The following is a 118,179-nucleotide window of genomic DNA, read 5'->3' as shown; positions in this document are numbered from 1 at the left end:
CAGCCAGTTGCACAATGTGTTGCTCAAGCATAATGCACAACAGACTGCAAAGTGTAACGCAGAACTGGTTGCACAACTGCACTTGCACAAAAGTAACTTTAGTTGGGTTCTCCCCTTGCCATAGTTTGGAACCTTCTTTCTGCTAGTGCAATGTCATTTGCGCTCACAGAATGTCACAGATAGATACTGCCTTGTGTCACAACATTCAGAGTGCTGTTGCCAATGCTTAATCTCACATGCTGAACAGAAGGAACTGGTCTGTCTGATCCAACTATGGAATTTGTGGAGAAGAGCGAAAACTGTGTGCTAATTGCTGTCTAAATCTGACCCCAGGGCACACTAAAAGTGCAGTCCTAAGCATATTCAGTTAGAAGTGAATCCCACCGAGTCCAACAAAGCTTACATGCCAATAAGTGTGCATAGTATTGCTACCTAAAAAGATATACTATATAGCAAAATGGAAGGCTAGAGGCTTTGGATCAGTCTTTGATTTCTCTTAAGCTCATCTGTTCTTGACAAGGCTTAAGAAATGAAACCACATGTGGCAAATTTATTGTGTTCCCCAAAGCTTTAAGCTGAACTTCTTCTCGACATGGGTGTGGGTCATAGCTCCACAAACCATTTTTTTGAGCTTGCAGTCCTATACACATTCAGCTGTAAGTCCCATTGAACTCAGTGAGACTTACTTCTGAGTAGACATGTATAGGATTGTGCTGTAGGTCCTTTAGGTTCATTCCATTCCCCGCCCCCCCTTTTGCTTATTTACCGAGAGAGGTTCTGATAAATACTCCTCAGAAAATTCTTGTCAGCAAAGCAAATTAATTATGTGCCTGTTCTCAAAATAACAGACTGGAATTCACTGATAATGGACTCAAACACTGTTGACAGATGAACATGGGAAACCCTAAGAAAGCTGTGGCTATATACAGCTTCTAAAACTTGTGGCCAATGAGATCTGGCTAGAGTTGGAACATTCTGAGGATCAGGTGAAAATTGCACATTATGTAAATGCATTTTTGCATTTCATGTGACTGTTTTAAAGCCAAAATGGTGTGGGGTGTGTGTGTGTGTGTGTGTGTTGGGGGGAATCAGGACCAGAGCAAGCAGGGAGGGAGGGATTAACCCTTTCTCTCTCTGCCACATTCATGGTGAAAATCGCCCCATTTTCATTGGTGCCACAGAAGGGAAGGAAAAAGTCAACTGCCCCTGCCTACCCACTCTGGCCCCAATACTGTTTGAGCCTCTGCACCTGCAATTGGGGTTTGGGGGGGGAAGTCCTGTTAATGAAAAAAATGCATTTAATATGTAGCTTGGCTCTTGGTTAACTTGTCCAACCAATATATTCTAGGATCAAAACCCTCTAGGATTAGGGCAAGAGTTCCAGCAAGAAATTCTAGACTCAAACCCTTTGGTTTAAGAACAGGAGTTCAGTTGCTTTGCTTACAAATTCACTCATGTAGCAAAAAAGCATGGCAATGATAACTTAAGGCACCTGTATTTAGAAAACCTGGTTTACCATCGCTCTGGCTTACAACTTGGCCTCCGTGCACCCACACTTTCCATTGGTCTTTTAGCATCAATCAGCTACCTCTGCAATACTGCTGTTTAAGGCAACACAGACGTGCGATCAGTGGATGTCAAACTTTAATAAGATCCATGCTTTCACATTCACTCAAGGAAGTGAGCCAAACCACACATCACAACTGATGTCACAGTATGGATTGAACATGCAGAAAACAATTAAGCATTTTACAGATATGGAACAGAGACAGACAAGTGGGACCTGCAACAAAATGTTGCAGCACGCTGAGGTCCTGTTCACTGTTCCAGTCGGCCATGCCCTCCTCCACCATATTCTCAGGGGTAGGACAGTGAATGGCTCATTCAGGACCCTCCCTGCGAGAGGATACAGCCTCTGGCTTGGAGGATGAGTCCCAAGCCCAGCAGCACCTCCATCTCGCTGGCCTTGCAGAAGCCTCAGGCTGCAGAATCAGGTGAGGGCCCTAAGAGTCCAGTCGTCTCCCCAGAAAGCTTCTCCAGCAGATGGAACTAATTACACTACAGGTCTTGTCAGCCTACATAAGGCTTCAGTTGGCTTTTGCTCCTGGCGAGAGAACATCCTCCTATTTTCCCCAGTACAGGTATGGGCAACTTTGGTGGGTCCAGGGGCTATTTTCCACCCCTTGAGCCACCCTTGAGACTGCACTCCTGCTGCTGCGGAAACTTGGCAGTGCAGCAGCAAAAAGATTGGTGGTTTGGTGCAGAATTTTGGCAACAAATGGAATTTTGGCAGCTTCAGGCTATAGGTGTCCCTTTTTAGCCTCCATTGGGGTTTACTGCTGAAATTCAGTGGTAAGCTGCTTATTCTTTTGCTGCTTCTTGTAGTGCAGTCGGGCCTGCTCTGGAAGCTGGGGCCACGTGTTGCCCACTCCTGATCTATTAGGAGGGAGTTCCAGCCGGCCAGAGTCACCTGGAGCTATCCAAGGTCCTATTTTCTCCCTGCCTTGATCTGACTGCTACCAGGTTCCCCTGTGAGCCTCAAGGAACCATAGAATGGAACAATGCAGTCATGTGAACTGCCCCTGGTTTTTATTTTAACCTATTGGCAAGGAGTCCTTCAGGCTTAGAAATCAAAAGCTGTTTTTTAATAGGTACATGCCTTTTGTTTTCAAATTTCACGGTTATTTTTCAGGAGTTATATAAGGTCTGGTTTTGGAAAATTTGGACTTTGTAATTCCAGAGTTCTCAGGAAACAATCTGCTGTCTGGTAGAAAATATAACAAGTAACTCCAGGCAGATGTGCAGAAGGCTTGGCTGATGAGAGGGCACTTGTCACACTTTCCACCAGACAAGCGATTGTTTCTTGAAACTGATTCATTTCTCTGGCATGCATGATGCACATTGGTGAGCAAAGGAGGGCTTAATAGTAGCCAGAAACTGGCAAGACCCAAACACAGGCCCAAAAGTAGATGTGGAATGAATGTTTGTTTTAACCAAAAACAGCCTTGGTAAGCTGTGAGTCTGAGTAGAGAAATAATGGAGGAAGTGGGGCTGCTTTACCCTTCCCCTTCTGGGCATTTTTCCAACTCAGAAATCTCCCACATGCCCATCTGGTTTTCCATCCGCTGAAGAAAAGATATGATTATCTCATACTTAATGGATGGCCTACTCCGTGGTGGCAGCCCAACCTTGGAACGCCTTCTCCCAAGAGATCCACTGGAACCAACTTTACTAACTTTTTGGCACCAGGCTAAACCCATTTGTTTACTGGGAATTTATGAGCCATTAGCTGTTGCTGCAATTAACTGGGCTTGATTGATTGTTTATTTTCTCTGCTGCTTATTGATTGGTTTTATTACAGCCTTATTTTTGTATCTTATTGTTGGTTGTTTTTGATATTGTTGTTGTCTGCCCTGGGATTTTTTATGAAGGGCTGCATATAAATAGAACTATATAAAATAATATGGGCATCAGGAGCAGAGTTTAGATCCTTCAAGAAGGAGCAGTAGCCCCCAATACCTATAACAGAACCTCCTGTATGCACACACCCCTCCGATCTCAGAGGTCATGAAGGATAGTCATTGAAGAGGCTGACCACTTTTAGAACTCAGATGTATTTCTTTATACATTTGAAATATTTGTATACTGCCTTTTGAGGCAAACCCCTTCAAGGCAGTTTACAAGATAACATTATAGAACAATAAAATATAAAATGCGAGTAACTAAGCAGCATAAAACATTTAAAATAACAGTGACTGTATAAACTCTAGCTTATAAAATCAAGTTTGGCAGCCATTCATTTAAAGTAGCCTGGAACATCTAGGTCTTTAAAGCCTGTTTAAAAACAGTCAAGAGGGGAGGACCCAAGTGCAAATTCTGTGGATGGGTATTCCATAAGGATGGGCCCACCACAGAAAAGGCCCTGTCTCATGCCTGCTAAGCTAATAGATCTTACCAGCAGGCATGTGAACAGGGCCCTGGGCAGGTCTATATAGGTGCAGGCAGGCCTTCAGTTAATCTGCTCCCAAGTCATTTAGGGCTTTAATGGTGATCTCAGCACTTTAAATTCTGTGTAGCTGGTACAGAATCGGTGTTATATGTTCTGATTATCTCCGCAAGCAACCAGATGGAGGCATGCTGCACCAGCTGGAGCTTCTGAGCCATCTTTAAAGGCAGCCCCGTGTACAGTGTGTTCTAGCAGTCTAGTCTGAATGTAACCAGAGCATGCATGACTGTAGCAAGGTAGGGATGCAGCTGGCAAATCAGCCAAAGCTGGTACAAGGCAGCTTTGGTAACTGATGCCACCTGTGCTTCTGTAGAAAGCATCAAGACCAGTAGAGCACCAAGGGATGCACTTGATCCTTCTGGAGGAGTGGAACTCCATTCAATGCTGGTGGATGATGACTCTCCAGCTCTAAATGCCCTGCACACAGTCCCTTGGTTTAGGGCTTGAGCCAGCAACTATCCAGACTCAAAGTTCGCAGGAGCAGTGTTTATAGGTGGGATTAGGCAGAGGCTGATCTCCAGGGGGGAAAAAAGGAATGTTTGCCTGCCAGAGTCCTCTACATAAATGAATTTGACCTGCAGGCAGCAGAAACAGATAAATCTTGGCAGCTGAATAGGGCTGATTGCTTTCCATGCTCCATTATTTGAGCTTTTGTTTGCTCGCTCTTCCTTTTGCAACTGCTGTTGAAGATCAGCTCCCAGGAATTTTGGTTTGGCATCCTAGACTCCGGTTCCATACCCGTTCTTGCTTTTTGTACCTGCTGCTGCCTTCTCAGTACAGTCCAAGATTTCCCTGTGCCAGAATTCACATATGTTTGTGTTTACCTTCACAGCACTAATACAACTGCTGTTAGCTATTCAGCGGAGTCACACAGAGCGAATGATTAATGATGATGGATCGCAGAAAAACATCTTTTTTGAGACTGTCCTGTGAGCTGGATCATGGGACAATCTCGTGAATTGGAGAGTTGATCGTGCTTCACATATTGGGTTTTCCTATAAAATTAGGGTAGCACACAGGCCCCTTTTTCTAAATAAAATTCCTAAATCTGTCCCAACCATAACAAGGCCAGGATGGAGACACTTCTGAGTAATGGCTGGATTTTATATTTTCAAAAATGGGAGATCCAACATATCTCCCTTTTTTGCTCCCAGCAGTCTATGGGCTTTGGCTGGTTCGCATAAAATGACAACCCAAAGTATGGGTTGCGTATGGGTTGTTGTTGATGTATTGTGGGTTGTTGTTATGTGTGATCCCTGCTCTATGGTTTAACTATGGGTTGTTAACCATGAACAACTCAGGAAGAGAACCCATGGTTTGTTGTCGGGTTGTGAACTCTGGGGTGTTTGTGGTTAATAACCCATAGTCCGGGGTCACATGTAATGACAACCCACAATTCAACAACAACACATACTCAACCCATACTCTTGGGCTATTGTTACATGCAGTCATAATTTGCTTAAAGCCATCCAATGACTTTGCAGCTGATATATGATTTGAGATAGGAATTCCCTGTCTTACAGCGCTCTCTCTCTCTCTCTCTCCCCCCCCCCCACTTTGTTCATTTGGGTAGATTTATCTGGATTATACAACCTGGTGTTACAAAATTCTACCCACATTGCTTTTATAGTTACAGTGATACATGTAATTCCCAAACACCCAAATGTGACTTTCAGGTTCCTTTTGACTAGCAGTAAAAGTAAAAACAAGACCTGGAGCTGACTGTGGCTCAGATCATGAGCTGCTTCTTGCAAAATTTCGGCTTAAATTGAAGAACGTCAGGAAAACCACTAAACCGTTCAGGTATGACCTAAATCATATCCCTGATGAATATACAGTGGAGGTGAGGAATAGATTTCAGGGATTAGACCTGATAGACAGAGTGCCTGAGGAACTATGGACGGAGGTCCGTAACATTGTTCAGGAGGCAGCAACGAAATCCGTCCCAAAGAAAAAGAAATGCAAGAAAGCCAAGTGGCTGTCTGATGAGGCTTTACAAGTAGCTGAGGAAAGAAGGGAAGCGAAAAGCAAGGGAGAAAGGGGAAGATATACCCAACTGAATGCAGAGTTCCAGAGAATAGCAAGGAGAGACAAGAAGGCCTTCTTAAATGAACAATGCAAAGAAATCGAGGAAAACAACAGAATGGGAAAGACTAGAGATCTCTTCAAGAAAATCGGAGATCTCAAGGGAACGTTTTGTGCAAAGACGGGCATGATAAAGGACAAAGAAGGCAGGGACCTAACAGAAGCAGATGAGATTAAGAAGAGGTGGCAAGAATACACAGAAGAACTATACAGGAAAGATCTTAATGTCCTTGATAGCCATGATAGTGTGGTCACTGAACTTGAGCCGGACATCCTAGAGAGTGAAGTGAAGTGGGCCTTAGGAAGCATTAGTAACAACAAAGCTAGCGGAGATGACAGTATTCCAGCCGAGCTATTTAAAATCCTAAAAGATGATGCTGTCAAAGTGCTGCATTCAATATGCCAACAAATCTGGAACACTCAACAGTGGCCACAAGACTGGAAAAGGTCAGTTTACATTCCAATTCCAAAGAAGGGCAACGCCAAAGAGTGTTCAAACTACCGCACAATTGCGCTCATTTCACATGCCAGCAAGGTGATGCTCAAAATCCTACAAGCTAGGCTTCAGCAGTATGCGAACCGAGAACTAGCGGAAGTACAAGCTGGGTTTCGAAGAGGCAGAGGAACTAGAGATCAAATCGCCAACATTCGCTGCATCATGGAGAAAGCAAGAGAATTCCAGAAAAACGTCTATTTCTGCTTCATTGACTATGCTAAAGCCTTTGATTGTGTGGATCACAACAAACTGTGGCAAATTCTTAAAGTGATGGGAGTACCAGACCACCTTACCTGTCTCCTGAGAAACCTGTACGAGGGTCAAGAAGCAACAGTAAGAACCAGACACGGAACAACCGAGTGGTTCAAAATTGGGAAAGGAGTACGACAAGGCTGCATATTGTCACCCTGCTTATTTAACTTATATGCAGAGTACATCATGAGAAATGCCGGGTTGGATGAATCAGAGGTCGGAATTAAGATTGCCGGGAGAATTATCAACAACCTCCGATATGCAGACGATACCACCCTAATGGCAGAAAGTGAAGAGGATCTCAAGAGCCTCTTGTTGAGGGTGAAAGAGGAGAGTGCAAAAGCTGGTTTGAAACTCAACATTAAAAAAACTAAGATCATGTCATCTGGCCCTATCACTTCCTGGCATATAGAAGGGGAAGAAATGGAAGCAGTGACAGATTTTACTTTCTTGGGCTCCAAGATCACCGCAGACGGTGACTGTAGCCATGAAATTAAAAGACGCTTGCTCCTGGGGAGGAAAGCTATGGCAAACCTAGACAGCATAGTAAGAAGCAGAGACATCACCTTGCTGACAAAGGTCCGTCTAATCAAAGCTATGGTTTTCCCAGTAGTAATGTATGGCTGTGAGAGCTGGACTATAAGGAAGGCTGAGCGCCGAAGAATTGATGCTTTCGAACTGTGGTGCTGGAGAAGACTCTTACGAGTCCCCTGGACTGCAAGGAGGTCAAATCAGTCCATCCTAAAGGAAATCAACCCTGACTGCTCATTGGAAGGACAGATACTGAAGCTGAAGCTCAAATATTTTGGCCACCTAATGCGAAGAGAAAACTCCCTGGAAAAGACCCTGATGCTGGGAAAGACTGAAGGCAAAAGGAGAAGGGGACGGCAGAGGATGAGATGGCTAGATAGCATCACTGATGCAATGAATATGAACTTGAGCACGCTCCGGGAGAGAGCGCAGGACAGGAAGGCCTGGCGTGCTATGGTCCATGGGGTCACGAAGAGTCGGACACGACTGAACGACTGAACAACAACAAAAAACAATAATAATCTAATCCTGGATTGATTTTAAACAATGATAATTGCCATAGCTGGAGACCAGAACCTTAAAAAAAAAATCACAATATTTTAAGCACAAACAGAATAAATGTATAGAGTGTGCCCTGCAGCTCAAGGTGACTGAGAAGATCTTTTTGAACAGTAGCCCAATCATCACCTATGTTGCTTCTTTCTCAGACAGCGATATATAATACAGCATTCATTCTTCCCAAATTTAGTACCTTCATGAGTGGCTTTTGATTTGTTTTCTCTTTGAAATTAAAACTATATATGGTAAGTTCACAGCTTCTTTTGTTGTGAAATTATCAGCACAATCCTATCCTCAATTTATGTCTGCTGACGGGATAGGATTGCTCCCAAGTCATCGGCACTGGTGGAGACCAAAGATACACTGACCCTCACCCTGACCTGTACGCTGGGTTGTACATAACGAGAAGCCACCATGGTTGAATTTTCCCACAGGGCTTCTCGTTGTGGCAGTGGTCACCATTTTGAATATTCAAGCTGCAGCAGGGGCATGCCATAGCTTGTCGTTACAGATGAACCTGGTGAAGGTGAGTTGTTGGGGTGGTTGACAAGCCAGCCAGAAACCATGGGCTATTTTAGGGTTGCAGGTGGCTTGTCAACCACTCTAACAATCCACTTTCACTGGGTTAGCACATAACAAGAAGCTATGCTTTGCCCCCACCACGCCCTGAATATTCAAAATGGCAGTGGCTGCTGCTGTGACAAGAAACCCCAGGGGGAAATTCACCCACAGTGGCTTCTTGTTTTGTGTGAACCGGGCCACTGTCACAGGGCATGATCCTTGCTGGTTTGGCACCACTGTAGCACCAGCCTCGCCCACTGCAGGTAGAATATAACCAGAGCTAGGGTGGGTGGGCGGAAAAAGAAACTGGGAGGAATTGTGGGCAGGACAGGAATCGAAGTTAGTCAGAATCCTGTGCTTGCCAAGGGCCCAACCAGACCTGATGGCAGGAGATTTAAACCATCTTCCCTGATCATGTAAAAATAAGGTATGGGTGTCCATTTCCAAACAGCGAAAGAGATGCACAGGTGAGGACAGGGCTGGTCTCAGTAACTGGCAAGCACCACAGCAGGGCCCACTGGTGCCCACAGCTGTTTTGTCAGTTGCCTATTGCCTTGGCCATGGGCTTATCCAATGGTAGTGCCCAGTAGCCACCCAAAACAATTTGCAGTAACCTGTGTATGAGTTGCCCAGAGCCCCTGGCTACTGCTTGGGTAATCCAAGTGTTCAACCTTGTGTGCCTCCTTAATGGAGCACATTCAACTGTGGTAAAAACCACAGCTAAGTGGAGAGTGACCTAAACCCATCACCATGGAGATTCCCCCTGGGTCTGATAAGCTGTCTGCCACTTTACATTTCTCACAGTGCCCCAAGCCGTGCTACAGTGGGATGTTTGGGGAGATGTAAAGTGATGGGCAGCTTGCAGCTGCTCACCAGCAAATTCCCTGCAGCTTGCTGCCTTTGTCAAGCCTGGAGATATGGGAGGGCACTAGATGGCACTTTGTTGCAAGGAGGGAGTTGTCCTTAGACCTGGAGCCAGCACTAGATCAGCAGCACAGAATCCTGCCTTCATTTGCAGCATCCTACCTTGTAATCTGTTCATCCCAAGTGCTTCTATCCCCAGTCAAGCTTCCAGCAGTCTTCTTGGCTGGGAGAAAAATGCTTTGGGAGACGAGTTGCAGGGAGAGGTCTGCATTCAACCACGTGTCCTTTTTGTGGTTTAAAAATGGAGCCCCCATCCCTTCTTCTATATGACTTGAGAATATCCATATTTAAAGCTGTGGATCTGCTATAATCATATCTAAGTTGGCCCTTATTGCACATGTAATTGACCTACAATGAAAACATAACATTATGCTTGGAAAAGAGATGGTTAAAGTTAAAACACTCCTGCTGAAGTCAGTAGAGACCCCCAAAGGCTCCCCACACCCCCAGCCACATCAGGAAACAGGATTCCCACTAGTTCTGCAGCCAGTCATGGCAGTATTTAAAGCTGAGCCAGGGAATGGAGATCACATATAATAATTGTTACTGATTGATGTTATTTGGTAAACAAACAAAAATGAGCCTTTTCTGTGGTGGCTCCCAAATTGTGGAATGTTCCACCTAGAGAGGTCCACCTAGTGCCTACTTTGTTGACATTTCAGCATCAAAAGAACCAAAATCTTTTTATTCTCCCAGGCCTTTTAAATGCTGCTTGCTTTATTTTATCATATGTGTACTGCTGCGTTTCAAAATCATCCTCTCTGTTTTTAACTGTTCAGTTATTTATCTCTTTTAAATGCTGAATTTTTGTTGCTGCTTTTAAAGTAATAGCTTCTAATGCATTTTATTATGGGTTTTTATCATTGGTTATATTGTTTTTTGCTTTTATTGTATATGTCGTTGCCCTGAGAACTTTGGCTATAGGGTGACTCATAAATTGAACTAACAAATGAATAAATTAAATGAAGTGTACAGCTCATAACAAGCCACAAAAGATAAACAATGGGCAGGAAGCAATGCTATAGTTCCTAGGGAGTGTTCAAGGGACCATAGGATTTCCCAGATTCCCCCTCCTGAAGCCATAGACCCTGCTATGACTTTGGGATGGGGACTACACGATCTAATCTCTCCCCTCCCCCTCCCCCACCCCCACCCCCACCCCCTCCCAGCCGCCTTGGAAAAACCCGCAGTGCCTGCTTTCTGAAGTCGCAAAAGCAGCTTTGGAGGACCTTGTAGAGGTCAAAAGGGGGGTGTTCCAGTGGGCAGGGAGTGGGGAGGTCTGGATATGAAAAATGCTATGATCTCTCCAGCCCTGTCCCACCTCCTCTAGATGGGCTCAAAGGCCTGTCTAGAGAAAAATGTTGAAAGGGAGGACAGAGAGGTGAAAATTGCCTCTGTCGCTCCTCCTGCTCTGCAGGCAGCAGCCCAACAGGGCAAAGGATACTCTGAAACCTCCAAGATCAGAGGCTTCTGTCTAGTGGGTGTCAACATGATAGGGTTGTGCCCTAAATGTACAGTTTCCATGTTGCAAGAGAAAATGGCTGTCTTGTCAAAGATATAATGTATTTAAATTGTGTGTATAAAAATGGAGTGGTAGATAGATAGATAGATAGATAGATAGATAGATAGATAGATAGATAGATAGATAAAATCCCTCAAGCCACTAGGTGCTCTGGAAAAGATTAAAAGTGAAAACAGGCTCTGCCTGCAGGCTTACAGTCTGATCAAAGGCAAGACACATTAGGAAAGAAAGGGAGGGAGGGAAGGTGGGAGGGATGGAGAATCAATCAAGAAAAGCTAGCATGAAAAGATGAGTCTTAAGGAGGCAGGCACTTGTATATAGGAATGGAGGGTTGGATGTCAGGTGAAAATATGTTCTAGTGGTCTGGAGCTGGAAGGAGCAGGGACACAGCAGGTGGGGAAAAAACTGTTTTGTGTCATTCCCAGCCATTTTAATGGGACTTGCTCAGAAGAAGTTCTGTGTGAATTCTGCATATCGAACAGGAATTGTCAACTTGCATCAAGAACTACATCAAGATGCATCATGAGCCAGCATGAGCTATGGGAGAAGTAAAGGAGTTTAACTGGTATTCAGAGAGGCTGTAATTCAGTTGCAGAGCACATGCTTTGCATGCAGAAGGATCCTGGCATTTCCAGCGAAGAAATATTTCAAAAGGTAGCAGAGCTGGGAATCCTACATGATAGAATTCCTGATAAGAGTTTCCCAATTGAGGTTCCCTGCATGATTTCGAATCAAGGCAGGTGTGAGCCCTGCCTCTTCCTTGAGATGACACACTGCAGTCAAGTAATGCTTATAATGGGGAGATGTGAAAGTATAAAAGCATCTGTCTCCCCTTCGATGTCAGCATTATTATTGTTGTGGAAGCAAGACAACAGAGACGAGTGGTTACTACAGATCCATAAAAGTGTATGAGACTGTTCAAAAATGTCTTCTTTTACAAGCATTCAATACAGTGGTGCATAACGAAATCGTTATTAGACAGCAAGGGTGCTGAAGCAGTCAAGAGACTGGAGGTGCTTAGGGCCTCTGTAAGGCTGTTTTGCTGTTGGAATGAAAAGGCTGTGTTCTGGATGCACACAAAAAACCTGGCAAATCTACACAGCGTTGAGAAGTTCTGGAAGGGTGAACAAACTGAACAGAACAGCCAAGGATTATTGTGGGCATGAATAGCAAAGGGTGGTGGTAGTGGTGAATAAGCAGTGAATGGCAAAAGAGACAGCAGCCTGGTGGGAGAAAAGGAGTTTAGCTTCTACCAGCCAGCATTTTGACTGGAATGCTTCTTATCATATGACTGATGATGAACTAGGCCCAAAAATAAATTACCATCTCTTTGCACCAGATGCACAGCCTGTTTGAACACACATAAGTTCCATACACTCTTGACTGATTTGATTTTAAAGCCACTGTGTTATATGGGTATAAAGTCTTTTGTGGAGTTAATTGAACATGTTTAGGCTCTTGATTTAGCCTGTTGTGATTGAAAAGGATAAGGACCTCCTAGAATCTTTCACATTACACTTCTGAAAAAATGATCAAGTTTTTAAAACACAGGAGAACATGGATACTGGTGTGTGGGTGTGTATGAATGGCTCTCTCTGTTCAGGAAGGGAGTCAAGAGACATCTTTTTAACTTGGCTCTTTAAATTGTTATGGTTTTTAAAGTTGTTTTAAATATTTTACTATGTTTTTATTTGATTATAGCTTTTGTTTTCTGAATTTTGGTTGGCTTCAGAAAGGCAGTATAGAAAGATAACACATAAACAAATAAATAGATAAATAAGAGTTGTATCTGCATGGATGTGAATCTGCACATGTGTGTGTGAGAGAAAGAGGGCTGTTCCACCCACGTCTTGCTTTGTCCCTCTCCACCACTGGCAAGTGGCCCCCAGAAGGGAATGTGGCACTTGGGCTGAAATATGTCCCCCACCCTATGCTGTATATCAGCATTTCCCAACCCGGTGCCCTCCAGATGTTTTGGATCACATCTCCCATAACAGTCGACCATTGACCATGCTGGCTAGAGCTGATGGGAGGTGTAGTCCAAAACATCTGAAGGGCACCAGGTTGAGGAAGATGATAATGTTGCTTGAAGATGATCACATTGACTGCATTGACTACCCTAAGAAACTGGAGATGAACTGCTTTGTTACCACTGATTGGCATATTAGTCTTTAAGGTATAGTATTAATATGTCAGAAGTCACTACTTAATTTTGTCCATCAGTTTTAAAGGTTTCCTGGAAAGTTAGGCTGGCACTGATAGGGGAATTCCTCCCTATGCAAATAGCAGTGTCAGAGGAGGGATTTTCATCAGGATAGCAGCAGGGTAGGAAAGGGTTAAACCAGACTTCTCCAACCTGATGCCTTCCAGATGCTTTGGACTACGGCTCCCATAATCCCTGATTATGGATTATGCTGGTTCGGGCTGTTGTGAGTTGAAGTCCAAAATGTCTGGAGGGCACCAGGTTGGGGAAGTCTGGGTTAAATTCTCCCTCTCTCCCTGTCTGATAATTATCAGACACAGCCCCCCACCCTGCCAACACTATTTGCATTTTTTAAATGTGCACATTAAATGAAAAGATGCATTTAACATTACTTCTAGTTTGAAAGGCCTTTAAGGAAAGCAGGGGGACGCAGGATTATGTCTCTCAGCCTTGGTGTTACAGTGCATTGTCAGATCACTTGCTCAAAAAGGACCTCACAAAACTGATAGATCACATCATACTAAGTTGTTCAAGAGCTGGAAATTAAATGTATCACCAATTTCTCTTGCATGGTTTTTTAAAAAATCTCAATCATTTAATTCCCTCTGACCCCCATGAATGCAGTTGTTCCCAGCTTCTGGGCTAAATCCCTAGACTGTACAAAAATGCAAAGTTCTGGCAAAGCCAATAGCTACTTAATAAAACTGCAATACTTGCCATGAAAGTATAAAGCTGCCTTATATTCATCTATATTTATCTGGCTCAAGCTGTTTAAAAAATAACTGTGCTGCAAAGACCAAGTCCAGCATGCCTGGATTTAAGCAATGTCTAAAGACCCTGATGCCAAGCACTAACGTTAACATCTAAAAGACCAAACATGATGTTCCTATCTCTATATCCCATCCCAAGCATTTATTTGCTCTAGCAACAGGGTCAGGCCTGATAACAGCTTCAAGTACTTCAAACCAACTTGGTTGTAGATCAAACTGTTAATAAAGAAATGTAATTAATAGTCAAGCATCGCAGTCCAGCTAGGGTGGCTATGTGTCCTCTTTTATGGAGGGCAGTCCTCTATTTGAAAGGCTGTCAGAGGACTGCCCTCTATTTTGAAGGCATCCTCTGTTTGTAGGACTGTCCAGACCAAGTCCAGTTTAAAGATCAAGAACCTTATGAAGGAAGAAGCTGGGCCTTTTGCCCATCAACAGCACTGGACAGCAGCCCGAGCAAGGCACACAAGTCACCCGGCCACCATCTTCCCCACTATGGTGAGATGTATTGTATTTCTATGAAGATTATAGTAATTATTTCTAAATTTGCATCTATAAATGTCAATTAACACATGCACATTTTATGCACAGCTTTGTCCTCTCTTTTTGGGGAGGACACATTTCCTTTTTCTTGGCAATGCATAAATGGCCACTCTAGATCTGGCTCTAGTCACCAACTGCTGGCCCTTTCCCATCCAAAGATCCATCCAGCCTGTTCATTGGGGCCCAGAAGCTTATGCCCATATGCATGGGCATAAGCATAATAATTAACATTGGTATAGTGCTTCCAAGAGTTCAAACCCTTCACATGCATTACCTACTTGTCATCTTAACAACAACCCTGCAATGTAAGTCAGTGGGCAGTATCCAGTGGGGCCACTCCTCCTCTGCTGGTTCTGTAGCGCTCACAGGACTCATCATTTGTGCAATGGGGCTTGTGTTTCTCAAAATAACTCCAGAAAGGAGCAGAAACACTTGTTTTTGGATTGAGACAGGTTAGTGAAGCTCCCTTCAGTGAGCTCTGCTGACCTGCCCCATTCCGGAAACAAATGTTTCCGCTCATTTCCAGTTATTTTTAGAACTGCAAAGGTCCCATTGCACAAGCAGTGAGCCCTGCGGGTGCACGGTCACAATAGGATACTACTGAAAATTATTCCCCCCCCCCATATGGCAGATGTGAAGGTGGGGGGCAGGCAAACTGAGTGGCTTGCCTTAGGAAATCTATGAGTTCATGGCAGAGGTGAAATTTGAACCAGGAACTTCCTGAATCATAGCTCAGTCTCTATCAGTGCAATCCTAACTACCCAGAAGTAAGTGCAAATCAGTTCAGTGGAGCTTACTCCCAAGTAAGTGGGTATAGGATAGCAGCCTTAGCCACTATGCTACAAATCCAGGTGTATATTTGCTCCTGCATTGGCAAATGGGAGATTGCTTCTATGCACATTTCTGCCTCCTTCAATCAATTGGACTTTTACTTGCACAAACACTGTCAGGGTGGACACTGAGCCCATAGAATCCCAGAGTAGTTCTGATTCTGAGGAAGAGGAGTCGCTCCTGGGAGAGGAGCGTGTTCCTCTTTCCCAGGGCCAACAGCTGATGGAGATTCCTCCCACCGGCATTCCTAGCTTAGATAGAAGTCCTGGGAGTGACAGAGCATGGGAAGCAGACTTGATGGACAAGTGACGCCGACGCAAAGAGCGGCACCAAATGGAGGGCGTAGAAAGGAGGCGTAGTGCCCGGTTGGTGCACAAACAACGGCTGCGCCCAGAGGATCCAAGGGAAAAGGGGAGGGACTCTCCCTAGCCCTTAAGTTCAGGGATCTGCCAGTGATTCCCTTTCAAACGGGGTCCAACTGTTCCACCTTAGGGCATAGGTACTCTGCTGCTCATATCTAGTTGCTAACAGTAGAGCTGTTAAGTTGTAAAAGAGGAATAAAGCTTTGAAAAGAATCCCTTTGTCTGTGTCTGGACTTGGCTACTAGATTAGACTGAGAGAGGCCTCCAAGGAGCCCTTGACAAACACATGCTCAGGATTGAGGTGTAATTAAATGTGCAATCCAGAGCCATTAAAACCAGGGCTGGGCCACATATGGCCCTTGGCCTAATTTCATGTGGCCCTTTGCTTAATTTCAAAAGCTCTCTGCATGCAATCAGTTCAGATCTCTGGCAAGAGTGATCTGCCCTTCCTGGCAGCTTACTGCTGGGAAGTGGGGGGATGCGGGGAGGGAGAAAACGGGGTGACAGAAAGAGAATGCGGTTGACCCACCTGCTTTTGGCTCTGGCCCTGCCCTCTGCTGGTTTTGTCCACACTAACATGCAGCCCCTGAGAGATTACCCATGAAACAATGTGGCCCTCAAAAGAAAGATATTGCCCACCCCTGATTAAAACCAACTGAAATGATGCCACTCAATTCAACAGGATGTGGATTACACTCTTAGCTGCTAATAATAGTAATATGTAATATCAGTACTTAGTGGCTTTTAAAAGGGTTGCCCCAAAAGTTTGTTTTAAGAAATTCTGAAAGAGGTGGTAAGAAAAAGGAGTGTTGATCTGAAGAACATTTCCCCCTTTAAAATGGAGAAATTAACTTATGTCTTTTTGTGTTGTTGTTAATCTCTTTAAACTGTACTTTGTGGTATAGAAAGCACTTTGTAACACTTATAGCATTTATCTTCCCAGTAACCATGTGAGCGGGGGTAAATGGAGAGAGAGCCCAAGGCCACCCAAGTGAGCTTTACAGCTAAGCAGGGATTTGGATGTAATGGAATTACTTTTTGTGGGAAACCACAAGAATTTCAAGACAATCTGGTGTGCATGAGTGTGTCAGCCTTATGAGGTTAAACTGGTGCTGTTAATAATTGGCCTCAAAGGCATCTCAGGGCCAGAGCATAATGAACACATTAATTTCTCTTTCCACATTTGAGAAGGTGTAAACCTAGCCATGAGAAGAACCTGCAGGTGCTTGAGGTACTGCATCTATGAAGGGAAGGGGCTGTTGCTCAGTGATAATGCACATACTTTGAATGCAGAAGGCTCCAGTTTCAATCCCTAATATCTTCAGGTAGGGTTGGGGAAGACCCCTGCCTGAAACTCCGGAGAGCTGCTGCCAGCCAGTGTCGACAACACTGGGCTAAATGGACCAATGGCCTGTGTGAAGGATTGCTGGGCCTGGACCCAACAACCCTGCAAGGTAGGGCAGACCAAACGGGGCCACAAATCCCCATGATAACCTAGTAGCCTTCCACCCTGGCCAATAGGCACTGAAAGTAGCACTGAAGTTATGCAGACTCACACACCAGCTAAAAGCTGGGAAAATTTTATTAAGGGAAGGAACAATGGGGAAGGGAAGGGGAGAGGTGGTGGGTTGTACAGGAAATTACAAGCAAGGTTACAAGTACAAGAAATACTCAAGAATTCTGAGAGCCTTTATATGATCCCCCAAGAACAAAACAATAAAGTTAGCTAGTCTATCCTGTACAACCAAAGTATGGGCCTTCCAGGATAGCCTCCAGACTGCAATGCACCCCCAAACCATCAGGGTAAAAGAAGACAGCTCACCTCTTCCTCACCCCCCCCCCCATTTAAGGCCCAGCCCTAGCAACTCAAGGCAGAATTCAGATGGCCAATAAAAGCTCAGCCCCAGGGCACACCACCCTCACCTTAGAAGGGGCAGGATCTTCCCATCAAACCCAGCTGTTATCTCTTTCCCAGTTAACATGGACTGAGCCTGGCCTTGAGAGGCAGAGCTGAGAAAGGGTTAGATAACCCTTAACTCCAGGTGGTTAATTTGGATGTGACAGCCTGGCCTATTCTCATGTTCATTCTTGACAGTCTGACTCAGTATAAGGCAGCATCCTATGTTCCTAATATGCATACACACATACCCAATTACCACACCACCTCCTATGCATGGCAGCACATTTGTGCAGGCCTGCACCTCACTGGCACATTGATCAACGTAGGATTCAGCCCTAACTCTTCCATGAATTGCAGCAAAACAATGGCAACCGACACCCTAAGGAAAGAAAAGGAAGTGTCATCCTTCCTACTGCACTGGATTCTGAACACTCTGTTTCTGGTGGCCGTTTTAACTTCTCACGAGCCTGTGACTAGCTGAGCAACGAATCATAAAATCATAGAGTTGTTGGGGGCCTTACCTACTGAAGGAGAGCCCACCTACCCCTATAAGTAATGGTCAAAACTGTTCTTACCATTAAAATATTTCTCCTAATATTCAGTTGAAATCTACCTTCTTAAAAGGTGGGGAGTATGCACATGTATGCACATACAAACACACACACACACACGTCCTACAGTTCTGCCAAACAACTATCTCCACCAGCTGACTCCTCCATGTTTCTGCTACTTTGTTTTAGATGGCATGATGTATCCTTTAAGACTACTTGTGGCGATGCTTGCTTTTTATACCCCATAATAATCAGAGGGAAAGGAGTTTCTGAGGAATAATCATGTCCTCTGAAACACAGCAGGAGGCAACTGTTCCTCTGATCCTCCCTAAATAGTGCCCTCAAGTAAACAAATGACCACTAACTCACTCTCCACTGAGGATGCCAGCATAGAGAGAACCATTTCTTTGGACTGATTTGATGTACTGAAAAACTGATACTCCTATCACCACGGCAAACTGGACTCACTGCATGGACTGCTAATGTCTCTCTGCATGGATGCAGACACAATAGCAAGCTCCTGGAAGCAGCGACCCGGTGAAGTTTGCTTGTTCTGGTCCTCAAAACATAATATGAAACAGACATGGATTTTACTCTGGTGTTTCCATAAAATTCTTGCTGAGGAGTGTTACAGTTTGTTAAGGGGAAGGCAGGAGAAAAGGATTCTGCTATTAAACGCTAGCAAAGGTTGTTATTTATTGTGATATCAGCAATTTTCACTGCAGTGTGATTACTGTGCAATAAAGACCAACGACAACATTAAACACCAATATGAAAGGAGTGCTGAACTTTTTGAAGTAGTAAATCTCAAGAAACCTGCTCTGGTTTCTTTTCGTTGTTTTTCTTGGCTCCCTTCCATGCCTTTGAATAATCTACTCTGACAACTCCCATGCTGGCTTCCCTTAAAGTTTTCCTCTAATAATTTTCAGTTCTCTCACACAGTGTCTCTCAGGTACCACAGCTGGTACCTCTTAATAGAATCAGTATGGGGTTCCTACAAGCAATGTGATCATCTTCTTCAACCTGGCGACCTCCAAATGTTTACAACTACAACTCCTATCAGCCCTAGCTAGCATGGTCAATGGTCAGGTATTATGGGAGCTGTAGTCCAAAACATCTGGAAGGCACCGGGCTGGGTAAGTCTGATATACAGCTTAGGGTGGGGAACTCTTTTCAGCCTGAAGGCCACATTCCCTTGTGGCCAACTTTCTGGGGGTTGCTTGTTCTAGCAGCCCCCAGAATATCCCCCCCACACACAGATGCACATCCATGCACATAAGACTCTTATTTATTTATGTCCTCAAAATCAGTACTAGCGAAAGCAATGGGATATCCCTTCCCAGCTGCAAAGGGCCTGATGTGATGAAGCTCTGAATTTTTGTCTCTCATGAGGCCACTGTGTAACTACAAGGATGCTGGTACAATTGTTGCAAAATTAAGAATATTCTTTATTAATAATGGGAACACAACCCTCTCCCCCCACCTTACAAGTGTTTGTTGACACACTATACAGTTAAATTATTGTAGCCATACAAAAGATGCTAGAAAATTTCAGTGGTAAATGTTACTCCAGAGGCAGAGCAATATATCACAGGCAAAATTAAAGAGAACACAATCAATGAGGAGGTTGTACAAGAATATTTCCTATTTATTCTATGTTAAGTCTGGGCTGCCTAGGTTTCCAGACCTGGAGCTATTATTATTGTGACATTTTTATCCTCCAAGGAAATCAGGTTGGTATATTTGGAGTTTTATGTTCAATGAACCACATTGCATGCATGTAATTTCTGTGTGTCTGTGTCTCTGCATCTCTGTTTCCATGAACTTTGAAACCTGGGAATTTCTGCCTCCCGGGAAGGCCAGCTACCAATGCTCAAAATCTGTATATATAGATTTTGAAAGCCATAATAGGTTGAATACCAATTTGGTCATACTTAGAGAAAACCCACTGAAACTATGGGGACTAAGGGTCATGGTGACTAACCTAAGTTCCAATGATTTCAATAGGTCTACTCTAAGTATGACAAAAACTTGATCCAACCTAATATCTTCAATTAGCTGACAGCCCTAATAACTATCTAAAGCATACTCAGAAATGCTATATTTGGCCTGTGCTTATACTTACTTCAGCTTTTTTTGGGGGTGAGAAATTTATCATCATGCTTCCTTACTGGCTGCCCAGAATACAATACTGTAAAAATCCTAGCAATAAATCAATTTCATGATTTGTTTTCACTGTATCATGTTTTCAGCATTGCATTTAAGGATTGAAAAGCAATTTGGGGGACTAAAATTTTTCAGAAGGAAGATACATCTGGGAAGAACTGGTCATCACTTAATTAAAGGGCACTTTATTGAATAAAAGCATTCATTAACATTCTGGACCACGGAGAGAACCCAGAAAATCAATTTACCGTATCACATGACCTAGTGCACAATTCTACCTATGTGTTTTACTGAGCAGGATAGGATCACTAATAAATTCTGCTCTGTTGGCAAAATTAAACTACACTGGCATAGTAAATTCACACTGGCATTGCACTGGAAGAACACCATCAATACAAAGAGAAAATCTGGATGGAGAACCCCACACATGGCAAGGGAGGACAGCCGCTGAATGCAGATTCTCTGCTTTCTCTAAAATGGGGTCTTCTGTCCCTGACAATTGTATAACATTACACCTGCAAAAGAGATAGCATAAGTCAACACTGAGAATGACATCAACATAGAGGCCTAGAAAAATACTTCCACACCTCCACTCCCTTCTCCTTCAAAGCTACATTGGAGAATAGAATTCCAACAAACTCTGCAAAAAAATCATGGCACACGTCAAGGGGTACATCAGCCCTAGCAGGGTAAAAATAGAACACATATATTAAAACTTGTGGCATAGACCTCCATCACCTTTTCCTCATATCTGCGGAACTCTGAATATACAAGTGGGAATTTCATGATGGGGAACACTGTTGCAGCTGAGCTCAACAGCAAATTGAGAAGGGTGAATGATTCATACCTGTTTTCCTTCAGAATCCTTACAGGTACTCCATTTCAAGACTCCAGATGCCAGTAACTAGCATGAACCTCACTTCTACCTCTGCAACCCAGACTGCAAGGGCAAGGCACAGACACAGATAAGGAAGAAGGGGCCTACTAGAAAGAGAGAGCCATATGTCAAAGTAGGACTCCAGAATATAATCCTCCCCTCAAACACTCAGGGCTTACTGGCAACACCTTTGGCCACAGAATGTCTCCTCCTATAATATGGGTGTGCATTGAATTAAAAACCCCACACAGAGGATATAGGGTATCTATGCACTGTGTATGTGCAAGGCCATACCCTACAACAACTTTAAACTATTTCAACTATCCTCAGTTCATAGGATTCCTTGGATTAAGTATTCAGTTAGATCTTTAAACTCCCCCCCACACACACACCAAACAATAGCCAATTCAAGTGTATAGGTGTGCAGTTCATGTAGTAAAGTCTTCTTTACATATCTGTATCAGCTCAGAATGCAAGTAGGCAAACATGTTAGGAAGTGCTATCAATCAAGGACTGTACCACATATGTGACTGTATGCTTCTACAGACAAGTTTTCTTACAAGGAAGTTATGAAAGTTAGAAACTGGTTTAATACCGCAGTCCTTAGCTCTTTTAAGTATGCTTCTCCCAAGGGCTTTTCTACACAAGGCCTTTATTGTACACTCATCATTCCCTACTCATGGTTGTTTACAGGTTCTTTAGATGACATCATGACCCTCCAGTTTTGCTTCTGTGTCTAACCAGCACCTTCAGCAACTTTTTTTAGAGTGGGGAAAATGTGGCATTTCATTGTGAAAGAAAGCATGATTTCCTCTGGTGTATTTGTGTTATTCCATATACCACAGTACCACCTAGAGGTTCTATAGCAGAAAAGCAGGAAAGGAAACACTCCTTGTGTAGTGTTTGGCTGTCAGTTCTGTGAAGAGACTGAATTTTGTCACAGCGGGTTAACAGCTGATTAACATTCTCATGTAGAAAAGCTCTAAGTCCTTGTGCTAATTTTTGAACCAGGCTGTGGGATCTCAGGAACACAGGAAGCTGCCTTATACCAAGTCTATCTGTCGCTCCACCTAGCTCAGTAATGTCTACACTGTCTGACAGAGACTCTCCAGGGTTTTTCAGTCAAGGACCTTTCCCAGCCCTGCCTGAAGAGATGCTGGGAACTGACTTAGGGTCTTCTGTATGTGAAGCAAGTGCTCTGGCTACAGCCCTTCCCCAATAAATGTGTATGTCTGTTTTTGCATCTCATCTGCACTGAGTGGAGGACCCAAAGGGTTGTGCTGATGCCACTAAGAATTCTTCTGAGACAGCTCCTTTGAAAACTTCTTCATCTGCACCATTATCATGATGCTGCTAGACATAGTTACCCATTTGGAGCAGATAATATGGTTTCAAAGTTCCAGTCCAGAGGTTTTAAAATGACTGCTGAAGTCAGGGATGAGGGAGCTGACTTCTCCTTCTTTTGGCCTCCTCCTGTCTATTCACCTGCCCTGTTTTCTTACTAGCAATGCAGCACACCTGGAGTCTAGCCAGCTACTGCAGGTGGAAAGGCCTTGGGGAAAATAATGTGGCTGGGGGAGTTTAGAGATCTAACTGAACGCTCAATACTCACATAAAAACTAGATTTCTTCCTAAGAATCCTATGAGCTGAGGACAATTGAAATGGGTTAAAGTTGTTGCAGGGTGCGGCCTTGCACATACACAGTGCATACATGCCCTGTATCCTCTGTATGGGTTTTTTAAGCTAGTGCTCGTCCCATTTTACAGGGGAGACATTCTATAGCTAAAGGTGGGTTCAAGTAAAATTCCTCACAATGCCCTGGAGTATCCAACAAAGCATTGCTCCTTGGCATTGTGGGAATTTTAGATTACCCTTTGTGGAGTGCTCCAGGGTGTTATGGAAAACTTAAAATGTTGATCTTCTGGCTCTGACTGGAAGAGTGCCAGCTTGGGGTGGGGTGGGGTGTGGGGAGTGGGGGGCATGGATGCAGGAAGCAGCCCATGGAGAGCACTATGCTAAGGGGCCCTCAAGGCTGGAGCAGGCTGCAGGTGGGAGAAACCACAGCTGTGTGGTCTTTCAATGCAGTGGTAATTTTAAGAGGCACAAGGAAGATCTTTGGATTGCAGATTGGCAACTCCAACGGAGACGCAATGCAAGTAAAATACAAGGATTTTTTAAAATGCACCAAGCACTTGCAAAAAACAGCCTTCTTTTTTAATTTCATCATCAGTAAAAATGTCAGCATTTAAAAACAGTTCAGCCAGCTTTATAGGAACTTCTTTAGCTTTTGAAATTGACTTCCAAGCGATTAAATCAAACTTGCATTAGTTTAAGATGGTTTATTGGTCTAGGCAAATGGAATGAGATTTCCCACTGAGAAATGTTAATGCTTGCTAATGTTAGTAGTGTTCATTACCATCTGACCTTTATGTAATAATTTGATGTCTTGCCCCTCTTTTCCTCCTGGCCAAGTGCCTTTTTTCTTTAAACACTTATATTGCTTTTGGCTATTACAATAGAGACCCCAATAACTGCATGAACTAATTACTACCTCCAAACCTTGATTCATTTTTCATTTCAAGAGTCCTGAAGATAAGCTTTCAAGGCTTCTCTGGTGCATACACTACTTGAGCAGTCCAGAAAAGCAGACACCTTTACTGTTCATAAATATTATATCTCAAAGCTATGAGCATAATTTTATCACTCCCCTATCCTCCAAACATTATTAAAACTGAGTATTTTGAAACATCTTAGCAATTTGATATACATTTTGCTTTTTGAAGTCAAAGTGCCACTGGAATATCATCTATGATAATGACATGTGTGAAAAATTTAAGTGAGGCTCCTATTAACAATTTTCTGGCAAAAAAAAAAAACCATACAAAAATTAAAGTATGCATGGCCTGACACTTCTTCTACAGATAGAGAAAAAGGCATAGTCACCAGTGACCACCTATATTTGTACCTTATTCTGATCATCTACCTTAGGACTGTCTATCAATAATTTTTCAGGACTTCTGGTAGGGCAGAGGTCTTGCCCAGTCACTGAGAGCATTTCTACACCAGCCTAAAATCCCTCAATTTTATTGGGGCTTTCTGCTTCCATTTTAAATGCAGGATCACAACAGGCTCTCTCACGGTTCCCTTTCTTCCCCTTATCTGTGTGTGCTATATGTTTCATTATACAGACACTAGATGGTCTAGCTCCTCTTATTGCGCACCTTCCTTTTTTCACAGGGAACTCAACACACACTGTAATTTGATAGCTCATTATCTCTGATCTTTTAAAAAGGGGATAAAGGTCATTTAGCACGGGAGAGACTCTGGAGGTTACTGACGTCATGTAAAGGACGCGCAAACTTCTGTGAGTAACCAATCTCGATAGCAGAATAAAAGCCACATGTGCAGAAGCCCTGAGATCCTTTTAACTGGAAGCACCAAGGATTCTACCTTGGAACCTTCTACATGGAAAGTAGGTACTTTTCTGCTGAGTTATTGAGAACTGCCCCCCGCTGCGATTAAAGGGGCAACAGGCGCATGGCTGGCCTAGCCTCCAAGGTTGTGCAGCTGCCTTGCCCTACCCCTTCATATGTTGAGTGTAGACATCTGCAGTGGGAAAGCATATGTATATAGACCTCTATGGAAACTCAAATCCTGGGTGATTGGGGTTCCAGCTCCCATAGATGCCTACATGCTTAGAGGTCTACCCACATAGGTTTCCTCCCTGCAGACTTCTACACTCAATACATGGACATTGGGGTGGACCCAGGATATGGACTCATTCCCCCTTTAATTGTATGGACCCCCTTCATGTGATTATTGTGTGAAGGCGGCTAGTGTTAGCTGAGCATCAAAACCTGAGACAACACAATGTGGTGTCTACCAATAAAGATAAAGCGCAGGGTGCCATGTGGTTTTTTTTGTTGTTTTTTTACAGAGGACAGTCTTTATTTGCATGGCTGCTGAGAAACTATCCTCTATTTGAAGGTGTCCTCTGTTTGAAGGGCTGGCCTGTCCAGTTCTGGTTTGAAGATAAAGAACCAAAAGAACTGCTGCCCATCAACAGTTAGCACCTCAATAGTAGACTAAACAGGCAGGCGCACAGGTCACCTGGCCACAGTCTTCTACACTATGGTGAGATATACCACATTTCTATTTAAATTATAACATTATTTTAAAATTTGAATTTATACATATAAGCCAGGATATGCAATTTCTATGCAACCCTTCTTTTGTTGTGATGCATTTCCTTTGGGTGGGGGGATTCATCAGTGGTCAGGCCACTGTAGCCTGAACTACAGAGCAAGCAACCTGGGATGTTGCACCAGCACCAATCTGAAGCCTACTGAGTGCTAAACTACTCCTGAAGGGAAGGGGGGGGGGTCTAGATCCACCTCCATGAAGGAGATCAGTTAAGGGGGCAAAACTGTATTTCTGAGACCTTGGGCCGATCTACATTGTGCCCACCATCGCAATGAATTCGGTGTCCTGTCAGGTTAAAAGCTCTCGCATTAAAACGTGATTATCCACACTCACCCATTTTCCCTGTTGCAGTGCTTCATCGAATGTGCGAGCTCAGTTCACACTCGAGTGCTGTGCTGTTTTCCTGCTCTTAAAGATGGAGGCTCTCATTGGAGGATCAGAAACTATTCCTGTTTCTGCTGATTCCATGCCCACCATGTTCACAGCTCTCGACGGCCCCATGTCATCTTCTGGCTACTGATCGCATAGCTTCCTCAGCACTCAATGTTTCCTCAGCCACAAGCAAAGGGCTGGATGTGCGTGTGCTTGTCTGATCTCAGAAGCTAAGCGGGGTTGGCCCCGGTCAGTAGTTGGATGGGCGACTGCCTAGGAATCAGGCTTCCTGCATTGAGCAGGGGGTTGTTCTATCCCTTCAAATGAGACTTAAGTTTTACCCCCTCCTATCCCCCACTTTTGATATTTTTTTTTTTCAATTAAGGCATTATCGTCATAGAATTGTGGCTTCTCTGTGATTTATTTATTTTTTTTCTAATTCAGGCATGATCTTCGGAGATTCGAAAATTTGAAGAGTTGAAGCTTCAAATCGAAGATCATTCCTGAATTAGAAAAAAAAAAATCGCGGAGAAGCCACAATTCTTCAAAGACAACGCCTTAATTAAAAAAAAAAAATCCAAAGCGGGGGATAGGAGGGGGTAAAATTTAGTCTTATTTGAAGGGATAGAACAACCCCCTGCTCAGTGCAGGAAGCCTGATTCCCAGACGGTTGCCCATCCAACTACTGACTGGGGTCAACCCTGCTTAGCTTCCGAGATCAGACAAGCATGCGCACATCCAGCCCTTTGCTTGTTGCTGAGAAAACATTGAGTGCTGAGGAAGCTATGCAATCAGTAGCGGGAAGACGACATGGGGCTGTCGAGAGCTGTGATTGGACAGGAGGGAAATACAAACACCGCTGTATATGGACAGGCAGGGGAGGGGACTATGACCAGATATGGTAGCAAAGGCAGAAAATCAGAGCACATTAAAGGGAAATACCGGGATATCAGGGTATTGAAAGCGGGAGCACAGAAGCGGGAAATTCCTGTTCCAATTCGAGGCGGGTACGGCATAGTGTGAAAGACGGGCGGTGAAACCTCATTGGAAACGAAAAACCCCGTAAGTGTAGATTGGCCCTATACATTCTGGTGATACCAGTATATTTCCTGCTGCTTCTAGGACTGGTGTGGTGGCAAAGGCAGGTTCCCCAGAGCTGAGGGAGTTTCTTGCAAAGAGTCATCAGGATCCTGGCATGAAAACATTCTCAGGGGAATAGAGAAAGCAAAGTTCCTTGGGATTCTTCCTCCTTTTTCATTGCAAGAGAGGTTATTTGAGTGGCCACTTCCTGTAATGATCCGGGGTGTGCATGTGTTCTCCCTCATTTTCAGGGAACTTGATATCCCTGGATTCCTCTTTTGATGTACAACTATCTAAGTTGGGATTCTGGGTAATGACTGGTGGTGGGTGGGAAGCAGGTGGCAAAGGAAAAATTCAGCACCTCCTGTAACTCACTACTTGTCTGCTCCTCCGCCCACCCCCTTTCATGCTGTTGCATGCCGATACTGGGGCCTGGAATGAAGAAGGGATGGAAAAGAAAGTGGAGCAGAAATTTCTCTAGCTGCATTTTCTCTCGGTGTCACAGAGGACACCTGTTAGAAATACACCTGGCAATCCTAGGTATAAATAAAGAGCCAAGGGAGAAAAGCTGTCTGTATGGTTATTAAAGGACTATACTTCTTTTTGAGATTTTCGTTTCTCATTGCTATGGCTATTTTGTATAATAAAATTAGCTCTTTATATTCTATGCAAATGCATGCTGTTCGCTCCCTTTCACACTGAAATGCTGAATGCTGGCTGCATTAATTACTTTTGATAGCAGATTCCTCCTGTGTACAGCACACCGGGGATTCAGAGGGAGGTGAAACAGATGGTGGCTTGTGTGAAACACAGAGGAAAGAAGCAGTGGTCAGATTTGTGCTCATGGAGGTCTCTATGGGAAAGTCACCGAAAAGCTTGAATAATAATAGTGGCTGTTCTACAACCCAATTTGCAAATCAGTTTATGTGTAAAGTGCCTGGTTTTAAGCCCACAGTTTCAGGATGAAAGCCTCAAGAATCTACATAATAAGGGAACTGAATAAGAGACTGTAAAGTTTTCTTCACAGTTGAAATGTCAAGTCTGTCCAAGAAGAACATTTTGGCTGGCAGGACAGCCTCCCAGGTTCAGTGAAGGCCGAAAAACAGATAAAAGGGAATGGATTTCAGAGAATCAGCACACCTATGGAAAATGTTGCTATTGCTCCACTGGGTCCTTTTACAGCCATTACCTGGAGAGGGCATGTAATTGCACAAAGAATATGTAGGTTTATATAGCCCGCCATGTCCTATTAAGCAGTATGTGTTTTTTTTAAGAAGGTATACAGGAGGAGCTCCTATCCTCCCCAAAATAACTAGCAATGCTATGCCCATTTTGAGAACTACCCAGATCAAGTCAATATGAATCCTGAAAACATATGCTCTATCTATCCATCCTGGATCGTTAACCTGCCTTTCAAGGCACAGCCCTTCCAAAGGGGCTCACAAAATTAAAACTGCATAAATAGTTAAATATGTTATAACATCTCCATCTCCAATCTAAAAATAGCAGTAATACCCCGCCCCCCAGCACATCACACTTCTACAGAAGGTAGAGCGGAACAAAAATATCTTCAGAGTTCATTTAAAGGCCAGTACAGATGGGGGCATATGTAACTCTCTAGGGAAAGATTTCCACAAGTGAAGGGCCAGCCTGATGGGCCTTACTATCAGACCAGAGAGCAGAACCCCTGAGGCAGATCTTAAGACCCAGGCAGGCTCATATGAGTGCAGGTGGCCCATCAAAAAACCTGGGCCCTCTTTAGGCCCATGAAAGGTTAAAACCAGTACTTTAAATTGCATCCAGAAATAAACAGGAAACCACTGCAACTGGCACAGTCTTGGTGTCATGTCCTCCCAACATCTGGGACCATAAGCAGTCTAGCAGCTGCATTCTGTACCCATTGAAGTTTCCAAACCACCCCATGTAGAGTACATTATAATAGTCCAGTCTGGACGTAACCACAGCATGTCTAATTGAGACAAGGTCTGCTTTATGCATATAGGGCCATAGCTAACAAACCAGCCTAAGCTGTTAAAAGGCAGCCCTAACTGCTGATGCCATCCGCACCTCCATAGATATGGCTGAGTCCAGGACAGCCCCCACAGTGCATAGCTGGCTTTTTGGGGAATGCAACTCCATCTGAAGCTGATTGCAAACCTCCATCCATCAAATATTGTGCAATACACGAAGCACCTGGCTTCACTGCTTTCACAGCCACCACGCTAGCTAAACCCTTTAAATTAAGGAAATAAACAATATTAATAATTAAAAATACTTATCACATAAATATTTTATCCTTTCTCTATGCAATAAGAAATAAGGATTTATGAGCTTCTCCTCCTCCCTCCCAGCAACCACAGAGTGGTGGTGGAGAGAGGACTGCACACATTATTAAAAAGAAAGCTGTGCTGTTGTGCAGAGAATTCACCTCTTTAATATGCGGCATTAAGCATTTGCAACAGCTCTAAATGAGATAGGCTTTGTTTTAGCTTTCCCAGGGGTAACATGCGGAACTGTGCGGTAAGTGAACACTCCTCTGTCTTAAAAAGACACTGAGTTTTCTGAGACTCCATTATACAGACATGATGTTAAACTTTTGCCTTGAAAGTTCTATTTGGCTGTAACAAAGGTCAGGTGTACTCTTGTAGTGCTGCTGGTCTTAAAATTTAATGACGGATATTTCTAATGTCATCTTACTTCTAATAGAATAATAAATACCAATAAGTGGGACCAAACAGAGCCTGGGGTGGGGGGGCGCTATAGAGTGTAATGTTTAAACATGCAGGAAGAGGTCATGGTCACTTTGGGGAAAGAACAAGGCTGTTCCACATGAGACTGCATATCTGTTCTGCATTCCACAAAAACTATACTACTCCAGTTACTTGATAGACAATATTTCAGCTGTGTTTCCCTCCAATGGTGTGGTTCCAATGTCCATTGCAAAATTTCATTTTGAGATGGAAGATTGAAATCACATTCTCTTAATATCCATATTGTTTTGAGAGTATTATACTTCGGGCAATAGAGGAAGAGGCAAGTAAGCTTAACTCCTATATCTTCTTGACCCGTCCCAGTTTTCTAAGCTTTTTGACCTTCAGTGCCCTTCATTACAATAGCACATCATCTTTCTTGTTTGTGATTCCCCCACCCCCCACATCCGTCTAGATTGTTTCTCTGGCATCAGCAGCAAAAGCAGCAGCATTGTTTCTTAATAATCCAAGACAGACTCTTCCACATCAACCATTAGAATAGTCATTAACATTCCATGACACCACAGTAGTCATTTGAATGTTGGGATGAGGAGACTCACAAGCAAGAAAACACAGTCATATGGTTTTGGATATTAATAGGTATGAGGTGTTTGATGAATCTTCATATATAGAGATGTTACAGTTAAGTTGCACAGAAGTATATATGAACTTGCCTTTCTAGAGCTCTGAATGAAATAGTGTTTACTTCAGAATTACCTGGGGCAATGTGTGAGATTGCACAGTGTGAAGATATCTGCACTATATACTTAAATCCTGTTCTACTGCCAGACCTTAGAGATCTTTAGAAAAGAATATTCTACATTCTCTCAAAGCTACAATTTTGATCAAGGATTAACAAACTCAGTTAATCCTTGATTAAACCACACTGAATATTTATATGCCTTAAAAAAGATGTGGGGCCATCATCAAAGCATCCTGCTAACTCTGCTGATTAGATGAAGTAAATGTCTACCTTTATTACATCACACTCTGGAAACAGGTTCAGAGACATTGTACATATTTTGGCCCTTTGTTTCACATGAGTGAGGGAAAAGATTGGACTGGCTCACTATTTCCTGATCCAGGTAGCTCAGAGCTTCTGTAGTCTTACGAGCTTAGATACAAAGGGTGGCGGGGTGGGTGGGATGGGATCTGGGCATGTTTCGCTTCCCTTATTCAAGTGTTCCAGCAGGCAACTTGGTTGTCCAAGTTTATAATTAATCCTCCTCTCAAGTGAGATAAGATTTGGCCAGTGAGTGGTCTGATATAGCAGACGATGCTAAAGCTAAGCAAGCAGGCATGAACCCAATCAGTCCCCTGGAAGAGTCTTGTGTAAGATCTCTCTCTCTCTCTCTCTCTCTCTCTCTCTCTCATCTAATTTATCACAAATAGATATGTAAATTTGTCCAAAAAGTCAAGTTGGGGTGACTGCACATTAAAAGGGTTAGCAAATTCAGCTCTAATAGGGGAACCAAAAGATAGGGGCAGGTATAGCAAATTAATTTATCAATCCTTCCTAGTCAGACCCTGTGGCAGATGTTTGATAGCTATTTATGTCATACTGAGGTTCTTCACAGAGTTATTGTTGATTAGGGAAAAAAATTGGTCAGAAAAGAGAGATGGAAAAAACACAAGGTCAGATGGAAAAAACAGACAAGGTCTAGACTCAGTTATGCTTAAAGTAGACCCACTGAAATCAATAGGACTTAAGTTAGTCATGACTAACTTGTCCTATTGATTTCAGTGAGTTGACATTAAGCTTAACAAGTCGAGAAATCCTAAATGGGATGTGCCAGGGGCAAGGGGAACTGAAGTGGGGGACCCTCTGCTACTGCCAGACTGAGTCACACACGCCAGAATGGAACATAGGGCTGGTTTTTCATGTACTTACAGGGGAGAAATGTGATACACCAGCTCCAGGCTGGGGTTGTCATGGGCTTGACCCTGGGTCCTCAGATCCAGCAGATCCAAGCCTGCCTAAACTGCACCCCATTTCAGGGCCATATGATGGCTGCCATGAATGGAAAGCTGGCCAGTGGTAGAATCACATCCACAGGGCTCTCTGGGAATGTAGCAGGATCTCCTGCAGCAGACATGCTCTCCACTGCCAGAGTGCCTCATCTCTGATGGAGAGGCATCACCATGCCATTCTAACCTCCTCCATCTATCACAGCGGGAGGGAACATCTTTCAGCCCAAGGACTGAATTCAAAGTTGGAGAAATTCAGGGAGGGGGGACATTCTGGTGGTGGGTGGGGCCAAAGGCAAATGGGGTGGGGCCAAGATACAAAAAAATAATAATATCCAGCATATTGCACTTTAAAGCTCATACTGCCAGTAACTAAGCCTGTGGAAAGGCCTTTCACGTTTTTAGAAAGGGGGAAAGTTTTCTGCTCAAGGGAGAGATCCGATAAGAGTGGTTGGGAATGGAGACCCGTGAAGTCAGCATCATCAGTTGGTGTGCCACGCTCCCCAGCAACAGAAACAAGCCACAGATGAGGCTGGTTGAGCAAAGGGAAGGAGAATCAAGACAAATGCTTTTTAAATGGTACATAGGCTCTGGGAGACAAAAGGGAGCTGGGTAGGAGCAGGCAGGGAGTGGAGAGAGAAGTCTGAATGCTGGATGCACAGAAGGTGGAGAATGTCATGCCCCCAGAGCTTTAACCAGAAAGATGAGAATGAAGGACAGAAAAGGACTCATTTACTTCTGTAACTGTCCCAGACAATCCTGATCTTGCAATTTCTTACCTGTGCTTTTCATTGCTCTATAGGAATTCATATCTTTAAAGGACTCAGACTTAATTTAATGATCTGGTGCTGTAATGAAGGTCAATAATGTGGATAATTCCAGCATTTACTGTGTCACGTCGTTCCGTTGGAATGGAAACAGGGAGATATGATATGCTTGTATCTCTTCTTATGGAGGGGGCACGATGCCTGAAAGTACTCCCAAATCACCGGTGTTCCTGAAAATTTTCCTTTTTTGATTGTGTATTGATATAACACTTAATCCTAGAGTCTGTAACTCCAGGGTTAATGGAGATAAATGCATTCCACTTGACAGAGTTTGGAGAGGTACCCACATAAGGAGCCATACGTTTTCCCATTCTTGTAGTGCATTGACTTACTTTAAAAACAATAGAAACAACCTGTAGACCCTGACATTTATTACTCCTTTTTATTTTAAAACACCTTAGAGGCAGGCTATTTCATATGTCCTATAAACCCAAAATTTAATCAGATAGTTTGATAGGGCAAAGCAAGGTCGATATTTGTGGTAAAGCCAACACATGCCCTCAAGCAGCTATGAGGCTTAATAAAAAACCAAATATTATCATTAGCCTACAATAGGTTTTCCCCACCCAAGAACCTGCATATATAGACTCTGAGTTATAGCTACCTTAAGCATCTTTTTTCAAAGACTAGTGCAAACTGGAAAAATGGTGGAAGTTTATGCAAATGGTATGGCTTTACATTTCAAGCGGACAAAAGCCAGCTCTTCAATGTTGTGAGGCAGAAGAAAAGGGACTAGGCATCCAAATATTTAACTATAATTTGGGATTCAATGGCAAACCAAAGTCATAATTCCATTTGTCCACTAGCTTAGATTAGCTTTACAGTACCACAAACTTATTTGAAAAAATGATGTTACAACCTTAGAGAATGGGACGTGTTGGGCGATGAAATGGTTAAAGCAAGTAGGACTTCTGGTGACCTGCTTTTAAACATGCAAGATAAGGCTATCTTGATAATGGCTACTACTAGCGTTGGGTATATGCTACCTCCATGATCTGAGGTAGTATGGTTCTGAGGGAGAGGGCAATTGCCCTCATGTCATGCTTGAGAGCTTTCCACAGGCATGTGGTTGGCCACTGTGGGAAACGGGATACTGACCTAAGTAGAGCTTTGGTCTGATACAGCAGGGCTCTTCTTAGGTTTTTACCTGAATCATTTATAAAATGCTGGATCCGCAGATATTGTACGTCTGCTTAGAAGTTCCACCATTGTTTAATGTAGCTTAATTACATCTTATGTTAAAGGCATGTATGAATCCCATGTTTGGGAGTTCCCCTGTTATTTTATTAAAAAAAAACACAGTTGCAGAGCCCTTGATCTTTATTGGAACCATGGCACAGGGGGTGATTTTTTTTTTCACCCTTTTCTCCCAGTGCCATTTTCCTGCTAAAAATGTCAAATTGCTATTTCCCCTGAAGATGCCTTAGGAACAAATAGCAATTTTGGGAGAGAATTTAGTGGGGAAATGGACTGGGTGTGTGTGTGAAAAGAGTTAACTCCTCTGCACCACAGTCGAAATCCAGGTTGGGCCACCATGGATACATTTTAAAGAAACAGATGTGGGGATTGCAAGCATGAGATTGAAACATGAATGTAACATAAAGTGTAGCCTTACACTTACTCTCTGCTAAGGATGGCCACTCAAAATAATTCTAAGTGGCTAATGGGGGAGAGTAAAGTGGCACACAACTGGCCCCTTCCAAAGCCATGCTGGCTGATGTCAGCCAAGACAGGAGGTAGGTGTGGACAGTTATTTTTCCTGATGGTTCTCTGGTGGTTTAAAGAAACAACAAAACATTGGCTACAGTAGGGGTGGGGGAAGGAAAATGAACTACACCACCTCCAGGCTGGTATAGTTCACAGGTGCAACCCTGGGCTTCTCTGGGAAGCAAGTGAGGCTTTGGGCCATCCTTGCCCCTGGAATGCCCAGTTTTGGGCCCTATGGCCAGCAGAACCACTGCAGTGGTAGATCTCCACCCATGGAACTTTCCATGGTTTTATCAAGGGGTTGCTGGGGCAGACGTACCACCCTGCCAGTGGTACGTCTGTTGGCAGAAAGGCACATCTGTCTCATCAATCAGGGTCCCTTTATCATGCCCGTATCTTGTCAAAATGTATATTCTCATTTAATTTAGTGGGATAATTTAATAAATATTTTTAAATAGAGGGGCAGTTCAGTTAAAACAGTTAAAGGTTTTTTGTTGTTGTTACGTTACAAATCATGGTATCATCTTCTGATTTAATACCGCTAACTGCAGTGACAGTTTACAAGACACGACTGCAATTCTTTTAAAACAGAAGGCAACTGTTTAATTAGTGGAATATTCAGTCCTTAATTACACAGCACAATTAAAGCCAATTAAACTTTGGCAGCCTTTTCCGATGAACATAAATGTTTTTTTTTCTGTGTATGTGATAGATTATGACATGGGAACCCAAGATACAAATGGAAATTAAATCTCATATGTCAGCATGTTGTAATTTGGCAATGAAGAGTGACCTAAAAGTTGCTAGCCAGTGTGAACCATCTGTATTAAAACACTGTTTGACCCTTTTTACATACTCTGCACATTTTTGAAACACTCTGTAATAAAAAATGGAGCATATGCATCTCTACAGATATATTTGGAATGAACTTTGGCTGAAAAAAGAAATAAAACTATTCAAGAAGTTAACTGTTTCAAACCAGAGTAGGTATTCTTACTGAATTCATAAGTGAAGGTTTCCTAGCATTTTTCTTGAATAACATAGTTTTATCATAATCAAAATAATACAATACACTAAATGTTAGTATGTAATATTTTATTGACTTTTTTTAAAAAAACATCAAGCTATAAGATCTCTATATAGTCAGTTGAAACTGATTCTCTATATTGCCACAAAGGAAGGAACTGCTTTCAGACTAGTGTCTATTTGTAAGCAGAACTAAGTTGCTGAAGGGATGGCATTGTGCCAATGTCTAGAGGCACTGTTATTGTTCAGGCTGCTGGTGTTGAGAAATACATGTGAATGATTTGGGAAATTTGGGTCCAAGAACCCAACACCATATTAACACATTCCTGGCTAAAGCTTAGCTACTGGGCAGTAAGAGCTTTAAACTAAGATATGCTGGTATTTTTGGCCCCGCCCTTTTTCACTTTGGCCTGCCCACCATTGGAATGCTGCCCCCAAGAGCTTCTTCAAAACTGAATTCAGCTGTCAGGCTGAAAGGGGCTCAATACACCTCTTGTAACTGATACAATGACACTGCACAATCCTATGCATGTTTACTCAGAACTAAGTCCCACTGTGCTCCATGAAGCTTATTTCCAGGCAAGTGTGTAAAGAATTGCAGCCTTAGCCATGTAAGCCCACTGAAAGATAGGTTAGAATATATCTAGACCAACAGGTTTGTGTAATCTCTTGCTGATATTCTTCTATTCAAACTGACCTTTGAGCCTTCTTTGCATAGTCTTATACCTTATTTATTTGTGACATTTCATTTGTATACCACTGAGTATAATAAAATCCCTCAGGGGTTCACAATATTAAAATACATTAAAATACAATATTAAAAACACGTTACATACACAACATTAAAAGCACAAAACTGAAACTACAGTAAAAAAGATTCAAGGAGTGGCAAAATGGAGCAGCATGATTAATTTCTTTACAGCCCAGGGAAAGCCTGGGTGAAAAGCTGTGTTTTCAGGAGGCATTTAAAAGATGTCACATTTTCTGCCTCCTGAACTGCACGAGAGAGGGTTTCCCAGAGGGTGAGTGCCGCTACAAGGAAGCCCCCCTACCCCGCCTCAGGGTGCTCTATGGTGACATTCCGTTTGTTTTGGAATGACTAGCAAGGCATTCCTCTGATGATCTTAAATGTCGCCTGGGTATATATAAGGGATGGCGGTCTGCTAGGTATCCTGGTCCCAAGTTGTTTAGGGCTGTATATGATAATAACAGAACCTTGTGTGTGGCTTGGTAGCTTATAGGCAGCCAGTTATACCTTGCTAAACTTATAACACTTTTGTAACACTTTTCTATTTCAGGTTTTTAAATTTATTTTTCGTTATTATTTCAATTATATCCCACCTTTCTTCCATCATGGAACTCAAGGTGGCTACATGTGGTTCCTGTGTGGTCTCCCCTCCAAGCACTGACCAGACCCAGACTTGCTTAGCTTCAGTAAGGTAGCTGTCTCAATAAGGTAGCTGTCTCATATGCTTTCAGACCATGCCTGGGACTAGGTTTGTATTCATGCAAACTCCACAAAGATTTATGAGTAGTGAAGGGCAAAACAGAAATATGTGAAAACAGTGCTGGTCTGGACATAGCCTTTTAATTCCTTGGGTGGGAATGGAACAATAGAACAAGGATATGTTTTTATTCTATATCCTAATAAACAATAAATAAACCCTGTAGCACTTCAGAATGCAGGGGTGGTGACACATGTATGAATGCTTCATGCTAAAAATTACTTGCAGGGGAGAGCTGGATGTAAGGGAGAAGAGCTCTAGCTAGAATTTCTATGTAGTTCTAGAGTGTTATCCTATATGCACCCACCTGGAAGTAAGCCCCTTTGAATTCAATAAGACTTACGTCTGAGTAAGTCTTACTGCATAGGAGTGTGCAGTAAATTTTACATAGATGTTATTCCAACAAAGAATTTTCACCTGATCTGCTATGTATCTTTTAAATTACATTACTATGTGTGGTGGAATTCACTGAAATGCTTGTTAAAAGTATGGCTGCAAGCATTCACATTTTCATATGCCAAATTGCTAAGAAGACTAATTGTTGGGCCAGTAAGAAAAAGTTAGATTTTACATTGGTAGGGGCTTTTGACATATGTCAGTCTGTGTCTGCATTAGAAGTGGCTGTCTAGTGGGGCAGCAGAATGGCCACAGAACACATATAGCATGGAGAGACAACCCAATGGTGAACCTGCTTGTGATTTCTGCACTGTGAGCTCTGTAATCACACACTTCTAAAATGCAGATACTTGTGAATTAGCTGGACAGCACCCATTGTAAACCTGCTTGGCTGACTGGTGTTCATGCAGACACAGGTGTCATACAGACACCTCTACAGACACCACCTATTATATGATGACTGGCCTGTGGGGGTGTAAACTGTATCCCAGTCAATGTGAATAAATTGGCAAGAGGAGACAATGCTATTTTAATATCCCTCTCAGCACATAGGGAAAGGGAGAAGACACCAAAATATATTCCAGTGCCTCTAACCCTCTGCCTCCATAAGCCACACACTGTAGCACAAATCCCCTGCTCTATTCTGGTGAGCATTACCCGTCTTGAGAGTCTGCTGAATACAAAACACTGCAGACAGTCTACCATTCATGCACAGGAACTTTTCAGCTCTTCCTTTCATTGGCAATCCCCTGAAAAGCCCTTCCCCCTCAAGGGGTGCCTCCAGACAGAGGGCTCCTAGCGCTAGCTATTAAGACGGCATTGCTGTCTTTTTTTCCTTAACAAATTTTCTGCAGTAAGGAAAGAGCTGGAAAAAGTCGTAGGAAAACACAGGAGGGTTATGAGTGGAAGACAAAGATGTTCAGACCCTTCTCCACCAGCGGCAGTGCAAGATGCCCTGCCACCTAAGGCAGGAGGATGTGTGTCATTGATGCTGCACTCCCTTCCCCAGGCTTCCTCACAATGCCTCACCTTGAGGAAGGCCTCCTCAAAGCACAGCATTTGGGCCTGGGTGCCTCTCTGGAGAGGCTGCCTGCACAGTCTTTCATCTGAGGGATTCTCCCAGAGTGAGAGATCAAGCACACTCTCCAGAGGGGTTGCCAACCCACCTGATTTCTCACTCTGGGAGAGTGTCCTGAACAAGAGATCATGCAGGCAGCCTCTCTGGAGAAGTTGCCCACCTGAATGATCTCTCGCTTTGAGACACTTCTCAAAGCGAGATCAAGCGGGTGGGCAGGCAAGCAGGTGGCCTCTCCAGATAGCCTGCCTGTCAGGACTGATTCTGAGCGTATGGGGATACTTAGCAGTTCAGATTCAGAAGGGGAACAGCAAGAACTGGGGGAGGCATCTTCCCCAGCCAGTTCAGAGATGGATAGGCATGCTTCTCAGGATGCTAGCACCCAGATGGCTGGATCTGAAACCCCCCCCCCCCCGCCCTTGAGAATCCAGGAGGAGGAGGAGAGTGCGGGGCGTGACCTGAGGGATGCTAGACGGCAGCGCAGAGCAAAGAGGGGAAAGTTAGAGGTTGAGCTCAGATGGTTGACCCGGCTGGCGATGTGTGAGAGTCGACATAGGGGAGCATCACTGGATGGGAGGGGTTTCCCTCCCTCAGTTATTCTAGCCATCAAGTCCCTGTTCAAACTGCTAGCAACATCATAGCTCCCATTTAGATTCCCTGCTGTTATTTCTTTGTAGCCTGAGAGTCTTCAGGGATTTGCATCTGTAACAAAGCTGTTGATAATGAATTAAAGACGAGACTGAAGCCTCTCTTCTTGTGTGTGTGCATGAGGAAGGTAGGGGCCAAGGGAACGTGACACTGCCCACCTGATCTTTCATTCTGAGCCCCCTCCCAAAGCAAGAGATTGGGCGAGTATGTGGCCTCTCTGGAGAGCCCACCCACCTGACCTCTCACTTTGGGAGAGGTCTCAGAGTGAGAGATGAGACCGGTGCTCCTCGAAGGTCCTGCTTGTTTGTTGCTCTCCTGCTGTGGCATTTGCTGAAGTGGGACTGGTGCGGCAGTGGCAGCAGTGCCTGTGGGGGCTCTCCCAGCAGCAGGGAGCACGCCATCTGCTGCTCCTCCCTGCCTCATGGGATTCATCCTGCCTCGGGAGGGCTGGCCCTGTGCCCCCCCCCCTTCGTAAAATTCTGTGAATAAGGCTGGGTGATGGCACTATAAAAGCCTTGTCTGGAAGCCCCTGAGGTTGGGCATCTTCTGGTGCAGCATCCCATGAGGCAAGAGGGGCTGCCGCCTCTGAAGTTGCCACTTCCCCATGTACATGCGAAGGCATACTGGGATTTGGACCAGGCCATTTATAATTCTTATGAAAGCTGTATTTTCCTTTATTTAATGAGAATTAGCTTTAATAGGCAATGTTACACTTGCTCTGTATACTGAAATGTAACTTATAACACATACAGTGAGGATATACATCTTTATAATGCAAGCAAAACCATTTCAAAATCGCCTCTTCATATGCTGGGCATGTGCATTTGCACCATTTATAACCACATATATAATTCAAAATTAGTGACATGTAAGACTTATATGTGATATAGAAAGAGTGCCATTTTTTCCACAGGAAGTTGAGATATAAATTTAAGAAATTAAAAAAAAAATACTATGCAGACAATTTTTTCTAACCACTTTTTCAAAGGAAACAAACTTTATTAATAGAAGAGTTAAATCAGGATAAAATCATCTAGACTGATTATTCACATCTTTGATTTCTTCAAATTCAAGCTCAATTCAAAATACAAGCTCTTGTATTTTGATTCAAAATCTCATAAATATAACTTCGCTTTCAGTTGTGGAAAAGCAGCGCTATAACTATGTTGTCCTAGTCTTTTGGAATGTAGCACTATTGTAAAGGTAAGTGGACAAAATTCTAACATTTTAACATTAACAGAAAAAGGTATCTTCAAAGGCTGATTAAAACAATCAAAATAACAATTCTGATACAAGCCAGGAATATCTTCTGTGTTTTGTACTGTCCCTATAACAACAAAACATTATTTCAAAATGAATTGTCACATAGCAAGAAAATGCTCTGCACTGTATATAATACAAAAAGAAAAAAGAACAGCTTACGAAAACCAAACGGATGTTGCAGGACAGAACACATACAATCTGATGGTAATAATTCTCATGAAGGCTAGAGGTTCAGAGACAAGTACCCCAGTCCTATGAAAGTTTAGTTGGCTTGAGACAGAGTAGTTTTAAGAAAGCTGAGACTATTTGAGAGAAGCTTTGTTTCTCATAGGCATATACACATTTCTTTTGTGCTATTGTCGCTGCAGATCAAACCGTTTTACTGGTTTGTGAAACAAGACATAAACCTGCAAAACCTACTTACTAGAGTTGAAAGTGGAATAAGTGTTAGTACCATGAGCATTAGTCCCTCTCTGAAAAAAGCAATTGTATATCTCCAGTTTCAGCATTAGGTCAATTTCAATGGGACTTACTTCCAAGTAAGCATGCATATGATTGCAGCTCTAGAGATCACTACAAATAACACATAGTATCTGCATTTTAGGGCAATATTCACCTGATGCTTTTCTTACCCATCTGTAATTGCACTGTAGAAAAACTGTGGCCCAGGTCACACATAATGACAAAACATCATTTATTGTTTTGAACATGAGTTCACATGAGCCTCAGGCTTGCACAGTCCCTCCTAAACTAAAGTTAATTAACAAGCCATGTGGCTAATTGTGGCTTGTTCAAGACACAGCTTCCTGAGTTTGGACAAAATAGCTCAGAACAAACCTCCCCTTGCAGGGTGGCGAGGGGTGGTGGCACTGGGATATGCCCACGCCAGGTAAAGCAGCCTCCCTGCTCTTGGGCGAGTCCCAGAGCCCCTCATCCCTCCTGCTAACTCCAATCTGATATCAGAGATAGTAGCAAGGACAAGAGGCAGCAGATGCTACTTCTCTTTTGCAACCACACCTCCTTCCCACAGTGGAGGAAGGAGGGGGGAGGCACGAAGTGGCTGAGTCCCGTTTGCTCTTCCATCGTAGAAGGGGGACTCCACTACTTCTTCTTTGTGTCCCCTGCCGCCTTTGTGCCAAGGAGGTGCGGCACAGGAAAACGGGGTAGAGCTGACCTAGTGTCGGTTGCTCCCCATCAGAGGAGCAGTGGGAGCTGGTTCAGCTCAGCTTTGCTGTGCACAAGCTTCCCTAACCAGGAAAGTCCACGTACAGCAAAGCCTGGTCCCTGACCCAAGCAATGTCAGGTGGACATCGCTCTAGTCAATTACTAAACAAATCAACTACAAACCATGATTGTTAGCCCAGCTTGTTTAACAAACTAGAGTTTATTTTAAAGCACAATTCCTGGTTTGAACATAATGCAAAATGGAATCCTGGTTCATGACACTGGCTGTGCAGGAGGAGAGGGGAGTGTTCAAGCCTGGTGGGTGGGTTCCTTTTGGCTTATGCATGTAGCGCTAAATTAAGGTTTAGTGTTACATGCAAACACAGTCATTCAGCCCTACATTAACAGCATGTAAGTTCCTATGGACATCACTTCCTGTAAGGCCTTCATTATTATTTTCAATGAAGAGAACCCAGTAATCTTTGTAACACCCCCTCCCCCCCGAGAGCTTTGGCTATTGAGTGGTATAGAAATGTAATAAATAAAAAAATAAAACATGCCTTATTTTGTAACACAAATTGCTTCATGTCTTTTCAGCAAATTGGGACTTCTGCACATGTTAGAAATCTATCTATACATCTGAGTGTAGATGGATCTCTGAATCACAGTGAAAGAAAACTACTAGGAATTTGGCAAGCTTTATAACAAGGAAATATAATTCTTGGCTTATGAAAAGAAGTGAGAAATATTTAAGAAGCACTGTATGAATTTATTTCTTCTAGTACTAAATGAAAAAAACCCTTCTACGGTGCTCACATACCTGTTTTTTCCTTTCACCTGTATATCCTTATTCTAGTTTGGTGGCTTATTGGTTCTTGGTTTCTTGGGCTTTGAATAAGTTCCTCCTTCTTCCTGCTACCATGTTAAAACATTAAAGCAAATTTCATTTACATTTAAGGAAATCAAATTTATTTATTTATTAAATTTATTTATTTATTTATTAAATTTATTAATCGCCTATCTGACTGGTCACCCAGGCACTCTGGGCGATGTACAACCCCCATAAAACAATTTAAAACAATAAAATTTTACCATAATTTTTTTTTTTAAATACCCTAACCCACCCCAAATGCCTGCCTGAACAACCACGTTTTTAAGCACTTTGAACAGTAGCCCGGAGCCAACAACTACCCTAACACATATCATTCCTACCTATTACATATTTTTTATGTTCAGCTGTTGAAGTAATATGCATACAGCATATGAACAATCAAATTGATTACGAAAATATCTGAGATGTCCTCCTTAATGTTGTGATTAAAAAATACGAACTAGATAGCATGTTTTAGACCACAGACTTGAAGGATGTTACTATAAGCAAAGCAAATATTTCAGTCAAAATTACAACTTCAAATGGATAATCAGAACATGGGACAGAGATTGGGAATATCAGTGATACTTTACAAATAAGTTACTATAAAACTAATAAATATTTCAGGATAATGGGTTTTATTTCATTTTGTCTTGCGTATAATGAATCAATATATCAATTTCCCTCTCCTTGTCATTGCACTTAACCACTTTTTAGTTACTAAACGTTTAGCTGGTGTCTTTTGCCACTTCTGTTCGGTGCAGATGTCCAGTGCATTCCTGACTTTGAGTAAATATGACTTGAGTTCATATCTTCACAATGGAATGACTCGTTTGTCTTTAATATCTTAAGCCACAATCCTATGCACTGTTAGACAGAAAAAAGTCCAACAACTCCCTGAATGCCCCATCCAGCCATGCTGGTTGGGGGATGCAAGGGGTTGTCGGACTTTTTTCTGTCTAAACATGCATAGGATTGTGCCCTTAAAATGCAAAACTGGTTATTCTGCCATTCATTTACAGTCTTATAGTATTATAAATGTCATGAAATGGAACTTTTAAAATATACTTTCGGTTTGATACATCCTATAAGAACTTTTCCCCTTCATGGATCACTGCCTTGTTGTGGCAAAGGCGCTTGCGTAACTCAGTGAAGCCATAAGCTATGCTGTGCAGGGCCACCCAAGACAGTCAGGTCATGGTGGAGGGTTCTGACAAAATGTGGTCCACTGGAGAAGGAAATGGCAACCCACTCCAGTATTTCTGCCAAGAAAACCCCATGGAACGTATCACAAGGCTAAAAGATATGACGCCGGAAGATGAGCTCCTCAGGTCGGAAGGTGCCTAATATACTACTGGGGAAGAGCAGAGGGAATTTCCAAGTAGCGCCAGAAAGAGTGAAGCGGCTGGGCCAAAGCCGAAAGGACACTCAGCTGTGGATGTGTCTGGTGCTGAAAAGAAAATCTGATGCTGTAAAGAACAATATTGTTTAGGAACCTGGAATGTAAGATCAATGAATCAAGGTAAGCTGGAGGTGGTCAGACATAAGATGGCAAGATTGAACATTGACACCTTGGGAATCAGTGAACTAAAATGGACAAGCATGGGCGAATTTAATTCAGGTGACCATCATATCTACTACTGTGGGCAACAATCCCTTAAAAGAAATGGAGTAGCAGTCATAGTCAATAAAAGGGTGGGAAAAGCAATACTGGGGTACATTCTCAAAAACGATAGAAGATGGAGAAGCTCTATACAGTCAGTAAAAACAAGACCTGGAGCTGACTGTGGCTCAGATCATGAGCTTCTTATCGCAAAATTTCGGCTTAAATTGAAGAACGTAGGGAAAACCACTAAACCATTCAGGTATGACCTAAATCAAATCCCTTATGAATATACAGTGGAGGTGAGGAATAGATTTCAGGGATTAGACCTGATAGACAGAGTGCCTGAGGAACTATGGACGGAGGTCCGTAACATTGTTCAGGAGGCAGCAACTCAATCCATCCCAAAGAAAAAGAAGTGCAAGAAAGCCAAGTGGCTGTCTCAGGAGGCTTTACAAGTAGCTGAGGAAAGAAGGGAAGCGCAAAGCAAGGGAGAAAGGGGAAGATATACCCAACTGAATGCAAAGTTCCAGAGAATAGCAAAGAGAGACAAGAAGGCCTTCTTAAATGAACAATGCAAAGAAATCGAGGAAAACAACAGAATGGGAAAGACTAGAGATCTTTTCAAGAAAATAGGAGATATCAAGGGAACGTTTTGTGCAAAGACGGGCATGATAAAGGACAAAGAAGGCAGGGACCTAACAGAAGCAGATGAGATTAAGAAGAGGTGGCAAGAATACACAGAAGAACTATACAGGAAAGATCTTAATGTCCCTGGTAGCCATGATAGTGCAGTCACTGAACTTGAGCCGGACATCCTAGAGAGTGAAGTCAAGTGGGCCTTAGGAAGCATTAGTAACAACAAAGCTAGCGGAGATGACAGTATTCCAGCTGAGCTATTTAAAATCCTAAAAGATGATGCTGTTAAAGTGCTGCACTCAATATGCCAACAAATTTGGAACACTCAACAGTGGCCACAAGACTGGAAAAGGTCAGTTTACATTCCAATTCCAAAGAAGGGCAATGCCAAAGAGTGCTCAAACTACCGTACAATTGCGCTCATTTCACATGCCAGCAAGGTGATGCTCAAAATCCTACAAGTTAGGCTTCAGTAGTATGTGAACTGAGAACTACCAGAAGTACAAGCTGGGTTTCGAGGAGGCAGAGGAACTAGAGATCAAATCGGCAACATTCGCTGGATCATGGAGAAAGCAAGAGAATTCCAGAAAAACGTCTATTTCTGCTTCACTGACTATGCAAAAGCCTTTGATTGTGTGGATTACAACAAACTGTGGCAAATTCTTAAAGAGATGGGAGTACCAGACCACCTTACCTGTCTCCTGAGAAACCTGTACGAGGGTCAAGAAACAACAGGAAGAACCGGACATGGAACAACCCATTGGTTCAAAATTGGGAAAGGAGTACGACAAAGCTGCATATTGTCACCCTGCTTATTTAACTTATATGCAGAGTACATCATGAGAAATGCCTGGTTGGATGAATCATAGGTTGGAATTAAGATTGCCGGGGGAATTATCAACAACCTTAGATACGCAGACGATACCACCTTAATGGCAGAAAGCAAAGAGGATCTAAACAGCCTCTTGTTGAGGGTGAAAGTGGAGAGTGCAAACGCTGGTTTGAAACTCAACATTAAAAAAACTAAGGTCATGACATCTGGCCCCATCACTTCCTGGCATATAGAAGGGGAAGAAATGGAAGCAGTGACAGATTTTATTTTCTTGGGCTCCAAGATCACCACAGACGGTGACTGCAGCCATGAAATTAAAAGACGCTTGCTCCTGGGGAGGAAAACTATGGCAAACCTAGACAGCATAGTAAGAAGCAGAGACATCACCTTGCCGACAAAGGTTCGTATAATCAAAGCTATGGTTTTCCCAGTAGCAACGTATGGCTGTGAGAGCTGGACTCTAAGGAAGGCTGAACGCTGAAGAATTGATGCTTTCGAACTGTGGTGCTGGAGAAGACTCTTACAAGTCCCCTAGACTGCAAAGAGGTCAAATCAGTCCATCTTAAAGGAAATCAACCCTGACTGCTCATTGGAAGGACAGATTCTGAAGCTGAAGCTCAAATATTTTGGCCACCTAATGCGAAGAGAAAACTCACTGGAAAAGACCCTGACGCTGGGAAAGATTGAAGGCAAAAGGAGAAGGGGACGGCAGAGGATGAGATGGCTAGATAGCATCACCGATGCAATGAGTATGAACTTGAGCACACTCTGGGAGAGAGTGGAGGACAGGAAGGCCTGGCGTGCTATGGTCCATGGGGTCACGAAGAGTCGGACACGACTTAACGACTGAACAACAACAATAAGAACTTTTACTCTTGTTTATTCTAATGTAACTGATAAAGCTAATGCTGTATGTATACTTTCTATAACAAGAGCAGCACACCGGGGGATTTAACCTTTCCTCCTATGCCACAATCTCAACAAAATCCCCTCCCTTGCTGCTATTGGTACATGAGGAAAGCTGTCACTGGCACCAACAGCAACTTCCTTCCTGGAAGTAAATAGTATTTTGGTGGAGAAGCATTTTTGCTGGGACCATGACACAGGAGTTAAGAGTTACCCCCACACACACTTCCTGTACACTGTTATCCTCCTGATTGGGCCTCCTCACTGCCACTATTTAAAGGGGGCAGGGGAGAAACAGGCATGCAAAGTCATACTATGTGTTGGCCTAATGTGTAGTTTGGCCAAAAGTGACTGTGCATAGGAACATAGGAAGCTGCCTTATACTGAGTCAGACCATTGGCCCATCTAGCCCAGTATTTTCAACACTGGCAGCAGCTCTTCAGAGTTTCAGGCAGGATTCTTTCCTCGCCCTACCTGTAGAAGCTGAGGATCGAACATGGGACTGTCTGCATGCAAAGTATGTGCTCTATCACACTGAGCTATGGCCCCTCCATGAGGAAATTTCCTGAGATAAAATTTACCTGTAGGGTTTGTGTTTTGGACTCATGTTCTGCAGGTGTGTGTCTGTGTGTTACCTCTAACTACTAATGTTACCTCTTTTTGAGCTCTTCTTTTGATTCTATTGTACACTGAACTGCTTAACTTGTAAGCATTTGCCTCTGCTTCATCAGTTGGACTTTGTGTTTGATTCTGAAATATTCTGTTTTCCTTATCCACATCTGAGTGAGATATGTAGAGATGTGGTTTCTTTGATCCAGTGCTCAGTGCACTCTGGCTTGTACTAAACTTTGCAGGTTTATTCAAATGTTGATGAATAGTTGATGCGTGATGCATTGATTGGTCACAAGGAGGTATCAAAGAGGAATTTACCCTTCTGGATTTGATTTTACTTAAATTCCTATCTAAAACTGGTCTATTAGCGAAAACAAAATTTGGCAGGGGTCCAAAATCTTCATTTTTCGTTTTTAATGAAAATGTAGTAGAATTTACATTGGATTTTTCAACCTGTATCTGAAGAACACTTCTGTTTGTAATATTTTTTAATGATGCATCATGCAATGATTTGTTAACTTGATATGCACTGGACTTGAATAGAGCCAGCTTAGCAGCTGTGTTAGCTTTCATAACTTTTGGTGAATATTGTGAAGCATTCTGCTTCTTCTTTCCATGGATGGCTTTTGTTGTTTGTCTATCCATCTGCAACAGCTTTCCTTTGAAAATGGGTATGATTCTGGTGGAATCTTTTTTTAAAGACCTCTTTGACATTTGGAAAGATTCTTTTGAGTTCAGCATTAGTGCAGGTTCTTTAGGAGTTTTCCATTGTTTCTTACTATAGACTCTTCCCTGCTTTGCCTCAATGTTCTTATCTTCTGCTACTAAACTGAGATGAGAGAAAATGTCTTTTTTTGACTGGTTGTCATTAAGCTCCATCTTGTGGCTATCTTCTGTATTATATGCCGAAGGACTGAACGTGCCTTTTTGCGGATTTACTTGAGTCAAAGATACCTTGCAATTCCTTCTTCCAGTGAGATTTGCTGGTTTAGAGTTTACTTTCTAAAATACAAGGAACCAGACAGAATAATTTGAATTGCATTATGTATCATTAACTGGTTTTGTACACAGAATATTTTTAGGATATGAAAGGTGATATTTTAATCAATTATTGTTTTCAGGATTTGACAAATAAAACAACAGAATATAAATGGCAAAAGTAATTTACTAGTCTTGATATTGCAAAAAATGCTATAGCCTTCTGATCAAAGTTAGACAGTGGCACAACATGATAATGTAGATGGAGCGATGTATCTAGAAGCACACTAGGCTTGCATGCTGTCAATGGGAGCCTCAACTCTAACAATTGTGGGGCCACATCTACATGGCACCGATTTCATTGTTTGCTCAGTAGGAGCTGCACAGCATTAGTGCTGTGAATTAACAACTGGGGCGATAGATGGGAGGGTTAATGCAGACTTCCCAAGCTGGGAAGAGCAGAGAGCGCAGAGCTGGGGAGGAGGGTGTGTGACTAGCATGTAGGACTTGCTTGTGAGTAGACATTCATAACAAATCCTGCATACGCATTTCTGAGGCAGGCAGGCAAACAAGCAGGCAGCCGCTGCCTCCGGAGATTGAGCTGGGGCTGAGAGAAGAGAGCACGGAGCTGGGGAGGAGGAGAGAGCGAGTAGCACGTAGTCTACTAACTGCCCAATCAACAGGCTCCCCCCCTCCGCACAAACACAGGGTCAGTGAAGTGCTTCTGAGTACATGTTTATGAAAAACATTCACCCTGGCACCCGCCCTTTCTCAACTGTGCAGCTTCGAATCCATAGGATCCAGCATTTCTCAGCTGTGTTCCTTTGTAGCTGAACGTCTTCATTCTCAAGCTCGATACTTAATGTGAGACAGGCGGCGATGTGGAACTGAAGGCAATGAGTTACTTCCCGGTAGCCATGTTTGCCCCTCTGCTCTCCCCCAACCCCGGCCTCAGGCTACTTTCCCTTTCACCAATCAGCACAGCTTCTACTAGCCCACTTCTTCGTGCCTCTGTAACTGTGGAGGTGCGAAGAAAGAATGGGGAGGGGCATTACTAATGACACTGTGATTTCAATCCGAGGAAGGGACAGACAGCTCATCACCCCCCGCCCCCAGTGAACGCGAAACAAGTGAAAACTTTGCAGCAAACGGACTCTGAGAAAATCCAGATTTCTCAGTGAAAACCACAATTGGGCTGCAAAGCGGCGACTGCGTCATCCGTCACAAAGATCTTCCCTTTGAAGCGGCACTGGGGCAAATGGCTCATGTAGATGCGGCCTAGGTCTCCCCATTCCTTCCAGGGAAACCAATTGGAAGTTCCAACCACGTCCAAATTTGCTCACACAAGAACAACTTTAAGTACTTTCCATAGTAAAATTAGCAGTGTTGGGATGATCCATACTGGACAGACACTCTGACCCAAATCTCTGCATACTGATGATTGACTTACAAGTAGACATTGGATGGACATAAGTCAGTCACTCCACTATTACTATGTTTGCTCATGCAAGGGTCTATCACAACAGAAAGAGTAATGTTGGTGTGATACACAGGTATGCTCACACAATTCTTGACATCCCTATGACAGACATCAAGTTCTTCCAGTATTAATTCATCACATGAACAAAAATAATACTCTTGGAAGAAATAGAAGATAGTTGGCCATTTCTGTCACTTAGAAGAAAAGTGGGAGTATGTGAGTAAAAATAACTGAGAAAGAAATAGCTGTTTAGTCTTGTTGGGATTCAGTCTCACATGGCTAACCTATGGCCACTCCCCCACTATGGCATGATACTGTGCAAGAACTGAGGCAGGTAGTTAGAGGAGAGGGAGGGATGGAGCTAGATGCCCTCTACATAGTGACAGTATCCTCAAACGTCAACTTCATTGCTCATCACTGCATGTTGGAACTCTCTTCCAGAAATACCCAGAACTATCTGAAAACCAATAGCCATTATGACAGTAGATCCCCTGTCTCCCAGGAAGAACATCATGGCAAGGAGGAGACCAACTTGGTAACATCCGTTGGCCGGAAGGGAACTTGCTTCCCCTCCCCTCCCCTCTCCTCACCAGAAAGAACACTCAGCTCCAACCGCCCTAAAACTGCAGGGGCCCTAAACCAGTAAAACTGAAGGGAGGCACTCTGTCCTCTGCCACCAGTCAGTGAAGATGCAGCTGTTCCAGTGCTTATTTCTCTTCTCTCCCTATTTATTTTTCCTTTTGTACTATGTATATTATATTGTGAACTTGATGGCAGGGACTACATTGTCTTTTAATATCTGTACACCAGTTAGAAAATTTTAGATGCTTTAAATGTGTTTAACATCGGCTTTACCAGGTCGCACAGTCACCTCCCCTGAATGTTGCAATTAGCCATTTTAAAGGTGGATGAAAAATCAAATAAAATCAAGATTTTCAGACAGACCCACAAACAAAATTTCACAACCATATCTGGACTGGAAACTAGATTGGCGTAAGTTCAGGCACCAGCTGTAATCTGGAGTTGAAGCTGTAAGGCAGGGGTAGGCAACGTAGTGGCTGTGGGCACCAGTATGCTCCCAGATAATTCTCTTGATGCCCACCAAGGTGCCCACCCCATGCCACTGTTTAAAAAAATTAACAAATAGGTTTCTATTGGTGCTGAGAAGTGTGGGTTTAAAGGAGTTGTTTCGTGTATTGGGGCTCAGACCCTGCCCCTGCCTTGTACTTAAGACTTTTGGGCAGGTTACTTGTCATTTGTGACTAGCCTCGCCTCCTATGGTAGCCATTTTGTGGTGGTGCCCACCAGAGTTTTTCATATTGTCAAATTTGTCAATGGGCCCAAAAAGGTTGCCTACCCCTGCTGTAAGGTGACTAACTGCTAATAAGGAACAAACATTAAGAACTGATTTCCAGACCAGACATGATACAGCTATTGTTTTAAGGCTGCCAAGCATCATGCCCTCCTACAGGAGGTCTTGAAATACCAGGAAGCAGTAGTTCCAGCTGAGATCAAACTTGTAGTTAGTTGCTGTCATTTCTGTAAGCTGACTCTCAGCATCAATGGACAATACTGATTCTAACCCATATAAATAGAAAAACTGTTTAGTTTCTGACTTGGCAGCCAAAGTCATTCTTATGCCTTGCTTGCAAATACCAGCATTGTTTTCCAGAGAAGTGGCAAACTAGTCAGAGTGTTCAGAGCTCCTAATTAGCTAGTCCTTCTGTCATAATTTCAGACAGACACATTTGCAGGCATCATGACAGCAACAAGGAAAACCATAACAGCCCTTGTCACAGAAAAACAATGTGGGTTGGGAACAGTTCATTCCCACATGTATGCTGTGCCTGCTCTAGTTGTCCATCCTTACACTTTAGCTGCCTCATATACTACACCAGTGTTTTAAAAGTAGTAAAGGAGGGCTTCTCAGGGCCCTAATGGTAAAAGCTAGGGTAATAAGCTATTCCAAAGTTCTATCAATTATACAGTCAGGGCCAGAAATATTGGAACAAGGATAACTATTTTGGCAGTTGGCCTCTGTACACCACCACATTGAAGTTGAAAGGAAACACACCCAGATGGGAGTGAAGTCAGGACTTTCAGCTGTCATTCAAGGGGTTTGATAAAAGTGGGGCACTAACCATTCAGGAAGGACAGCCAGTGGCATACACACACACCCATCGTTGGGGGCTCATAAGTAATGGAACAAACCAACATCATTTCAAACTTAAGGATTGCCTTTAATACCGGGATGAAAATCCTTTGCAGTCAATGACTGCCTGAAGTCTGGAACCCATGGACATGACCAAATGCTGAGTTTCCTCCCTTGAGATGCTTTGCCAGGCCTTTACTGCAGCTGCCTTCAGCTGCTGCTTGTTTGTGGGTCTTTCTGCCTTCAGTCTTGTCTTCAGGAAGTGAAAAGCATGCTCTATAGGGTGGAGATCAGGTGACCAACTTGGCCATTGAAGAACATCCCATTTCTTTGCCTTGAGAAACTATTGGGTAGCTTTTGCTGTATGTTTTGGGTCATTATCCATCTGCAATATGAAGCGGCATCCTATCAGTTTGGCAGCATTCAGCTGAATCTGAGCAGAAAGTATAGTCCTATACACTTCAGAATTCATTCTGCTGCTTTTATCAGCAGTCAGGTCATCAATAAACACCAGTGACCCAGTTCCACTGGCAGCCATACATGCCCATGCCATAACACTGCCTCCACTATGTTTGACAGATTATGTGGTATGCTTTGGATCATGAGCTGTTCCTTTCCTTCTCCATACTTTTCTCTTCCCATCATTCTGGTACACATTAATCTTGGTTTCATCAGTCCAAAGAATCTTATTCCAGAACTGGGCAGGCTTTTTTAGGTGTTTGCTGGCAAAGGCTAATCTGGCCTTTCTGTTCTTGAGCATTACCAGTGGTTTGCACCTTGTTGTGAAGCTTCTGTATGTACATTCATAAAGCTGTCTCTTGACTGTACTTCCTGAATGGTTAGTGCCCTGCTTTTGTCAAACCCCTTGAATTACTGCTGAAAGTCCTGACTTCGCTCCCATCTGGGTGTGTTTCCTTTCAACTTCAGTGTGGTGGTGTACAGAGGCCAACTGCCAAAACAGTTATCCTTGTTCCAATATTTCTGGCCCTGACTGTACGCTCATAAGCAGGAGCATTTAATTGTTTTTACCTGTACAGATGATTGCGTAAGATCTTTTGTGGCGTATAGTGCTTTACTTGTCATCTTAAGAGGAAATCCACACATATGATGAATGATAGTCTTCAGATCAGCAACAAAAGCATTTAAAACGCCTTCTAAATCTGCTCTAGGAAAGTACTGCACTGGCTGACTTCTGATGCAACTGAAAGGATATCTGAATTGGTGTTAAGGGCTGATATTTTTGGGATAAATCTATATAATTAAGCTATTGTTTTCTTGAGCAACATGATGAATATGTTAAAGACAAGGGGCACAATCTACCAGGGAGATCTCCTGAACAAGGACCACTGAAATGAACGGAAGGTGCACAAGAGTGTTCTTGCCCTGTTTCTGTTTGTTTCAGCAGGGCCAGTGCTGAGAAACTTCTGTAAAGAATTGTGCCCGAAGTAATTCTAAGGCCATACTTGTATCTTCTGCAATGACTTTGGGCCTCATTAGCAAGAATGGTGAGGAACGGGATAACTCGGCCCCAGTCACACTTGAAAGTGTCAGGCTCCAGTAAAGCAATAACACCACTAATTGTTTGCTCATCACAGCTATTTAGTGTTTGGAAGCCGTTTGAATGTTTGTTTGGACTTGATTCGAAACGTTACCCAGGGTGCAAGTAGATTGGAGACCTTTTGAATCAAGATTTAACACAAACAAAATAAATGGTGTCTATCTGTATTTCAGTTATCAACTAAAGAAAACTGGTTGCAATATATGCAGAATATATTGACAGGGCTCTGTCAATGTGGCAATTCTGCATATGCTCAAAAAAGGCAAAGAATCATCTGGTACTAGGACACAATTGCGCTCATTTCACATGCCAGTAAGGTGATGCTCAAAATCCTACAAGCTAGGCTTCAGCAGTATACGAACCGAGAACTACCGGAAGTACAAGCTGGGTTTCGAGGAGGCAGAGGAACTAGAGATCAAATCGCCAACGTTTGCTGGATCATGGAGAAAGCGAGAGAATTCCAGAAAAACGTCTATTTCTGCTTCATTGACTACGCTAAAGCCTTTGATTGTGTGGATCACAACAAACTGTGGCAAATTCTTAAAGTGATGGGAGTACCAGACCACCTTACCTGTCTCCTGAGAAACCTGTACGGGGGTCAAGAAGCAACAGTAAGAACCAGACATGGAACAACTGAGTGGTTCAAAATTGGGAAAGGAGTACGACAAGGCTGCATATTGTCACCCTGCTTATTTAACTTATATGCAGAGTACATCATGAGAAATGCCGGGCTGGATGAATCACAGGTTGGAATTAAGATTGCTGGGAGAATTATCAACAACCTCCGATATGCAGACGATACCACCCTAATGGCAGAAAGCAAAGAGGATCTCAAGAGCCTCTTGTTGAGGGTGAAAGAGGAGAGTGCAAAAGCTGGTTTGAAACTCAACATTAAAAAAACGAAGATCATGGAATCTGGCCCCATCACTTCCTGGCATATAGAAGGGGAAGAAATGGCAGCAGTGACAGATTTTACTTTCTTGGGCTCCAAGATCACCGCAGATGGTGACTGTAGCCATGAAATTAAAAGACGCTTGCTCCTTGGGAGGAAAGCTATGGCAAACCTAGACAGCATAGTAAGAAGCAGAGACATCACCTTGCCAACAAAGGTCCGTCTAATCAAAGCTATGGTTTTCCCAGTAGTAATGTATGGCTGTGAGAGCTGGACTCTAAGGAAGGCTGAGCGCCGAAGAATTGATGCTTTTGAACTGTGGTGCTGGAGAAGACTCTTACGAGTCCCCTGGACTGCAAGGAGGTCAAATCAGTCAATCCTAAAGGAAATCAATCCTGAGTGCTCATTGGAAGGACAGATACTGAAGCTGAAGCTGAAATATTTTAGCCACCTAATGCGAAGAGAAAACTCTCTGGAAAAGACCCTGATGCTGGGAAAGACTGAAGGCAAAAGGAGAAGGGGACGACAGAGGATGAGATGGCTAGATAGCATCACTGATGCAATGAATATGAACTTGAGCACACTCCGGGAGAGAGCGCAGGACAGGAAGGCCTGGCATGCTATGGTCTATGGGGTCACGAAGAGTCGGACACGACTGAACGACTGAACAACAACAGGACACAGAATTCTGCTTCTAAGAAACACAGTTTTTTTATTTATTTTAAAAAGGAAATTTCTGGCCATTATGGTTGTGAAGACATGCTTGAAAAAAAAAGTGTATGGGCAATGCCTGCTGAAATTTCAGAAGCTGTGAAGGCTGGTGAACTAGGTTTTCTGATGGTTAGGAGTGAGACTGTGGTGCCATCCATACCTTCTTACATCTCCTAGTGACTTAATAAAACCAGGATAAATTATGAAAAATGAGGGGGAAATCATATAAGTTTGGTCAATTTGCATAATTTGTACAGGCTGTAGAATTCAGAAGCATCACAAAAAATTAACAAACAAAATTCAAGTATATAAAAGATATGTAAAGAGTTGCTCCCCTATCAGCTTGAAGTAAATGCTGCAATATGCCCAGGGATCCTCTGGGAGAGTGTAGCCATACTAAGACAAAACATATACATAAAATAACATAAGTAAAGAATTTGTCATGTATGGACTTATAAAACAATGAAAAAAATATTTGCATGGGTAGATTCTTACCAGATTTTCCCAGTGTAGCTGCAAATCACCATATGTCCGAAAGGGAGAATCAGATGGAATTGTATGGCTGATGCTTATGATCTGACCCATTTTCATGCTGTGCAGAGGTAAGAGAAAGATACTAGAAAAATAGTAATTGCATGCTATATAATGTGGTAGGAAACATGGTTATCTAGAAGGGAGTTTTGTGACAGATATGAGATGGGCCAGGCAATCCTATAGTGCCATCACCCTAGCAAGCCAGTTACACTAGAGTAACATCAGCATCATTTAGTTGACTAATAAAACAATTTGCCTATTTTGTGGGGAGTAGATCAGGAACTGAACTGTCACCCTTTGTTTATAATTATAATAAACGGACTGTGAAAGTTTGTGCTACAAAATCTTGACATATTGACTCCCATATAGAAAAGAGAAGCTGTTAACAGTTTTATCTGCAAATCTAAGTGAGGAAAGGCAGATAGACAGAATTTATTTTCTTTAGAAAGTTTAAAAAATTAAAATAAGTGAGAAAAAATAGGAGCTTTGAAAAATATTTTTTTCAAAAGTAAAAACGAATGTGAAGTGCATTTATATGCTACTCTTTAGAATCTTTTCCTCCTGAATTTGTATTAATGTAAACATTAATTCCACTTTGATCATGACCAATTGTTATCTCGGGTTCCCATCACTAGGAATAATATATGTTGGAGGAGAAGTTTTGTTCATCTTAATACCACTTCTTGTCAAAATATAAAAACATACCTTGGCAAAACATAGCACCAGTTACTTAAAATAGAACATCTTTGAATCACTACATTATTATCACCGTCAAATCTCTTTAAGATGTTTGCTGAAATATTAAAATCTTCTAGCTAAAAATAGAAAAAATAATCAATATAGTAATTTTCCAAATGCATGTACAAACATACAAAGCAAAGAAGTATTATGCTTTAAAATAATTACCATGCCATAAAAGGAGCTACCAAAAATCTATGCAGGATTCACTATACCTAATGCAAACTACTTATTTTGAAATATTCAAAAACCACATTAACAAAGTGTTTTAAGGTTCATAACTTGTTTTTACAGTAACATAACCTCCATAAAGTTTCACAAAATCATAACATGAAATTCATGTGTTTATTGCAACTACTACACTGAAGAGCCCAATTGTTTAAATTAAAATAATCATCTTAAACCTTTTCAGACTTAGAATGCTTAATCCAACCTGCAATTTTTTTTTACTGCAGTAATGTAATATCATGAATACTCTAAGGCTGCAATCCTATGGTCCCTGGGAGGATGTCCCAAGGGCCATAAGGGTTTTCAGATTTCCTTCTCTGAAGGCAGAGAGAGATCTATACTTGGAGTAGGGAGTTCTGATCTCGGATCACCTCCCCAGCTCCTATCTCACTGATTTCAGAGCTCTGATATCAGTAGGGATGGCGGAGAATTTCTCCCCGAAACTTCGGGGGGCCGAGCGCCAACGTGTTCGGCCCCCCGAACAAGTTTCGGGGAGAAATCCTCCGCCCCCCCCGCCCCCCGCCCCCCCCCCCGGGACGGGACTTACCTTCCCTGAATGTCCCTCCCGGCGGCGGGTCCGGCTGGCGGTTCGTCCGGTGTTCGAGCTGGGCGGGAGCGGCAGCCGGTCTTTCGACCGGCTGCCGCCCCCGCCATTGCAATGAAAGAAAAAAAAAAAACCGTCCCCTGATAGGCTACGTGACGATTCATGTAGCCTATCACGGCAAGATTTGCAAAGTCAGCCGTGATAGGCTACGTGAATCGTCACGTAGCCTATCACGGGTGACTTAAAAAAAAAAGCGCGTACGCGAATGGCGGCCCCCATAGGGAGCCGCCATTCCCCTTCCTTATTTGGTCGCTGTAGTCTACGTCAATGTTTACATAGACTACGGCGAAAATAAGGGCAACGCTATTTGCGTTGCCCTTATTTTCGCCGTAGTCTACGTAAACATTGACATAGACTACAGCAACTAAATAAGGAACGCGAATGGCGGCTCCCTATGGGGGCCGCCATTCGTGTACGCGCTTTTTTTTTTTTAAGTCACCCGTGATAGGCTACGTGACGATTCACGTAGCCTATCACGGCTGACTTTCCAGATCTAGCCGTGATGGCTACGTGAATCGTCACGTAGCCTATCAGGGGACTTTTTTTTTTTACTGAATTTTACTGAATACTGAATTTTTTTTTTTTTTTACTGAATTTCGGCCGGGCGAGGCGGGAAGCCTCCCCCCCCCCGGCCTGAATTTCGGCCGGGCGAGGCGGGAAGCCTCCCCCCCCCGGCCTGAACTTTGCGGGGGGAGCAGCGAAGCGCTCCCCCCCACCGCGAAAAAGCTGCGAGAAAAGGTAAGTGACTTTCGTTCACCCCTAGATATCAGCAGAGGCAAATGGGGAATTTGGGGACATGGCATTGGTGGATTGGGGAAGACTTTGGGTCCGTCCTTCCCAGTCACTGGACATGCCCCTAATGGACATGCCCCTAACGGGGTGGGAGTGGATTTACACCAGCCCTGGAGCTGACGCAATAATTTTCCTCCCATTACTTGGACTGGGAGGGAAATCGTTTTTAAAAAGAATTCCCAATGAAGAAGTGGTGGGGGCTCTTATGTCTTGCCAGGCTAGAGCCAGTAGGGCTTTAGATGTCTCGGAGGCTCTGATGTCGGAGTTCTCTCTCTCCACAGTGGTAAATTGGATTGCCCTGCCCAGATTGGTTCAAACTTCATAGCCAAACTCCTGCGCGCTCCCAGAGCCAATAACAACCAGCCCTTAGATTCAACAAAGGCCAGTAAAATACAAGTGGAAAAAAACTGAATTACTCCTTACCTCAGGTGGTGGAAGCCGTACTGTGCAAACTTCTACACCAATGCAAAGTTGGGTCTCTGATACGTTGATGTCCATAACTGAAATAAAATCCACAGTATCCAGCACATTTATGTCTGCCTCTGTTTTCACCTCATGTTCAGAGGCAAAATCATTGTGCTTAATTATAAATGCAAAATGGCCAAAATGTTCATTATAGCAACTTTGCAAATCCAAGAGGTTAAACTCATCCTTATTGGAAATAATAGTTCCATCTCTGTGTGGCCCTGGAATTTTCCCTAGAAAAAAGGTTGTTTGCAGCTACTACTGTTCGGCTTGTCAGGGAAGTTGAACCTATGCTTGAGGACAGCCTAATGCTTGTGGCTGCAGGCATCAATTGCTGACCTCCTAACTACTATAGCATTAGCAGAGATGGGGGGGTACTGTAGGCTTTCTGGTGGTGTTCTTGGTCTTGTTGTGGGAGACAGTATTTAATAGGTCAAGTGACATCGTAACGGTGCTCCTGCCAGTACTACATGTGCATTCCTATTATGGCTTTGTCCTCAGGAGTTAAACTGTGATTGAAGGATACTGATAGGGTTGCTAGAGACTCTGGATGTCTCTGCACTAAAGGAAAATCCAAGAGCCCCCAAAGCATTTTCTTCCATATCTGTGGTGTGATGAGAACTGGCTTATTAGACAAAGAATGTGACCAAATGTCCTTTCTCACTAGCCTGTATATTTTTCAATAAAAACAGTGCCATCTAGTGGCTGAAAAATGCAGTGCACCCCAACGTATTTAAATACCGCATTAAAAAAAAACACACCTCATTTTTTAACTATACTTTTTGCTGGGGATAGCGCAGGAGGGGTCCTGGATGACAACGGCATCATATAATGGACCCACAAACTTCAGTGGGTGGCCAGTCATGTGTGCACTATAAATGCCGCATGTAAAGGCAGCCTCTGTAGGAGTTTCTATCATTGCTGCTACAAGGGAACTCTTCTCTTGCTATTATTGCCTCTTGCGATTCCAAAATGCCTCGGGCGGTTTCTTGGCTGGTGCTGCTGCTGACCCTGCTGAGTCCCTGGTCTCTGTGTGGAATGAAGATCTGACCAGCGTTATTGACATGGTTGCTCCTACACGTCATCTCCTGCCCGCTTCTAAACAAGCTCCATGGTTTGCAGAAGAACTGAGGGAGCTGAAGTGGCTAGGATGACGACTAGAGTGCTGATGGCAGAAAACCCAGCTTGAATCTCATAAGAAATGTCATAGGGATGAAGACCTATGAGGTGGTGATACATGCAGCGAAGAGAGCTTTCTACTCTGCACGTATCACATCTGCAAACTCCCACACAGCTGAGCTGTTCAGTGTGGTTAGTGTCAGGAGCGCCTTGGCGGCCTCTCTCAGTACATTCCAATAGCCAACTCAAGACACAGACGAAAGGATTTCTTTTCAAAGCTTTAATCCTTTTACAACTTAATGACTCTTTCAGATGCTAATCACCAGCGACTAAAGCAAGGAACAGCACAGAGGCCTAAGCTTCAAGTAGGCAGTTGATCCCCATTTGAAAGAGAGTCACTTGAAGACCCAGAACTTATGGGCTAGGGAGAGATCCTCCCTCTTTCCCTTGGGTCCATGGGAGGCGGCCGTTGCTTATGCGCCAAACGGGCGCTATGCCTCCTTTCCACACCCTCCATTGCTCGTCGCACTTTGCGTCTGTGTGGAGCGGGAAGCCCCCCTCCACACTCCCTCACTGCCAGGGTCACTATCTATCTTAGGAGTGCTGGCAGGAGGAATCTCTGCCAGGTGCTGAGCCTGTGAGGGATGAGCTGGCCCCTCTCCCACGGATTGCTGTTCCTCCTCAGAATCCGAACTGCTCTGAGGCTCTCTGGGCTCAGTTTCCACCCTGACAGTTAGGGAGCTGAGTCAGCCCCCCCACACACACACTGAATCTGATCTTAGAGCCTTTGGTAGCTCGCTGTGATGCCTTTGATGAGTTTTTCGTGGATAAAAACTCTCGGACACAAGCTGACCTGGACGCCGTCATGGGGACAGAAATCAACAGCGGGGTGTCCAGCAACTCTGCTTGCACAATTAAACTGAATCATTTTCAGCTTGTGACTCCTGATGATGTGGACAAGCTGCTTGGTTTGGTTAAAAAGACAACCTGCCCTCTTGATCCCTGCCTATCTTGGCTTGTAGTCCAGGGAGGGGAGATGGTAAAGCAATTTTTGCTGAATATTATTATTAATGCCTCCCTAAAGGAAGGTAATTTTCCATCATGACTGAAAGACGCAATTGTTAGACCACTTCTGAAGAAGGCTTCCCTTGACCCGCTAGACTTCAATAATTATAGGCCAGTAAGTAATCTACCAATTTTTGGGCAAGGTAATCGAGAAAGTGGTGTCCATTCAACTCCAAGCAGCCTTGCATGAAACTGATTATCCGGACCCATTTCAACCGGCTTCAGAGCGGGATATGGAGTTGAGACTGCTGTGGTCGCCTTGGTGGATGATCTTCACCTGGGAATTGATAGGGGGAGTACATCCCTGTTGATTCTTTTGGATCTCTCAGTGGCATTTGATACCATCGACCATGGTATCCTTCTGGATCGCCTGAGGGAGCTGGGGGCATTGCTTTGCAGTTGTTCCACTCCTTTCTCTCAGGATGGTTCCAGATGGTGTCGCTCGGGGATAGTTGTTCCTCAAAAAAGGAAGTATTATGTGGAGTCCCTCAGGACTTCATTCTATCCCCGATGCTGTTCATTATCTACATGAAACCGCTGGAAGAGGTCATCAGGAGGTTTGGGGCTGAGAGTTATCAGTATGCTGATGACACCCAAATCTATTTCTCCTTAACACCTTTATCCAAGGAAGGTATGACTCTTCTGAATGACTATCTGAAGTCGTTAATGGGCTGGATGAGGGAGAACAAGCTGAAACTGAATCCAGGCAAGACAGAGGTGCTCATTGTGAAGGGTCCTAATTCAGGTATTGAGATATGTCAAGCAGTTCTGGGTGGGGTTGCACTCCCCCTGAAGGAGCAAGTTCATCGCTTGGGGGTGGTTCTTGACCCAACACTACTCCTGGCACCTCACGTGGAGGCAACAGTGAGAAGGGCTTGTTATTAGCTTTGGCTGATATGCCAGCTACACCAATTCCCAGAACATGTGGACGTGGTAACAGTGGTGCACGTGCTGGTAACTTCTAGGCTTGATTTCTGTAATGCGCTGTACTTGGGGCTGCCTTATATTTAGTTCGGAAACTTCAACTGGTACAAAATACAGCAGCCAGGTAGGTCTCTGGGACATCCTGTGGAGACCATATTACACCAGTTTTAAAATCTTTACACTGGCTGCCAATTTGTTTCCGAGCAAAATATAAAGTGCTGGTTCTTACCTTTAAAGCCTTACATGGTCTAGGTCCAAGGTACCTCAGGGAGCGCCTTCTCCCCTCTGTCCCAGTCTGCCACCTAAGGTCCTCTGGGGGCTACCTGCTGAGGCTGCCTAATGTGAGACTGGCTGCCTCACGCATGAGGACCTTTTCTTTGCCACCCCTCAGTTGTGGAATGACCTGCTGGTTGAAATGTGCCTGCTGACCTCTTTGAAGTTTTTTAAGCAGTCATTAAGGACGCTATTCTTCTGGAAGGCCTTCCCTTTTTAGAACTCGGGGTCGTTCTGCTGGCCTTTGTATACTGTTTTAAGCAGTGTTGTTTTAAGCTGTGTTTTATTGTTGGATTTTTTTAAAATTGTTTTTAGTACAAAGTTGTTTTAGTTTTATGTTGTTGTGTATATTGTCCATATGTTTTTATGTAAATGGTTTTTAAACTTTGTATATTGTATTTTAATGTTTTAACTTCTGTAAACCTCCCAGAGAGCTTCAGCTATGGGGCAGTATAGAAATATAATAAATAAAAAAATATTGTATGCTGGGAGAGCACAGGATTCCATCTATTTACACTGCTGTATGCTCCAGTGTAGCGATGGCCATATTATTTGGACCATGGGATTGTCCTGCTGATCACAGAACGTCGTGCTAGTTAGTTATTATGTGTTTTGCTGTGTTAGGTATTACATGATTAAACTGCCAACTACCTAACACACATTCCTTAACATATTATAAGGTAGCATGTCTTACTGTCTTCAGGAAACCTTAATTTTCAAGACAATAGTGCATATACATTAAAGGCAGCCCCATAATCTTATCTTCTGTAGGTACTGTCATCCTTGCACTGCAGTAACAGCAGCATACGGTTCAAGGCAACCACAGCACAGTTTGAATAACAAAATGATGAGCAGAGATGCTGAGCAGCAACTGAGGGGAAAGAGAAGGTGGGACTTGGTTTGTCCCATCTGAAACCCACAGAAATATAAATGTCTTATATATTTGTGCCATTAGATAATGATCCACAAGTGCGGGACTGAAATGGGAAACAGGGCTATCTCTTTGGTTAGACCTCCTTATCCCTTGATTGCCACTTGGCAATGTGTGTGCGTGTGTATTAGCTGCCTCCATGGTGACTGAGGAGCCATGCTTTTAAAGGTACAGAGCATCTCTACACCATCCTAAAATCCCACATTTAAAATGGGGCTTTCTGCTTCCATTTTAAATGCAGTATCACAACGGATTCCCTTTGCATGTGCTTCCTCCCTCCCACCCCCGCTTCCCCCTTATTTGAGTCTTCCATATGGTTCATTATGCAGCTGCTAATGGTGCTTTGGTCTAGCTCCACTTATTGCAGCTTTTCCTCTTTTCACAAGGGAACTCAAGAGGAACTCAAGCACAGTAATTTTTATTATCTCATCTCATTTTTCTCTTTTAAAAAATGGCATAAAAGTCATTTAGTGCGGGAAATGCCCTGGAGGTTAACGACGTCATCTAAAGGGCCCACAAACTTCCGTGAGTAACCAATCTCAATAGCAAGATAAAAGCTCTGTGTGAAGAAGCCCACAGAGATCTTCACCAGTTTTCAACAAGGCAAACCTAGCAGAGGTTTAGCTCGTGGTCTCTGTAGGCTGGATTTGGTGCACAAATAGTTCCATTATGTCAGCCACTGACATGTACACAGATATCACCAAGGTAATTCTTGGTCCCAAAAGAGCCATGGATATTTTTTTTTCAATCAATATTGTACTCACCAACTGCATTTTGCTTTCCCAGTTGTGATAGAAAACCTCTCCCTTAACAAATGAAATTGGCATATATTATAAAACTCACAATTATGCCTTTATAAAGCCTCTACAAATCAGCATTTTAGGAAAGGATGTGGTTTAACTTGTACAGGATTTACATCAAATTATGTTCCTCCTGCTGTATAGGAAAAAGGGAGGCATGTGGTATTCTGTAACTGAATCAAAACTTCACTAAATAAAAATCGAGACGTATACACCTACTATTCCTTACACTATTTAAAAAAATAAATTTCTCACTAAGCAATACGTACATGAAATTCAATGAAAGCACAAAATATAAGCCAGCCAAAGTATATTTGTATTTCTGAATGAAAATTATTGAATTTGGGATTACTTCCATCTGGCAGAGTCAATACTCTTTGGTTAAAGGTTACTTCTGCTAACAGACTAGCAATCATCTTGGTTACTTAATTGCATGAGTCAGCATTTTTGCTGAATACCCTTATTAAATTAAATACTCTTTTATTAAATTATATACATAAGAATACCTACCTAGATTTCCAACATTATGTACACTATTTCAAAGTTCCACTATTTCAACATGTCAGCTCTAATATGTCCAAGAAACAGAATCTAGGATGATGTCAGGATTGATTCTGAGCGTGGGGAGATAGTTAGCAGCTCAGATTCAGAAGAGGAGCAGCCAGAACTGGGGGAGGCTTTTTCACAGGCCAGTTCAGATATGGGTAGGTGTGCTTCTCAGGTGACCAACTCCCAGATGGCTGGGCATGAAGCTCCCTCCTTACCCCCCTCTGTGAGAAGCAGCGGGCAGGAAGAGGAGGGGCTCGAGGGCTGTGACCTAAGAGACGCGAGGCGGAGATGCGGAGCTAAGAGGAAAACGTCAGGGGCGGAGCTCAGACGTTCGAACTGGTTAGCGATGCATGAGAGGCTACGCAGGGAAGCAGCACACGAGGGGCGGGACCTCCATCCCTAAGTTAGCCTAGCCAGACAGCCGCCCTTTCAAACTGTGGGCAACTTTCGGTGATCCTATTTGAATCCCCTGGAGGCATTTCTTTGTAGCCAGAGAGTCTTCGAGGATTTGCATCTGTAATGAACCTGTGAATAATGAATTAAAGGTGTGAGACTGAAGCCTCTCCTTTTGTGTGTTTGTGAGTGCTTGAGGAAAGAGGGGGCCAAGGGAATCGTGACAGATGGGGCTATATAGAAAGAAGCAGGTTTGATTCCTTGTGGCTCAGTTTCCCAGTAACAGAAAGTAGCGTTGGCTTCTAGCCTAATGGCATTCCTGACCACACCACTTTACTTTCTCCCATAAGAATGAATGGGTGCCATTCATTCTGATGGGGAAACTATTAATCTAAGACCATGATCATATTGGGACTGGGATGGGGGAAGCATATTTATTTCAATTTTTACATGGCAAAATAAAACTGTATTTTGTAGGATTATTAACACCATGCTATTTGTTTATGAATTTGTATTCTGCCCTTCAGTGCTTCCACTCCCAAGTTAGCTAGGAGTCTCAATACTCTAGATGGAAACTGCATTCAAATGATAGTTAAAGAAGCCTAGTTCTCACAAACTGCAGATAAGATGGTAAACCTGTGTCTCAAATCTCAACTGTGTCACTTCAGACTGCAGATTAGGGCTGACATAATGAAATATTCTTTCATGAAAAAAGAAAGTCATGCTGCACATAGAAAAGGAGCATGTCAGCAAGACAGCACAGACCTTTCTTCCTGACATGCTGGTTTTCTATGTGCAGAGAATTTTCACATATGGAGGAACATACAATGATGCGAGTTCCCTCTGCAGTCTGGAGTGGTAGAGTGCAGATATAGGTTTACCAGTTCATCCACTATTTAAGAGACTTAGGTCTAGGTATGCATACATTCTTTAAAATAATAGGAATGAAGTGCACATTTCAAGTGTTTTTGTATCACAAAAGAAAGCAGAAATACAGCTACATAGCCTAGATCAGCAATGTCCAGTTACTGGGCCATGGGACATTTCCAGGTTATATATTATTTTTCCTCCTCTCTTCCAACCTAGTTAGGACTGAGGGGTGGGATAGAGACAGCCTGACTGTAATCCCAACTCAGAAGGAATATACGTATGAGGATTATGAGAAATTTCTCAAATTAATGTGACACTTAAAAGTACACTCTAAATCACAGAATAAAAGAAAATCTAAAGCCAATGATATGCTAAACATATGCAGTATACAGCAAATATATAACTCCATAACAGGATTGTGAGTGTCAATGGCTCCAGATAAATACCTTGTATCAACAGATGACCAGCTTGGTTCCAATTAGGAGCAAGTTTGGCTATAAGTGTATAAGAAAAGCAGGTTTGAAAGACAGCTGGGATAACTCTCTCTGGCACCGCCATCTAGTAAGATAAACAAACCAAATGCGATTAAAAATTATACTGTTTCAAAACACTGTAATCATATCATATCATGATAGTATAGGAAGCTGCCTTATACTGATTCAGACCATTCACCACTCACACACAACATAAGAACAACAGAAGATACTGGATTAGACCAAAGGCCTATCTAGTCCAGCATTCTATTCACAGAGCGGCCAATCAGATGCCAGTGGGAAGCTTGCAAGCAGGACTAAGTGCAATAGCACCCTCCCACTTGTGTTGCCCAGCAACTGGCATAAAGAGCAGGGCCGGCATCAAGACATGGTCGGGATTCTGCTGAGGGCCCATACTCCAGCAGAGGTCCTCTGACAAGAGCTCCCTGGTGATCCTCTTCACCATTGCAACCTACTCGTTCACCTATCTCTTGCTCTGGCCCACAGTGGTGGTGGTGACGAGGAGCAGGTTATACCACTAACTACTTGTTCGCTAGCTCTTTGCCTGTCAAGCAAGCAAGTAGTAGGAATGATAAGAGAGAGGATGAGGAGCAATAACAGCTTATAACAATAGCAGTGAGAAGGCAGACTTACTGAGGGTGGGGCTGATTGAGGGTGTCCTGCCCAACGGCCCTCCAAAACCTGGAGCCAGCACTAATATGGGGCATACTGCCTCTCATCCTGGAGGTAATTCATAGCCATAATGATTCGTAGCCATTGATAGCCTTATTCTCCATAAGAGGGAGGTATCAGCAGGCTTGGGGAAACCCAGGTTTTGCAGAATAATAAAAATGTTTTAGGAAAAAAACACCTAAAGTGGAGAAATTCAAAACAGCTCAGTGAGAACTGAGCATCTTCAGTGGCTATGGAATGCTGGCTGTGTTCTGGAATTGGGGTGTGTGTGTGTGGAAAACTAGCAGGGAGGGGGAGTGGAATGAAGTATCCTGGAAGATTTTGGCCCCAAGGTCCACCCACTTGCACCACCAGATCTGATGAATGTCAAATTCTAAGGCTACAGCCATCAAGGAACATTAAAGGTCTGTTAAAACAATACACTAACCCACCCAATGCACTAACCTATATGCAGCACATTTTCCACAGGGTGAGATATCATGTTGTCTGAAGGCAGCCAGGGTGGCTTGATAACCACGCAGTATGGCTTGTTAACCACCCTGAACATCCCCAAAACAAACCATGCCTTCTCAAGGTGGCTTGTTCGAGAAAATAAGCCACACTGTATGGTTAACAAGCCACCATGGCTGTGTTCAGACAATATGCTAACCCATGGCTCAACAAACCACCCACAGTTCAAAACAACTCACACTCATCCACTGAGTGTGGATTAGTGTGTTGTGTGACAGCGTATCAGGCTCTTATGTCAAATTCCTGACCTTCACCTAGCAGCAATTTAGGGAATGCCATAGTGATTGAGCTGTTGATAGTAATCAGGACTACTTGTAAAAATATTATGTATTATTTTGTTGTTATTGCATGCAGAAGTCATTTTATTAGGCAATAATATTCACCTGAAATGCTTACTGTCAAATATCTGCAACCGGTCCAACCAGGTACCCGGCCACTGATAAGGACATTTAAAACCAGAAAACCCACAGGGAAGTTGTAGAGTGTAATGTATGACTTTTTCACCTTCTGCTGGTCCACATTCATTTGTAAAATGTATATATATTATAAAGGGCAAGAATCAATTTTAGACACAAATCAAAAGTAAATGATAAGCTAATGGTAACAATAGCAGCAGCACAGCTATAATGCCAATATTGCAAAACTAAAAAAAAAAAGTTTTGTAATTAATTGTTAATAATTTAATGTTTCATATCTGAAGAGCTTAACCAGATCTACCTAGTTTACCTTTACTACCATGTAGTGAGGAAGGATCTTTACTGTTCCCCTTTTCCGGCAGAAAGCCAAGGCTAAGAGATAGTTATTTGCCCAACAGGGCCCAGGCAGTTCATGTCTAGGCAGGAATCTGAACTGAAGTTCTTCTAGGGTTCATGAGCTATATTTGGCTATATTCATACATTACTAATGGGGTAACATTAGTAATAGGACAGCCCCAGGCTTACAGTCTAAAAGACAGTTTGTTAACATTACCATTACACTGGCATGACACTGCTTGCAAAAGAAGCAAAAATGGGTGGAGTTGGGGTGTGTGGTGATACAGATCTTCGTTAGAATCCTATTCTTGCTTGGGGAATCCAAGATGCTGGGATAATGTTATGCCAGCAAAAGAAGTTGCATAAGTAAAAGCATTTCCGTGACAGTTAACCGAGAACTCCAGATGAATGAATGCCACCCCTGCTCTCTGTCTCTGTCTCTCTCTGTGCTCCCATGGCCACAATTGAGGACAGGATTCTAGACAATTCTGTAGCCAGTCATGGCATACTATCAGCAGCATATAAGCCCCAGCCAGGAATACATGTCTCATATATCAAGATACATAGCATGGGGTTACATCACGCTGCCAATATCTCCACAGAACTTGCACAAATGGGAACTCTGATGATTGAGCATTTTGCACAAAGGGGGTTCGTTGCACAAGCAGTTAAGTCTAACAACAAAGTAGGAAGGGCATATTACTAAAGTTTGTCTTCTCAGAGCTCTTCTAGGAATTCTATCTAAGGATTCCAAGCTCAGTTCCACTTTGCAACTGGGGTGCAAAAACAAGGCACCCTACCCAGGTACGCATGTATGAAAGGCCCTACCAGGAAGAGAACCCCATCTCCAAATATGAATTGTGAATATTCTCCATTCATGTCTACAGCACCCAAAGAAAGAGTTGGATGTGCAGAACACTACCTCAGTATGGGGAAACTATGTACTGTGAACTCAATAATCCTTTCACACTAAATTGGTTGTGGGAGAGGCAGCTGTCATAGGAACATAGGAAGCTGCCTTATACTGAGTCAGACACTTAGCCCATCTAGCCAAGTATTGTCAACACTGACTGGCAGCAGCTCTGCAGGCTCAGGAAGGAATTTTTCCAGCCCTACCTGGAATTGCTGGTGATTGAACTTGGGAACTTCTGCATGCAAAACATGTGCTCTACCACTGAGCCACGACCCTTCCCACACTGGGGATAAAGAGCAAGTATGCATTGTGGAGACTGGGTTGGTGGTACTATTGGCCACAAATTCCCAAACCCATCAGGCCCTCGACTGGTGATTAAAAACAACCAAATTGGGTTACTAATGGCAATGTCATCACTTACTAGAGCTCCATGTTTCTCCATGTAAGCTTGAATATTTCCTGATTTATAAAAGGGTATCTAAAGCAAGCAAAACAAAACAAAAACCTATCACATTGGTTTTTCCAGTTAGGATACATTTAATGAAGATATAATATTTTTGGGAGCAAAGAGTAATTAGTCCCATGTATAGAAATGTCAACATTTTTCTAGATGACAATAATCACTACAAAGAAATTAAGCTTTTTGGTTTGGTCCATAACTTATGTTCATTCCTGGAAACAGAAGGAATTGTTATTTATCTCTGTCTTCACAATGCTCCTAAAAGCATGTGTTTCAGGAAGAGGGAAGATAGGAAGGCACTATGTTTATTGCAGGTCGGAGTTGCAGTACTCTTGTGAGTTCAGGACAAGACCTTCCCATAGGTGGCTGCTAGGTGCAATGCTGTCAGATGCTAGGGCTGCATAGCTATTGGGCAAGAATAGCTCCCTATGATTGGACAGTAACAATCTAATCCTAAGACCTAATACTTCAGGATACAGGAGGGGAACATACCAGACTATTTCAGTGGAATGTCACAAAATGGAACGTTGGACTTACTGTGAAGGGTCCTTTTCTACAGTGGATGGAGGGTACCCTAGTCTGGGTTGCTCCTTTCACTCGTTCCAGAAGGCAGGGCCAAATTTGCATAAGCTGAAGTCACTTTTCCCTGTGTGGGAAAGCGCCTCCCAGTTTCGGAAATAAAATAGCTCAAAAACAAACATATTCTTATCAAACAGTGCAACAGGAAAAAACAGCAAGAACAAGAATAACAGATAGAGGAGGAAGAGAGAGAGGGATTCCTCACAAGTCCAACCTCTAAATATACTGAATACAAAAAAGACTCAGTGAACTGAAATAATTATTTCCCTCCTAGCAGTGAGACATAATCATACCCGGTGGGCAGGATACCCTCCATCCACTGTAGAAAAAGAACTTTCACATTAAGTCCAATGTTCCATTTTCCTACAGTAGAGGAGGGTACCCTAGTCTGGGATGTTCCTGAGTGGTACTTCCCGCTGCAGAACCTGGCTGCCGAAGGACACCTTGATAGAAGTAAAGTATACAGCTTATAATGGCAGACAAATGAAGAAATGGAAGACCAAGTTGCTGCTCAACAAATGTCAGTCAAGGGAGCATTGGTGTTGAATGCAGCCAAGGTGGCTGTGCTCCTTGTGGAATAAACTGTAAGAATCCCAGGGACAGCAGCAGCCAAAGCCTGATAGCACAAGGAGATGCAGGCTTTGATCCATCTTGAAAGTGTTGCCACTGAAACCTTTCTTCCCATAGTTGCTGGGCAGAAAGAAATGAACAAAAAATCAGACAATCTAATCTCTGTATTATAGGCCAAAAATATCTTGACCGCCCAATGTACATCCAATTTGTGCCATTCCTTTTGTTTTGGTGCTTCAGGGTTGTGACAAAAAGGAGGTAAAATTAGTTCTTGAGATAGATGGTACAAGCTGTTCACATTGGGTACAATGACAGGGTCTGTGCATAGAACTACATAGTCCTTATGAACAATGCAAAGTTCCTTTCTGGTTGAGAGCACACTGAGCTCTGACATCCTACATGCTGATGTGATGGCAACTACAAAAAAACTTTTCCAGGGAAGATGTTTTAGAGGCACTATGTAGCAGTTCAAAGGGAGGTTTCGCTAAGCCCCTCAAAACCTTTCCAAGAAGGGAACCTGTGCATAAAGGGACGTTTCAGTAAGGGGGCTCCTCTAAAAAATCTTCTAATATGTGGATTCCGGGACAGGAAGACCTTCCTGTTACTGCCACAAACAGTGCTAAGGGATACAGCCTGACTCTTTAACTTATTAGGCCACAGTTCCTGATCCAACCTAGTTTGTAGGAAAGGCTAGCAAATGTTTAACCGCACTGCTCAAAGTTTGGAATCCCCTGTGCCTCCACCAGTGGCAGAAAACCCTCCATGTGGTCTCATAAATTTGATTTATAGAGGCTCTGCGAGATGCTAAAATGGTGGGGACTATCTCTTCACTGTATCCCCATTATTCTAACTTGCCCCACTCAACCTCCATGCATGTAGCTGTAAACAGTCTGGGTTGGGGTGAAAAATGCTTCCCTGACTTAGATCCCTTCTGTAGGGGAATGGCCATGGATCCATATAACAAGCTATCAGGCTGGAAAACCATGGCCATATACAGACTACCAGGCTGGAAAGCCAAGCTCTTTGGGGCCATGCTGAAGCCACTCGGATAACCTCCATTTGCTCCAGATGAACCTTCTGAAGAACTTTGATAGGAGAGATAGAGGTGGGAAAGCATACCTCAGTGTCTTGGCCAGGCACTGAGAGGACATCTATCCGATCTGCCCCATCTGTGTGTGGTACCTGGACATGCACCTGCTCACCTTGCAGTATGTCAGAAAGGCAAACAAATCCACACCTGGAGTCCTGAACTTAAGGACTATCATAGAGAACACCTGAGGATGGAGGTTCCATTCTCCCGGATTGACATTCTGTCAACTCAACCAGTCCGTTTTTGTAATGAAATGCCTCTGAGGTGTTCCACTAAGAGAGACAATAGATATTTCTCCACCCACTGAAGAAGCTCTGCCTCTCTCATGAGGGACCTGTTGCCCCCTTGTCGATTAATATGGGCTTTCGCCATCATGTTGTCTGTACAAATCAAGACAGCCCTCCTCTGAACTATGGGCTGAAGCTCCTGTAGGGCTAGACAGACTGCCCAAAGATCCAGCCAATTTATGCTGTGGGGGGTCTCGGAAGTGGATCACCTGCCCTGAGCAATTGCCATGCCAAAATGGGCTCCCCACCCCCTGAGGCTGGCATTGGTGATGGCTTGCACCCTTATGGGGTCTTTCAGAGGATACCCTTTCCTGATTGCTGCCAGCAGAGGGATTTCTTTACCAACTGAGAAACTACTATCCTCTTGTATTGGTGTGGGACAATGTTCGACTGGAAAGGCAGAAGTAGGTACTGAAAGGGATGGGAGTGACCCCTGGTCCTGGGAACAGTGTCTATGCAGGCTGCCATGGAGCTCAGAAGGCTTGCCAGAGTCATTAAATTGGAGTGTGTGGAATGTAGAACTGACCTGATAGCCTGCATGATCCTGTCCTTTGGAAGGGACACTATACCTGTCTGAGCACTGATTATAGCCTGCAGGTGCTGCAAGCACTGAAGTGGCTTCAGATGCCTTTTCTATGTTTTGATTAGAAAACCATACAGAGTGAAACATTCCATTGTCTCCTCAATATCACGTGTCACCTGCTGAAAAGACAGAGAGCAGATTAAGAGATTGTTGAGATAAGGATAGACATGTACTTTTTTCCTTCAGAGGTGTGCTACCAGAACCTTCATGAATGCTATGGGGGCAGAAGAAAGCATGAGCAGAAAGGCTCTGAATTGATAGTGTTCCCCTTGACAGGAGAAGTATAGGTACTGTCTGTGGACAGGTGAATCAGTATGTGAAGATATGCTTCTGACAAGTCTAGAGAGGCTAAAATATCCCACTCTTGCAAGCTCTCCAAGATTGTTCTCAAGAGTTCCCATGTGGAATTTGTGCTTCTTTACAAACTGATTCACCCTATTAAGATCTAAAATTGCCTGTTCCATTTCTACAGGATGAAGAATATCAAGTAGGAACAGGAGAAACGTTGAGAAGATGGGACCAGCTCAATGGCTCTTATGTGTAACAAACAAATGTTCGATGCCATGTAATACCAGCTGATGTTCCTCTGATTGCTTGGACCTGGGGGAGTTAAGAAAATAATTGTGAGGAAGACATTTGAAATCTGTTATGTAGCCCTCTATGACAGTGTGCAGGACACATATATCTGTGGTGATCTGAGACCAGAGGTGAGAGAAGTGCATGAGTGTTCCTGCCACTGCAGACATGGTGTAATAATTGCTGCTGCTTGCAACCACCCATATTATTTCCAGGGAAGGAGCCCCTGGAGAAGGGCTGTGACTGCTGCTGTCATTGCTGGGTCCCAGTGCCACTCCATGAGGATCTAAATGCCCTGTCTTCATGTTTCTAAATTGGGTCTATAGGACCAAAAGGAATGGTCAGGCTGCATAAAAGCCTTTTAATCATCCTTTTTAATGGTAGAAGGCAGGGCCTTCCTTTTTCCCCTTGTTTCCACCAGCACTGGGTCTAGTGTATCCCCCCAAAATTTGTCTCCCTTGAACAAAGAACTGGAAAGCTTGGCTTTAGACCTAGCTGCATTCCAGGTTTTTAGCTATAATTGTCACCTAACAGCTATATATCTGCTTCATTGACTACGCTAAAGCCTTTGATTGTGTGGATCACAACAAACTGTGGCAAATTGTTAAAGTGATGGGAGTACCAGACCACCTTACCTGTCTCCTGAGAAACCTGTACAAGGGTCAAGAAGCAACAATAAGAGCCAGACATGGAACAACCGAGTGGTTCAAAATTGGGAAAGGAGTACGACAAGGCTGCATATTGTCACCCTGCTTATTTAACTTATATGCAGAGTACATCATAAGAAACGCCAGGTTGGATGAATCAGAGGTCGGAATTAAGATTGCTGGGAGAATTATCAACAACCTCCGATATGCAGACGATACCACCCTAATGGCAGAAAGCGAAGAGGATCTCAAGAGCCTCTTGTTGAGGATGAAAGAGGAGAGTGCAAACGCTGGTTTGAAACTCAACATTAAAAAAACGAAGATCATGGCATCTGGCCCCTTCACTTCCTGGCATATAGAAGGGGAAGAAATGGAAGCAGTGACAGATTTTACTTTCTTGGGCTCCAAGATCACTGCAGACGGTGACTGTAGCCATGAAATAAAAAGACGCTTGCTCCTTGGGAGGAAAGCTATGGCAAACCTAGACAGCATAGTCAGAAGCAGAGACATCACCTTGCCGACAAAGGTCCGTCTAATCAAAGCTATGGTTTTCCCAGTAGTAATGTATGGCTGTGAGAGCTGGACTATAAGAAAGGCTGAGCGCCGAAGAATTGATGCTTTCGAACTGTGGTGCTGGAGAAGACTGTTACGAGTCCCCTGGACTGCAAGGAGGTCAAATCAGTCCATCCTAAAGGAAATCAACCCTGAGTGCTCATTGGAAGGACAGATACTGAAGCTGAAGCTCAAATATTTTGGCCACCTAATGCGAAAAGAAAACTTTCTGGAAAAGACCCTGATGCTGGGAAAGACTGAAGGCAAAAGGAGAAGGGGACGGCAGAGGATGAGATGGCTAGATAGCATCACGGATGCAATGAATATGAACTTGAGCACGCTCCGGGAGAGAGCGCAGGACAGGAAAGCCTGGCGTGCTATGGTCCATGGTGTCATGAAGAGTCGGACACGACTGAACGACTGAACAACAAGAACAGCTATATCAGAGGCCCTGGCAGAAAACTGTAAAAGATGGCATCTTCCATGAAGACAGCTGACTTGATCAGTTTATTGAGGCCCTGTTGAAGTTTAACATTGTCCTGCAGAACCTTATTCAGTAAGGCCTTAGCCCACCTGAGTGGCTGCAGAGGCCCAAATGGCCAAAGCTGAGGCATCATGAGATCTTCTGAGGAAAATCTCGGTTCTTTTGTCCTCAGGATGTTTAGGAGTATCATTCCCATCTTTTAGATAAATGGCACCCAACACTGGGGCTGCCACAGAGGCATCTACCAGAGGCACCTTCAATTTCCCCATAGTTTCCTCTGGAAAAACATAAAAATGTTTGCATACATAGTGCCTACATTCGTTTACCCTGGGGAGACCCATTCCCCTTGAACAGCACCAGAAAAATGTCTGGAAAAAGCACAACTGAAGAATCAGTTTTCGGCCTTGGGCAAACCTCAGGAGCTTCAGAGGGCTATGTGTCCAAGCATGGGGTTCCTGCACTTTTATCCTTAATTCCCAGGAGGACCTTTTGTGCTTTTTTGAGAAGCACTAGGAAATCCTCAGCTGCAAACAGTCTAATTGGAGTTGGTTTAATAGGAACCTCCCCCTCCGTTGCTGACAACTTTCCTACCTCTTTATCTGGGAGACTCGGACAAAACATGAAGAGGGGTAAAGCTAATCTCTGTTGTTGCCCCTCTGAGCTGGCTGCAAATATGGCGGTGGCCAGAACTCACGGGTCTTGACCCCCTCCTCCTTATACAAGCAGGCTTCAGATCTGTGAGCACCCCAACTGCGCCTGTTTTTGGGCCATCGAGGGTTGAAAGAAGATTGTGGAGATGATGAGGAGGAATGCCCTCATTCGTGACTTCTGCAGCAGAAATGCCCTCTATCAGAAGCCACAGGAACGTCTTCATCAGAGGAAGAAAATGGTGAGGGAAAAAGTTCCCACCTTTTTTCTCTAAGGAAGCTAAAATAGTGGATGGCTGGGGAGCGACCCAACAGAGCAGTGTGAGACTGGGTTTCCTGCCTTTCCTGAGGTAAATTTTCCTGAGGTAACCTTTTTTTGAGGTAAATTTTCAACCCATCTCCCCCCCCTCCCCCCGCTGGCCTAATTTCCTTAACTAAAATTTGGCAAATCCAGTGACAAAACTCAGGATGAAGTGCTGAGCCATCCGCAACAGGGGGAGGTGGGGAAGCTGAGGGAGCTGCAGTACTCACCAAAGGGGAGACCGAGTCTTGCACTCTTATGTCCCCCTGATGGGAGGACTAAGCACCTAGGCAAATCTGTTCCACTAATGTAACCTCTGTGGCCTTCCTGGGATTCGAAAAGGTCCTTTGAAACAAGGCAGCATTTACCACCCAATGGGCAGTCTTTGCTTCTGAGAGGCCAGGCATCTGAGAGACATCCCTCACTTGCACGTTCCCCAGTCCTCTGACAGCTCTTCTGAGGTATCAGTAGATAGCATGGGACTGTCTCCCTGTCTAAGGGACTGCATGACCTGGACTGATACCAGGAGGCTCTCCAGACAAAAGGCAGGATGAAGAAAAGATCAAATACTGTATAAAAGTAGATCGCAGGCAGAGCTCTGCTTTCCAGTGTTAGGCAGGACTGGAACTGACAGGCACTCTCCCACACAGGGATGGTAACTTCAACTTTATGTAAATTTGGCCCTGCCTTCTGGAGCAAGTGGGAGAAGCAACCAGGCTAAGATACCCTCCTCCACTGTAGGAAAATATGATATGGCACCATCATTGTAATAATATTGTGCCAGCTTTACAGGCAAATATGTAAATAATTAGGATCAAGGTACCTGTCATATGAATTCTGCTAACAAAACCAGTTGGAAACTCTGTAAGCATGCCCTGTTGAGCTTGACACTTGAGACCTTCCAAGTTGCCCCACTGTTAGCTCGCTCTCCCCATAGCCTCAGATAGGGAGGAAAAGGAGTTAATGGCACCCCATTTTTCTTGTTCATCCTCGGACTCCAGCATAAGCACTGCTAGAAGCAAGTTGTCTCCCTCTTCAGCCAGGTATCCCAACCCTTAAAGAATGCATAGGAAGCCATTCATGCTCCCTATGGCTGCCCAGAGTCCTTTGAGACATCTGGACAACAGGGGAGAGCCACATCATCCCTATATCTAGACAGCCAGGTCACCATATTCTCCCTTTTGCTCTGCCTCACCACCACTGTTGCTTGGCAGCCTGGTTTCTTTTCTCTAGGTCTCGAGGGGAGATAAGTTTGTGAGTGGGCTCAACATCTTGTCCAGGGGATCATGGACAATCTATAAACTGAACCTATTTTTACCATGCTTCCTCAGAACACATAAATCCAAACACATTTGCAAACTACTTCCCCATGTTCAGTGAATAAGCTGTTCCAGAACATGAAATTTTGGGAAAATTTTGCTTAAACTGTGTGCTGGGAAACCTCTTCCCAATGTGACCCTGGTCCTATTCCAGTAGAGGACAGGCTGCTGTCAGTCTGATGGGGCTCATCCAATACTAGCATGCTAACCAAAATACATTGGAGCCAAGTGTGGGCAATGTTAAGATTGTTTAGTCTGGGCAGAGGAGTGTTCCCATAAGATAATCAGGGAGCAAAAGAGACCTTCTCAGAAATAGATATTTTTTGAGGAAAATATAACAAGGTAGCAATTAAATGGTCAACTATAAGGCTTTCCAGAAAAAGTGACAGGGTGATAGAGCAGTCTGACTGTGCAGTGTGACTTCTGGCTTCAGAATAAGTAGAGAGAAGGGAGAAAATTGCAGTAGAACTCAAAAGAAGGCCAAGGAAAAAGGGCTTAAGGGGGGGGGGGAGAAGCAGATTATTACCTATCCTTGATCCATCTGTGTTCTGGAAGGGGGTGATTATTCAAAAGGGTACAGGTGGGCACCAACTGGAAGCTTCAAAACTTAGGCAGTAGATTTACTAGTAAAGTGAGAGGGGAGGGTCTCAGGGAATGAAAGGACAACTGAGGGGAGAAGGGAATCCTGAATAGGATGTGAAGAAATGCCATGTAAATAACCTATTGTTCAGTAATGTTTGGGTGCTTTGTGTGACCTCTGTGAGGCTATAATGTATCTGTGTAGGCCTGAGGCCTAGCATTGTTACCGTGTTGAAGGCCTGTTTAGGAGTAGTAAGTGCTTGGTGACAGTTCTGAAGGAGAAGGGAGAGATTATCACTTTTAGTTTTTATTGACAGGGCCTGGATCAGGTAAATTTAATTTTGATTGGTCTGGGAAACATCAGATTCTGATTGGCTACTTGTTCTAGCTAGCTGGAAAGGAGCAATTGAGAAACAGTTAAGTGTTCAGTTGGTGATCACTTAGTGAGTAATAACATATGTGAGTTGTGTGATAGAAGGACTAGGAGAAAGCCTAGCTAAAGCCTGAATATTAAGCTATTCCTTTTCTGGGTGATAACCATATGTACCTGGTGAAGATCTGGACTAGGGAGCAGGTGGCTGTGTTATACCAGGAGGCTGCCCTAAGATATTACCAGAAGACGGTTATGCAAGCAGGCTTTAAAAAACAGAAACTGCCCATGCAGCCAGTGGAACAACAGGAGGAGCTTTGGCATCAGAAGAATACTGTACCCAAAAGCTGGACCTAATAGTGGGTGAATTTGGCTGGGGTGGAGGTTTAGGGGATTTGGCCTGATGTGAAGGCACAATCCTATGCGTGTTTAGACAAGAAAAAGTCCTACAGTTCTCAGCATGCACCAGCCAGCATACCCTAAGAGGCTTGTATCAATAAAAGTGTCTCTTGTCCTTAAGAATTATCAGTAAGCAGTCTTTTGAAAACTCCAAAGTAAATATTGCCTTACGTACAAAATAACCCTTTAATAAACCAACTCGTTTTATAGTTCACACACTATAGTGAACTAGTGTTATTCTCTAGTGTTGGTGCCCATCTCTCATCTAAGCCTCTTATACCAAGCTACTAGGAGGTTTCAAAATATTCTAAATTGATGCAGCGGATAAAGGATCAGCTTGTGGAACTCTGAGTTATAGTAGCAGGGTGTTCCTTAGGCTTCAGGTGGTATTGCCCACTGAAGGTGAAGCTTCCCCATACAGGGCAATGAGGAAATCGGGAATTCTGGCATGCTAGGGCAATTATAGGAGATGAAAATGGTAGGGCTAGTTATGTAGAACAGGAAAGTACTGTCATGTGCTTGATGAACAAAAGAGAGGGCTAGTTATGAGGGTGGCTTTTCCTTGGATGTTTAGAGTGGATACAGTAGTTTGTGACTGCCGGTGTCCTTAGGGTTCTCATAGCCAATTCAGATGTATAGTGAGGTTTGATTAGATTGCAACTCTGCAGTGGTCCCATGCTAGCTGAATAGCAAGTGGGAACCACTCCCTTGTTCATATCAATAGAGGAACATTGATGGGAAACTTACACTTAGCTTTGAATGTTGACCTATGCAGCCCTACTCTGTTCAGAGTTCCTTTACCAGGAAAAACAATATCGAAAACAATTTCAGCCAAGGTACTCTGTGAGAGGAACACATGTAAAATAGTGGCAGAACATGCTCTTCTAGCAACACTATCCACAAGTAATTATAAATATTACCGACCGTCATAACCACTGAAATTTGATTCAATGTTCCAGGAACAGGTGAAGAAAGGACATCTTGGTGCAGAAGCAAGAGCTGCCTAAGTAAATTATTAAAAAGTTGTCATTAACCTTCATGATTTCATACCAAAGTTGCAATCCTAAGTATATTTACTAGGGAGCAAGTTTTTTGAACTCAGTACTTTTGAAGTCTTGCTATTTTGCACCATATTTAGGGAAATAGAAACATCCCATAGCAATCTTGTAGCAGCATCAATTAATATTAAGAAATATGGAATTGATTTTTAATGTTGCCCCAAATCTTAAGCCTTCAGAAATAAGGAAGTTCAAAAATGTAAATGAATAATTAAATCAATGCTGTCACAAAATGTTATCCCAGATTGCTATTCTGTTGGAGAGAAAAAAAATCAATTAAAACAACAACAACAACAAAACCACCTAATGCTAAGACTGTAAGCACTCTTACTCAGAACAACAAGCTTCTAGCAATGAAGATAAATGGCTTGGGGAACAGAGGCTGAACAAAAATGGTAAAATGTAAAGACTTCATTGTAGACAGGATTGACACAAGTGGGTGAGAAACCAAGTTTCGTTTCACCCACACACTTTTCCTCATGCCTGTTACTCCCCCATATCCATGTTCTGGGAGGGGGCACACCAGAAATGCAGAGAGTGATAAGAAAAGAAATAACATCAAGAACATGTAAATTTCAGCAGTCTTTCAAATGTGTCCAGCACAACTGGCCACTTAATATGGTCTTTAATTTCACATATCTCACTACAGATATTTTCCATAGACATGAAGATCAACCAACAGAAAATAAAAATGTGTGCAATTGCAATTTGTTATCCATGGATGGTAATACCTGAATCTTTATGTGAATCCTACTGGCCCAATCCCAAGGCCTGCTATTCCAATAAACACAATAGCACTTTTTTTTTTTAAGTTGGAATGTCATAGAATTATAGAGTAGTAGGGTTGGAAGGGGCCTACAAGACTATCGAGTCCAACCCCCTGCTCAGTGCAGGAATCCAAGTCAGAGTATCCCTGACAGATGGCTGTCCAGCCTCATCTTGAATGCCTCCAGTGTGGGAGAGCCCACTACCTCTCTAGGTAATTGGCTCCATTGTCGTATTGCTCTAACAGTCAGGAAGTTTCTCCTGATGTTCAGCTGGAATCTGGCTTCCTGTAACTTGAGCCCATTATTTCATGTCCTGAATTCTGAGATGATTGAGAAGAGATCCTGGCCTTCCTCTCTGTGACAAACTTTCAAGTACTTGAAGAGCGCTATCATATCTCCCCTCAGTCGTCTCTTCTCAAGGCTAAGCATGCCCAGTTCTTTCAGTCTGTCTTCATAGGGCTTTGTTTCCAGTCCCCTGATCATCTTTGTTGCCCTCCTCTGAACCCACTCCAGTTTGTCTGCATCCTTCTTAAAGTGTGGTGTCCAGAACTAGACACAGTACTCCAGATGAGGCCTAACCAGTGCTGAGTAGAGGGGAACTAGTACTTCCCAGGATTTGGAAGCTATGCTTCTATTAATGCAGCCCAAAATAGCATTTGCCTTTTTGGCAGCCACATCACATTGTTGGCTCATATTCAGCTTGTCATTTACAACAATTCCAAGATCCTTCTCGCTTGTAGTGTTGTTGAGCCATGTATCCCCCATTTTGTAACTGTGCATTTGGTTTCTTTTTCCTAGGTGCAGAATTTAGCATTTATCCCTATTAAATTTCATTCTGTTGTTTTCTACCCAGTGCTCCAGTCTATCCAGATCACTTTGAATTTTGTTTCTGTCTTCCAGGGTATTAGTTATCCCACCCAATTTTGTGTCATCTGCAAATCTGATCAGCATTCCCTGCACTTCCTCCTCCAAGGCATGAATAAAAATGTTGAAGAGCACTGGGCCCAGGACTGAGCCCTGCGGTACCCCACTCGTTACCTCTCCCCAGTTTGAGAAGATCCCATTGATAAGCACTCTTTGAGTCCTATCCTGTAGCCAACTGTGGATCTACCTGATTGTTGTTTCATCTAGCCCACTTTGAGCTAGTTTGCTCATCAGGATATCATGGGGCACTTTGTTGAAAGCTTTGCTGAAGTCGAGGTATATTATGTCCACAGCATTCCCACAGTCCACAAGGGAGGTTACTTGATCAAAAAATGAGATCAGTTTCGTCTGGCAGGACTTGTTCTTGACAAATCCATGTTGGCTTCGAGTCATCACTGCATTGTTTTCAAGGTGCTTACAGATGGATTGGTTTATAATCTGCTCCAGAATTTTCCCAGCAATTGATGTCAGACTGACTGGTCTGTAGTTCCCAGGTTCCTCCTTCTTACCTTTTTGAAGATAGGGACAACATTGGCCCTCCTCCAGTCATCTGGCACTTCACTCGTCCTCCATGATTTCTCAAAGAGAATAGACAGTGGCTCTGAGAGTTTTTCTGCCAGTTCCTTTATTACTCTAGGGTGCAGTTCATCTGGCCCTGGAGATTTGAACTCATTTAAAGTAATTAGGTGTTCCTTGACCATATGCCTATCGATCTCAAGCTGCGATCCTGCCCCTTCAGTCTGTATTTCACCTTTGCCAGGGGGGTCATAGACCTTCTTTTGGGAGAAGACTGAGCCAAAGTAGGAATTGAGCACTTCTGCCTTTTCTTTGTCATCTGTTATCATTTTGCCATCCTTATTTAATAGTTGAACCACCATTTCTTTCCTCTCTCTTTTACTATGCACGTAGCTGAAGAAAGCCTTTTTGTTGCTTTTAGCATCCCTCGCTAACCTCAGCTCGTTCTCAGCTTTAGCCTTCCTGACACCATCCCTGCAATTCTGTGCTACCTGCCTGTACTCTTTCTTGGTTACTTGGCCTTCTCTCCACTTCCTATATGTGTACTTTTTTGTTTTCAGGTCATCTCTGAGCTTTTTTGTGAAGCCACATTGGCTTCTTCTGTTGTCTTCCACCTTTTTTTCTTGTTGGAATTGTTTGTAATTGTGCCTTGAGAATTTCCTTTTTAAAAACTCCCACTTTGGACTCCTTTTCTCGTTAGAGTCGCTTGCCATGGGACCTTACTGATCATTGTTCTGAGTTTATTAAAATCAGCTTTCCTAAAATCCAGGGTACACGTTTGGCTACACTCGGCTTTTGCTTCCTTTAGAACCAAGAACTCAAGTTTAACATGGTCGCTTTCCCCCAGAGTTCCTGTAACTGCTACTTTATCCACTAAGTCATCTCTGTTGGTTAAGATCAAGTCAAGGATAGCCAATCCTCTAGTTCCTTCCTCTACTTTCTGTAGGAGGAAGTTATCTGCCACACAAGTCAGGAATTTCCTGGAGGGGCCATGTTTTGCAGAATTTGTCTCCCAACAAATACCGGGGAAATTGAAGTCCCCCATTACTACTACATCATGCTTCCTTGAAACATTGGCTATTTGCTTTTCAAAAGTTTCATCCTCATCTTCTCCTTGATTGGGTGGCCGGTAGTAGACTCCAACCACCTGGTTCTTTTTATTCTTTGCTCCATTTATTTTAACCCAGATGCTTTTGATGGGGCTACCAAGCTCATTCTCCTGTATTTCTGTGCAGAGATATGCATTTTTTACATATAGTGCAACCCCACCTCCCTTTCTGTTCCTCCTGTTCTTTTTGAACAAGTTATATCCTTCAATTGCTGTAATCCAGTCATGAGAGTCATCCCACCAAGTCTCAGTTACACCTATCAAGTCATAATTTCCCTCCTGTATTAAGAGTTCAAGTTCGTTCTGTTGTTTCCCATACTCTGGGCATTAGTATACAGACATCGAAGACCATGTGCTTCATGGTCTGGCTTTCTTCCTACATGTTTGTGAAGACTATTATTGGGCGCTATTAGAGCTGTTCTCTCCGTTGCGGTGCATGAGCCTTCGTCCATTGTTACCCCCAACTTTATGTCTCCTTTCCCCATAGCATTCAGTTTAGAGCCCTCCTGATAAAGTCCTTCATGCTGTGGCCAAACACATTATTCCCAGCCTTTGTGAGGTGCAACCTATCCCTTGCCAACGGTCCATCTTCCAGGAAGTATAGCCCATGGTCCCAGAATCCAAATCTCTCTCGTCGGTACCACCTTCGTAGCCAGTCATTCACCCAGAGTATTTTTCTTTCCCTTTCTATCCCTCTTCTGACTACTGGAAGGATGGATGAGAAAACTAGCTGGGCCCCAAAGTTCTTAAGTTTCCTTCCCAAAGCTTCAAAGTCTGATGTGGTTTCTTTGTAGCTCTGCTTGGCAGTATTATTTGTTCCCACATGGATGAGAAGAAAGGGATACCTGTCAGTGGGCTTTATGAATGCAGGCAACCCTTCAGTCATGTCTCTAATCCATCCTCCTGGGCGACAGCATACCTGGTGAGTCCACAGGTCTTTGCGACATACTTGGGTTTCGATCCCATGCAGCAAGGAGTCTCCCACTACTACTACTCTTCTTCTTATTGTAGGCCTTGGTTTCCTTGCCTCTGCCTGACTGACCTTCAGCCTCTTGCTCACTCTCATGCAGGTTCCCCTGTTACTCTTCCTCTGCAGGCTGTCCTCCAGTCTCATCCTCAAGTACCTGGAAACGGTTCCCTAGTTCCACTGCCTCCAGTGATGCAGAGTGGCTTCTAGTTCTTCTGCCCCTGTCACCCTTTTCCAAGGAGTATCCTCTACTTCATTTTTCCTCACCTCAGTATTTCCCTCTTCTGCCTCAGCTTGCTTTTGCTCTTCTAGCTCCTATACTTCGCTTTGCTGCTGTAGTTCCACCATTCTGTCCAAGAACTCCTTGTTTTCTCATATTCCTTGGAGGGTCCACAGTCGCCGCTCCAGTCCTCTTTTTCTTCCAGCAGTGTGATCAGCTTGCACTTGTTGCAAGTGTAGGCCATATTGATCTCAGGCAAGAAAACAAACATTGCACACACCTTGCAGGTCACCACCACTGGAGAGTCTTGTCCTTCCATAGTCTGTTTTCCTTTTTGTGTCTAGCTTTCTGATTGTTCTAGAATAGCCTGTGGCTGGCTCTTACTCACTGGAGGTTAAAAACAGAGTCCCACTGGGATGGAAGTGTGTGTTACAAGACAAATAAATGAAAAAAAAAAGTTTTTTTTAAAAGAAAAATACTTCCATACCAGTGCGACTCTGTTTTTAACCTCCAGTGAGTTAGGGGCCTCCCCCTTGACCTCCCCTGCCGAATTCCCTTGGCCAGTTCCTATTTGCTCCCCCTGTTCGCACGCTCTGATTGCTCGCTCTCTGGGAGCTTGCTTGCTTCTGTAGTCCCTGGACCAGCTGGAGCAGCTTCCTCTGCTCTGCTCAGCTGGGAGGTGGGAAACTGTCAGGGTTGGATTGGAGCCCAGAGAGCCCCAAAGCAGTTCTGATTTGGAGGAAGAGGTAGAAACCACGGGAGAGGAACCTGCACGCTGTTCAGAGGAGCAGCCAGGGGGAGAGCCCCTCCCAGCACACATTCCTGAGAGTGATAGTGATCCTGGCAGGGAGAGGGAGGTACAACAGCAGTTTCTGGACGCTAGGCGCCGGCGCAGCGTCAAGCGGGAGATGGCGGGTGCTGAGAGAAGGCGCTCAGCCCGCTTGGCGCAACGGCAACAGCGGCGCCCCAATGCCCCACGGGAAAAGGGTGGACTCTTTCCTCCTAGCCCATAAGTACAGAGGTTTCCCGCCTTCCCCTCCAAATGGAGATCAACTGATTCTTAAGGTTAGAACCCCTGAGTAGGCAGCTCTCTTAAGTCTCACTCGTAAGATCAAGCAATTAGCATCTGTAAGCGTCATTAGGTTGAATGGGAATAAAGCCTTGGAAAAGAGCCCTATTGTCTGTGTGTTGATTCTGGCTACCTGAGGATTTCAGAAGGCAGCAGGGGCAACCTCCTGACAGAAACAGACCGAGTCAGCCAGCATTTTATTGCAATTAGAGTTCTCAACAAAACTTTACCTAAATTGAAACTAAAAATGAGTTTGGAGGTTCCCCTTCATACAAGATATATGAATGTTAAGGAAACCAACCGTGGTTTTTATTAGACTTACAAAATTTTATGTAGGAGACATCTCTAATTACAAAGGTTTCAGGTGAGTTTCTCCTTCAATTGAGTTTCCATGGTCATAAACTATAATTTTCAGAAGCAGTTAACTCTGAACTCAGTAATTTGAACAGATGCATGTTGTGACAGTGTCACTGTAACATCATATTTTGTGATGTTGTAACAGAACATCAAATCTCATTTTGGGCCATCCAGTTGTGTGCATTGAATTGCCTGGATTCCTAAAGTTGGCTTCAGTCACAAAGGTAGCACTATCTGTGTTTTTTAACTCTCTTGTTCAAATCTGGGTTATTATTAGTGTACAAAGTGTGTGGGTTGGGGTCAAGGGATATTAGAACCTGAGCTACAGTAATTTCCTCACACTTGCAACACAGCTTTAAGTCAGCAGAACAGGTGCAGTTGGTTTCCCAGTCTCAGCCAACAACACCTGTACAGCATGGGTCCTGTGCTGATTGTACTGATGTCTGTGATCTAATGATGAGAAGCAACATTTATTTTGATTCCAAATAATGTTTTAAAACCAAAAAATACAATAAGCGTATTTCCTTTACCTGCACATCTTCCTTTGTGCTGTTCTAATCTCATTCTCGGACAATTGAGAACTCACTGTAACCTTGACAGCACAGAGTTTTTGCAGGTCAGGCATACTGATGAAAAACAGAGACTGGCACCTAACGTCATTCATGCTACTCTGTTAACCCTATCACAGAAGAAAAAAGTGATTAATAAAAACATACTAGAGTAAGAGACAAATTCATACTAGAAAAATGGGTGTCCATTACATCATTCTCTCCAATAGTGAATTTGGGTGGTTGAGTGCTCATCAGTCTGGAAGCCAAACAGGGCCACCCAAAAATGAGTTAGTGTGTTCTACACATTTAGGGACTCCCTAGGTATGCAGATGTATATATGTTGGTAAATTAAAATTTCCTTTTTTCTTTCATTTTTTTTAGAATGGGCTGCAGACCTTTGTGCATCTGAAAAGCTGAGATGTTGTTGTTTTGCCATCTGACAACAACAACAACAACACCCCAATAGCAAACTGGAGGTGGGAGGGAAGATGAGGAACTGGCTGCTCCTAATAGCCTATAGTAAGCATCCTGGAAGTTAGATTGGGACTGAGGGGATGTGTGTTGTGAAGTTAAAGAACTCACCTGCCTGCTATGCAGGTCAGTTTCAGGAGGAAGGTAAGGAAAACACATTTTCTCTTTCCCACTCTCCAGAATCACCCCCTTGCTATATAACTATAAAATGCAGCCAGCCCCAAACCTGAGTTTTCTAGTGTTATATAGTGCAGCAAGGCATGAAAAAGAAAAATTATGTCCTTTTTCCTTGTCTCTATACTGAAACTCCCCTTCCCTCGAGACCTGAACAACACTTGTTGTTGTTGTTCAGTCGTGTCCGACTCTTCGTGACCCCATGGACCAAAGCACGCTAGGCTTTCCTGTCCTGCGCTCTTTTTTTAATTAGTTGGAGCCCTGAAAAAGAGCACTTCTCTCAGCAGGTGAGGTACACTACAACATTTTGTTGCAGATTCCACGTGTATAGCGCTTAGTTGTGACAATGAAATACTGGGATGAACTGCACATTTGAAACATGGTTTTAATTTACAAATCTCCAGCAATGCTAAATGTATTCATTATATGGCCAAAACAAGAAAAACTAAATTATGACTTCGTTAGTTTACACTGGGTTATATCCAGTGCTGGTTGTCTGCTAGCAGAATAGAAATCGCTGAAATGTTTTGAAAAAACAAAAGCAAATTGTTTGCCTCTCCACTCAAACACATCTTTCTAGATTTACAAACAATGACTAAATTTATATACCATAATTGGTATTACAAATACATCCTTAATTTACATTTAAGACCAACCATTTCAAACTTCATCAAAATAATTCTTGTTACGTAGAAACTGAGAAAAAAATTAAAATAACTCCTTGTGACATTAGTACTTCTGCTTTTGGAGTGGTTCTTTCCTTAATTTTTTTGGCCTTAAATTAAATTAATTTAAAATTAATTTAAATTTAAATTAAAAATTAAGGAAAATTAAGGAAAATTATTTTTCCTTAATTTTTATGGCCTTCAGACATAAAGCTTAAGAGGGGGGAAACTTATAAGTAGGAACTGAACCACACAACTCTTGGTCCTCCTATAAAGTGACTTTGGGGCAATGCTTTTGTTCATATATCAATTGTTGACTACAATATCCAGTGATTATTTTTCTGTGAAAGGTCCATTGCAGATGTAACACTACAGACAGAACTTCCATATTGCCTCGCATCCCCGCAGACACAATGCTTCTTAGCTGAGTCCATTTGCACATTCGGCTGTCAGTCATCAAGTGTTGTACAATGAAGTGAAGAGGAATAAAGTGATAAACTTGAATAAATCAAGTAATGTATGTGCATGTGTGAACCGGGTGCTTGTGGCAGAGATGTGTGTACCTTGTTCTTGTAAATAAGTATGCCACATTCCCATTGCCTGATACCTTTTGCCTAATAAGGCTAGTTTGGCTCTGATGGACAACTGTAAAGGGTCTGCAAGGCACATGTGGGGCCCATTCAAAAGTTCAGGCTATCTCAGATAGATCTGTGCCATGCTAGGACTGCCTGAAAGCCAGCTTGTGATGGGGAACTAGTCATGAGGTGAGTTGTCCCAAAAAGAAATTGGAGCAATTAATTATCTATAAAATGTCTCCAGTTTTAAAGCAGTCCCTTGAAGATGGGAAGAAATCCAGTACTGAACACCTGGTTGGTGCAAATGACTGATTATCCTGAAAGCTGGGAAATTATTGTGAGGCAGTGTGAGGAGACAGCAACGCAGAAAGTGGCACAGAGGGAAAGTGGGCAGTAATGACAGGTTGGAAGAGAAAATGGAGTCACGAGGAAAGAAAGGGCGCAGCTGGAGAGGGAACTAAATATGCAGGGAAAATGGGTCGTCCTGTCGACTTGATACTCCCACTTTCTGCCAAGAGCAGGAAAAGGGCTCCCCTCATTAGACATTACTCACAATCTCAACCCTCCCACCACTTTGCCTGCGCACCCTCGTCTCTTTGTTGTGCGGCACAGCTGCTTCGCTCCCACCCGTCGTGTAGCCCTTTTCCCGCGCTTGGCGAAGGCGCGCGGGATGTGAAGAGACTAGCAGGGGTGGGAGGTGCTATGACTACACAATTTAGCAAAACGTGCTGCGGTGCTGGTCTCTTTCCCGCTTCTTGCAGAATGCAGCGCAACTTTTTACTAGGACATATTACCTCAGTCCCCACAGCAGATGATAGCAGCAGCCCCTAAACAACCCTGGGGTGGTGTCGGAATGAGGAACAGAATTGCCTAGCAGCAAGGCATTTTGAGCTGCAATCCTATACCTACTTACCTGGGACTCTGGAGTAAGCCCGATGGGACTTCTGAGTAGACAGGATTGTGCTGTTAATTGTCTCTTACGGATGATGTATAATGATTAATGATTCAGTGAGTTCTTCCATTAAGAACCAACGAGCTTTTCTAACCAATGTCGAAGGGAAGAAAGAAAACCCGCTCTAGTGATTTCCATTATTATGACACAATATTTTTCAGCACTGCAGTGTTATGGTTCAAGTTCATCACTTTAGTCTTCGTCACTTCATTGCACAACACCTGATGACTGTGTGAACTTAGTCCTTTGAAAACTTTTGTCTTTGAGGTAATGTCCAGTTAAAGTTCTCTCTGGAGCATTTGTACTGAGAGCTCATTCACACATCAAAGTCACCATTTAATGCTGCGGTAATCAGATGAGTAAGACATGTGTGAATAAGCCCAATGCCTGTGGCATTGACCCAGAGAAGTGGCAGCTTATCTGTGGGTGGTCTGGCCATAATGGGGCATTCGCCACACAAATGTGTTATTGGACAGCATCATGCAGTGGTGAATGTACCTTAGGAACTGGACCACAGATCATGACTAAAGACTTCTTACTATTGTGGGTATTCAGCTTAACCCTGTACAAGCCCTCCTATGTCTGGGAGCCCCTGAAAGTGTGAGTTTCTAAAAGTGTGAGTTTCTGGAAGAGTGAAAGATGGAACAATATGGATTGGAGAAATATAAAAAGAAGTAAATATCTAATCAGACAGGGGATGCAGAGAGGCTGGTGGGGTGGGGGGAAAGAGATAAGGGGGATTCACTGAGACTACAGTCCTATATCAACTAAACCTGGGTAGACTTGTATAGGATTGTGCTGTGAAATGTTATTTCTCTTTAGCTTTTGATGAAAATTCTGAATGTGACACACCCCAGTTATTCCTTGATAGAGGAATAAATGAAAACTTTGAGGTGGGTAAAGATCTTCCAGCAATTGGCTCCAACCATGTACATTAGGTCTGCATGCATGACTAGATCATAGAATCATAGAATCACAGAACAGTAGGGTTGGAAGGGGCCTACAAGACTATCGAGTCCAACCCCCTGCTCAGTGCAGGAATCCAAGTCAGAGCATCCCTGACAGAAGGCTGTCCAGCCTCATCTTGAACGCCTCCAGTGTGGGAGAGCCCACTAGCTTCCTAGGTAATTGGTTCCATTGTCATATTGCCCTAACAGTCAGGAAGCTTCTCCTGATGTTCAGCCGGAATCTGACTTCCTGTAACTTGAGCCCATTATTTCATGTCCTGCATTCTGGGATGATCAAGAAGAGATGCTGGCCTTCCTCTCTGTGACAACCTTTCAAGTACTTGAAGAGCGCTATCATATCTCCCCTCAGTCGTCTATTCTCAAGGCTAAGCATGCCCAGTTCTTTCAGTCTCTCTTCATAGGGCTTTGTTTCCAGTCCCCTGATCATCTTTGTTGCCCTCCTCTGAACCCACTCGTTTGTCTGCATCCTTCTTAAAGTGTGGTGCCCACAACTGGACACAGTACTCCAGATGAGGCCTAACCAGTGCTGAGTAGAGCGTAACTAGTACTTCCCAGGATTTGGAAGCTATGCTTCTATTAATGCAGCCCAAAATAGCATTTGCCTTTTTGGCAGCCACATCACATTGTTGGCTCATATTCAGCTTGTGATCGACAACAAGTCCAAGATCCTTCTCGCTTGTAGTGTTGTTGAGCCATGTATCCCCCATCTTGTAACTGTGCATTTGGTTTCTTTTTTCTAGGTGCAGAACTTGGCATTTATCCCTATTAAATTTCATTCTGTTGTTTTCTGCCCAGTGCTCCAGTCTATCCAGATCACTTTGAATTTTGTTTCTGTCTTCCAGGGTATTAGCTATCCCGCCCAATTTGGTGTCATCTGCAAATCTGATCAGCTTTCCCTGTACCTCCTCCTCCAAGGCATGAATAAAAATGTTGAAGAGCACTGGGCCCAGGACTGAGCCCTGCGGTACCCCACTCGTTACCTCTCCCCAGTTTGAGAAGATCCCACTGATAAGCACTGAGTCCTATCCTGTAGCCAACTGTGGATCCACCTGATCGTTGTTTCATCTAGCCCACTTTGAGCTAGTTTGCTCAGCAGGATATCATGGGGCAATTTGTTGAAAGCTTTGCTGAAGTCGAGGTATATTTATTTATTTTATTTATTTATTTATTGCATTTATACCCCGCCTTTCTCCCTCTCGCAAGGAACCCAAGGCGGCTTACATTATCATCCTCCTCACCGTTGTATCCTCACAACAACAACCCTGTGAGGTGGGTTGGGCTGAGAGTCTGTGACTGGCCCAAAGTCACCCAGTGAGCTTCCATGGCCAAGTGGGGACTAGAACCCGGATCTCCCGGCTCCCAGTCCGTCACTCTCACCACTACACTATGTCCACAGCATTCCCACAGTCCACAAGGGAGGTTACTTGATCAAAAAATGAGATCGGATTTGTCTGGCAGGATTTGTTCTTGACAAATCCATGTTATCTTTGAGTAATCACTGCATTGTTTTCAAGATGTACTTGGGTGAGACATTTTTATTAAAAAATAATAAACTGCAGATAACGTAGTGGTGCAGTTGTCCTGAGTTACTACAAATGTAAAAGTAGCAGTCCTTCGGTGTGATTGGTTGTGCATAAATTACGCAGTAGTTATCTTGTTATTGGCACAAAGGTGTCATTAGCAGATACTAGTTACATAGGTACAACGACATTACAAAGTAATCTACCTTTTGGTTTTTTAACTAAACTTTTGGTTTATCATTCATTGCCATTAATGTTTTGCAGCACAATCTTATGCATATCTACTCAGAAGTAAGTCCCACTGAGTTTAACATGCAGGTAAGTGGGTATAGGACTGCAGCCTCAGGTAGCAATCCCAGTATATACACATATCTGGGAGTAAGCCCCATTGAACAAATATAGTGGGATTTCTAAATAAACATGCATAGGAATATCTTCCTGGCAATTTACAGGAGCAGTTTAAAAATTGAAGCGGTTCACATCACATTTCCGATATACTTAACTGAGAAATGTTTGTTTTGGCGAAGAGTTGTGGAGGTGCCATGGCCCTGAACAGCTAAATTAGGCCCACTGGATAGAAAAACTGCAAAGAACCTTGCAGCATATTAAAGGCTAGTCGTTTTATTATGGCATAAGCTTCTGTGGACTAGAGCCCATTTGATTCAGTTGCATCTGCTGAAACTGGCTTTAGTCCACAAAAGTTTAATAATTATTTAATAACATTCATACCCCACCTTTCTATAAAATGTACAAGGCAGCTAACAACAAGCAGTAACAACTATAAAGTAAAGGTGTCCCCACCCAGTCGTGTCCGACTCTAGGGTGCGGTGCTCATCCCCGTTCCTAAGCCGAAGAGCCAGCGCTGTCCGAAGACGCTTCCGTGGTCATGTGGCCGGCATGACTGAATACCCAGGTGCACGGAGCGCTGTTACCTTTCCCGCCGAGGCGGTACCTATTTATCTACTTGCAATTTCTTGCTTTCGAACTGCTAGGTTGGCAGGAGCTGGGACTGAAGACGGGAGCTCACTCCGTCACGCAGCACTCGGGTCTCGAGCTGCTGTCCTGCCGACCTTCCAGTCTGCAGTTCAGCGTCGTAACCACTAAGCCGCCGCAGCCCCCAGTAACAACTATAAATGCCACAATAAATCTTTAAAGTGCAGCTGGACTCGTTTTTTGTTGCAACAGCAGACTATAAAACAGCTACTCCTCAAGAGAGGAAAAAATGTGGGTAGTAGGGTGAAGTTGAAGTAACAGCGTCCGGCCTAGTTCGCATTGCCTGCTATAATCATGTGACTGTCTCTAGTTCTCTACGTCAGCGTGGATGTTCGCATTGGTTTTCCCTCCCTATCTCTATGGTTTTCCTATCAAAGGAGAGCAGTCCGAGAGCTTCTCGGAAACCGGGGGAACGAAGAACAAACAGCCAAACAACACCCCGCCTCAACCAGTCCTGTCATTTTGGTACGAAAGCGTCCCATCCGACCAGTCAGAAGCCAGAAAGGGCAAGTTTCCCCGCTCTGCTGCCGTGGAGAGGGCGGTGCGTTGTTACTGGGGGGGGGGGGGGGGGAGTCCGTCTAAAGCTCCTTGTGCGCCTGCGCGGCAAGGTACTCCGCTCCTGGGTCAGAGTTCTACGTTCGAGATCCGCCGCGCCTGAGAGAGAAGGTGTGCGTCTTGCAGGGCGAAGAGAAGGCAAGAGGGAGGCGGCGACAATGGTGAAGACTGGGAGCGACAACAAGTGTGGGAACGAGCCGTGGCGGGGTCTCTATCACACCCTGGAGGAGATCCAGAAGCACAATCACAGCCAGAGTACCTGGATTATCCTGCACAACCGTGTGTATGACCTCACCAAGTTTCTGGAGGAGGCAAGTATATGGAGTTGGAAAGAGGAAGTGGGAGCTGGCTGGCGCCTCTGTTGTTAAGGTTGCTGGAGACTGAAATCTCTCGGAAGCGGTGAAGGAGGTGTAAATCAGCCGTCTCCAACCTGGTGTCCTCCAGGCTGTTGGACTACAACTCTCAACATCCCCCAGCCAGCCATGCTGGCATACTGGGTAGTCCAATGGACCTGGAACGCAACAGGCTGGTGAAGTCTGCTCTAAATAGTTCTGGAGGCTCTGCAATGCCCTACAGGCTTGCAACGTGCTTGCTGAAAGGTGGGATTTGTCAGTGTTTGCTGACTAAGAGCTGTGGTGTCTCCTGTGGGTGTGATGGGAGTGGGACTGGTTCAGAGATCAAGGAGGCATTTCCTTTACTTTGGAAATTCCTTTAAAGCACAGCCTCCCATGTTGTGGTGGTGTGTGTGTGTTTTAACTATTCAGTGAAGGGATTTTCTGTTGCTTTTTGTGCTTCTTGAACTGAGAAAGTCCCATGTAGCACAGCTTTCAGATATATCCTTTCTTTAAAAGCAACATTTTAACATATACATGTGTAATCATGAGATGTTGTGGAATGAGCAAATAAGAACTGGCTTAATTTGGAAAGGCAAGATTGCGGAATTTCTTTCTGGCTTTGCTGTGAAAGCTTTGTAATCAGATGCTTATGACTCCCATACACCAAGCAAGATGATACCTTTCACCCATCATGTTCAAGGATTGAGTAATGTGTTCATTGTACTAAATAGGTGATTCACAACAGCACCTCTTCATCAGGTGAATGTGTTAGTATCTTCACTTTCCTTCTTAATCCCTTAACAGGGATTGAGCTATTGTATGTTGTAAAATGCACTACTGGAGATGTATGTATTTGGTAGAGTAAAGGTGCAATCCTGTGCATGTGTAGACATGCTGGCTGGGGAATGCTGCGAGCTGTAGGGCTTTTTCCTGTCTTAGACAGTATCTAGATGGCCATAGGATTTTTCAGTTTCTGGGAACTTGACTCCCTGCCCCCTCCCCCACCACCTTGTAGGCAGTACGGTTCATCCCTGGCTCTGTCCTCATAAGAGCACTATGGAGCAGCCGAAAAGGGAGTGTTCCCGGGGAGGGGAGGAGACCGTGGAATTGCGTTATGACGCTTCCTGTTCGCCATCCATCCTCCCCACCCCCCCGCTCTGATGCGCCCCGGCCAGACAGCTAAAATTGGGTGTCTAGCCACAAATGCAAGGTGGCCAGAGCATGGAGGATCCCCTCTGTGCTCCGCCCACACTGCATTGGATAGTTGCCTCTGAGTTTGGAGGCAGCCGACTGTCCCCGTAGGATTGTGCCCTTAAACATGCATAGGATTGTGCTTTAAATGTAGCTGGATATGAGAAATAATTTAGTGTGCATGTATAAGTGCAAGGTATCTTTTTAAAGTATGTATACATGAATCACTTTACAGTAATGCCTATAGATGCATTTCCTAAATATTTTGGTCTTGCATTAGTGAGCATTTTAGAAACCTTTTTTTTTTTTAATGCATCGGTTTTACTGGATATAGGAAGGGAACCTGTATCCTTCTGGTATTTGCTTAAAGCAATACTATATACAGAGCACTGTAGAGAGGTCATAATACAGAGCTGACTTTTTTTTTTAACAACTGTCATTTGATCTGCAGTTGTCCACACATGTTGGAGAACAAGCAGCATTTAACTGTCATCCTGGATTTTAAAAGCTGCCTCCCAACTAGGAATGACAGTAAGAAGCCCTGCTGTAGGCATATGAGCCTGTGCATCCCTGCTAAGTAGCACTCTGGTCACGTGTTGCTGTAATGCAGGCTTGTCCAACTTGGTTCCCCCCAGATGTTTTGGACTACAACTCCTTTACCTGACCATCTGCCATGTTGGCTGGGCTGATGGGAGTTGTAGTCCATAACATCTGGAGGGCACTGAGCTGGGAAGGGCTGCTTAATGGGTTGTATCCTCCTTCAGTCTTTGGCAAGACACAGTGGCAATCCAAGTCAATGAATAGTAAAATAATGTAACAGCAAACAATACAGAAGATGCTAATTTTTCAAAAGTCCATAAGACCTTCATGCTAAATGTGCTAGTAGATGAATAACAGTTATAGTACTAGTCTCTAATTAAGACATATTAAGTTAGATCAAAATTAAGGTGTGTGCAATTGAACTCGTAGAAACAGACTTCCCTGCCTATGGCAGCCCCTCCAGCCCCCTGAAAGTGCTACACAGAGGGTAGGGGGACTTCTGAGCTGTGATGTGGGTGTGGGGTGGGGTATCCCTGAAAACTGAGCAGAGGTACCTTCCAGGAGTGGAGTCTTTCTGCCCATGCAAGGCAGGTCCTGGATCCAACCCACGGTGTCTTGTATCTGAAATGTAGATTTATTTTGAAAAGATCCATACTTCTGCATTTTTATTCATAAGTGTCTGAATAAAAACCAGTCTTGGTGGAGCAGTTCAATAAACACAGACATATTACTCACTGCTGCAGTGAAATAGTTGTGCTGTGCCTATATGCTTTTATTGAATGTCTGCCACTGGCAAGGTACAGATATAGTACTGATCAGTCTTCCAAGGGCAAATACTCTTTTTAAAGGTTTATATTGCGCTTTAGCCATTGTGTGTGTAATCCCTTGCAAACCATTAGGAATATTTCAGCTCTTGCAAAAAAAGAGTGAGGGTTTTAGAAAAAAGTATGGTTGGATGGCCAACCAGAAATCGTTACTTGTTGAACATTAATGGGCCGCAGGCTTTATTTTAGTTTAGCAAGCCTTCCCCAACCTGATGCCCGCCTACCTGGTGGGAATGATGGGCATTGCAGTTCAACACATCTGGACGGCACCAAATTGGGAAAGGCTGGCTTAGCACATACTTTTCTTCAAGCCCGACTGTCTCATCCAGTGAGCTACTCATTGCATTGAGTGAGTGATTCTCAGAGGCAGTAGAAGATCATGCTGCACCACCTTGGGAGCTGGAATGGGTCCCACTGTTTGGTGCCATTTCCCTCTTTATCCTTTCATAGTGCAGTTGTATTAATGTTAGGGGCTCTGATGAGCAAAGACCAGATTTGTCAGAGTGTCTGGAACACTGTAGTCCTGCTCCCCTTGACAACAAAGAGGTCAGTTAGGTTTAAAACAGCAAGTGGGTGTAACTGTGTCCTTCTGCCCGTCCACCAATTATGCAGCACTGTTGCATTGGTTAAGGATGTATGGATTGTGTAAAATCCTTTCTGTCTGTGTTTCAAGGGCTGTCGGGCACCTGTCATTCTGTCAAATCAACAATTGGATTTTTTTAGTTTCTGAATTTGTGCAAATTTGCATATGCAAAAATGCACAAATTTCCACAATGTGCAGATCCCCCACAAATGTGCATTTTCACACTTTAGCCTATTGGAGAAATGCACATTTTGGGGGTGGGTTTTTTATTTTTACATATTTTTCTGCGACAAAATGTGCACAAAATTCCCAAAGGTTAGAAAAATAGTCCTCAAGTATCTGGTATCCCCCCCAACAGGGGTGGTCAGAAAAGCTGTGGACCTACTCTCTGAAGCAAGAGGGGACAAACCTGTTTGCTCAGCCTTTAACCTACCTGAATGCAATACTAGAAACTCTTGTGATATATATACGATCAATAAGCCCCTGTCACCCATGAAAATTGTTTATACTCAAACACTGAAACTTGTATCCTACTGCAAGCATCTCATTTTAGCAATTTAGGTTTAACATTGATGAAAATACTATGTTGATACCGATCTCATTTTGTTTTCGTATTCCTCTACTGCAAGATGGGTGAATTGTGAGATTTGGAGCTTTTGTAGAGCAAAATCTGTCTCCCCCACCCCTCATTAAAATGTTTAATTTCTATGTAGTTATATCTATGGATACGGTTATTTCTGTCATCACATATGAAACTCATATGTGGGTTCATTTGTCCATAATATTTGGAAGCCACTTTTCCATTAAAAATGCCTGATACGCAATTCTGTCTACTAAAATAGAATTCACTAAATGCAAGTAATTTTTTTTTAAAAAAGCAATAGTCTTAATGTAAGCGCAGCCACCCATAAAAACACACAGCTCAAGCCAATCACCTGTGAAATGAATACATATTTTCATAGTGCAGAGAACACTATAATGATGCTGCCAGGTTAGTCTCAACATGTATTAAACACTATCCTGGGTGACAAGGAATTTCATGCAGGTGAGTGAACTTGCTGGTGGAGAAGGGATGGAGCTCCTGGTCCTTCCTCTGCCAGCCCCCAGCAAGCTAGTATACTTTTTTTGCAGGCTGGTAACTTATGTGGGCTTATTTACAAGGTTGGGTTAGTAGCTAATCCAACCTTGTCAGTAAGCCCACAGATGTTATCAGCCTATTGCATAACTGTAGAGGCACCACCCAGGGACCCTGTTGCAAGCATCTGCAGATGTTATGTAGTTAATTGGTGACATACAGAACAGGGCCTCTCCAGTTGAACTTGGGATGAGGAAGGTTCTTATGGGAGATCTGTCTTTGTGTCAAGAGACCAGCCTCTGGTGTTCTTTCTGGTCAAACAGGGAAGTATGAATGCTGAACAATTGCTTTTATTGTGCAAACTACAGTGAGATGAACAGTACCTCAGGTTACAGTTGGAATCCACAAACAGCAGCAAGCTGCTGAGTCTCTAGTCAGCTTTGCCTAATACAAGTCCGCTTAGTCTACAAGTTAACCCTTTGGTTAATGCACTATGGTAGATAGTTGTAACAAAAACTTAGGCGACCTGAGTGGCTTACTAAGCCCCATCTTTAAGGCAGGTCTTTCCATAAGCTGCCACTCCTTTGGAACACCTTACAATCTGGCATTGTTCCTCCTGCATGGACTGACATCTCATCCTTGGATCTCTTATTCCCAATTCCTCCTCCTTAAGATCCTGCATTCCCACAGGTGGAGAGGACTCTGGCTGGCTACTTTCCAATTAAGTAGTTTGCACCTGGACATTCTCTTCTCCGTGACCATTAATCTCCTGCAACCTTGATGCTTCAACAACCCCTTCCCTCTCCTCCCCCGTCTGACTCTGTGTCAGTTCCCATGTCTTCTCGGAGTGCATCTGCGGAGGTGCTGGGCCCAGCCCCTACAAGCAGGACATGAGTACAACAGCACCCTCCTGCCCATAATCTTCTGTATTCAACCCATACTCTGGGTTGTCGTTTTATGTGAGCTACATCTACATCTGTGTTTTCCTCTTCAATCTTAAATGGATTTCAGGAACACCTGGTTCTCTCTTATTCAGCTCAATAAGCTGAAGCTGAACCCTGACAAGACCGAGGTACTTTTGGTGGGAGACAAGAGGAGGCTGGGGGATGTTGACCTGGTGTTGAATGGGGTATGGCTACCCTTGAAAGACCAGGTCCGCAGCTTGGGGGTCATTTTGGACTCCCAGCTGTCCATGGAGGCTCAGGTGTCAGCTGTGAGCCGGACAGCGCTGTATCAACTCCATCTGATACGGCAGCTGCGCCCCTTCCTTCCCGACCATCTGCTCCCATCGGTAGTACATGCCCTGGTCTCCTCTCGTTTAGACTACTGTAATGCGCTCTACGTGGGGTTACCCTTGAAGACGGTTCGGAAGCTGCAGCTGGTACAGAACGCGGCGGCTCGCCTGATTAAAGGCAGCCGCCGGCGAGATCACATCACTCCAGTGCTGAAGGAGTTGCACTGGTTACCAGTTGTTTTCCGGGCCAAATTCAAGGTGTTGGTTTTGACCTTTAAAACCCTATATGGTTCCGGCCCAGCCTATCTTAAGGAGCGCCTCCAGCAACACCAGACAGGCCGCTTAACAAGATCAGCCGCGGATGGCCTTCTCTCTGTCCCATCAGCCAGGACAGCTAGACTGGTGGGGACGAGGGAGAGGGCCTTCTCTGTGGTGGCCCCCACTCTGTGGAACTCCCTCCCTAGGGAACTCCGTCATGCCCCCTCTTTAATGAGCTTCTGTCGTGCATTAAAAACGTGGTTGTTCAGGCAGGCATTTGGGGTGGGTTAGGGTATTTTAAAAAAAAAAAAATTATGGTAAAATGTTATTGTTTTAAATTGTTTTATGGTGGGTTGTACATCGCCCAGAGTGGCTGGGTGACCAGTCAGATGGGTGATTAATAAATTTAATAAATAAATAAATAAATAAATAAATAAATTCTCTCTTCTGAATTTGGACAAGTTGTAATGTTTGGCTGTGTTCATTGGCGTTGTGTCATTGAAAGCTATTGGCTTTTTAAGCCCTGTGGCTGGGTTTGAATATGTGAATTTTGGGATGGCAGTACTGGATAGGTGGCTCTGTCATTAGAGCCGGTGTTTGGCTTAGATGGCTTTGTTAGCCCCTTCCAGGTCTAGGATCCTGTAGCTCTCAATATAGTTTGATATATAGCATCTTTACACTTGCTTAAAAAAGAAAATATTTCTTGCTTTTGTGTGTTTCACTGTTAAATAGAACAGAATGGGGAAATGGGGTTCTGGCATGAGGTCAGTTTACCTTTGGTGGCTTTAGCTGATAGGTCACTTTTCAAACTGCGGGCAATGTTGCTGCTGTGCTTTCACTCATTCTGTTGTTCCCATGGGGCCAACTGCTAGTGCAGTGGTGAGTTAGCACTTCCTAAAGCAGTGTCCCCCAATGTGTCAAACACCATGGTACCTAGTAACAGTGTCTACGAAGCTCTCCAATCCCTGCCCCTTCAAAAATAAAAACTTTGTAAAATGTTAGGGTAGTCGTTCTTTCCCTTAATAGCCTGGCTCTTTCTCTCCCCTCTACTCCTTTACCTTGCTATTTCCTCCTTCTTCCCAGCCTGTAGCCTCGCTATTTCAACCCCGCCCCCACCTCTTTAGCTCACTTTTGATTAGCCAGTCCCCCATGGCAGCCATTATGTGACTAGCCACATCTTCTGTGGGAGACATTTTGTGGTGGTGCCCACAGCAGTTTCTCAAATTCCCAAATGTGCCCATGGGTCCAAAAAGGTTGGGGACCACTCTCCTAAAGCAACCCTGGAAACAAGCAGAAACACTCATTTCCAGGTCAGGACAGATCAGCGAAGCTCCCTTTTGCGAGCTCTGCTGACCTGCCCTGTTCTGGAAACAAGCATTTCCACTTGTTTCCAGTTGCTTTAAGAACCACTCAGCTACCTCTTGCACTAGCAGTGTGTCCTGCTGGTCTGTGGACAACATTGGATACTGCCCAGTGTTCCCAGGGAGTCTGAGATTTTCCAGAAGCTTATCAAATGCGGTTCTTTGAGAAAGTCAGTAATAGTAGGCTGGTATTATGCAATTGCAGATGAATATTGAGATAATTTCAGCATGCATCAATTTGTTTGGAGTAACAGCTAGCATAGTAGGCCTGGCCAGCAAGAGTTTCAAACCTGTGCTGAGAGCGTACAGAGATTCTACCGCTACTGTACAGTGATTTCTTCAGACAGACTAATATAGAATAGAAAGGATTCCCTAACAGCAGGAACTTTGAAAAACACAACCATGTGTTCTTTAATTTCGGTTTATATGCAGCATTAGTCTAACAATGCATTGGATTTGTATGTTAGGAACATAGCTGGCAAAGATTCATCACTAAGATCTTCATTCAAAATATAAGGAATATATACATTTCATTGTGAAAGTGAACAAGTGCAACTGGCAGGCTCAACTTGAACAAAGGTTATACAGCACTTAAATGAGCCTAAATGCCACATAGCTGGTTGTGTTGTTGCATTTTGAAGGGTAACTCACAAATCATGCTCAAAACTTTTCTAAAAGTGTGTGCAGAGTGGAGACAAGACTCATGAACTGTGCAACGTCTTTGTGATCCCTTCTAGTTGTATTTTTAGGCAGCCTATTTGCCTGCATTGCTGTTATCCTATTTTTAAAACTTGGTCTTTGACATGGTTGTAGTTTGTAAGAGCACACCCAAGTCTTTAAGATGTAATGTGGGAAGTTCTAGGGTGCAAGCCAGCAGGACTTAGGTTCGTAATTCTGGATAAGCCCAGAATTTGTTTTACACAGAAATAAAATAAAAATAAATGTGGCTATTCTTTAATACTTTGGAAGGGCACTAGGTGCCTGATGTGGAAAGAAGGCTTATTTGGAGGGAAAGAGCAGGATACTTTCTCAGTTGATGAAAAGCCTTGTGGAGAAAGAAAAACATATAGATATCAGACCACATGAACGCACAGTGTCTCTGTCTATAGTTTTGATCTATTCCCTTGTGTGGCAGGAGGTCTGTAGTTTTGATCTCTCACCATTCTGATCTGTGGAGTGTAGTTTAAGATGTAACATTAAAAAGTACTGCCACAACTCTGTAGTAAAGAGTACTACTTTGCAGATTCCTTACCCTCACAGCTTGCATAGACATTGGCAAGCCTCCAGAAGTTTGGTGTGTGTGTGTGTGTGTATGTATACCCCCAAGATTTTGTTTTTATACATCAGCCCTCTTCCCATGTTTAATGAGTTAAAAGGGTTGTTGTTGTTCAGTCGTTAAGTCGTGTCCGACTCTTCGTGACCCCATGGACCATAGCACGCCAGGCCTTCCTGTCCTCCTCTCTCTCCCGGAGTGTGCTCAAGTTCATATTCATTACATCGGTGATGCTATCTAGCCATCTCATCCTCTGCCATCCCCTTCTCCTTTTGCCTTCAATCTTTCCCAGCATCAGGGTCTTTTCCAGTGAGTTTTCTCTTCACATTAGGTGGCCAAAATATTTGAGCTTCAGCTTCAGTATCTGTCCTTCCAATGAGCACTCAGGGTTGATTCTGGGTAGGAGATGAGCTAGTATGCTTTTTTAAAAGAAAGAATTCCTCAATCCACCTTGACTACCAGTTGATGGAAAGGCAGGATGCGTACTTACCTAATACACAAATAAAATATTTGTGCAGGAATATGACTTGGTCAAAACCACTTGGTGATTTTCATGGAAATCTACACTGTCATTGCATCACACTGGTAGAATTGGAATTACCCAGGAGTAGGTGCCACAAAGATGTTGATCTCTCTATGAGTTTGTAGAAAGGCTCAAATCCAGCATGATGGAAGTGAGAGAGGATAATTCTTAAATTGTCTTAGGCTAGGGCTTTTTCACATGTTACGGGAACAATTCCAGGTTTATCGAAATACACAACTATAGCCCATCCTGCTTTTCCCAGGAATGTACATGCATGATGCATGTATTTATAAACATGTATTTGTTCCATTTACATTTTTGTGCTTTGGGGTGTATACGTAAAGCATCTTAAGTTGTTTTATTTGTGGATTGGCCAATGAACACATCTTCTTGCTGAATAATCTGTGTTAGGCGAACCCTAGCAGCTTAATGTGCTTCTTGCTTCTGCTTAGGTTTGAAAACCTGTGGGGTTGTAGTAACTGGAATCTGGTATTTCTGCTGCAGTGGCACTCTTCCTGCTTTCTCACCATGACTTCTAATGGTGCTACTGTCTAGAATAACAGAGTGAACAGATAGCTTTTGGTTGTGTTAATTGCTGAAAAAGCCATTTATCATACAAAGAGAAATACTTCTGTTATCTCTCTAAACTTATCTAGTGAATACTTTGAATTCCAAGGTGTGGTGTGTATGTGAGCATTTTGAAAGGAACAAGAAGGTAACAGAAAGCTGTATCTTAATTATGTATGTATTTCAGTTTGGGGATGGCACTGAATCATCAGTGTTAGGTCTGCAAAGTGATTTAGGGTGCCAAGTCTGCACCTCAGTAATGTTCACTTCTGTGATCGTGAGCTCAGTTCCCATCACTTCTAACTAAGGTATAATGAGTTCCTGGGCTGGTTTTGAGATCGTCCGCTACTCAGATTTGACAGCATAGTGCATTTTTGTATCTTTACTGGCTTGACCTGAACACATTTTAGCTTTGTCAGCAAAGAGGAATTCACTTAAGATCCAATGTTCTATTTTTCTCCCATTACAAAAAAATCTGTGTTAGTGGGATTGTGACCACTATGCCGAGCAACAGGCTTTCCCTCCTGGTTTATTTTGAAATCTGAGGTTCATACAGTTTCTCAAAGATTTCTTCAAAAATGGTTCTCTGCATGCAATAGCTGTCTCTTGTAGCTATTCACTTCTACTCCGTGTCAGAATGGTAACAAAGCGTTTGGCATTTGTGAGGTGGATTCACACCTTCTGCAGTGTTTTATAAGCAAACTTTGTTGTCTGACCTATTCTCTGGATTCAGTTGGCTTAAATGCACTGTAAATCTCAAAGCAGGCAACTTCGGTAGTTGCCCAAGACCTTTGCTCCATTTCTGTGCATGGATAATTATCAGAACTGATTCAAGGGCAGGATTTGTCAGTCGTATTTGCATGTCAGCCTTGCATAATCTCTTTTCTGCATGTATTCCCGTAACCCTTTTTGGTTTGCTCATGTGTAATCTTTGGTCTACACATTTCTGCTTAGTCACTGTGCATAAGCATTATATGCTTTCTTAACCTAGGTATTTTAGTTATAGAAAGTTCACAAGTTCCATCATTATTGTTCAGAAAAAAAAATAGCATTTAGGGTTTCTGAGAATGTTGACAAGGCACCTCTGAGGAGTAATGTAATTCTTTGAGCACTATGGTTTGGAACTGTCACATTCATGCTCTGTGCTAGCCAGTGCTGAAAAATGAATGCTGGACTAGATGGACCTTGATCTGATCGAACAGGTCTTTGCTTATATTCTCCTGGATAAAGTGATGCTGGACTGCAGCGCATAGTGTGTTTGTAAAAGTTGCATGTTTGTTCATTGCCCTGCATAGCTATTTCACTTAAGCTGCTTTACTATGCATTTCTATGGAAGTCCTGAAACAGCCTTTCTGATAAATAGGAAACTCTCTTTGGTTTGTTAAAACTTTACTATTGAATTGCTTCAGAGGTTTGACTGCTCTTTGCGTTGCAGCATAGGGTTTGCATGAAACTAATTCTGGAATGAGATTGAAGTAAATGAGTTCTACGTAAGCTTGAGTAGTATGAATATATTTTAGCATTATAAAGAAGTTTATGTACTGAACGTGTAATACTTGGGTGGAGAGACATTTAAAATTCACATGACGTAGATTATTTCACCTTCTGCACATTAGACATGTTTGCAGCGTAAGTAGGGTGGATTGATCTTGGGTTTGGAGTGGTTGACATGACTGTAGGCAGGCACACCCCTCGTACAGAGTATGGCCAGAGAGCCAGGGGGTGGAGGAAAATGCAACCCCCCCCCCCCGGGTTCCTTTTAGTCTTACCAGCCTAAACTAAATGGGATAAGTTAAATTCTACAGCCACTTGGTGCCTTTCCCATCTGGAAATGACAGATTGCTCTGGAGGCCTCTGCAATGTTGTGGCCAGGGGCCTGTTTGGGTACTTTCCCCTTTCAGAGCTCTCATTAGCTTTGGCTATGCTAGCACTGACCTTGTTGGTGCTGATGGAGCCCAAGGAGCAAGGGAGTAGACCAGCAAGAGCAGCAGCTACTATTTGCCAGAAGAATTCCTCCTCTAAAGCTGGTATTTACATTGGGAAGATATTTCCTATTGGTCCTTTAATGAGCTGGTTCACATGTGTGTGCATCACTTGATTAATACAACTTCAGGTAATGGCTTGAATGTGTGTGAGTCATCTGAGATTCAGCATTACTAAGAGAACTTCCCTGACCTCATGTCAAACACTATGCTCTTCAGTGAAATCTGTTCGTACTTTGTTCTGCAGGTCATCAAATCATCAGGCATGTGTGAAGTAACCCAACGACTGCTGCAGTGGTGGACAAGGTTGAGGTTCACTGAGTCTTGCATCAAGTTTAATTTACCTCCAGACACACACGCACGCACACGCTTAACATTTTGGGGAAAACGATGGACATTGGCTACACCGTGAAAATGATTGGCAGGAAGTATGGCTTTGGAAAATTGCTATTACCACAGTTGTAGTTGTGGAATTTACAGTGTCAAGATGTAAATAAAATAACAATAATTATGACCATTAGGATACATGGCTTTTAAAAAGGACTGGACAAATTTATGGAGGATAGGTATATAAATCATGGAACTGAAATAGAACTTTTGAGTTCAGAGATGGTATATATCTGACTAATAAGGCTGGAAATTGATGTGATGGATTTTTTTTGGTCATGATTACTTGTGTGCTTCCTTGGGGCATCTGGTTGGTCATTTCTGGAGACTATAATGGCTTGGCTAGATGGAATCTTCATCTCGTCAAGCAAGGCAGTTTTTACTATATTGACATCAAAGGACCCCAAATTGGTGCAGAGGAGAAAACTGATTGCATTGAAGGTGCTAGAATATTAAATCACCCCATAATTATAATAATTATGACGGTTTGTAAACAAACCTAAATTGCAAAGGAGACCCCTTACAATTTGCTAAGACTTCTCACAATGTTGAATCACATTAAAGTATGCAGATGATAAATATCCATATTTTGTTTTATTGTAGCACCCAGGTGGTGAAGAAGTCCTAAGGGAACAAGCAGGAGGAGATGCTACGGAAAGTTTTGAAGATGTTGGCCATTCCACAGATGCCAGAGCATTGTCAGAAACATTCATTGTGGGAGAACTTCATCCAGTGAGTATGCTGTCCATGGACAGAACTCTTACCTGTTCCTGTCTGTCTTGCATAGATCATAGCTGCAAAACCAGTCTTCACCAATCTGGGTCCCTCCAGATATTTCAGACTACAACTTCCATCAGCCACAGTCAGGAGTGATGGGAGGCAGGTGTAGTCCAAAACAGTGGCTGATATATATGGATCATGCTTTGCTGTCAAGGTTGAATAGTCCCAGTTCATGCAGAAAAGAAGCAGTTTACTAATATCTCTTCTCAAAAATTGATCTCTGTACTTCAGCGCCAATTTTATTAGTACTTCTCTTCAACACTGTGCTATTTTTAAATTGAAGTTTGTTTCCATTTTCATTGTGGCTTACAGAACTGAGAAAGAAATAAGCATAGATTAAAAACAAGGTTGTGTGTAAAAGAAGTGTGTGTATATGCATGCAAATATATGTTGTACTCCAGGGCCTTTTGTTTTCAGGGCAGCAAACATATTCACCATAACAGTGTGTGCGGAGAGGTTCTCTTGGTTTCCATTTGGCAACAGAACAGATCTATTCAGGTGTTTGGCCATGTACATAGGATTCTAGAAAGGAGCAGGATAATTCACACACTTTGTACAGAGCACAGATAACATCACTAGGCTATTTCTGCCAAGCAAGTCCGCATGGCGTTTCTGTACTCTTCACTCTTATCATATTCAGCACTTGAAAGCAAGTATTGTGCAAAACAGTTTTTTTTTAAGTGTGAAGTCTTTCTACCATTTCTCCTTTTCTTGTGAGCATTTTGCACAAACTTCAATTTCCCCACATCTGCTATGTGTATAGGTAGAGGGATCAAAGGGTTGAATCCAGCGTTGTGCTAGCAGAAATCCACTAGTGCAGTTGGAATTTCTCCCTCTCTCTTCCCCCCTGTAGCTGTCCATACTGCCTGAAAATTTGCTCTGGAGGGTTTCCCAGCTCTCCAGAGTGGATTTTGAGGAACTCAGAGGGAGGGGGAATTGCGCCCCTTCCAGTTCTGTGGACAGAACTGCTTCTGTCAGTGGAAGGACATCGTTGGATACAACCCTGTGTGAGCCATTAGGTGCTATGTGGCTTTCTCGGTTGGGGGAGCATCTGAGTTGTATACAAAATCATGCAAGGTAGAAGAGACAAATCTGATCCTTCCTTGAGTTTGCTGGCACATGCAGAGAATTTAAAGAAGGTGGGTAGCAGTCAGCTCTTACTCCATGCTGGAGTTTTCCTGCTTGATAGTCTTCAATGACAATCTGCACGAAGTGTGTTGCCATGTTCAGTTACCTGCAATGCATTGCACGTGTTGTGTTCTCAGAAACTTCAGTCAGGCCATAGTATTGCTCCTAGTCTAGTGACCAGGACCCACCATATGGAATGTATTTTGCCAGCAACTTAAACAGCTGCGCTGGTTGTAGGGATGTTACCTGGCAAAATTCAGAGTTTAAAGTCCCACACGGCTTGAGACCTGGGAACACAGTGCGGTTCTCACTGTGCTAAAGAATATATTATTAAAACATTTCTAATAGTGTGGTATTCTGGTGTTGCCACTCTAATGATTTTTGATTCCATGTTCAAGAATGTGTCATGTGATGAGCCTTTTTGTGCCGTTGCTTGACTAAAATCGAAGCCAGAGTATTTGATATTTCTCAAAGTGGTAAATGTAGAAAAGTGCTTAAATCTAGCATATGGTAAACAACTGTAATGTGTATTTTGATTGCCCACTCTGCATTCTGTGTAAACAGTCCCTCTAGTCCATTTACCATATTTCTGCTAGAATACAACCTTGGTATGTGCTCTGTCCTTGTCTGGTTTATTGTTGTGTTCTGTGCAAGAGTTAACTTTACGGCCTTGGTAATGGAATTAGGATAAAATTACCAAGTGTACTTTATTACCTTGGAAATTACCTTCCAAAAGAGCAGAATTGAGATGCCATATCTAAAAGGCATTAAAGCGTTGCCAATGTAAATATGGTAGAAAATGGGACATGGCATCAAAATAGTTGTGCAAGGTTGATTTTCTTATGATTTTGTACTTGTTGGTACTTTTAAAAGCCCTCCTCCCTCCTTAACCATTCTGCTGTTGCGAAACATCCATTTTGCTGGAGGACTTGTCTGATTGCTTATATGTTAACAGGAAGTATTTAACCAAGGTAGTGTTTATCTTTTGCGGAATTAACTTGTACATGTTTTTGGAAGGAAATATAATTTGGTAGAACACATTAGGATAGGATAGAACACATTAGGATTAGGAAATTGTCAGCAAACGTTGAAAAAAATAATTAGGTGTGAACTCATTTAAAATGTGCATGGGCTTAAAATACTCTTTACTGGCCTGGTTCACACGTAATGGCAGCAAATCATAGGTCAATTAACTCAAAACTTGCCAAAGCACATGCTGTGTGTTCCACAGCCATTTTGAATATTCAACCCCTGATCAGGCCAGTTGGGGCTTGCTACGTGATGTCTGAACCTGGACAGTATACGTTAATGTGGGTTGAACAACCTACAGTTAACCTAACCACTAATTGTAGGTTAACTGTGGGTTGTTTAACCCACGATTAACCTATAGCATCCAGGTTTGGGTATCATGTAGCAAACCCCAATTGGGGGTTGAATGTTCAAAAAGGCTGCAGAATGTGCCCAGCAAACTTTGGGTTAACTAACCCACAATTTACTGTTTGCCCCACTGTATTTTTCCATATATCGACTAATTGGTATAGTGAACAATATCCTAGGGTTATTAAGTGGTGACTTTGCTTAACTTAGGTCATTCTGCATAGTTTTGGTTATCACTGTTTTTTGTACTTATTTGTATTTTCAGGATGATTGGGAAAAAATTCAGAAACCAACGGTAAGCATTTAACTTTAAATCCATTCTGTCACATTAATGTTGTGTGTAACTGCTTCTTGGATCTGAACATGTTGAGAAGCAGTCCAGAGGTGGCAAGGGGCGACATGGCAAACAGTTCTGCAAGATCTCAAAGATGATATGTTGCCTGGAACCTGTGAAGTGAGCATGACTCCTACATTACTACAGCTTTATGATGTCACAAAGGCTTCTCATTCTTTGACAGATGGCAGGGCTGTAGTTCTGATTCATCTTTCTCTTACTGGAGGCCTTTGAAAGTGCAAGTGGTGACTCCTCCTGGATTGTCTATTGGTTTGAGTTGTTAATATATCAACATTGGGGAAACAAAAATTCACAATGCAGACTTTTCAAGGCACATCTGGATATGTCAGTCATCTTGGAGATGGCTTTGGTTGTAATATTGGAAGGGGAAAAGGGGAGGGGCTGGAGCTGAATAATCCTGAGTGGAAGGAAAATAGCTGCTACTGCTGGGTTTGAATACTTGTGTAAGACTTTATGCAGGGCTGTGCTAGGTATGTTCCGCAGCGTACATTCTGCAGCAGCTCTCATGCTTCTAAATGTGCAAAAGGTTGTGTTTGTTCTTGCATAAGTGGAAGAACATCTAGTTTTATCCTTCTTAAACAATGCTCTAGTGTGAGGTGTACAACAGTCCTTCTATGAGCAGAAAGCACCTTCTGTTCTTCATGGAGAAAGGCATTTCTGGATCCAGCCTATGGAACCAAAAATGGTGTATTGTCCGACATCTTAAATCTGTAAAAGCAAGGAGTTTTACTTAAAAGCATTGGGATTATACTATTTGTCAAAACTGAATAACAGCTATACATTTTATAAAAATTAAAGGTCCATGACACGCGATCACAGTTCTTTGTTGGCTAGGCTTTGCTTTGAAGTAGTAGTAATTTCGTTTAAGTATCATATTTTAACTATTACCTAAAGAAAGAACTTGGTGTCATGAACATTTTTTCTCAGTTACCTAATTTGGTTTGTGTTTTTACATTTTTGGATAAATGTGCGGGTTTCAAAACTGTAAATAAGTTGAAGTTAGTTAGAAATAGTGCCAGGTTGAACCGCCTCCAGGTATGTTTAAGTTTAAATGGAAAAAACTCACATTTTGAAAACTAAGGATTTTGTGTTAAGGAAAAATGCAGAGTTTAACATGTATCTGTTCTGAATGTATCTAGGAACCATTACTTGGTCCCATCACATCTCCTTGCTCCAATTTACCCCAGTAAGCCAACTATCACTTCACAGCTGTTGCACCTGTGACAGGCTGACATGCCCTTGTGCATCTTCCCCTGCTGTGTTTGTTAATTTCCCTACAGCCCTGACTGTGGTCTATTTTCTTACCTGGCTTGTGGATTTTTTGTGTAACAGGAGCTTCTTGCAGTCTTTGGCTGTTCAGCATAATGGCAAAACTGCAGTTGCACACGCCTCCCAAGGGGTTATTTGGAAGACTTGGAGGATGGCATACTAGCACATTCTGCATACCCTCTTAAGGATAGTTTCCAGATTACTGTGAATTGTGCATATTCTAGAAAAAGAAAATACCTTTCATGTAAACATAGAAAGTTGCCCTCCACAAGTCAGACTACTGATCCATTTAGCCCTGATTTATTTATTTATTTATTACATTTATATCCCGCCTTTTTTCCTCCTTAAGGAACCCAAGGCAGCGTTATCTACTCTGACTGGCAGGAGACCTCCAAAGCCTCGGGAAAATCCTTTTAATTGGAGATGCCGAGGATTTAATTGGAGATGCCAAGTCCTTTCCATGCAAAGCATGTGCTTTTCCCCTGAACTATGGAGGTGAAGAGACAACCAAAGGCAACTTTATTTATGTGATGCCAGGTTAGCGTAGCATCAGAACAGAGGTATGCCCCAAGGCACTTGACCAGCACAGATGCTGTGTGCATTAAGGCCCAGTTCACTGAAGCCCTCTTGTAATACTAAGTTATGTTTAAAATAAGCCAAGTTTTTTTTTCAGTATTATCACTGAAAAGTGCTTGAGTCTAGTTCAAACACTTGACAAGGGTGCTGGGTGGTTTACTACAAGAGGGCACTTCTTTTGTCTACTGAATGTAGAGGAACTTGTGTGTTTAAGCTATAACTTTATCATTTAGCTGCTGTACTTATTTTAGATTTTGATCTTTTAAACTAAGAAATGGTTTCATGCCTGTTACCAACTAAATTGAGTGCATTGCAGATTGCTTTCCAATTTCATACATAAAATGCTATGATGGTAATTCCAATAAATACAGTTTGATGTAATTAATTTATGAGTATATCACAGTTCTGTGTAGAGGCTGGGATTCCTTTGGCATGCTTAAAGCTTACCCATGAGAGTGGTTAGCTTACTGTCCTTGAAAGCTTTTACTTCACTTTATCCCATGCACATTTCACTAAAATACAGTTCCATATTAAGAAATCCTTGCCAGAATTCAGTGTATGCAGAATAAACTGCTGTACTAGCAAGTAAACACGGATAGTTAATGATAAGCTAAAATGGATGAGACTGCAGTGTATCTGAGGTAACTTGAGCAAAGCACAGGCAAAAACATGTCAGCCATTACATGAGCTAGTTTTGTGGAAAGAAGGATAGGCAACCAATGCCACTTATCAGATGTAACTAATTTATGGCTTTATTTTTTCAGGACCCTTACATTACCACTGTTGAGTCTCAATTCAGGTATAGTATGGCTTCATTTCATTTGTCACTACTGTGTTAGTTTTAAAAAAGGGCCTTTCCCAGCAGGAAATCTGTAGGAGCTATATTGGAAATAGGGTGACTTTGGTGCATGTGTGGAATTCATTTGTTAGCAGTGCTAGACTACTTTCTATCAAGAAAGAGAACGAGAGTTCTTAGTTTAATATGAAGATAAGTCTCTTGCTTGTGCTATGTAAGCAAGCTAATGGTTCTTATAGAATATAACCTATCAACTCCATTGAGATCAGGACTGATGTGGTGCAGATTACTTTCAGCTCACTCTCTTTAGCATCTTCAAGTAAATGGTGGTATTATCATTGCACTTATAGGAAGCATGCTGCTACTTGTGCCTTGAGAATAATTTGTATTATATAGTATGGGTGTGATCCAGGCTGTGCATGAGTGGAGTTCTGCTCATGGAATGATCTGCTGGAGAAAGTGGGGGGAGGGGTGATTTTTTGCTGATTCCTCCATTTCTCCCTGCAGTCCCCAACACCACATTGTTCCAGAGGATCTCCTGTTCCTTTGGAGCAGGTTTCCGGGGCACAGGGTTGTAGGGTGGGGAGGAGAAATAAGTGTAAATTGCCTCCCTCTCCCCCTTCTTCAAGCAGTAGCCTCTGCTGTATCAGAGTTCATGAACAGAATGTCATGTCTGGATCAAACCTCAGAGTGCTGTGTCCTACTAAAGTAGGGATGGGGGAAAAAAAGTCCAAGGACTGAAATTCCAATCTGGGAAAGGTCTCAGGGGCATGGTCCATCTGTGAGCACAGTCAAAATGTGAATCTTACTGATTTTAAGCCTACCTAGAAGTAAGTGGAGCAAACCTCTGCAGGGCAAGCCTCATAAGTAAGCATGATAGAATTGCTCAGCAACTTCCTCCCAGGCCCTGCCCCCTACACCTGCAGGGAAAAGCTCTTATTTCCCATCAGAAGCTGAACACTGAGAAAGGGAGCCTTTTTCAGTGCCCAACAGGGAAAAGCATTCCAGCACCCAGCAAATGCCCCGTGAAAACACTGGGGGACATAGAGGGGAGGGGGAACAAAGAAGAAGTAAGAGGGGGCAGTGGGTTTTAAGGGAGTGTGTCCACCAGTAAAGACTTTGCAGGCTGGATTAGACAGCTCCACTGCCAGAGGTTCCCTGTCCCTGTACTAAAGCATTCTAGCCACCTATATTCAATAACATTTTATCTGATTGATTTTCCTGGAAGAAAAAGAGCTTGCTTTGTGTTTGCATTTCCACCAGTGATGTAGTTCAGTAAAAGATCCCTTTTATGTGAGAATAGTAGGTTCAATGTAGCCATGCCTTCTCTTAGCTTGCACATTACTAAATCTTATTCATCAGTAACCATACGCAGCAGGGGTGAGCAACTTGTGGCTCTCCAGATGTTTTGGCCTACAACTCCCATTATCCCTCACCATTGGTTATGCTGAGTAGGGCTGATAGGAGTTGTAGGGGGGAAAAACATATGGAGGACCAGAAGTGCCAACCCCTGACATAGAACATTTACTTTATTACTTACCTTTATTATAATAAGCTTTATATAGCTTGTTTGGTTAGAGATGTGATGGTGAACCAGGTTATGATCTGCTGTTGTCATCGAAAGACAAGAAGGCTTCAGTTTTCAGAAGTCTGTTATTTAGAAACTAATGAATACTCTATGGAAATAACTTTTTATTTATTCTAGTTCATGGACCAACTGGGTGATTCCAGCGATAGCAGCAATTGTCGTGGCTCTTATGTACCGTTTCTACATGTCTGAGTAAACACCATATTGAAAAGCAATAATGGGACATATTGTTTTGGGAAAGAGAACCAAAAATTCATCTCTAACCACCTTCACATCCGGACAGTATCTGAAAACAACTTTTAAAATCCATCCTCTTTTTCCCAGAAAGCCAAAATAAAGTTGCTTCAGAAATAGATTTCTAATGCTGCCTCTTACTCAACTGTTTTTAAATGCTAAAAGGATAGAGTTCAACAACTAAGGATGTGATAGTGTTCTTGAAATTAAAAACACTGATGATTATGCTTTGGTATAAGATAACTAATGCTTGTCTGATTTTTTTAAAAAATAGTTCTTCGTACTTCTTTTGCGAAAACAGCCACGAGGAGGTTGTGTCTATGCAAATTCCTTCCATCTTTGCTTTCAGTTAGAATTGTCTCATACATTTTTTCCTTTCCATCCATTTCTTAAATATAATTGTATCTTTTCTCCTTCAGAATAAACTAGTAAAAACTTTTGCTATGGGAATGAAAGACTTTAGGTATATACCTTTTTACTTAACATAGTGCCATGGAAAGATCCCACTGTGCAAGAGGCACAGCGAGCCAATTGCCCCATCTGCAGTCTCCACAGACTGACTCAAAAGGGTTGGGGGAACCATTCAGGGCAGTTTTTCAGGGGTTTAAGTGGTGATGCCCCCTATCCAAATGAAAGTAACTTCTACTTGTTACAGGATCTTGAGATCAAAGCCTTTGGCTTAGTTATCTTGCCAGCTAGGACCCCCCCCCCCCCCCGCACACACCCGCACACACCCGTCTCTGTCTAAGGTGTGCTGGAAGCAAAAGGAAACCTAGATCTTTGACTTCCATTACCTGTTTAAATTTCATAAGTCCAAATGAAGCACAGTGGAGCTGTTTGAATTAAGATCCATATGTTTGTGCAACTCTTATCCTTATGTTCCATTTTGCATCTCAGTGAAATCTGCTGATCTTGCAGAATACAGCAAGCAAAAACGAATTATGTGAACTTCCAGTGCCTATTTGTTGATTGTGCCCTCTTGATGAAATAAGGGAAGGAAGTGCAAGAACATTGGTACTTCTCATGATATGCTCATTTTGTCTGTCTTACCTGTATGTACGATATTACTTGCTAATAATACTTGTATTAGTCACACAGAAGATATTCTGGAATAAATGCAAATGTTTACTGTATCTTTTTATCATCCTATGTGAGTGTTGTGGAGTCTATCCAGCATCCAGTTCAGTTGGTAACAATGCAGTTGTGTTTTTAAAACGGGGAAGGAGGCTGGGAGAACATACCTGGGGTAAGAAGCATGTGAGAAGACTGCAAGTCAAAATGTGAAGTAACTTGTAAATTCCACATGTGGTCACAATAAAAATTCTAAATGAAGGTTCACAGCCCCTTGGCTTCCTCTTATTCTACAGCAAGAACAAAATTGGCAGCTCTTGTGATGCTTTGGAGGTACGATGATATAAATGTTGCTTCAGTTGGCAATGTAGATATTGCTTAAGAAGTTAAAAAGATTTGCTGGAAAAAGTTCAGGGCAAGGCCATGTATTATGTGTTATTTCTTAGGTGGTGTATAGAGATGAGGTCATTTCTCTTACCCTAGATAAACCTAGTTCCTAAGCAAGCCATGCCTTGACACTGCTCTGAGTGCTAAGATATAACAAATGCCTGCTTTTTCTTTCATATACAATGGGCCAGTCTGGTTTCTGCCAAACTAGTCACTTAGGGAGCAATCCTATGGCCACTATACACTGTCTAGTGTGACCCCATGCTCTGAGGTCAGTTCCGAGAAATCTTACCTCCCCCTCGTCTGTGCTGCCTCTGAGGCAGCGTGGAGAAGCCCCATTCTCCACGCTTGGAAGATGAGTGTGGAGTGACTGAAAAGGGGTATTCTGAGGTGGGGAGAGTGGAGCTGTACGTATGACACATCCAGTGTGCCGTACAGCAGCTTCCTCTCCCGGTTGCTGCCCCCGCCCCCCCCGCGCTGCTAGACAGCCGAAAACGGCTGTCTAGTGAAAAATAGCATGGCTGGAGAGGCGTGGAGGAAACTATCCTCCCCGTGTCTCTCCTGCCTTGCTTAGGATAGGCAGTTGTCTCTGAGTTCGGAGGCGGCTGCCTATCTAGTTAGGATTGCACCCTTAATTTTCTAAAGCTGAAAGGTTTAATAATCAGGCATGAACAAGCTATAGCAATTGCTGCATAATGGAGCAATTAACTAACAAGAATACATATATAGAGCAAGAACTAAAAAATATTTTATAGAAGTGTTCCCAAATCCAAGTCTGATTCTAATCTCAGAGGATTGATATTTTCCAAGTCATTCGTGCAACTGGAACACCATGTATAGTCCTATCTCACCAAGATCTTTCTCAGCATATCTGAAGATACCTCAGATTCCATCCTTCCCCAAACTAGTCCTTTATTTTAAGTTCATTAATTTCAAGAAAACTCCCAATTCATGTCTTCAGATTGTTAAAACTATAAAATTGGCATCTAAATTTTAGTGAGCTTGTTACCAAGTCTTTATGCTATAGCTGTAAAGCAAAAGTAATTACTTTTTCACCCAAGTAGGATTACTTTTTCCCTGGGCAGCTGTCCATCCCACATGATATATGAGGGTCTCTGGGCCCTGAAGAAAAGCTTTTGGGGAGATGGAGTGGGTTACACAGAGAGGGGGAGATTGGAAGCTTTCCTCCTATATTCATTACTGTAACTTAGGATGCAAGCCAATGTATTGAGGTAATTGCTGCAAACTTTAGTTGATAGGGGGGGTCAGTGAATCAGTGTAGGACAATATAATGGATTATGCCATTCAATCTCAGGCCATTTCTCTTTTGAAACCATTTTGACTCTTGTATGGTGTAATAGGAATTGAAAAGTAAATGTTTAAGATGGCCTATTCCTAACAATGAGTGGTAGTTTTTGTAAACTAAATTCACTTTCACTTCAGTATCCTGAAAGGCATCTATATATAGACTGTAATATGAAAATACTAGCGAATTGTCCTGGCTTTGATACCGTGAAGAATGAAGGAAATTTAAGCAGTTGTCAGAGTTGGACACATTGGGTTGTATCCAATGGATTGTACCCAGTGTTAGTCTAACTCAAATGCCATCCATTTCAATGGGTCTACTAGCATTGGATACAACCCACTGTGCCCACCTGAGTGAAGCGATGGTTGCTGGCATCCCTAGGCATGGTCCCTGCTATGGTGCTGTTATGAGGGTCATCCAGCTGTCTGGAGCAGATTTACAGGGGGGCCAAAGCGAGGAGGGGCTCCTAAGATCCGAGAGCATCCTGTTCTGTGAGTGGAACTAAGGGATCCAATCTAATTTTCCTTGCATGTAGGATGGGTAGGTATGTGTATTTGTACTCCTTACGTTCTGTACAGGGGTGGGAATTATAAGTCCCATGGCCAGATTTGGCCCTCATCGGTCCCCAGATGGCCATGTCCCTTTCCCCAACCACAGCTTTTGTGCAGTCCCCTTCCCCGCATTCTAAATGTTGAAATGTGTCTCCTGAGGCCTTGTTATTGATGGTAAGAAGTCTAAGCTAAAATGTGCTGGTTTGGGGGGCCCTAACCCCTTTTGCCTTTGGCTTTGTCCCCTTTGCCTTCATCCCCATCCACCAGGCCTATAGCCAGGGGCGGGCTAGGGGAGCCTGCCCCCCTAAACTTTCTTTGCCATCCTAAATTTCTTAACAAACACATAATTAAAAAACAGTTTACAATTTTGTGTTTAAAAGGCCTGGAAACAGCATGAACTGCCCCCTACTTCTTTTGGTGGCCCCCTGAGAAAGTTTAGGCTGGCTATGGACCTGCCGTCCACCACTAGAATATAGCACCCAAAAGTGCCTATGTGTACTTGGTAAACGCCTAAGAATTTTGCATTCACAAGAAGCATTGCCACTGTGTTCCTATTGGAATAATTTACTCTTGGATTATGTCTTCAATGTGATCACTAGTCAATCCTGTTTTTAATCTCTTGAGCTCAGCAACATTACAGCATCAAAGCCAGGATTTGCTCACTGTGCTGAATTCATTTTCAGAGCTCAGAACAGAAATGTTTTGTTTGGAGCAGTTTTAGCTAAAGTGGCTTACCTTCACTGCCCTTGCATACCCAAAGCCAGCTATCATGGGTGTGTCTGGGAAGACTGCGCTCTCATGTTTCTCAGAAAGAAAGGCTCCCCATCTGGAAACACCCAGAGAAAGGCAGTAGGTAGATTAGAATGTGCTGGGAAATCTCTGGATCAATTGCCGTAGATCAGCACGTGTTTCTGATTCCCAATAGTTTAACAGAAGCAAGTAAAAGTGAAAGTTAAAACTCTTGCCATGGCTGGCCTTGTGCTAATCATTTATCTCTCAGCCTCAGTCTTCCTCACCTGTAAAACAGTATTAATTTGCTGCTTTCATCTGTGTGCAGCTCTTCTGGCCACTGAGCGTTTTGTGTTAAAATGAAACCCTGGGTTATAGTAACCCAGATTTGTATATGTGGTGTATAGCTGAGGGGGTGCAGTTGGTTAATGACCTCCCTCCCCCACTGTTTTGCACCTGGCTCTGATGAGTGAGCCTCACCATTCTGGGAAAAAAGCTACTGTTGAATCCCACAACCTCAAATCAAAGCCTTCCTATCCCTGTCCTAGGGCTTAACCTTTCTACGTATTTTGCTTCCTTAATCAAGGGTCATAGGTATGCTAATACAACTTATATCAGGGTTAAAAATGTCAAATTATGCTAATAGTCTATAATCTTTAAGACTGGTACACCTTTAGTTTGGGAAGAAAAGCACTGTGCCTGAGAATTTTTTAAGAAAACGGCATAGAGAAATACAGAAAAACTTACTTTCTGACAACTGAGAATTGCTTGTTTCATCTTGTCTTCTATATTTCAATCTTTGAATGATATGTGCATTCAGTAAACATTCAAAACACTTGGATTCATGAGACGCATCTCTCAAAATATTTACAAATACTTTGTCTTAAGCAACAGAAAGATGTTTGAATTTTTCCATGATTGCATTTGTGACCTGTAGGAATGAAGTGGAATAACATCGGATGGAGAAATTTTGCCTTGTACTAAAGTAGTTAAAAACCATGAATAACCTTCCTTAGAACTGCACAAGTATTTTATCCATTTTAGTTGAAAAGTCTTTGATTACAGAAACATTTGTCATCTTTGATCACATTATCCTCTCATGACTATTTCCAGCATTATAGTGATTTATGAATGCTCTTCATACTTGCACACCACTTCCTTATTTGAAAGTATAGGCATTACTAATTCCAAGAAAGGGATGGATACCTTTTTGGGATTCTTAAAGCAGCTTGACACTACTCATGGCTTGCTTGGACTAAATTACATTTTACATGCCAGTTCAATGTCGTAAATTTCTTTTAAAAAAATATTTTATACTGCCCTACAACTGTCTTCTCAGGGAAGCTTACAACAAAGGGAAAAACATTAAAATCCATAAAATAAATCCATAAAACATATAACAAAGGTCATTCATAACATTTCAAAGCTGTGGATTCATAAGCTCTTATGGTTTCAATTATGAACCACGGCGTCAACAGCTTATTGTGCCACCTATGCGACAAAACACAATTTCACAGTTCAGGGCAGAAGAGAGTGCAAAATTCAATGGCCCAATTAGAGGTAATCAATAGCTGGCCGGGAGTTGTAGTCCAACACATGCAGAGGGCACAAGGTTTGGGAAGGCTGGCTTAAGTGGGATATATTTTCAAAATAATTGAAAATTATTAACCAAAGCAGCTTGAAAACTTTGGGAAGTATCCAATGCTGTCACAGTACTAGCACTAATGATGGGGGAACCTCAGGCCTTCAAGCCAAATCTGGTCCTCCTGAGGTCCAAGTCCAGTCCTCTCGGGTTTCCAAGGTGGACACACCCCCTTTCCCCCAACCAGCAATTGTTTGGTGGCTTCCTGGCTTTTGAGATGTTTTTTCCCCATTCTAAAAGGTTGAAATACCTCTCCCAAGGCCTAGTTACTGGTAGTAAAAAGCTTTAAGGTGTTTTTTTTGGCCCTGCCCCCCTTTGCTTTTGCTCCCTTGGAATGCAGTCCCTGAGAACTCTGAAATGGAATTTGGTTCTGTGCCCTAATGTAAACCAACTCTAGTGCAACGTCATTAGTGCTAGAGCTGTG

At 43.1% G+C, this 118,179-nt stretch overlaps 2 protein-coding genes across 11 annotated transcripts; one reads left to right on the top strand and one right to left on the bottom strand.

The window, feature by feature from the left end:
* Positions 1-39,338: 39,338 nt before the first annotated feature.
* On the bottom strand, positions 39,339-87,502 carry C4H18orf63 (chromosome 4 C18orf63 homolog). Of its 8 annotated transcripts, none has more exons than XM_084849977.1 (12): positions 87,432-87,502; positions 84,940-85,088; positions 78,348-78,426; positions 68,402-68,458; positions 65,086-65,197; positions 62,792-62,833; positions 57,674-57,750; positions 55,594-55,703; positions 54,850-54,946; positions 46,626-47,585; positions 41,941-42,035; positions 39,339-40,020 (listed from the first exon to the last, which is right to left on the bottom strand). In XM_084849977.1, exons 2-11 carry the CDS (start codon positions 85,071-85,073, stop codon positions 41,973-41,975), a joined length of 1,731 nt encoding a protein of 576 aa, XP_084706103.1. In that variant the 5' UTR covers positions 85,074-85,088; positions 87,432-87,502; the 3' UTR covers positions 39,339-40,020; positions 41,941-41,972. The 8 variants fall into 8 exon arrangements, with proteins under 8 accessions (XP_084706103.1, XP_084706105.1, XP_084706104.1 ...); XM_084849979.1 differs by having other exon boundaries at positions 47,538-47,585; XM_084849978.1 differs by having other exon boundaries at positions 87,399-87,495.
* Positions 87,503-91,918: 4,416 nt separating this feature from the next.
* CYB5A (cytochrome b5 type A) lies at positions 91,919-113,402 on the top strand. Of its 3 annotated transcripts, XM_084849987.1 has the most exons (6): positions 91,919-92,144; positions 104,570-104,698; positions 107,517-107,546; positions 109,225-109,370; positions 110,216-110,250; positions 111,953-113,202. In XM_084849987.1, the coding sequence occupies exons 1-6, from the start codon at positions 91,992-91,994 to the stop codon at positions 111,970-111,972; spliced, it is 513 nt and encodes a 170-aa protein (XP_084706113.1). In that variant the 5' UTR covers positions 91,919-91,991; the 3' UTR covers positions 111,973-113,202. The 3 variants fall into 3 exon arrangements, with proteins under 3 accessions (XP_084706113.1, XP_084706114.1, XP_084706115.1); XM_084849988.1 differs by lacking the exon at positions 109,225-109,370 and having other exon boundaries at positions 111,953-113,402; XM_084849989.1 differs by lacking the exons at positions 107,517-107,546; positions 109,225-109,370.
* Positions 113,403-118,179: the final 4,777 nt, after the last annotated feature.

Source organism: Heloderma suspectum, chromosome 4, assembly GCF_057233095.1.
Source record: "Heloderma suspectum isolate Gila_16-S chromosome 4, 16-S_ref, whole genome shotgun sequence".
NCBI lineage: Eukaryota > Metazoa > Chordata > Lepidosauria > Squamata > Helodermatidae > Heloderma > Heloderma suspectum.
The sequence above is the reverse complement of the archived record's forward strand: the minus strand, read 5'-3'. Positions and strand labels throughout refer to the sequence as shown.

Coding starts and splice junctions, on each gene's coding strand:
- C4H18orf63 (XM_084849977.1), bottom strand. CDS start 85,073: ATGAATGACGTTAGGTGCCAGTCTCTGTTTTTCATCAGTATGCCTGAC. Junction 78,427..84,939: donor GCACAAAGGAAGATGTGCAG/GTAAAGGAAATA, acceptor TAATTTACTTAG/GCAGCTCTTGCTTCTGCACC. Junction 54,947..55,593: donor TGGTGCTATGTTTTGCCAAG/GTATGTTTTTAT, acceptor ACCTCTGCACAG/CATGAAAATGGGTCAGATCA.
- CYB5A (XM_084849987.1), top strand. CDS start 91,992: ATGGTGAAGACTGGGAGCGACAACAAGTGTGGGAACGAGCCGTGGCGG. Junction 92,145..104,569: donor TCACCAAGTTTCTGGAGGAG/GCAAGTATATGG, acceptor GTTTTATTGTAG/CACCCAGGTGGTGAAGAAGT. Junction 110,251..111,952: donor ACTGTTGAGTCTCAATTCAG/GTATAGTATGGC, acceptor TATTTATTCTAG/TTCATGGACCAACTGGGTGA.